The 121,465-nt window shown below is 51.5% G+C and overlaps 2 protein-coding genes and 1 long non-coding RNA gene across 7 annotated transcripts in view; 1 reads left to right on the top strand and 2 right to left on the bottom strand.

Moving 5' to 3' along the window:
• Positions 1–23,276: 23,276 nt before the first annotated feature.
• Positions 23,277–92,848, bottom strand: USP10 (ubiquitin specific peptidase 10). 3 transcript variants are annotated; one of them, XM_042970312.1, is made up of 14 exons: positions 92,648–92,848; positions 62,383–62,451; positions 55,022–55,082; positions 49,658–50,698; positions 39,901–39,992; positions 39,261–39,370; positions 38,792–38,847; positions 38,440–38,543; positions 35,734–35,833; positions 34,770–34,947; positions 31,753–31,918; positions 28,601–28,745; positions 27,406–27,471; positions 23,277–24,310 (listed from the first exon to the last, which is right to left on the bottom strand). In XM_042970312.1, exons 1-14 carry the CDS (start codon positions 92,831–92,833, stop codon positions 24,123–24,125), a joined length of 2,562 nt encoding a protein of 853 aa, XP_042826246.1. In that variant the 5' UTR covers positions 92,834–92,848; the 3' UTR covers positions 23,277–24,122. The 3 variants fall into 3 exon arrangements, with proteins under 3 accessions (XP_042826246.1, XP_042826249.1, XP_042826248.1); XM_042970315.1 differs by lacking the exon at positions 92,648–92,848 and adding an exon at positions 92,259–92,373; XM_042970314.1 differs by lacking the exon at positions 27,406–27,471.
• Positions 24,518–30,421, top strand: LOC122234346. Its single transcript, XR_006212115.1, has 2 exons — positions 24,518–28,261; positions 29,433–30,421. It is a non-coding gene; the product is annotated as an uncharacterized LOC122234346 (long non-coding RNA).
• A 22,319-nt stretch (positions 92,849–115,167) lies between the features above and the next one.
• The window catches only part of KLHL36 (kelch like family member 36), a 12,238-nt gene continuing 5,940 nt past the window's right edge, over positions 115,168–121,465 (bottom strand). For all 3 annotated transcript variants that reach the window (XM_042970316.1, XM_042970317.1, XM_042970318.1), the window contains exons 3-5: positions 119,646–120,719; positions 117,941–118,098; positions 115,168–115,916 (exon numbers count right to left, since the gene is read on the bottom strand). In XM_042970316.1, the coding sequence (XP_042826250.1) occupies positions 115,271–115,916; positions 117,941–118,098; positions 119,646–120,719 (1,878 nt within the window). In that variant the 3' untranslated portion in view covers positions 115,168–115,270. The remainder of the gene's footprint in view (positions 115,917–117,940; positions 118,099–119,645; positions 120,720–121,465) is intronic.

Here is a 121,465-nt window from a genome sequence, read left to right as displayed (position 1 = left end):
TCCACACTCCCGTTCCTATAAACGCTGTGTCCCTGCCAAGCGTGACCCCCCTCACCACCCCACCCCAGAAAACAGTCAAATACGTAAGTCTGCGGTCAACGTTTGAAAAGCAGGGTGCGTGAGTACATCTGGTGACAAATGACCACGGACGGGGGCGGGGGCGGGGGGCGGGGGACTGTAAGCGCCAGAATCTGTCCTCGCCCAGAACCCCGCGTCTGAAACCCAGGTGTCGGCAGGACCGTATTCCCTCTGGAGCCTGAAGGCGGGGGATCCCTGCCTCCTCCGGTTTCTGCCCTGTTCGGATCTTGTCTTCTTCGAGGGACACCAGCCACGTACGATTAGAGCCATGGCAACTCTGATGGCATCTCACCTTATGGCACCTGCCAAGATCCTTCTTCCAAATACGGCCACGTTCTGAGGTTCCGGGTAGACGGGAGTTTGGGAAGGACCCTCCTCCCTCGACTCTGGACTACATGACCAAGAATGTGGGAGAAGCGATGCTTGCCCCTCGCGGAAGCCCCCCACCATTGCTGTCAGGAAGCCCCAGCCGCCCTGGGGGGGGGGGAGGAACCAACAGCGGGCGGCAGGCCGGGACCCGCAGACGTGCCAAGTCCTAGCAGGTGCTTCGACCCGGGGACAAGCGTAAGAACGACCTCGTCCTGGGGGCAGGTATTCGGGATCACGGTCCTCAGTTCCGTAACAGGGGTCTGGCGCTCATCAGGTCTTGCTTTCAACCCAGGCGGAAGATGAAAATGTCCCTTCAGAAGAGAACTGCCCGTGTAAGTCGTTAGAGATCGTTATGACGATGGCTCCCAGGGAACCCTGCATCCCCGTGTCCTGTCCCTTGGTACATCAAGAGGTGGAGAGGACTTCTCCTGCGCGTGGGCTGGCCACGTGATTCACGTTGGCCAACAGGCCGTGGTGAAATGAGGGGTACCCGTTCCAAGCTTGGGACCGAAGGGCTGTGCAGCCTCTGCTCTCGCGCTCTCAGACCAGGGACAGCTGTGGAGGAGCACAGTCCAGCTTCCTGGAGGTTGAGCGGCCACGTGGAGGCAGACCAGGGCGCTGAGCTGTCAGCCAGCACCCATCGCCTGGCATTCGAACGAGTGACCTTGGCCCCCCAGCCCTACTCAAGCTGCTCGCGCGAGCCCAGCGAGACCACGGAAGGACCAGGCTCCCACCCTACAGAACGTGAGAATGACACGGTGCCGTTGTTTGAAGCCCCTACAGTCTGGGATGCTTTATCACGCAGCGAACGCTAAGAGACCATGTCATGGCGTGACCACCGCTGTCAAGGAGAGATCATTCTGAAGGCCATCCATTTCCCCTCCAAACAGCCAAGGCTCCAGTAAAAAATCCTGGGGAATGTTCCATGCTTCTGATATAGCATCCCCACCCCCACCCCCGCAAATTCCCATGTTGACGTCCTAGCCCCCAGGACCCGAGAAGGGCACTGTATTTGGAGACAGGTTTTTCTTTTTTAACGTTTATTCGAGAGAAAGGGAGAACAAGAGGAAGAGGGGCAGAGAGGGACAGAAAATCCCAAGCAGGCTCCACGCTCAGAGGAAGGGGCTTGATCCCACAGCTTTGAGATCATGATCTGAGCTAAAATCAAGAGCTGGACGCTTAGCCAAGTGAGCCACCCACACGGCACAGGGAGATAGGTCTTTAAAAAGGTCATTAAGGAGGGGCGCCCAGCTGGCTCAGCCAGCGGACGTGCGATTCTTGATCTTGGGGTTGTGAGTTGGGGCCCCACACGGAGTGTAGATTACTTAAAAAGGAAAATCTGAGGGGCGTCTGGGTGGCTCAGTCGGTTAAGCGTCTGACTTGGGCTCGGGTCTGGATCTCACGGTTCGTGAGTTTGAGCCCTGCGTCGGGCTCTGTGCTGACAGTTCAGAGCCTGGAGCCTGCTTCCCGATCTGTGTCTCCCTCTCCCTCTGCCCTCCCCCCACTTGCCCTCTGTCTCTCTCTCAAAAATAAACATTAAAAAAGATAAATAATAAAGGCTTCTTTAAAGAAGGTAATTAAGGTAAAACGAGGTCATCCTCATGACTGGTGTGAAACAAATTTCTGTTGTTGAAGCCCCCCGGAGCCCCCTTCCCCCCACCCCAGTCTGGCACATTGTCACAGAGCCCAAGCAGAGCCATGCAAGGCTGCGGTCCCACCTCCCTGCTTCTCCACACCTTTGAGCTGGAAACTTGAACCGACCTTGACTCAACCCCTGCTTTGTCATCAGAGGACAGGGAACCAACTGTTCCTTCCCCCCGAGGGCCCAGCTGGCCTCCAGCCCCGAGCCCCCCGCCTGACGCTCAGGTGCCCACTCAGTCCTCTTGGACTAAGAGCTTACTTACAATACGGCCCTTGCATGCAGCGAAGGCAGTCCTGAGAGGAAAATACATTGCAATCCAGGCCTATCTCAAGAAACAAGAAAAATCCCAAATACAAAATCTAACAGCACACCTAAAGGAAATAGAAGCAGAACAGCAAAGGCAGCCTAAACCCAGGAGAAGAAGAGAAATAATAAAGATCAGAGCAGAAATAAACAATATAGAATCTAAAAAAACTGTAGAGCAGATCAACGAAACCAAGAGTTGGTTTTTTGAAAAAATAAACAAAATTGACAAACCTCTAGCCAGGCTTCTCAAAAAGAAAAGGGAGATGACCCAAATAGATAAAATCATGAATGAAAATGGAATGATTAAAACCAATCCCTCAGAGATACAAACAATTATCAGGGAATACTATGAAAAATTATATGCCAGCAAATTGGACAACCTGGAAGAAATGGACAAATTTCTAAACACCCACACTCTTCCAAAACTCAATCAGGAGGAAATAGAAAGCTTGAACAGACCCATAACCAGCGAAGAAATTGAACCGGTTATCAAAAATCTCCCAACAAATAAGAGTCCAGGACCAGATGGCTTCCCAGGGGAGTTCTACCAGACATTTAAAGCAGAGATAATACCTATCCTTCTCAAGCTATTCCAAGAAATAGAAAGGGAAGGAAAACTTCCAGACTCATTCTATGAAGCCAGTATGACTTTGATTCCTAAACCACACAGAGACCCAATAAAAAAAGAGAACTACAGGCCAATATCCCTGATGAATATGGATGCAAAAATTCTTAATAAGATACTAGCAAATCGAATTCAACAGCATATAAAAAGAATTATTCACCATGATCAAGTGGGATTCATTCCTGGGATGCAGGGCTGGTTCAACATTCGCAAATCGATCAACGTGATACATCACATTAACAAAAAAAAAGAGAAGAACCATATGATCCTGTCAATCGATGCAGAAAAGGCCTTTGACAAAATCCAGCACCCTTTCTTAATAAAAACCCTTGAGAAAGTCGGGATAGAAGGAACATACTTAAAGATCATAAAGGCCATTTATGAAAAGCCCACAGCTAACATCATCCTCAATGGGGAAAAACTGAGAGCTTTTTCCCTGAGATCAGGAACACGACAGGGATGCCCACTGTCACCGCTGCTGTTTAATATAGTGCTGGAAGTTCTAGCATCAGCAATCAGACAACAAAAGGAAATCAAAGGCATCAAAATTGGCAAAGATGAAGTCAAGCTTTCGCTTTTTGCAGATGACATGATATTATACATGGAAAATCCGATAGACTCCACCAAAAGTCTGCTAGAACTGATACATGAATTCAGCAAAGTTGCAGGATACAAAATCAATGTGCAGAAATCAGTTGCATTCTTATACACTAACAATGAAGCAACAGAAAGACAAATGAAGAAACTGATCCCATTCACAATTGCACCAAGTAGCATAAAATACCTAGGAATAAATCTAACCAAAGATGTAAAAGATCTGTATGCTGAAAACTATAGAAAGCTTATGCAGGTAATTGAAGAAGATATAAAGAAATGGAAAGACATTCCCTGCTCATGGATTGGAAGAATAAATATTGTCAAAATGTCAATACTACCCAAAGCTATCTACACGTTCAATGCAATCCCAATCAAAATTGCACCAGCATTCTTCTCGAAACTAGAACAAGCAATCCTAAAATTCATATGGAACCACAAAAGGCCCCGAATAGCCAAAGTCATTTTGAAGAAGAAGACCAAAGCAGGAGGCATCACAATCCCAGACTTTAGCCTCTACTACAAAGCTGTCATCATCAAGACAGCATGGTATTGGCATAAAAACAGACACATAGACCAATGGAATAGAATAGAAACCCCAGAACTAGACCCACAAACGTATGGCCAACTCATCTTTGACAAAGCAGGAAAGAACATCCAATGGAAAAAAGACAGTCTCTTTAACAAATGGTGCTGGGAGAACTGGACAGCAACATGCAGAAGGTTGAAACTAGACCACTTTGTCACACCATTCACAAAGATAAAGTCAAAATGGATAAAGGACCTGAATGTGAGACAGGAAACCATCAAAACCCTAGAGGAGAAAGCAGGAAAAGACCTCTCTGACCTCAGCCGTAGCAATCTCTTACTCGGCACATCCCCAAAGGCAAGGGAATTAAAAGCAAAAGTGAATTACTGGGACCTTATGAAGATAAAAAGCTTCTGCACAGCAAAGGAAACAACCAACAAAACTAAAAGGCAACCAACAGAATGGGAAAAGATATTTGCAAATGACACATCGGACAAAGGGCTAGTATCCAAAATCTATAAAGAGCTCATCAAACTCCACACCCGAAAAACAAATAACCCAGTGAAGAAATGGGCAGAAAACATGAATAGACACTTCTCTAAAGAAGACATCCGGATGGCCAACAGGCACATGAAAAGATATTCAACGTCGCTCCTTATCAGGGAAATACAAATCAAAACCACACTCAGATACCACCTCACGCCAGTCAGAGTGGCCAAAATGAAGAAATCAGGAGACTATAGATGCTGGAGAGGATGTGGAGAAACAGGAACCCTCTTGCACTGTTGGTGGGAATGCAAATTGGTGCAGCCGCTCTGGAAAGCAGTGTGGAGGTTCCTCAGAAAATTAAAAATAGACCTACCCTACGACCCAGCAATAGCACTGCTAGGAATTTATCCAAGGGATACAGGAGTACTGATGCATAGGGGCACCTGTACCCCAATGTTTATAGCGGCACTCTCAACAATAGCCAAATTATGGAAAGAGCCTAAATGTCCATCAACTGATGAATGGATAAAGAAATTGTGGTTTATATACACAATGGAATACTACGTGGCAATGAGAAAAAATGAAATATGGCCTTTTGTAGCAACATGGATGGAACTGGAGAGTGTGATGCTAAGTGAAATAAGCCATACAGAGAAAGACAGATACCATATGGTTTCACTCTTATGTGGATCCTGAGAAACATAACAGAAACCCATGGGGGAGGGGAAGGAAAAAAAAAAAAAAAAAAAAGAGGTTAGAGTGGGAGAGAGCCAAAGCATTAGAGACTGTTAAAAACTGAGAACAAACTGAGGGTTGATGGGGGGTGGGAGGGAGGGCAGGGTGGGAGGGAGGGCAGGGTGGGTGATGGGTATTGAGGAGGGCACCTTTTGGGATGAGCACTGGGTGTTGTATGGAAACCAATTTGACAGTAAATTTCATATATTAAAAAATAAAAAAAATAAAAAAAAAAACAAACAATACGGCCCTTGCAATCTGTTGTGCAGTCCACACACATACTGCAGGGCATGTGCTGTTTTCTCCCCTCTCCCTTGAAGGACCCGAGGCCCAGAGGGGCTGCTCATCCCGCATGCGTGCACAGCTGAGGCTGTGAGCCCCAGAACCTCCAACCTGCGGTCCACCCCCCACATGGGTGCTCCTCCTCACCTCTGAGGTTCTGTGGTCGGCTGAATAATGGCCCCCGAGGAGGTCCCTTCCTGCTCCCTGGCCCCGTGAATATTAGGTCACAGGATGCTTTCTTCTGGGGCTGTTGTGACAAAGAGCCACAAAGGTGGGGCGGGGACAACAGAGCAACAGAAACTCGTGCTCTCCCAGCTCTGGAAGCCAGAAGTCCGGAATCAAGGTGTCAACGTGCTCCTTTCTCAGCTCCCGCTGGCCGTGGGCAGTTGCTGGCGTTGTCTCCTCGGGCCCCGGTCTCTGTTTGCATCTTCAGGCGGTCGTGTTCCCTGTGTGCCCTGGTCCAGACTTCCCTTCCCTTCCGAAAACGCCGATGCCTGCCTGGATCAGGGTCCATCCTGACCCACTACGACCTTGGCTTGGTCCCATTTTCACACCTCGCAGACCCTGTTTCCTAATAAGGTCACATTTGGGGGGGGGGGGGGGGCTCTGTTCTGCCACACACCGTAAAAGGGACTTTGCCGATGTGATTAAGGATCTTGAAGTGACGAGATTATCCTGCACTACCCCATGGGTCCAATGTGACCAGGTGGGGAAGCAGGGGAGTCAGAGATCAGAGAGGAGGTGACGTGGTGATTGCAGCAGAGGTGGGAGCGATATGCACTGACGGCGGAGGAGGGGCCACAAGCCAAGGGACGTTGGGGGCGGGGGGGGGGGGTGCCTCTGGAAGTTAGCAAAGGCCAGGAAGTGGACTCTCCCTGGAGCCTCTGGAAGGAGCACAGCCAGCCCTGCCCACACCTTGACTTTGGCCCCGCAGGCCCATCCTGGACTTGTGACCTGCAGAACTCGTTACAGGACACGGACACAGACCCACGATCGGCTGCGTCTGCCAACGGGCACGGGGGCTGCGGAGCTGGGCCGGGGGCCCCTGCACCGCCCGTCGGCGGGAAAGCCCCACGGAGCAGCACAGCGCAGAGCTGCTTCCAGGCGGAGGGCTGTGCAGGCTGGGCAGCTCCGGACCACACGGCACCGGCCTGGCCCAGAGTCATCCGGCTCCGAGAGGCGCCCCTTTACCAGAAGGGCCCAGGGTTTGCCCTTATGATTTTTCCAGTGATCGAGTAACACTTGCCAGATGCAAGCCCGGTCCCCCCAGTCTCAGCCTCTGCGTGGTCTGGGAGGTTCCTGTGAGCCACCCGGTGGTGGCGGGGGGGGGGGGGGGGGAGCTTTGGCCCTCGTGGCCGTCACGGCACCCCCTGTGCCCTGGAATGCCTGCAGGGTCCCGGTGGGCAGCAGCCGGCCTGCCACCATCTGGGGAGCCTGGACGCGCCTGCAGGAGCCCCGACTGGGCCGCGGGCAGAGAGCCCAGGGCATCCTCGGCGTCTCTCCGAGCCACCAAGCTCCACGCACCTCTCACGTGCGTGGACGGGGCAGCCGCTCGCTCAGAGGTGTGTGTGTACCTTTTGTAACGGGCGGGTGGGGCGGTGCGGGGAGAGCCTCCCGCCGCTGGGTCTCCCTCAGCTCTCCCCTTCCTGAGATGCCAACGGGGGTGGAGCTTGGGGTCCTTGCGGTTTTGATGGGGGGACGGCCCACCCCCAGGTCCCCAGACCCATCTCTGAGGCACAGGAGCCAAGGTTAGTAATCTGGGGCTGTGCCGGAACAAGTCCCCGCAAACGAGGGTGGGGGGCGCTGAAGACAACAGAGGTTTCCTCTGTCCCACTTCTGGGGGCCTGAAGTCCAAACTCCAGGCGTCAGCAGAGCCACGCACCCTCCAAGGACCCTCCCTGCCTCTTCCAGCTGCTGGTGGCTCCAGGTGTCCCTGTGGCCACATCACCCCCGTCTCTGCCTCCGTCCTGTTGTAGCCTTCTCTTCCTACAAGGACACTCGTCACTGCGTTCTGGAGCCCACCCAGGTGATCCAGGACGATCTTGGCCTGAGAGCTCTGCTGCTGGCCTCACATCTGCAGACGCTCTGCCCAAGCAAGGTCACATTCACCAGTTCTGGGAATTGGCGCTTGGATACATCCTCTTAGTGGCCCCACTCGACGCACTAGCGGGCTCGCCTCCGGCGGGTGTCCCCTAGCCAGGCCGCACCGGACGCGGTGCAGAGACCACGTCTCACTCCCGCTGCCTCCTCAGCACGAGCACAGGGCCCACAGTTGAAAGGGAAGGCCTTTTAGAAAGCCTCGTGAAATTATGTATTACTCATTTCAGCCATAGGAAGGAAAGACAGAGCTAGGAGATCCCAGAAGGACAGGCCCTCTCTGGGACAGCTTAGAGGTTAAGACCGTGGGTTCTGATCACGGGACACCCCAGGCTTAAAGCCCAGCTGCCTTCTTAGGGGCCTGAGCCCCACAAAGTGGGGCTAACAACAGTGTGAACCTCAGAGTGTTGTTGGGAGAAGGAGATGAATTAATGCGGGTAAAGCTCCGGGTATGGTACCTGGCACATTGTTGGCCCCAAAATGCTCCCCCAAAATTGGTATGTCAGAGAGATGTACAGGCCACCCCAAGAACTTAACAGTGTAAGAATGGAAAACACTAGTTAAGAGAAATAGCCTTTGGCCAGGGCAGTTTTGGATCATGGAATACATCGCTCTGGAGAGACAGAGGCTTAGCATGAGGGAAGGAAGGAGAACCACAGGGAAGGAAGGGGAGAGAGGTGAGCACGTCATTGCCGTTGGCTGAGCTTCTGTGCCATTACCTAGTTTCTCCCAAATTTCCAGGACTCTCCACTTTGTTCCTTTGAGGATTCCAACCATCGACACCACAACTGTGAGCTTAAGGAATAAAATGCTTCTGCTGTTAAGTGTATTCTGTTTCCTAATGGTAACCAGGGGCAAATCCAAATATGCATTGTCATACTGACCTTTTCCTTAACCAATCGTCTTGGAATTTGGTCTCATTATTTTAGGGAAAACCTCTCCTTTCTCTACATCCCCTAATGAATTTTCAACTTTGTAAATATCTGCAAGCAAGTAATAAAGGTAAATTGGAATCATACAAGCCCTGCAATTAATCCAAAAGAAGAAAAATGAGAACAAAGTATCAAAGGAGATGTGAGACAAGCTGAAAACAAAGAACAAGATGGCAGGTTTGACCTCAACTATGCTAATATTTATATTAAACGTAAATGGTCTAAACAATCCAACTGAAATGCAGAGGCTATCCGATTGTATGAAAAGGCAAGGCATGATGTGCTGTCTGCAAGAAATCAACTTGAGATACAAAGCCCCAGACAGGTTAAAGCAAAGGGATGAAGGGGCGCCTGGGTGGCTCAGTCGGTTGGGCATCCGACTTTGGCTCAGGTCACGATCTCACGGTTTGTGGGTTCCAGCCCCACGTCGAGCTCTGTGCTGACAGCTCGGAGCCTGGAGCCTGCTTCAGATTCTGGGTCTCCCTCTCTCTGTTCCTCCCCCACTCGTGATCTGTCTCTCTCTCAAAAATAAAGAATAATTTTAAAAAAACCTTTTTTTAAAGCAAATACTGTAATACTGCCTTGCTGGGTTTACAGTGTGTATGGACCACAAGGGCACAAAGTTGAGGGGGGCAGGGGAGATAAATGGAAATGTACTGTTGCAATGTTCCTGCATGTTCCTGGAGTCATTCACTAGTAACCTCAACTAAGCTGCAGTAAATGACAGATGCACAGTGAAATCCCCAGAACCACCCTGAACCATGATGGTGTTTTCCATGGACCCGGGGAAAAGCTTGTGAAATACACTAAGCAAAAAGTAGAGAAAAACAACATCATATCAGGGGTATAATCCTAAATACACAGGGGCACCTGGGTGGCCCAATTGGTTAAGTGTCCTGCCTTTGACTGCGGCTCGAGGTCACGATCTCGTGGTTCATGAATTCGAGCCCCAAGTCAGGCTCTGCATGGACAGTGTGGACTGGGATTCTCTCTCTCTCTCTCTCTCTCTCTCTCTCTCTCTCTCTCTCTCTCTCTGTCCCTCCCCCACTAGCTCACTCTCCCTCTCTCTCTCTCTCAAAATAAATAAATTAAAAAAACAAACTATATACCGAAATCCTAAATATATAAAAGGAACATAAAAAGGCTAAAAAGAGGGGCACCTGGGTGGCTCAGTTAAGCATCTGACTTCAGCTTGGGTCCTGATCTCACAGTTCACGAGTTTGAGCCCCACATCGGGCTCTGTGCTGACAGCTCGGAGCCTGGAGCCTGATTCGGATTCTGTCTCCCTCTCTGCCCCTCCCCTGACTTCGGCTCAGGTCGTGATCTCACAGTTTGTGGGTTCGAGCCCCACGTCCGGCTCTGGGCTGACAGCTTGGAGCCTGGAGCCTGATTCGGATTCTGGGTCTCCTTCTCTCTCTGCCCCTCCCCTGTTCATACTCTGTCTCTCCGTCTCTCTCAAAAATAAATAAAACATTTAAAAAAAAAAAAAAAGGCCAAAAAGAAATGCACGGTCATGTGAATGAGATTATGGAATCATTTCTTTCCCGCTGTTCCATGCCTGACAAAAATTGCTTACAGAGAGCATGTGTTGCTTTAGAGGGAGATGTGCAAAACAGGAAAATGAAAGAAAAATGAGTGGGAGGGAAGAGGAGGAAAAAACAAGAAGGGAGAGAGGAAGGGCCAGAGGGACCGAAGGGAGGCATGTGGCAGGGCGTCCCGCAGAGGGAGGACAGAGTGGCACGTGCAAGCCGAGAGCTCCCCCCGCCTCGCCCCCCAGGGCACCGTTCAACGTAGGCTGACAGCGACCTGCCAGGACAGGGCATCCCGGGAACTTGCAGCAGAAGGACACCTAACCTGTCCAACAGTCCGCACCCCTAGCTGCACCCTCTGGGCTCATTATGACCCCGGGGCAAAGGGAGGCGGGCTGCCAGCTATTCGGTAACAGCAGCAACCCGATCGAGCCCTTGCAGCTGTGCAAGCTCCCCCACCCCCGCCCCTGCCGTGACCTGTTTCTGAGATTCATCCGAATGACGGAGTCGGGGAAATTTCTGGCCCGACCTCCTTAGAACCGGACCTCTCTGAGTCAGTGCTGCTGCCCAAGACCGGGCCGGGTCAGCGGAAGGGAAGGTTAAGAAGTTCCCAAGAGTGACGTGGTCTGGCTCCATCCGAAAAGGAGCCAACTCCGGTGTGTGTCCGGCTTCCCAGAATTCTTAATCGAGCTCAGCTGGCCTGCTGTGTTTACCTGGGGCACGTCGGCGTTTTATTTTCTTCATCTATCCTAAGAGGCACCACGAAAAGGGCACCGTGTTGGAGTCTTTGCCACAGCGCTTCCTTGCTGTGTGCCCTTGGGAAAGTCACTTCCCTTCTCTGGGCCCCACTCTTCCTGCCTCTCGAGGAGGGTGGTGAGCACGATCTACCCCACAGGGCTGCGGGGCAGCTACGCGAGAGGACCGTGAAGTGCTTAGGACCTGGTGAGTGCCCAATGTGGAGCGTGCAAGCCTGCGTCTAATGAGCGGTGGCACTCGCCGTGAGTATTAAAAATAGAGATTCTTGGCTGTGCGTGCATTCACTCCCTACATGAGTCATGCTCTGTTAGTGAGCAGAAGGAAGGAAATAACAAAGATGAAAGGCAAAAGTCAATGACATTGGAAAGAGAAAATGAGAGAAAAGCAATGAACCCAGAAACTGGTCCTTTGAAAAAGACCAATAAAACTGGACAGACTTCTAGCACGACTGACAAAAAAGGGGGGGGAGGGGGAGAGATGGGGTGGGGGGTGGGGAGACACTCATGACCGATACCCAGAGTAAAAGGGGCCTATCACCAGACCTCAAGGACGCTAACAGGGTAATGTGAGAACACTTTAAGTATCTCTATGCACATAAACTCAACGATGCAGATGAATGAGAAAGATTCCCGATAAAGCACAGACGACCAGAACTCATCCAAGATGATCCAGTCGCCCAAGAGTCCTATTTCTTGGACTGCATCTTAAAGAAATTGAACTTGTAGCTAAAGACAAGAAATCTTCAGGCCCAGATGGCTTTACTGGTGAATTCTCCCAAATATTTAAAGAAGAAACAACACCAATCCTACACCAGTGTCTCCCAGAAAATAAACGAGAAAGGAATCCTCGTCAATCGATGTCGTGAGGCCCGTATTATTCTGACGCCCAAACCATCCGAAAACAGGACGATGTGTACAGACCCGTGTGCATCATGAACACAGACACAAAACTCTTCAACAGATATTAGCAAACTGAATCCAGCATTAAATAAAAAATAGAATCTACCGTGACCAAATGGTGTTTATCCCAGGAGTAGCAAGGCTGGCAACGTATTAGAAAAGGAAAAATGAATCGACATACTCCATTGTATTAACAGACTAAAGAAGAAAACACACGATCATATCAAAATTGGTGCAGAACAAAAAAAAGAAAAAAAAATTGGTGCAGAACAGCATTTGACAAAATTCAACACCCGTTCATGATAAAAACGCGCAGAAAGCAGAGAGAAGGGAACTTCCTTAATGTGACTACGGACATCTACAAAAATTCCTTAGTTAGCATATACCTGATTATACCTGATGGAGAGAGGCCAAGTGACCTCCCGTAGATTCGGAAACAAAATACACACACACACACACACACACACACACACACACACTTACCATTCCTAAGCTACATTTTACTGGAAGGCCCGGCCAGCGAGATATTGCAAGAAAAAGAAACAGACTAGAACAGAAGAAACAGAACTGTCCCCGTTTGCATACATCACTGTCCATGTAGAGAATTTTAAGGAACGTGCAAAAGCAGCTGATTGAAAGGAGTTGAGCCAAGTCTCAGGATACAAGGCCAACAAAGTTCAATCCTATTTCTATACACATACAATAAACAAGCGATAACAGAAATCTCAAAAATAACGCCATTTACGACTGCTCCTTCAAAATGAAATACTTAGGTATCAATCTAAATTCGAACATGCCTGGTAGGTTCCCTGAAAGCACCGATGGAAGAAATCAAAGGCCTAAATAAAGGGAGAGGCACGGTGCTTATGGGCTGGAAGATTCGACGTCACTAAGTTGCAAATTCTCCCCAAATTGATCTCTAGGTCTTGACACATTACCAAAGAAAATTCCAGCACAGTTTTTGTAGACAGAGGCAGGCTGAAAGTAAAGCCAATGGGGAAAGCAAAGGACCCAAAAGAGAGAAAATACTTGTGAGAAAGAGGAAGGTTGAACTTGCTCTGCACCTGTGCAATCTGCCCTCCCTCTGGGCTCTCCCACCTCCCACCCTACCCTCCACCCGCCATCCCCCCCGCCCTCCGACTCTTATGCACAGTCTGCCCTCCCTCTGGGCTCTCCCACCCCCCACCCTACCCTCCACCCGCCATCCCCCCCCCCCCCCCCCCCGGCTCTTATGCACAGTCTGCCCTCCCTCTGGGCTCTCCCACCCCTCCTCTTGTGCTGGGACCGGAGCGCACGCCGTTGCTCCCCTCCCAGTCCCGGGCCCCGGGCCCAGCGTCCTCCCACAGACTGTGACTTCATCAAAATGGGCGAAATTCTCACCTCCTTTCACTTTTGATCTCCCCGCAACTACAAGCCAATCATGGCCCTGAGCTGGTGCTCAGTAACGGTTTGAAGAATGAATACATCCAACTGAAGCTGCCCCAAGATCTGATTCTGCTGATGGTTAACAGTGGACTCAGGGTGAGTATGTCTGGGCAGGGGGCGGGAGGCGGGTGGAGAAGGCTGTTTTGTGATGGCGGAGGTTTGCTAGATCAGCGACCCCCCAGACCCCATCTGCACCAGCACTAATCCCCAGGAGAGGTCTCCTTAGCCGTTTACAACCGTTTACAGGCCTCCGAGCGGACTGGCAAAGCCCCTATAGACCTAGTTATTAAGTATCAACTGGGATTCAGGCTGGAACCATCCCGGGTTTGGAAAATGTTTTTCAGATTTATTTTCCAAGTGTTTCATGAAACCCCAAAGAGATTTTTCCCAGGCCTATTTTCCCCAGAAGCTGGAAACCCGTAAGTATTTGAAGGAGAACTGAATCCTTAGGTTTAGCCTTTTGCTTGTGCTGAGCTCACCCCAACGGAACGGCACACGACGCCCGGGGGCTCGCACACCCCGCGTCTGAAACGTGCAGTTAGACACTTGCCCTCCGGGCGCCCACCGGGAGCCTCACAGCCCTTCTCAGACCAGCACTGAAGTCCAAGCAGGTACACGCTTGGCAGACGTGTCCCCGATTACTGGACTCAAAAGAAGTCCCCCCGGGTCGCAATGAAACCAAACTGCACGTCCTGGGGAACCAGGACCCTCGGTCTTCGGGAAGGGGACAGGAGGGGCTCCGGCTGGCCTGGCCTGCCAACTCCGGCTGGAAGACACAGAGGGTCAAAGCATTTTTAAGCTTCCAAAAGTAAAAAACACTCATCGTAGAAACCTCGGGATACACGTACAGATAGGTTCTACCCAGCAACCTACAAAGACAAGCACTGGGGATGCCTTTAGACGAGGGTATTTGCTCTCGGGGCTCCGCCCTGGCCTTCGGGGACGGGCTCCGAAGGTGGCAAACGTGTCACGGGAAGGTGCGGTGGGGCTGCATGGACGTCGGCCCTTGGCCCCCTGGGAAAGCTTCAGGCCGGACACGGGCGGGGCTGTCCTCCCGGTGGCCAGCCTCGTCCCTCACACAAACTCCATCTAGAAAAACGGGAAACCGCTCTCTGCCCGTCCCACAGAGGCCGTGACATCGGGGTGGGAGCAAGCCGGAGGAGACGGGGTATGCCACGATGGGCGGAACGGGGCGGCTCTGCCCAGCCCCGCGAGCTCACCTTCATTTTCCTTGTGTTCGCCTGGGACTCACGCGCTCCCCCTCTGCTCCAAGAGTCTGGGAGCATCAGGAGGACCCCGGGGGAGGACTCAACGGGACGTGTTTCGCCTGGCGTTTGACTACATGGTGCGCCTTCGATCGACGCTTTCAGGGCATTTTCAACCATGAGAGTTGATCGCTTCGAGGGTAACGTGGGAGTCGATGCGGCATTATTAAAATACTGGCAGGCTCCGGCCCTATTTCCGTGACCTTAAACCTCCCTACTGTGAATTCTAACACGAGGTGACTCTGAGCCCGCCGAAAGGACTGCGCGGAGCCCGCAGTGCGTTGACGATCGTGACGGGAGCACCTCGACCGGCATCCTCTCTCCCGGCTGGTAGTCTCGGGAGACTGGGTGACAGTGTCTGCTGACGTGCACTGTAGGGTCACCCCAGAACCTTGCACTTGCCCTCCTGAGCCCCCCACCCCCCCGCCCCAGAGAAACAGTCACGCGCGTGCACCAGAAGAGGAGAACTTTCTTAGCTTCATGCGGCCCCTCCATCAGCAACAGAGTCACCAAGACACTGTGGTCCTCCCATGTGGCTCATTTCAGAGAACTAACCCCGAGTAAAAGAAAACGTTCGGAGTGCGTGGTATAGGATAGCATTTACGTGAAGGCCCAAACGGTCAAAGCTGTCCACCGCGGCAGTCCCCAACCGGGGGTGACTTGGGCCATATGCAGGGAGGTATGCTGGGCTGTCACGACCCGAAGGGCTGGAAGCCAGAATGCTAAGCCCCCTAGGACGCAAGGGAGGCCACCCCTCGACACACACAGAGAATGACCGGCCCCAGATGCCCACGGCGCCGAGCGGAGTAACGCGGGGACCCGGGGGAGCTGCGAGGGCTCCCTACGTGTCCGTGGGTGTGTCGGTACCCAGCCACCCGTGGAGCGGCACACCCCCCATCCCCGCGCTCTGTCCGCTGGGTGCAAGCTGCCCCCCCCACCCCCCCCCCCCACCAGCCCAGCACGGCACAGCCTGGCCATCGCCCCCACTTAAGTAGGACAGGGCGTCTCGGTCGATGAATTACTTTTACTCAAGTGAAATTAAAGGGTTGGGTTGCCGGGTCTCCCAAGTCAAACACAAACCATATGAACACGCAGACTCGCGGCAGCCGCTCCGTGCTCTTTCTCAATATTTTCCAAACCACCACCGTCGCAACATGTAAAAGCACAGAAGCCTCTAGAGTTTACGCTCCGCCTCCCCCCCCCCACTCCGCGCCCAGCCCCGCCCCAAGGTTTTATTGCTTTGGCACCATCACTTCGGAGAGCTCATCATTTCCGTGAAAGGGGGGCAGGGCCGGGCCCACCCCTTCCTGCTCCACACCAGCCACAAACCTACACGGGGCCGTCAGCGCTGGTGGCTGTGCAAAGACGCAGTGTGGGTCATCTGCCCGGTGGCCCCGGGGGTGGGGGTGGGGGGGTGTCACGTCAGAAGAGCTGGCTTGCAGCTCAAGTTCTGAGCCATGACTTACTCCCGTCCCGTCCGGGGCAAGAGCGGGCCGGCGACCCCACGAGGAGGTCCCGCTGCGGCCACGGCTCCGGGAAGAGCGCACCGAGACCCAGACCCAGGACGCAGAGAAGCCATCGGCCCCGCTCCCTCTCGTTTTCTTCGGGGGATTTTATTTTCCCTGTGATGCATTATTACCCCCCGTCACCAGGACCGACCCCAACACACTGACAGAGATTCGGTTCGGAGAGAAAAACGCTCCGAAGTCACAGTAAAAAACGTGGGTTCTTCGGGCGCTGGCGACATAAACAGCCCAATGCCCCAAGAGAAAGGAGGCCACCACGTGCTTGTAAACAACAGATGGGCTCTGGGGCCAACTGGACGGACACCTCCAGTCTCTAAAATGAGTTTCTAAGATGCAAACCATTCTCGGGTACTGAGACCTGCAGAATTCGAGTGAGCTCCGTCTCCAGGAGAAATGAGGCTCCTTCCTGCAGAGATGAGGGGGTTAGCGTTAGCGAGGCTGATTCGGCGGCTGGTGGCGAACAGGGCAGCCTGGCACGGAGACCCGCGGACTCGTCAGCACCCCAAGGCGCCCCCGGGCCCACGCCCCTCCCGGCCTCCTCACTCGCACCCCTCTCCCCTCCCCCTGCGCCTCCGCTCCCCTCCCGCAGCCTCACCCCTTCTGTGCCCTTAACTGGTCCCAGGACAGAATTAAAGCACATTTTAAAGTGTGTGCTGTGGTTACTGAATGAGATGTGTGCCTTCTTGTTGCGAGCGTTGAGTTGAAGATCTTTATTTATCTGAAAACAAATCTTCGGTTGTTCCCAATCTTAGGTCGGACTCATCTTTGGTTTATTTTTCCTGTGTTCTGGTGACTTTGATTTTTTTTTTCTTTTTTTTAAGCCCCATTAGAGCTGTAAAGAAGAGTAGACATTAAAAAAACACAAGGCGAGGGGCGCCTGGGGGGTTCAGTCGGTTGAGCGTCCGACTTCGGCTCAGGTCATGATCTCACGGTTCGTGGGTTCGAGCCCCGCGTCGGGCTCTGTGCTGACAGCTCGGAGCCTGGAGCCTGCTTCCGATCCTGTGTCTCCCTCTCTCTCTCTGCCCCTCTCCCACTTGTGCTCTGTCTCCCTCTCAAAAGTAAATGAACATTAAAAAAAAACAACAACACAAAACAACAACACAAGGCGTGTGCAGCCAGGCCCCGACTATGCATCTGAACCAAAGGGAGGCAGGGGTGCAGTAAACTTTCTACTGAGCTGTTCAGGAGGACTCCCCTGGGGCAGTCTGTGTGGGGTTGCCCACTCCCCACTCACGCTATGCTTTAGTGGAAATGTGGCTGCAGCAGATGCGGCTCTGCCGCGGTGGGCCCTGACCAGGCAGGAGACCCCACCCAGCTGTCAGGGTAGAACAGACGCGTCCGGAACTGACAGGACGGCAGAATTCGAATGAGGGAACCGGAAGCAGAGTCAAAGCGAGAGGCGGGCCAAAGACGGAAGTCCAAAGGTGAGACGTGAGCAGCGAGGCCCTGGCCTCGAGCCCTGCGATGATACCAGAAGGGCCACGAGCGCCCAGGGCTCACTGACCCCAGGGCCGTGCCGGGAGGTCACATCTATTAACTTGCCTGGTCCTGCCCCTGATGCGATATGGCAGCTACCCCGGCCATTTGATGGACCAGACACTGGGCCACCTCCCCAAGGTCACACGGGGCGAGTTTGCACCGCAGGCTGTCTCGCGTCCATAAGCCCGTTTTTGCGTCCATAAGCCCGTTTTTAAATCCTTTTGTTACTTTGTTGCTTTTATTTCACTGCTACAAGCATCCGGGAGCTCATGCGCACGTTCCCTTCCATTTGGCTGCAACACCTACCGGCCTCTGCCATTCCAATTTACTCCCGAGGGCTGAGCTCAGTACAGCAGGGCAGGGACGAGGCTGGCGGGGGGACACCTGCACACAGCACAGGCTCCTGAGCTGACCCAGCCGGTGTAGATACGAAAGTACTGGGGCGCCTGGGTGGCTCAGTCGGTTGGGCGTCCGATTTCGGCTCAGGTCATGATCTCGCGGTCCGTGAGTTCGAGCCCCGCGTCGGGCTCTGGGCTGACAGCCTGGAGCCTATTTTGGATTCTGTGTCTCCCTCTCTCTCTGACCCTCCCCTGCTCATGCTCTGTCTCTCTCTGTCTCAAAAATAAATAAATGTTAAAAAAAAAAAAAAGACTTTTTTTTTTTTAAATGAATAAATATTTTTAAAAAAAGTACTCAAGGGGTCTCCAGAGGACCAAACGCCTTCACAGAAGCAGGCCTGGTCCCCATGAAACCCTGTCTTAGCCACCAGCAACATCTTCAAAAGGAAAGGATCCAAGCCATAAGCCAAAGGAGAGTCAATGTCCCAAAGAGGGCAGAGGCAGGCAGGGCAGCTGGAGAAGGGAGCCTAGGGGCGGCAAGCGGGAGCACCCAAGGGTGACCGCAAAGGAGGCCGCGGTGCCCTGCTGGTCCCGGCCCCCAGGGGTCACCGTCAGCAGTGCAGGTGGCGGCTCTGTCTGAGTCCGCTGCCCGCACTGGGAGGCGTGACCCCAGGTGGCGGCGTGCGTCTGAAGCCATGGGAAATGGGGTGTCATCCTAGAAAGCACGTGTCACTCACTGCCAAGTTAATTTGCACTTTTCTGAAAGCGCGAGAGATGCTCTGTCACTGTGTCACCTGCCAGGGGGACCCACTCGCTGGGCTCGGATGTGAGGGCGGGTGTGTGCTGTTCCCAGCTGAGGCACCAACTTACTCTGCAGAGAGCACAGCAGTCAGAGGAGTCCCGGGCCTGAAGCTGCATGTGACAAGAACAAGCAGCACAGCAAACCCAGTCCTGTGGCTGTCAGAAGCCATCGGTACGTGGTCACCCGGGCAAAGAATGACCTGCAGATCGACAGTGCGGAGGCGCAGCGCGGGGCCCCACCGACGCAAACGGGCACTGAAGGAGGACAGGGTCAGTTCGCGTATCAGCAAGTAAATCCACATCGTACACAAGAGGTTTTCAATCTTTTTGGTTTTTTTTTTTGAGGCAGTGTGCGTGTGCAAGTGTGAGCAGGGGAGGGGCAGAGGGAGAGGGAGAGAGTCCCAAGCAGGCCCCATGCCGAGCATGGAACCCGACACAGGGATCGATCTCACGGCTGTGAGATCACGCCCGGAGCTGAAATCGAGAGTCGGACGCTTAACCAGCTGAGCCACCCAGGCGCCCGTCAAATCTTTTTTTAAAAGCGGAAGAGTAACTTTTTCTTACGTCACATAAAGAATCCCCAAATTCTCTAAAACTACATGAAGAGGTTTGCTTTCTTTGAAGGACAGGCGGGAAACCCAAGGGCAGTTCACCAGACCCAACCTCGGAATCCCTGGGTGATGCCGAACCCAGAAAACCACGCAGACGGCTGCACAACATAGACCAAAACTCACTCTGGAGGCGCTGAAATACGTAAAGAGGGAGAGAAAAAAAAAAAGCCTGTATTAAAAAAAAACAAAAAGGCAAAACAAAAACACAGCGTTGAGGTTTACCCGGTTCCCAAGGATATCTCGGTTGTGCCGAGAACGACGTGCACGCTCCCCAAGGTCCGTCCGGGAACTCTGCAAATGCACACACACAGGCTTGCGTTTCGTTGGTTTCATGCAGAATAAACAAAGCCACCCTAATATTTTACTTGTTAGAAAACACACAAGAAACTTTGCCAACAAATAAACGGCAAGCTCTTCGAGAGTCAACCATGAGAAAGCGGGGCTCGTAAACAGACAGAACATCAACACGATCACTCGGCGTGGAGTCCTAAGGTCAAAAGCGTCAGGACCTTGAATGCGGTTCTCTCCCCCCACCCCGCCCCTCCGCCCGCTTGTGCAGGTGACCGTGCACTCTCCCTCTCTCTCAAAATAAAGATATAAACTCAAAAAAGAAAATAAAAAATACATAAAAAGCTTAAGCTCATTACTTGCTGGTTGTCTCCAAGGCAAGGTCACCTGATAAAACCCTCTTGTGTTCAGCAAATCAGGGCCTGTTAGCAAGTGATCTCAGCCACAATCAGGGTGCAGGAGACACAACCAGGTCTGAGGAACAAAATGTGTGTAACGGGGAGGCATGGGCAGTACGCGCCGTCCGGGGGAAGCCCCTGCTCAACCCACAGCGACGCGCCCTTCCCGTGGGAGCGGGGGCGCCAGACCAGAGACCGAGCGACTGCCTGACGGGGCCCAATGCGTGTTGGCTGGTTCATCGTTTGCCCCTTAAAAGAACAAACGTCACCCTATGGGTGACGGGCTGTGAAGCGAATGTCCTTTTTCCAAGGAAATACATTTTTCTCCAAAAGATATAAATAAGACGGGAATGGTTAGTTCAGAAGAGGAATACCAACACTTACGCAAACAATAAACGGATCCTTGGAAGCCTGCTGAAGAAAAGGCAGGCCTGCTTGGCGATGTACTTGACTGGTTTTCAATGAAAATCACCTCGGGGCGCCTGGTGGGGGCTCAGTCGGTTGAGCGTCCGACTTCGGCTCAGGTCACGATCTCGCGGTTCGTGAGTTCGAGCCCCGCGTCGGGCTTTGTGCTGACGGCTCGGAGCCTGGAGCCTGCTTCGGATTCTGTGTCTCCCTCTCTCTCTGCCCCTCCCTCACTCGCGTTCTGTCTCTGTCAAAAATAAATTCAAAAAAAAAAAATTAAAAAAATACGTTAATAAGTAATAAATGAAAATCACCCCACGTGTACAGCTGGCTGTGAACAGGTGGTCCTCCTGGACACTGTTTTAGGGGCATGGTCTCCCTGGGGACAGTCACCGAGCCGGCGCAGTGACAGAAAAGGTCCATCTCTTCCATCTGTCCTGATGGACCAAACAGACCATTAGATGGACGCGTCCTCAGCGGCACAACTTACTAACGGTGCAAGCTGGTCTGGAGGCTGTGCGGTGCGAAACCCGCAGGCTGACTGCGTTCATCCAAAGCGTCTGACTTTGACTGCAATCTCGGCCTCGTAACCAGGCATCCTGGCCAAGTGCAAACAGCCCGAGAGAGCGATAAACAGGCATTTCCGCTCAGAGAAAGGCGTAAGAGGGCGCGTGTGTTGATCACAAAGTTTCTGCTCGTGGTGCCCACGAGTCAGACCATGAGGATGCGACTGGTGACGCTGAGAAATGAGAGCGGGACGCTGCCACGAGCCACTCGGGCCGCTGGCCCATGTACCACGCGGGACAACGAGAGGACCACCACCTTCCGTTCTGAACGGAACCCGCTTTCTTGGCTGCTGGGCACACATTCCAAGCAGGTGAGTTTCGTGACATCGTTCCCTGTAGGAGAACGTCCATATCTTGTTAGTGACCATTCACACATCAATGACACATCTCCCTGTGATACGCTTCCCACGACCCCCCCCCCCCAGTACGCAGAGAGGCTTAAAAGGCCCCCTAGAAAGACGTGTCACATGCTGACAAAGGAAAATCACAGAATCGACGCCCCTCGCACCAAGGTTAACGGGCCAAGCTCGAAGTGTAAATGACCTAAAACCAGGGAAACGGTCTACAAAACTTACGAAAACACTAACGCGGCAGCACTAAATACTGAACCCAGAGTTCAAAATCTGAAGAACACAGACCCCACGGCTAACGATCCACTTGGGACCCTGGAAAACGTTGGATTTGCTAGAACGACCTTGTTCTCTAACCAGGGGCAACATGAGAACTCTTGATTCCGGGCTGACTTCTTACTCTGCGTCCTCTCCCTTGGTGAGTTTACCCCTCTGTCTTTCGCTGGGTGTGCGGGTCCGTTTTTTAAGCGAAGGAAACTGGGAAGCTCCATCTGTGTGTCTCTCTCTCTCTCTCTCACACACACACACACACACACACACACACACACACAATCAGGGAAGGCAGGTGTTCTCTCTTTCCTACAGAGCTGGAGTCCATCTTCCAAACAAATGACATACGGACCCAAAGGCCAGGAGGAGACCTTCGCTGGCCGTCGGACGGCTGTACCGGGAAGTCCGGTGTCCCCTGGGGAACAGCAACGTCAAGAACCCATCCTACACTGACTAAGACACCCAAGGCCCCGCGGGACCAACTCACGTCCACCGCGCTTGAGAGAGAGACTGGAGACCTTCCAAACAAAGTTCCGTGATACCTCGCGGTCACCTCCCAAAGATGTTGGGCTTGACGAAATCCGTACCTTAGCAGCGTAAAGATCATACAGAAACCCCCGAACGCTATTTGGGGGGGCGTGGTCTCATCTAAACACACAGGAAAACAGGTGCCAGCAAGGCACTGTTTCACCTCCAGAGGCCTATGAAAAGGCATTCTCAGACCAGAGGGCCTCGTCCTTGAGAGGGCACTCAGTCTGGCTCACAGGGGACGGGGACAGTCCGGCGACAGAGACCCTCGCCCTGCTGGGGGGCACGGGCAGCAGTGCTCGGAAGTTGGTGTGCGTCAGGACGGAGAAGCCATTCGCGAGCGAGGACGTGACCCGGGTCACGGTATCACAGCACAGAGCTCGATGACAAGCTCTGTGACACAGCTCCAGTTGGTCCCCGGCTGGGGCAGTGTTGGCGGGGAGGGGGGTGGGTCGCCTCCCCAGAGGGAATGTGGACTCCAAACACCATATGCTCCTGAGAAGGGTCTGTTTCAATGAAAACCGAACCATAACTTGTAGGTCGGCCAAGCAAATCAGGATAGGGTGGCGACAGGTGAGTGGGCTCCGTGAAAACTAAGCTCGGAGCCCGAGCGGCACACGGCTAGGCTCAGGACCACCGGCTGCCACAAGGAAGAGCTCGGGGGCGAGGCCGTGACCACGTAAGCTGGCTGGCTTGTCCGGGGATCCCAGTTCATTACCATGAATGGTCTGCACGGGCTGGAAGCGGGACACCAGAGGCACGAGAGCCACTGCGGGTGGCCTGACCCCCACGTGAACTCTCCTCCGTCTCTTCTGCCCGGGAAGGGCTTCCTGTCCCCAACCCAAGGGCGGTGTCCGAAGTGCTAAGATGCCCCAGCAGCACGGTGTTCAGCCGTGCGTGACGTAAGCCCACTGCTCTGGGGATGCTGACTGCGCTGGGGACAGGAACAAGGAACGGAGGAGAGTCACCTCCCTTTTCTGCTATCGGAAGATTCAAAAACTCCATCCCCCCAAATCGCTAGTTAGTGGCGTTGGCGACACTAAGCGGGCACGACCCGAGCCTTGGTTCGGCTGGCTGGAGGGCCCGCCGTGATTCTGGGGGAGCCCGCGGGCCCACGGGAGCGCCGGCGACCGGAAGTGGCGAGAGCAAAGAAACACCGTGCACAGCTTTAAACCAACTTTGTGATTTTTATTGGTGGGGGACAACTTCTGTAGTCCTAGAGATCACTAAACTGTGTACAATTAGAGACGCAGCATCACAGAAGAGCAGACGGCAGAATTTAACAGAGCGACTGAAGGAAAGATCCGTCGTCATGATTTTGCCCATTTTTCATTATGTGTACACAGAAGCATGAATGCAACGTGAAATCTTTTAATGGCGATAAAGTTTACAACCACCCACCTACGTGGGCTAACGTCTTAACTCCGGGTATCTGATCTGCAATGCATACGGAAGCAGCTTTTCATCGCACGATTACTAACACGTATCTTTCCGGTGAGGAACCAGCAACTTATTTTTCGTACTTATGTTTCTTTTAAAAGTAAGAACTATGTCTCCTCTGATAACTGGCTCGTTTTTATCGTTTATCAAAAACTAGAGGGTGGGGAAGGAAAGTGTGACGGATTAAAAAATTTACTCCTTAAGGAAAGATAAAATTCATTTTCACAAATTTACAAGTGTCGCTGGTGCAGGATTTATTCTACTAAGCAATTAGACTGCGAATCGAATGCAAGTTCCCCCTTCTCACTCAGGAATCGGCATTATTTCAGAAACACGGGTTCTGTGTATTTTCTCAAATCGAGTGACAGTGCGTTTCAACCAAATGATTCGGATCTGGAAGGCAGGCGTCAACGTGAACTGTTGCGCACAAGCCCCGAGGCGTCTGCTCTCCGTTCTAGCCCGTTCTGCCAGGGACGAAGAGGCTCCCCCTAGAGAGCCACTAAAGACGGGAAGGAAGTCAGAGGGAGTCGGCGTCTGCAAGCGGGCGGCGGGCACACGGCGCGCAGGCGGCTACAGCAGGTCCACGCGGCGGTAATACAGGAGGTAGGCTGTGCGTTCGGCAGTGGGCTTCACCACCTGGTACTGGTTCACCACCTTGACCGTCTGGTCATCGATGCGCAGCCAGCCGTTCAGACCGATCTGGAAGACGTCCGTGGTGTAGTGGCCGCCCGTCGCGCTGCTGCCGTGATGGTAGACCACTGCAAGAGAGGCCGGGCGCCCGTGAGACAGGCGGGGCGGGGCAGCCCGCCACGCCCCCCACGGCGCCACGCCCCCACGCGCGCCACGCCCCCACACGCGCCACGCCCCCACACGCGCCACGCCCCCACACGCGCCACGCCCCCCACGCCCGCCTGACCCCCCCGCCCTCCCCCCCCCCCCCACGGAGCCGCCTCGCGGGACACACCTTTCCGAGGCACGCGTGGGGCAGAGATGCCACCACACAAAGCAACGTCATGTAATCCAAAACCCTCAGCGACGCGCGAGAAAGTAAGTCACACACGGACGCCTTAACGACACACTCGGGACGTTCAAGGCCTCGCGGAGGAGTCGCTGTCCCACACGCCAGCCCTCCGCGCGAGGACGGCCCACCGCTGAAGCGAGCACGCGCACGCGGACGTAGCGCCAAAGACCCCGCCCCCTCCCAGCCCCCACGGAACCGCTAGCACTGACCGACCTCCAGAAATGCCACCCGGACCCCCAAACGCTCATGCTCTCGATCCAGCCCATCCCCTTCTAGACGGTTCTAAAGAGATCATCTGAACCTCCGACAAAGACTCGGTAAGAGGGAAAAAGCAAGGAAACGTCAAGAGCCGTGCACAGGAAGAGGAACAGGCTGAGACAGCACGGCGATGTAGGAATATGCCGGTGTTAGGTGGAAAACGGACAGTTCTAGGTTTTCTGTGACTGTCATCACAACGAGTGACCGCGCCGGCCCCAAGAGGGACAGAGAGCAGGACTGTCATGTGGGCGGAACGGGTGGCGTCCCCACCGAAAGGGCTTTACGCTTTCTTCTTTTATGCTTAAACGAAGCTTTTCACTTGAAAAAATTCTGTAATCCAATCAAGAAGCCTTTGGTCAAAGGCCTAAAACAAAGACAACCAACCACTGGAAGACGCAGTGAAGTCCCCTGAAGACACCAAGGCCCGCCCGCCCCCCCCCCCCACCCATCTTCCCTCCACGAGGGGGAGGAGGGCCCGGCCGCAGGCAGGAGCCCGGGGGAGGGAGACGCCTCCGAGGACAGGGGGCTGGCAAGGCGGCCGGGCGAGCTCGTGCCACCACCGGTGCAGAGGAACAAGACTCGGCTGGTGGCAAGGTGGCCGGGCCTTGGCGGCAGCGGTCACTCCACGGGAGGGACGACCCTGTCCGGACCCGTGGCCGAGGTCGTGGCTGGTGAGAGGACAGTCCCCCCGGCAAAGGAGCCTCCGTGCTGGAGGCGCAGGGGACGCCCTTGCCAGCCACGTGACAAAACACGACTGGTGCCCTGGGGACAGAAGACTGCAGGAGGCCCCGGCAGGACACCAGCGGTGGGATCGGCACACACGGCAGGTCGCACCCATCCAAAGGCCACCGAGGACGTGGAAGAGGCTTGACATGGCCCGTCCCCCAGACCCCAAACCCACTTTAGGGCGTTCGTCCTGGATGCTCACCTCCAAGACACGTCCTGGGCAAGAGTTTTGATCGAGTGACCAAGTCAGTGGGATTTAAGGAGCTGTGGGTTTGTGTTTCCTGCAGGCCCCTCCCGTTCTAACACTTCAAGAGAAAGCACCCCACACGCGTTGTGGTTCCCTCAGCAGCACCCGGGGGGCTGACACGGCACGTCAGGGCTCCAGGCGAGTCCCCCTGACTGAATGGGACCGGCCAGCACTTCTCGAACGTGCTCTCCGGGTCCCGCAGTCAGAACCATTTGTGCAAAGTGCTTCCTTCCATTCCTGGCAGACCGGGAAAGTCCAACTGATCCAATCTAGTGCCCTTATTTCTGAAGTGAGAAGCCGTGAGAGGATTTGGGAACGCAGGGGAGCCCCAGGCAGAGCGGGACCACACCGGGGCTCCCCGAGCAGGAGAGACAGGGATTCCTGTCCTTGCTCCAGGTCGGCGGCCTCCCCCTGCAGCGGCCGCAGGCGGGGAGGGCAGCAGGGAGATGGCAGGGCTGACCTTCATCTCCCCCTGGGGCCTCGGGGCCCAGCTCCGGACTCGGGCCGGCCCCTAGGGCCTCTCTGGTCCCAGAGGCAGGTGGCACAGTTTCCATGACAAGGCAGGGCTGGAAAGGGCTGGGGACACCGCAGGAGCACAGGGCCCCGCTGCCTGGGGAGGGGCTGTGATCGGCTGACGTGGGGGAGAAGAGAAAGTCAAAGGCACAGCCTGGCAGGAAGAGCAAGGTGACCGGGCCCAAGCCCTCCTGGTGTCGCACGGGGACCTGACCCGCTCATCGGGGGCCAACCAACTTTCTAAACAGGCAGGACGGACGGACGGAGGAGGGTAGGAGGGTGAAGACCAACCACGCCACTGCGGGCCAGAGCGGGGCGTGTGTCCCAAACAAGAATTTGGGTTTCTTGTCTTGTAAAATGGGGACACCACCACCTGCCTCGCAGGACAGCTGTGAGGAATAAATGAGATACCACGAAAAAGGCACCGAGTAGAAAGGTTCACTAAACACGTGTCAGTAAATGGGAACTTAGTTTAAATTACACGCAGACTGAGCAAGGCCAACACAAAGGAAGGGTAACGAAGAAGCTAGGAAATGCTGGTAAAAACGGCCAGAAAGCACACGCGGCTGTTGCAAACAGTAACCAGCAGGAGTACAGAGCCTCAAAGGCCCAGAAGACTCTGGCTACAAAAGAGGAAGGAGGAGCGGAAGGACGGACAGACAGTATTAGACAAACTGGTGCCGCAGGAAGCTCTGGGCCCAGAGAACAGGGGTCTCGGGGACCCAGCCCCCCGGGCGCCACCGTCCCCGCGCAGGGGCCACAACCGCAGCAGGAAAGGTCCCGTCTGCAAACCGCTAGCCCGGCAGGCGGCCTCCGACCCGATCCTCTGACTCACGGACAGAACTGATGTTAAACAAGGTCTCGAGACGGATTCAGCTTAGAGCCAAAAGGATATTCTGTCAAATCCAAGCACCAATGTCAGGTCAAACGCACATTTTCAAAAGAAAACAGAGTCCCCTTATAGACTCCAGGGGTTACCAGCAGAGACACTCTTCTCTATGCGAAGTGGTATTGTGGCAAAATCGGGCCTGGGTATTAAACCTCTTTATCAGTGCTTTAATAAGTAAATAACGTACAGATTTACTTACCTGCAAATAGCCTATAGGTTCTGTGGCATTTAAAATTCTTATTTTTAACCCCTGGAGAAAGCAGTTCTGAAAAACAAAATATCAACAGCTGCAATCTATAAAAAAGCACTTATAGAAAGGCTCAGGGTGACAGAGACGAAGAGGTGCCGACAGCCCCGCTCACATGCGCCCCCTGGCAGACCAGGAAAACAAAACAAACTCCAGGCCTCCCTGGGCGCAAGCGCTGTCCAGGAGGGAAACCGGCTGTGCGACGCGGGAGCGCCCGGACCCGGCAGCCGGTCCGTTAAGAAACAGGAGAAATACACTGAGCCTGTTAAGCTCATGCCAGAAACCCCTTAAAAGGAGACATGCTAAAGAACGGAAAAGAAAGCCGCCCACTTAGAAACAAAATGGCCCGGGGAAACTAAGAGTTGGAACGTCTTACAGGCGAGGGAGGCCGCCAAAGTTCCATTATGTAAGAGTAAGACGGTCCCTCCAAAGAGGCACTGTCCCCCTGCGGGAACAGCTCCCCGCAGACGGACCCTTCCGGGAGCCGGGAGCCGGGAGCCGCCGGCTTCTCCCACCCCCACCCTTGACCCAAGCCAGGGCCTCTGGTCCTCGCTTATCTCGTTTCTCTTTCTGGAAAGCACTTAAGGTGGCAGCTGACACGAAGACACGCGTAACAAGCAAGACAACACGAGCCTGCTTTCATCAAAACGCGTCGAAGCTGAGGGGGCCCGGTTACCTGACGGAGACTCGGGGCGGACAGGGTGCCACAAACCTGACACGTGTCATTGCAACCGGAGGTCGGAGGAACGCCCAGGGGCCTATGGGAAACGTCCCTTCACTTCACTAAAAAAGTCCATTTAACAGGCCGGTACGTGCGATTCTTAATGTTTATGAAGAAAACCGTTTTGGACCACTGATCCATAAGATATATCCAGAAAGACGATGCTCATCTTAAGGGACAAAATCTCCTCCGGTTTTACAATCTAGTAGGATCATACGGTTTATTCACTTTTTGCCTTTATCTTTCAAGAGCTACCCTGGTGCCAATTTGAGCATCAAAATCCGTTACAAATCGGGAAATCTAAAACCAAACCGTCACGAGAGAGAACCTCCTGACTCCGGCATCTCGCAGAAACGCTGGGCGCCAAGCGCCCAGCCTCCCGGGGGAGCCGGCACCACGCACGCGGTCTCCGTCCGCGGCCGTTACCTTTGCTGATCTCCAGGTCCACAGGGTACTCGACGCTCTTGACGAGCTTCTGGCACCCGCCGGTCTTCTCGTAAACAAACCGCTTCAGGTGCAGCACGAGCACGGGAGGGAGCTTCTCCAGAGTCACTCTTCGACTTATCTCCACCTAGGGCACAGAGCAGAGCAGGACGCGCGTCCCTCACTCCACGCGGCAGACGCCACGTCCGTCCCCCAAGAACCCCCTCCGGGAGCCGACGGCCCGCGGCTCCGCGGCCCCGTTCCCCGCTCGGCCGGGTCAGGGCAGCGTCTGAGGATCTAACCTCCCTCCAAGAGGTCTTGCGAGAGCCACCCGCACCCACACTCCCCGCGGGAAAGCGCACACGTGCCTGCAGACACGGCGGCACGGGACGCCACGGCTCCGCGGGCCCAAGCGTGAACTCCGCGGTAGGAAGCCCTGCTCTGGGGTCGGTTAAGCATCAGACTTCCGGTCGGGTCACGCTCTCACGGTTTGTGAGATCGAGCCCGCATCGGGTGAGCCCCGCTTCTCTCTCTCTCCGCCTCTGTCCCTCATGAGATTCTCTCTGCCCCTCGCTCGCTCGTCCTCTCGCTCTCAAAAGAAACAAAACAAAAACCTGTTCTGTGACATTAATGGCAAACTGGCACAAAAATTAACAGCTAACTCGGCAGTGGCACCTCGCATTACGTACGTATTAGCGTGCTTTTTAGGAACTCAAACCGAAGCCAAAGTGTTTCTCGAATTAGGTGTTCTACGTAACCCAAAAGCTATCTATTGTAACCATTAGCTTCGCAGGTTTGTTTTATCAACTTACACGTCCCTCATCTGCTTCCACAGGTCCGATGAATGCTGCGCTTCATTAAAAATGCATCCTTGCCAACAATGCCGATTACCCTTATTTGCTGTTCTTTATAATTATAAACTGTTGGATGCTCCCTGTATTTAGATGAAGAATCCTTTTGGTAGAAATGCCCGTTCGGGTGACCGTCGGAAAGAGAACAGCGGAAGCGAAGTGTATGGCAACGTTCAGAAGACCGTATGTGCATCTGGGTAGAGGTGTCCTAATGGGCGCCCGGCTTCCCACTCAGGCTCAGATCCCAGGCGGGGAACCACCCGACCCGCCTCTGGATGCTCATCACGGGTCTGGAGCCCGGTGTCTCCGTACCCGACGAGGATGTGCGAGCGATCGGAAAGCGTGGCTACGGCCCAACGGCAAGAGACCGAGATTGTGGCAAGAGGACTCCAGCGTCCCCGCGCGTGAATCGAGGGCTGGGCGAATGCATCTCTGGGACGCTCTCCGAGCCAGGGACCTAGGACTCTGACCTCAGACTTTCGGGCAGTTCACTAAGTGGCTAATCGGAAATTCTTCCGTGTGTTTTGGGTTTCCACGCAAACTTGACACACTTTTCTTCACGCAACAAAACCAGACCCGTTCCGCACAGCAAGTATTTTCTATAGTCCTATTTTCCCACGGGCCTTCGTCAAGTGGTCCCACAGCAAAATAAATCTCGTGACCTTAAAACACAGTAACGTCAAACTCGGTATTTTAAGAAGTCCGTTCAAAGAAAACACATTCCAGAAAATGTGATACTTGCTCCTTCCGGATATCCCCGCCCCATACGAACCGTCCAAGATCCCCTTTCTCAAACGTCTGCTTTTCGGAGAGTTTTCGCTCTTCTCGGTAACATGCCACCGCCATCACCGAGCCGGGACACGCAGCGCGTTGCTTCTTCCTCTTCGAGGCTCTGCCAAAGGGCCTCTTTTTTCCTGCGTCCTTCTCCCCGCTCCCCCCAGCCATCTGGAATAAACCACCTTCTTTCTCCTCACACCCTCTACCTCGATCTCATCTGCACCCTCCCGACGTGCACGCGTCACCGCAGCAGAAACAAGAGAGGAAAAGACGCGTGAGGGGGCGGGGGCGGGGGCGAGGTCTGCTGGATGAGTGGCCACCAACCCCTGCAAGCCCTGCAGGTGGCCACGGGAGAGCGAGCGAGAGAGGCGCTGGGGGGTGGGGGTGGGGGTGGGGGTGGGCAGGACGGCGACTCCACCTCTGGAGCCGCGGCTGCCACACAACGAGCCAAGTGCGCGGCTCAGCCACACCAACCGACCTCCCGAAAACAAATCCCCACTTTCTCTCTCATTAAGTTCCACCGCCAGACTCGGCTGATTCACTTAAGCCAAGCGCCGAGATTCTGTCTCTCGCTCCTACCGCTTTTCTTTTTTAAACAAAATCGCCCGTGGGAAGCAAGTCAGAAAACACGGTGGAAGATCAGGCCAAACTAGGTGCCCATCTCCCAAGAGGAGGCTTGACCGGTCCAGGCGGGAGGCCCCAGGGGAACCGCAGGCGCCCAGGCGCTCCTCTGCTCTGCTCCCCGTGCGCCTTCAGCCACCACAGCCTTGTCGAGTCACGCTCCCCAGGGACACTACGAGCTGTCCAGACAGGTGCCGCCCGTAACCAGCCTGCGTCCATCTGTCACGTTTCTCTGAATTCACCAACCCCGAGATCACCAGCACGATCTCGGCAGCGGAGACGACACCCTCCTCAACCCCGGAGTGGAAACAGCTGCCGCTGGCACATCTGGAACCCAGGCACCAGAAAGCTCTCCGGGAGCAAACACTCCAGCTCTCTCCTGGCTCGGCTGACAGGTACCCCACACGAAGCCATCTGCCTCTCTGACTCCCGAACACTGAAGACTCAAAGACTTTCCTCCTTTCCACATCCGATTAAAGACTAACACGCACGAAAACAGCTACTTTCTAATTGTTCTTGATCTCCTGGAAGATCTACAACCAAACGCTAAATAGATGTGTTTGGAACCTCTTTTCTGGCCTACCTAAGCTCATGAAATTATGCTTTGTGACGTCAGAAGCTGCTCGGCCTCTGTTCGACGTGGTGCTGACTTTATCGTACCGCGATCGCACTAGCAAAGTTACACAGCTCAGGACAGACGCTCCCGACGACCGTCACCCTGGGCTACGTGAAGTTGTGAGAGGACCAGCTGTTTCAGCCGTCCCCTTCTAAACACGTGGAAACTTTCAGTGCGAACAGTGAAGCAAGGGGCCTAAGAGGCAGAGCGCGGACCCGCTTGCGCCACGCGCTCTTTCCACCAGACCGGAGCGCCTCGGCACACACGTTCAAGACCAACTATGGCTGTACCTCTTGTTTGGTCTTTGTGGTATAACCTTGGACAGATTCTCTCGCCACCAGGCTCTCCAATGCGTCCTGGACCGTACGTATCTTGTCAGACTGGATGTCCAGCTGCAACGTGAAGAAGGGCTGCAAAGTGGCGGATTCTCTGGAACTCTGCTGGTAGACCACAGACCTGCGGGTTGGAAGACACGACCAGACAACTGTGAGACAGCGCTCCTTCCCGCCTTCCCTCAAGATCATCCAGCAGCAGAAGAGGGATTAACGCGGGGAACGAGATTTCTCAGGACCACTCTCAGAAGGCCAGACAGGGAAAAGAGCCACAGATGTACCGAATTTAAAAATAAGCAGGCGGGAAAAATAAATAAATAAAATAAAATAATGACACCAACTATTGGTGGAAAAAAAAAATTAGGCTGGAAAAAAAAAATAATGACACCAACTATTGCTGGGAAAAAATAATCAGGCGGGAAAAATAAATAAAATAAAATAAAATAAAATAATGACACCAACTATTGGTGGGAAAAAATAATCAGGAGGGAAAAATAAATAAAATAAAATAAAATAAAATAAAATAAAATAAAATAAAATAAAATGACACCAACTATTGGCGGGAAAAGAAAAATAACAATAACCAGGCTGAATACCACCTCCTGAGTATTTCTAAGCAAAAGCCCACCAGTTCAGCGGATCGCGTTCCCAGCGCAAGCACACTGGAAGAAAACCTACTTCATCTTCCGAATTCCTTCCCCTCCACGCCACACTTTACTTAATGCACCAGTTAGTAACTGCCCTTATCCTGCCATGGCCTCAAAACGCTGACACTTCTCATCTTCGCAAAGTATCAGAGCCGTTCTAGTAAAACAGAGGAAACCCCAAGGCAAACAATATTTGTAATGGCATTTTTCCCCTATAAAAAGGACTTACAAAAGAGAAGCAGGGTGTGTCTAACAAAAACTAAGCTAACGTTCCAGGAAACGAGGCTACCTACCACCCTCAAGAAGAAGGGTGCCGGTTCAACCTTGTTTTCTTAGCTGGTTTTTCATTTCATTTTTCTCTGAGTTTCTCTGAGTAAACCTTGTGTGCTCAGCCCATCTCCCATTTAGCCCCGGCAGGGAAACATTCCAGGCGCGCAACGAGAATTCTGCTTCTGCAGCCTGAGTGACCCAGTTTACGAAAGGAATCAGACGGGTGCGCGGGGATTCAGGCTTTGCAGGGCAGGTGCCCCCAAGAGCGAACTAAACGCTCCTCCGCCTTGGGCTTCACGTCCACACGCGCTCCCCTGCCACACGGACCAGGAAGCGTCTTCGCGCTCCCTCCGAGGGCACGGACTCGAGAGCCACGGCCGTTCCCCTGGTTCCAAGAGCAACGGGGGAGGGCGGTCGTTAAAACTGGCGGTGGAATCAAGAAGCAGTCCTCCGGACTCCAACGGCCTCGATTTTATTCAAGGCTCCGAACGGGCGGAGGGAAAAGGGTGAAGAAAGGTGACGGTTTCTCCAGGGGGAGTGAAAACCCACCCAAGGAAGGTGGATTTGCAAAGAAAACCACACTTCATGACGGCTACCACACACACGGAAGTTCCTAAATTTTAAGAGATCATTCCAACCTTTGTTAGTTCTCCAAAGTATCAACAAGCCGTTTCAACATTTAAAAAGCCTGCCAAGGCCAAGGCCAGAGGTCCTGCCCGGCAGGGTCGTGCACGCCGAGCTAGAAACTCCTCCAAATCGGATGCTGGTTATTCTCGAACAAACGTGAGATCTTGGGGTACACCGGCCTCAGGAGCCTTGCACGCTCCCCCTACGCGCACACACACGGTGCTGTCACGCCCACTGGGCTGGCCCCAGAGCACGGACATCGGGCTGCCGGTCTCACGCAGAGCCAAGGGCACAAGACGGCCTTCCTCAGTGCCGTGCCTGACCTGGATCCCGGCTTCCCTTCCCGAAACAGCCCAGCCCAAGGAATCGTATCCGCAACAGCAAGTCACAGGGGCGGCAGTCCCCAGGGCACACCCGACCACAAGGCTGACGTGGAGACGTCACAACGGAAAGGGGCCCGCCCAGCGGCTCTAGCGCACAGTGGGGAGCCCAGAAAGGACTCGTACAAGGGGACAAGGCGGCACGACTGGCTCCTGGATCCTTCTGGATCCGGCGCGGCACAGCAGCACCGCCCGGGGCCGTGAAGGAGCCAGTGGACGTGCGGGGGTTGTATCTGCCTCGCTGAAGGGGGCTCGACCTAAGCCGTAGGGCAGGGCGAGCCCAAACCGACTCTGCCTGCCTCTGCCTCGGAAAGGGTGTCACTTCTTCTGGATACACGGCATTCGGGACAAGCAAAGGCTGCGTCTCACTACGAAACCCCCCTCGTAGGTTCCAACGCCAGGCCGTCCGCGAGGAAACCCTGCTCTGGGGGGTCCTTCGGGACTCTGGACGCTGGGGCCTCCCTGGAGCCGGGCCCAGCGCTTCTGAGTTCCACATCGAAGCAGCAACGAATGTCTGTCTCTAATGCACTCAGACAGAACTCTTCTAGAAGGAGGTCATTAAAGAGCAACGAGCGTCTGGTTTACGGGAACCGGGCCAGAGGAGGGAACCCAGGCCCTCCAGGAGGCCCCGCGTCTCCCTCCACACTCCCTCACCTTCCTAGCTCACTCGGTTCCAGAGCCTAAAATTCCTCCAGCCAGACACAGAATTTCTTCTCTTAACAGAACCTGCCTGCCAACTTAACAAGTCTTTCTCTTTCTACCTAGCTGGGAGCGGCTGGAGTGCTGACGGAGGGAGGAGTCAAGAGGGCAGCAGGGCCTGGGGGACAGGCGGCAGTGCCCGGGGCCAAAGGGCCTTGGTGCCGGGCGAGAGCAGTGAAAGCACCAGGCAGGAGAGGCGCAGGGACGGCGGGGGACAGAGCAGGCACAGGGGCATCGAGGCAAAGCGTCGAGCCCGGAATTCCTCAGACACGTCTCACACCCTCCCCCTTCGGCAAGATGGCAAAACCCTGAGAGAGGCCCACACTACAGTATATTCCGGAAGAGCATAAACCTGATGTGTCCGCCAAAAATGCCAGTGATCGGGGTCTGAACAAACTCCGCCTGGCGTGTGACTGAAGTCTTGCTCCTGGGGCCCACTTGCTCCCACTCGTCCTCACTGCCTTCGCCCGGCTCGTCCCGCTCGTCTTCGTGCACCGACGGGCTCCTGGGTCCGTTGGAAACAGTGAGTTCTGAAAAGGAGACAGTCCGCTTGGGCCACTCATGGCAACAGCGACAGCGAAACAGCTTCCCTAAAAAAAGGTTCTCCGTAAGCCGCCTGCACGGAGTGAGCTTTAAAGGCGAAACCAAGGCGCGCTCTGCACAAAGAACAAAGGCGACAGGGACGGACGCCCACCTGAATGCTGCTGGCATAAACCACCAAGGACGGCGCTCCTGGGACAGCCGGACAGCCGTGAAGGCAGACCGGAAGCCAGGCAGCACGGCGGGAGCGCGGCCCGTCTTCCTCACGTGCTAAGGGGCTTTGGTCACACGGGACAGCGCTCTCAGTCTCCGGACATGCGTGCTTTGGCCATTTTAGGGGCGACCTAAACTGTTACTTCCCACTTAATTTGTGTCACTCAGGAAATGCGCGCACACACCGTGCGTGGGGACACAGAGAGAGAAAGCACGGCAGGACGTTAACGGGTGCAGAATCCAGCGGCTGCACGGGTATTCACCAAACCATTCTCCCAGCTTTTCCGTATGTTTGATCGTTTTCGTAATTAAAAGCTGAAGGAACAAAAGCAGAGGTGCTGGATGTACTTTGATTTACCCAAAGGGAGCATTCTCGGTGGTATAAAAAGTAAGCAGTGTAGAGAACCAGAGTCGCCCTGGTGAGAAAGTGACTCAAAGGGCCAACGATCTGGGCAAGAAGCGGCTTCGTGTACGAACACGCGACATCTGTCCAGAATTAACTCTTGGGGAAATGTTCTCGCGCAATTTTGTGGCAAACAGACCACAAACAGACCACGACCTACTTTGGTTATTGGGTGACAGAAGTTTCTTCAGGTTCAGCATTTCCTCATGAAGTCCGTTTAGAATGAAACCTAAATATTCCTCCGCGTCTTCTTGTCGACCCTGAAAAGGCCAGATAGGAACACGTTAATTTTAACTGATCACCACGCAAGGCCTGCGGGGAATACTGCGCCTGCATATTCAGACCAGGTCTCCAATTTTTAACAAGACTTAATGTAAAGTGTTTCCAGAAATCGTGTGACTTCTTTTCTTTTTTTTTTTTAAATTTCTTTTTACGTTTTTATTTTGAGACAGAGCGCGAGTGGGGGAGGGGCAGAGAGAGAGAGAGACAGACAGACAGACAGACACAGGATCAGAAGCAGGCCCCAGGCTCCAAGCTGTCGGCACAGAGCCCGACGCGGGGCTCGAACCCACGAACCGTGAGATCGTGACCCGAGCCGAAGCCGGACGCTTAACGGACGGAGCCCCCCCAGGCGCCCTTCGCGTGACTTCTTCGTGGGCTGAAACAGGTGGAATGAGGAGGGCACGGGTGGGGGTGGGGGTGCAAAGTCAACCTTTATGTCTAAGTGTAGGATGAGGAGGAACTTCCATCCGTTACGTTTTTTCCAGCTTTTTGAAATTTTCTACAATAAATACACGTTACCCTTAGAACAAAACACTTATTGAAAAGTTGCTCTTCTGTGGACACGAAAGGGACGGACAACTAGACACGAGGGCCCCCTCGTCTCACAACCCCAGGGGCCAAAGGTCACACTGTGGCCGGGAAGGAGAGCCCGGGTGGTCCTCCCGTTCGCAACGATGGGCAGCTACAGGGGAAAGGACCCAAATCACACGTGAAAATCTCTCCTGATTCAAAGGCTCCGCTGACGGTTTTTTTTACGCACACACGTCAGCAAATTCATCTCCAGACGAGTCACGCGACAGCCAAATATCTGTTTTATGGTCTCAGGATGAGTTCGTATTTCCTTCTTTGGAGAAGGACCGCGGGGACCGAGGATTTCCGCACCCTTCTTCTTTCAGCCTCTGGCGCACCCGCTCCAAACAGGACTCCAAACGGACGGCAGCCGTTGGGCGTGGAGCACGCTCTGTGTGTGCGGCAAAGGGCGGAAACCGGCGCGGCTCAGAGGCACGAGGGTCAACGCGGCAGGCCTGACGTTCTCGGGAAGGGGCGCTTGCCGGGTCGGGTCGCTCCCTGGTTGGCATCTGGGAAGTGGGATTTGGGGAGGGTCCCCCCGCTCCAAGAACCGACAAGGGAACGTGCCTGAATCGTACAGCGTGGTTTACGCTGAACACCCGCTTTCCTTGTGCAGGTGTGGAATTCTGGTCTGCGCCGGGCAGAGGACGCCTATGTGACGGGCCCCTTGGGGACCCCGGGCACGGAGTCTCCAATGCGCTTCCGTAGCAGACGGCATCTTTCCACGTGCTGTCGCACTCTGACGCCGAGGAACGAAGCGCGTTCTTTGACGCACCAGGACGCGAGTCTCCAGGTTTCCCGCACACCGGACGTCTCGTCTTGCCTTGTGTCCTCGTGCTGTCCCAACCCGATGGTGAGGATAACGGCTTCTGAGTCCTTCCGATAACGGCTGTGACTCACAGCCCTTCCGTCGGACCACCAAGCCTGAGGGTGGCATGGGGGACCCAACACAGCCAGGATGCACCTAACTTGAAAAGACACTTCCGTCCACGAACGTAACCTCGGAGCCGGATGTCAGTGGGGCTCGGCCACGGGACGCCCCCTGAACTTCACTGCTTTTCCTGGGCCGCCACCTGAACCGGGTGGCCCTCCTCGGCTTCTCAAGCATCTGCATTTGCATCTGTCTTAGTACTTCTTTGCTGTTTCCTTAGATGAAATATCTAATTCCCCTACCGGACGGTGAGCTGTCTGCGGGCAGAGGGTGCAGGGTAATCGCTTCTGCATTCCCAACATTCCGCACATTCCCGCCACCCTGGAAACGTCAAGTCAATCTCCAACTGAACGCGGACCCGGGCCACTCACCCTCCGCAAAACAATGGCGCTTCAGCACACTTTACTTAGCTTTAATGGAATTTTTGGGGGGATGGTTTTTCTCTCTAAATAATTCCCATAAGTATCATTTCAATTGCTCGTATGGACTCGTCACAGACTGTCAGGGAGGAAAGAAAGGCTCCAGTTAACTTCGCAAAAAGGGTATGCAATTCACTCTCGACAGCTGTCGGCGCCCTACGCGAGACCCCCTTGGCCCCTGGTCCCTCGCCTTTAGTAGCAAAGTGTGTGACAGAAGATGCAGCTGAGAGAGTCAAGGAGCCGTGTGAGTGTGACGGAGACGCAGCTCTCCCGAATGCCGCCACGGTTCCGGGCCCCAGGACCACGCTCCACGCGAAAGGCCGTGCGGCGGTCAAGGAGCTGGCCGTGATGCCAGGCGCTGCGTTTACAAGCTATGTGGCCTCGGAAAAGGATCGCCCTTTTCTCAAATGTAACAACGAGAGGGCCGCAGGGGGCGAGGTCGGCTAAGGTACGGAAAGAACTTACAAGGGTGCCCGGTGCCCAGTAAGTGATGCACGCCCTGCCTCTGGTTACGAGGACGATCGTCGTATTTTCAGATTTCATTCAAGCAACTGACTCCACACCAAGCCTACATCTACCGAACACCCACCAAATGGCAGCAATGCAAGTGCAGGGCGAGCACTGAACAAGCAGGGACCGGAGCTACACGCGAGTAGGGCCAAACCTTTTCAGACAGGCTCGACTTGATCACCGTCAGGAGTCTGTAGATGTACGTAGGTTCAAAAGCAGCTCCAGGGCGGATATCCCTCACGATTTTATCCCCAAGAGCTGCAACGGAACAGGACACAGATTCTCGTCACTAAAACAGTCTTAACACGATGAAAGGCAACATCACCGGGGCGCCCCGCCCCCGCCCCCCCCCCCCCCCCGCCACCCGACGCTGAGAACAGCACAGGTGTAGTGCCGGCTATTTTAAAAACCTTTTCTTTCCGACAAGACTGAACGCATGAAATTTAGCCACCTGCCTCCCCAGCCGTCCGTACACAATGGCATCAGGAGGCCTCGCCGCTACTCACCTTGTCTGGGTTTTGGAGGTACTGGCATATTAGTAAACTCATTCATTAGCCGAACGCTAAACACAGGGGAGAAAAAGTTTAGTACATTTTTGTAAAAGACATCCTTTCACTAGAGAGTCTCGATGGCTACTCAGAATATCAGTTAGTATGAAGGTGGCAAGTTTTTGGTAACCGATGCCAGAGCGGTGACTGAGTTCTTCCACCTTTTCTACGTAAGCTTCCGCAAGATCTTCAGGGGCGCACACTGGCAAGCACTAAACTGACATAAACAAATCTGAGGAACACAGGCAGTGCTCCGATTCCATTTCTGGTTAGCTTCCACATAAAAACACAAGCAGTGAATTTTAAAAAATAAAAACGTTAAAGGACTCGTCTGCAAGAAAGTAAGAACGTTGCAAACTCTTTGAATTTGAATTATCAGAGGCGAGACGACCCAGCCCCTGAACACATCTGGAGGCCCCTTACTTACAAGCTATCTATCATGGGTGTCGACGTACAAGGCCTTTGCACTTTCGAATACAGAGGGATGAACTTCATCAGGTGATACATTGGAGGGCAGGCGACCAGTGCCTGCAGCGTCTAAGGAGTGGCAGTAAGGAAGCGTAAAGGAAATGAAACAGACACTCCAAACTTCTGAAAGGCACGTTAAACACAAAGCATGTAAAACTAAGCCAAGGACACTGAAAGACTTACGTATGTAAACTTTCAAGGAATCGACCAAATAACCGTAAGGACAACTGCCTTGCGATTTCCATGTAAGGCCTTACTCCGCAGTCAGCAGTTTACATACAAAAACTTGATTCGACCAAGATGTAGCAATTACAACAATGTTTCCAGCTGTCGGTGGACACGCTACCCTATTACTCGAGGCCATGCTAATGAAAATAAAATTGGCCTCATACTGTCACTCGCCGGTCAACAAATCATCTTTTTGGGGGGCAGGAAGAACTCCTATCTTTTAAGCAAGGTAGGCAGACTAAGTAAGGAACCAAGTTTTCGGATTCAAAGTTTAAGGCAGAAGCCCCATGGCAGCTGAACTAAGTCAAATGCACCGGAGGAAGAGAACGCTGCGGTCCGCGGGCCTTGGAGACAGCATGTGAGAAGGATACAGCATTAATGTAGCACCAGTTTCCTTTATTGATCAGCCCCCGGGGTTGCAATGACACTGGCTTATGTATTAGGGTCACATTCTCCAGTAACTCTGAAAGAGTGAAGAAGCATATTTAAGAAGTTAACGACATCCAGCAAATAACAGCAAACTAAATTCCTACACTCTGGAGAAGCGTTAAAAACCCCCTCGAGAAAGCACATATCCGAGGAAAAGGCACACTGTGTTGAAGCTTCACGGGGCCCAATATGGTGTGCAGTAACCAACGATTTAAAATTTTTAAAAATACTCTCCCCCCCAACACTAGGTTTGTTTATCTTTCCGTGGGGATCCAACCGGGAGCAGAGAACTATTTTAACAAGAAACAGAAACGGCTGAACTACATGGGTTGGAGCGAACAGACCTGAGACACGCAGGCTCTTCCCCGCACGCTGACAGCGAGGCAGGCCCCGCCAACAGCACGGTCCCTCGAACGCCAGCTACGGAGGAGTTCGAGTGCAGACGGGAGCCTCATCCGGGGGAAGCCCCAGCAACTGCCAGGGCACCCCACGCACCCCAACGGTGGGCGACCCATCACCGTCCAGGAAGGGGCGACACTCCTCTCTGAGACAGCGGTCTCACGTAGCGCGCTTCTACTCCTCACACAAGGCGTGTGCTCGAACGCCCTGGCTCCAGGCGGAAACACGCCTCTCGGCAGGTTCACCCCGACGTCACTCTTCTCTACGGTCGGCAGACAGACGGGACTGCCATCTTCACAGAACGCTCGAGTGGTGCAATTAAACGCTTTAAGTGATTTTTTTCAGTAAAGTTTTACAACAAGACAAAGTCTCCCCATGTCCCACTTGTACCAGTGAAGCCACAAGTCAAGGACACCTTTTACCCAGGCAAGCGCTCGATGACGTGCAAGTGCTAAGGGGCGGCACTGAATCCTCAGCGATCCAGAGGAGCGGCACCATCCCCCTTTCACCAGGAAGGAGACGGAGTCTCTAAACCCCTGCCGGCCTGCCTGTGTCACTCGGGAGCTACGCGTGCCTGAAAGCCACGATCTGTAGCCACACCGCTTCCTTTTAAATCGTGTCCCAGAAAAGAAAAAGGGAGTGAGCGTACGTGAGATGTCAGCACCCATCCAAGGCATCCAACAAAAGCAAGCTTTTTAATTCTACACCGCAGCTGGACTGGCAGGTCTCAGACTTGAGCTTTAAATGAGGAAATTAATTTGCACAGCTCTAACGTCCGCACACACCTATCCCTTCCCTCCTGGGACAGTAAATGCCCTCTTCCCTCTAACTGACGAAGCACAGTGAATGATTTTTCCATTTACAAAAAGTAAAGCGTCACAGGCTCCAGAAGACCTGCTGGGACCTTTTCAACTAGTCTGGGCTGGCACAGCTCTCCGCTCTCTCTCCTACCACGGGCGCAGCGCTGGGCGTCCGTGAGGACCGCGCCAGGTACAGAGCTGAGCCACGCGCGACAGGTGACGCCTCCCGGCAGAGACGGGACAGGGCGTGTGACAAGACACTGTGCTGCGGGACTCAGCTGTACCGTTCGTTACTGTGCTCACACCCCTGTCAGGGGGCCACCGCTATCCTGCTCACATCACAGGCGAGAGAACAGAGGCCCAGAGGGTTAGGGAGCCGGCACGGCTGTGGCCTGAGCTGACGTGTCACCCGCGTCCGCACTGCCCCTCGGCAAGTACCGGGCTCCACGCCACGACCCTTTCACACAAAGGTTTCAGGGCTCACTCTCCCCACAGGCTTAAGATCTCCTCCTTAAAACAGAGCTGTGCGTGTGTTTGTGGCGTATTATCACGACGGTCCATACTTGTCAACGTGTGCCCCAGAACGGCAATTATTTAACATAATTACTCCATTAAAAAATCTGTACATTTCCAAATGGGCATCCGTCCCAGACGAACACTCTAGCAGAGGCACGACCCCTGTGAATCTCTGCCATAGCAGTTTTACATCTACGAACAATAATGCTGTTTCTGCCAAACCAGAAGACTCGGAATCAACCGCCTTCTTACCACCAGGACCTCGGCTAAATGACCCGCTGCCGTTCGCTGAGCCCTGCCCGGGCACCGGGTCCTGGAAGCACAGAGGTGGCTGAGAGGTGGCCCTGCTGCAGGAGAGCTTGCAGACCAGCGAAAAGGGGACAACGGGGCAGGCTGAACCGAAGGCGGGTCGGCGGACGGGATGCTCGGCCAGATCCACAGACTGGACAACCCGTCAGGCGGCAGGGGGCCGAGGACGGCAAATGGCAGCTGGCACGGCAAGGTCTCTGGCCAGGGCGATGGTGCCTCCCACCCAGAGCAGGCTTCTTGTTGTTGCATACGGTGATGAGGTCCCAAGCTCAGTTTCAGAGGTGTGGAAACGAGGTACCCAGATTACACCAGTCGGCAGTGCACTCACACCCACAGAGCAGCAAGTACCACATCTACACACACACACACACACACACACACACACACACACACACACACACACACACGCCCACAGCTTGCAGCTGGCACCAGACATCCTCAGCAGGAGTGATGTGTCAGGAGCGGAGCCCTAAGCACCACCCACAGGTAAGAGGCAGCCCAAGAAGAACCTAGAAGGACGCGGGGGTTTGAATTAATAGTGGAGGCGGAAGCAGGCTCTAGGCCCCCGGGAAGGAGAGCCAGAGCGGAGCGGCCCGAAGCCTGCCTGAGGAGACAGGACTGGGGTGCTGAGGGGCTCACAGGACTGTGGAGGGAGGGAGCCAGGGAAGGACCGACTCACCGCTATGCTATGCTGGGGAAAGAAAGGAAACAGCAACCTCAATTTCTTTTGAGGATTCCAAGGAAGGAGCGGCTTCTAGGGTGGGGGGAGGGGCAAAGACAGAAGAGGGAGGCGGCTTAGTGACAGTAATTCTTGTTTAGCAAGACACGGAAGGAAAATGGAAAGAAAAGGACCAGAAGATCTGAAATTTCCCTCCCATGTTAACTGCCTTAACAGACTCAAAAACACGTTTGCAGACGGTCAAAAGTACTTCAAACTAATATCTTCTTAAATATAAAAAAAAAAAAATCAACTCCACGCTCAAAAGGAAACAGGTGTGGGGTGCCTGGGTGGCTCAGTCAGTGAAGCGTCCAACTTCGGCTCAGGTCATGATCTTGAGTTTCGGGAGTTCGAGCCCCACGTCGGGCTCTGTGCTGACAGCCCGGAGCCTGGAGCCCGCTTCGGATTCTGTGCCTCCCTCACTCTCTGCTCCTCCCCTGCTTATGTTTGTAACCGAGCCACGTGCCCAGAATAATCTGCATCCCTGCAGGCTGAAACACTCCAGCCCTGTGGAGTCAGAGAATATACCCAATTTAAAGTTGACTATCAGCTGACTTCTTTCCAACACTGATCTGGGAAGCAGCAGGTACTGGCTGGACAGAAACCTTTAGTATCTACATCGACCCTTCCCGTTGGAACCAACGCCAGCTTCGGGCCATTGCTCTCAGTTCACTTATTTTTTAAGGGAGGAAAAAAAAAAAAGCAGTTTCACTGTTCAGCGTCTACAATCTCAAATTCAAGTCTCTCAGCATCACCTAGTGGTTTGCTCAATGACTGCAAGTAACAGAACATTCCAAACAGCCATGTAGCCACAAAATGAACAGGGCAAAAACTCAAAGCACGTCATCTGGAACAAAAAGACACTCAGTACATTTACTAGAGGATGTACTGAACTAGCTTCGAGTCTTCAACATTCTTTACAAGAGCCTCTGGTACAATATTCAAACATTTGTAGATTAAGGTCTTTATGGTAGAACATACAGAGAAGAAACCATTCCAAACATTCCAGATTTTCCTTAATCATGACACTGCTATTCTAGAACGTTCTCTACAGTGGCAAGTCTTACCCAAGCTAAAATAAAGTTGCCATTCTGTCGTTAGCATCTTCCAGTGAGCCTAAACACCACTCTCGAAGGCGGGCTGACTGGAAGCAGTCTTCCCTGAAGGCACACTGCGTATCTCCGTGGCAGGAGGCGCCGTCACCCCCACCTAGCATCAGACAACCCCGTCACGCCGCTAACTGCTCTGCTGAGTCCTTCCCGTGTGGGTACCAGAGCTTCCTGGCCTCCTGGGTCCCAGCCTGATCTCGCCATCCCCACTGGTTCCAGCACATCTCCTACTGGCCTCAGGCCCCACACCTCTCTGCAGATGATTGCTGTCTTTCTGCTAATAAGAGCGGACATCTGTTCCTTTCGTATCTTCTTCTTCAGACAACGCTCGAGACAAGGCCAATCATCACTCACTGACCTAGAGAGTAGGTGGCACACAGAAAGTAACTATTAAGGGTAATGTGGGGGTGAAGTGGAGACTAAAGTTGTTGGTTCCACTCAAGTTTGTTAGAAACGACCTGGTGGAGTTTGAGGGTCATCCTATCACACTGTTCAGAAAGCCTCCAGGCGCCCCTGCAAAGGAGACTCAAGGCACGAGTCCAGGAAGACAACCAGCAGACAACCAGAGTTCAAACCCTGACTCTGCCGCTCCATTCACTTTGCAGCCTGGGACAGGAGACTCCAGCCTCCCTTGTGGCAGAGTCGACAGGCTGCACCGTGCAAGGCCATGAGAGGTGCAGACACGAGGGCACAACAGGTCTACGGAGACACCTAGCAGGGTGGCAGGCGCTGACAATCCTTATTAGAATATAAAGAACGGTGGGGCCCCTGGGTGGCTAGTGGGTTAAGCGTCCGACTTCGGCTCGGGTCACGTTCTCAATGTTTGTGGGTTCGAGCCCCACGTCGGGCTCTGTGCTGACAGCGTGGAGCCTGGAGCCTGGAGCCTGCTCCCGATTCTGGGTCTCCTTCTCTCTCTGCCCCTCCCCTGCTCGTGCTCGGTCTCTCTCTCTCTCTCTCTCTCTCTCAAAAATTAACAAACATTAAAAAACATGTTTTTTTTTTTTTAAAAAGAAAAGAAACAACTGATGTGGGCAGGAAGACACGGAAAAAGGAAATTAATTTATGGAAAACTTTGAGCAAACCAACAAGTTTCAGTACTCCAAGAAGTTAAATTACTGAAAATTAAGTTTTGGACATTTTGTGAATATACATCAAGTTCCATTTAAAAAGAAATGAAAGTTCGTAAAAAAATTAAAATTAAGTATCTCCTCGGGGCGCCTGGGCGGCTAGGTGGGCTAAATGTCCAACTCTTGGTCTCGGCTCAGGTTGTGATTTCACGTTTTGTGGGTTCGAGCCCCGCGTCAGGCTCTGAGCCCACAGTGCAGGGCCTGCTTGGGATTCTCTTTCTCTCCTCCTCTCTCTGCCCCTCCCCCGCTCACTCTCTTTCTCTCTCAAAAGGAATACACTTAAAAAAAGAAAAAGGTGAAATCTCTTCTCATCTGGAACTTCTCTTAAGAAACACACATCCAGACGATGTAAAGGTTTGGTTCTGCAGCACCTGCCACTGGGCCCGCCCCCCTCAACAGCTGCAGAGACCACAACCGGGCGGAACACAGACACACACCTGTGATGCGCTCCTCCTCTCCCTCCCGGCGACACACACGTGCAAAGCTCCCAACTCCTCTCAAGGGTCATCTGTCGCTATTACTGAATATCCTGCCACTTGTAACTCAAGTCAGTTCTTCTCGCCTTGCAGACAAGCCAGTAGGAATCTGGCTTTGGCCTACCTCTCGGCTCCATTTAGTTCAGTTTCTTTCATAACATCACCAATTCCATTCACTATTGTTTTCCTATCCTGAAGTCCAATAAGCACTCTAACAATTTCTGAGGTCAAAAGAATTAAAACCAGGAAGGGCGGAGCCAAAGGACAAAAGGCAGGGTACTTCCTGAGGCTGAAACTCGCAGTGGGACCTGTGAATCCAAGTCATCACTGTTGGTTCTCTATTTTACCTTTTAAGGCAAATAATCACAAGTTAACTGGAACGACAACCCTCCCCCGGAGGCCCTCCTTCCAGTTCATTATTGTCAGCATAATTTACTACTCAGATCCACCCAGACAGCGGCTGCAGGAAGCTGGCCTCCTCAATCCACCGGGCTGGGGGACCGCCCCACGCCACGCTGACTCGAATGGCGCAGGATGCCAGAATGGTCCATACCACACACAAGGTCCGAAGTGCCTTCGCTTCTGTACCGGCTTAAACATTAAATGGCCGAATTAAAATTAACTTTTCTTATGAAATCTGCTGACACACGGAAAAACTGAGTGGTTAACAGCCTTTCTTGTATTTGAAGACATACACAGCGGCTCACGTAAACTGCCACAGATCATTCCAATGAAATGATTTACAAACCCGGAGGCAACACTTGCGCTGTAAACTTTTAAGTCAATAAAAAGCAGGATTATTTTTGTATGTATTTTAGGCATCAAATTTTGTTTTCCTAAAATTAGGATTTAGAGGTCACGGTACCTTTTAAAATCTGTGAAAATGCAGGGCAGAGAACTTTCCTGGATTCTTACGGCCCAGAAACTGGCCTGTAAGCAACATTCTGATGCTGACCTGCTTTTTCTGTCACCTTCCTAAACTGTCCAGAGCATCCTGTAAGTGTTTCCCTTTCCCTCATCGCATCACTTTGGAAGGACACAAGCTCTCTCGGGTTACCAAATCAGGAGCAGGACAGCAAAGTGACCAAAACGTACCACTATCCGTTGGCTGCACAGACCAACGCACGCTCTGTAAGTAAGTGGAGGGGGGTCTCGATTTAGCTCTGTAAGAGACAGGCGCGGCCCAAATACCAGCAGGACCATAAACACAGTGAATCAGAAAGGGACCGGGCGCTCCGTCCACAAGCATGACTCCGCCAAACCGGTGCTGGTACCTTTTATGCTACATTATGCTACAGTATCACTACCTCCGCTGCTCTGGAAAAGCTGAAGAGGAAATACAAAATATTTAAGAAATCATTCCCCTAAGAAAAGTATAAATAAATATGGTTTATAAGCCACCAAAATGATCGATCACAAGGTATGTACTTGTTTACATATTTGAAATAAATACGGACACAGGAATTCATTTTTCTGAGCAGATCCAGCTTGGAATGATTCTGCTGCTGTCTCCAGGAACAAATTTTAGGTATAAAACCACTGTGCGATTCCATACATTAATAGGTTTTGACTGAAACTCATAATAAACGGTAGCATTAGGGACTTCAATTTCTTCACCAGACAGGTGTATTTTTAGAGCTGTCAAGGACTTCAGTTTACTTCGCTCTTTCCCCCTGGAATTTTAATTCATTTTATTTGGGTTTCAGCCTCGTCCCTCTCCTTGCCCACCATTATTTACACTCCTTTGAGACAAGATACACCGATGCACGATTTTAAAAGCCGACCATAAAATACAAAACAGCTCTATTTGTGACTCGAAAGCATCGGATATGATAAATGTTTCTTAGCAAAAGCCCAGAAAAGTTAAACATTCGTCACAACACACAGGGAATCCCTGTACTACCTGTGTGTCCCCCACACTTACTCTTAAACGTGGACAGGTCTATGGCTCGGTAACCACTTTCAAATACAAGCTAAGATTTTCAAGTTTCTTCTCCTCACCCCCTGGTTCAGCTGTTACTACTGAAAAGTGGCAAATATCCCCTCTCAGATTGCAACAAGCAGGCACTGCCACAGAACTCCCCCCCAAGCCCATGCAGGCCCCTGCTCCCTGCAGGCTGGAGGAAAGCACTCTGGGGGTCAGCCCAAGTGCTCTTCCCTTCCAACTCCTGGAATAAGAGTTTCTACTTGAGTTCCCACCAATGCAACAAAACGTGGACAACCTACACCAAGAAGGTGAGAGCAGAACCCGCTAACATAACGGATCAACACGTACAAGTAGTCGAGAGCTGGCTGTATTTCGGGTCAAAATGCCTTATGTGGTGTTCTTACTGTTTACAGTTGGTTTATCTTCCTAATTTGTATCTCATTGGTGGTTACACAAAAATTAGTTGGCATTTATTAACCACAGACTTAATGACAGGGCAGAGGATCCAGAAATGTGGACATCCAAACTAAATGAACTTGGGATTTAAAAAAAAAAAAAAAAAAAAAAAAAAAAAAATCAAATGTGGATACTGATATTATTCTAAGAATTCAAAACAGAAAAAACTTCATATCTGAACTATTTCCCTCTCCCTGTTGACCAAAAGTTAATAAATACAATAATCAACATAAAAATTACTCTCTTAGTAGAACCAGTTAGATGCTAATGCTAATTCTGGGATAACCATCATCAACAGATCTTTTAACGGAACCAGAGTCTCTCTCAGTTAAATGCTGCTTAAAATAAGTGGGCCTACGCTTAAAAACCTGCCCATTCGAGCGAAGTCTGTGGCAGTGATCTTACTCGTAACAAACTGAATTCATTTCACCGTCTTACAAAGTAAACGTCTACACAGGAGCCTATAACAAAGAGGAAGAGATTGCAAACAATACCACTTTGCCTAAGCTGTGTGTGGTCCCAGGAGTTTAGTGTCGCTGCTACAGGAAGCAATACTCAAAACTACTTTCTATATTTCTAAGCAGCAATTTCTAAGTCTAAGACTCAATAAAAAGTCTCAAAAGAATAAAGTATCTTTTTTTTTTAAGTTTATTCATTTTTGAGAGACAGAGAGAGACAGAGCGCAAGTGGGAGAGAAGCAGACAGAGGGAGACCAGAATCCGAAGCAGGCTCCAGGCTCCAAGCTGTCAGCAGAGAACCCGACGTGGGGCTCGAACTCACAAACCGCGAGATCATGACCTGAGCCGAAGTCCGATGCTCAACTGACTGAGCCACCCAGGCGCCCCGAGACAGCTTTTTTAACTCCGCTAGCGGGACGAGAACCTGAAGAGCTGGCGACTGAACTTCTCAGGACAGAGAAACCTGAAGAAATACGTTGGCTTCTTAGCTATGTATAAACATAGACAGCCCCTGCATTTCTGATTCTTAGTAAATTCGCCCTTTGAGCCTGAACCCTCAAAAAAAAAAATCATCAACTTTGTCCCAAATTGCTGCAGTTTTTCTTTTCCTGTCAAGAGCTGACCCTCACGTGCTACAACGAACTAAAATCCACGTCCTCAATCCAAAACAGACGACAAAAGAAAACCACCCCCGCCAGGGTGCCTGGGCGGCTCAGTCAGTTGAGCAGCCGACTTTGGCTCAGGGCGTGATCTCACAGTTCGTTCGTGGGTTCAACCCCCATGTCAGGCTCTGTGCTGACAGCTCAGAGCCTGGAGCCTGCTTTGGATTCTATGTCTGTCTGTCTCTCTCTCTCTCTCTCTGTCTGCCCCTCACCCCCCTCGCGCTCTGTCTGTCTCCCTCTCCCAAAAATAAGTAATAAACATTAAAAAAATTAAAAAAAAGAAAAAACCCCAAATGCTTTCTAACATCCTAAGAAAGAACAGAACAGAAACAGTGCAAAGCTCAGTCCACATCAAGGATTCCACAGCCAAGTGTGCAGGAGCCGTGACACACGTACACGTCCATTCACTCACACGATGGAGAATTACTGGATCAAAAGGCAAGAAAGTGGAAATGTAACCCGTCAGCCGAAAAGGACTGGTAATAGACATGGACTGTTCACTTAACACAAAGGTATGAGCACCCCCCCTCCCCCCCGCCCCCGGCCCTGTGCCTAGATATCCTTTTACGTCTAGACAGGTAACGACTGAGGCATGGCCACTCTCGAGAAATTCCTAGTAACACACAGGTCAGGGCCTGCTGCTGCGGGCAAGCGTCAGCCCAGACAGCCTCAGAGGTCCTCACCCGGAGCGAAGGAGCCCTGCTCCCATCTCCACTCTCCACCTGTGTCTCTTGAACTATACCTGCAATCTTTATGGCTACGGGATCCTCTGAAACTGGAACAAGCCCTTCTTTGACTTCGACCTGCTTTTCAGAGACCAGGGGGGACGTGGCGGGAGGGGAATACTTAGTTTCCACGGAAGCCACGGGCGAGGAGGAAGAGGGCTTGGAATCATGAAAAAGACTGGCCCACGACTTAGGCTGGCTGGCGGGAGCGGCGCCCGCCGCAGAGGCCGGGGCATCGGCGGCAGGGGCAGCGCTCTCGGCTTTAGCAGCGTCCGAGTCCGGGCTTTCCACGGTGTGCAACTCGACCCCATTGGCAGCTGAGCCCTCGCCAGAGGATTCAAGTATTTGTCCATTAGCGACGGCAAGGTTTTCAGTAGTGTGAGTCCCCGGGGAAGGCTGAGCCACCGCTGTCCTCGACAGGCCGTCCCCGCCGGCCTCTGCGGGGAGGCAGGACTGTTCCAAGTCAGCCCCGTGGCAGCTCCCGGGCTGCCCTGCAGTCCTCGCATCGCCGTCGAGGGCTCCGGGGAAAGGCCCGCCGGACACAGCGTCGCTGACGAAGTCCGTGGAACCCTGAGGGCTGCCGCAAGTCCTGGGTGTCCCCAGTGGGGGCGCCGCGCCCGCTAACTCCACATCCTCCGGGCCGACGCTGTTCGGGACCGCCGGGTTGGCGTGGCCGTTGACCAGGGCGTCCGTGGGAATGCTCCCCTCACCGCCATCTTTCAAGTAACTGTAATATCCCGGTGGACGTTTTTTCTTCTTTTTACGCTCCCTCTGTCCGAGACCACCCGCGACACCGTCGTTTTCTAGCACTTCCACCTCCACGCTAGAGCTGCCGTCCAGAGCAAGGGCAGAGCCTGGGTACTGGCAGTCCACGGAGCTGTAGGCCGCTTCTTTATCTATGTCATCAGGGATCTTTTTGGAAGTTGTGCAACTGAGGATAAATTCAGGGGCCTGAGGATTCAATGTGCTCGAAATACTGTAGTTGGGAGTTCTCGGCAAAGTGTCGTTAGGTTCAATTACTTCGTTAACACCAAACTCAATTCTCTGATATTCTTGTCCTGTTCAGAAAGACAAGGATCAGCGAATATCCCATTAGTTGAGAACACGGCTTATAGACGTCTCAAAAATTATTTTCTTTTTGAAACTGAACCCTTAAAGTCTTCTTCTAATTAACAAAGCTATGACATTTTATTTCTGTGCCAAAAAATCTGCTGAAAATAAGTAACTATGAAATTTTATTTAATTTGGAGATATGAAAAACAGAAGCCTGTATTTATTTTCCACTTTCAGGGTAGCCACGGGAGACTTCCAGAAGGCAGAAATTTAAATGAGATTATAATAGAAAGCAAGTAATATTTTGCCTGTCTAAAAACACCCCTCAGTGAAATATGACTTTATTGGCTTGCTTTCTGGGGTATATGTATTTCGGACAACTTAATTAAAAAAAAAATCATGACAACTAACTTAGGGACTTGAAGTCACTGCTGTATTTATGACTTCTCTAACTGGTATAATTTAGTAATTCAGAAAATATAAACTACACCAGAATTAATCCTCTACATAAAAGCGCACTTCAGAGGTGCTCCTTACAACTACCCGTCTCCTCGGCGCGCCTGGGTGGCTCAGTCGGTTAAGCATGTGACTTCGGCTCAGGTCATGACCTCGCAGTTTGTGAGTTCGAGCCCCACACTGGGCTCCGTGCTGACAGCCCAGAGCCTGGAGCCTGCTTCGGATTCTGTGTCTCCCTCTCTCTCTGCCCCTTCCCTGCTCATGCTCTGTCTCTCTCTCTCAAAAAATGAATAAACATTAAAAAAATAAAATAAAACAATCACCCGTCTCCTGATCTCCTCCACTGACAACCTTAACTGAAGTCTGAAAATGGCTTTGCATGAATGCATGTAAATGTGCACTGAATGAATTCATAATGGATGAACTCCACGGGTGATGAAGATACTTTCAAAAATACCCAAAGACAGTTAGGACCGCACACTTTTAGAAACTTCTTTGGGACCTTTCACTGCTTCCTGCCAACGGACGACAATCTACACGTGCCACCATTCCAAAAGGTACATTTTTTTCATAGTTTACATTTCTGAAGTTACGTTAAGTTTTAGAATCAACTGCAGCTTTCAAGAGACATCAAGCATCAGTGTCATCTTCTATCTGACGCAACAGTTCCAAATTTTGAAGTTAAGGAAAGGCCACATGCCTTCTAACTCATCTTTAATGCTTAACTGAGGATTTCTCCGAGTCTAGCCTAAGGAGCCAACTTCTCAAAACATGTATTTCAGAAAAACCCACCCTGCCAGAAGAACTGTGCTCTACTAGAAATAACCTATGTTTCACCTCGGAAGTCTTTTAAAAAGCAGCCCCCAGGAGGCGGCAATTACGTGCAAGTTACTGGAGGGCAGGGGTGTCAACAGTCTAAGTCTTCATCCGTTTAGTGATCACACCTGGGGGGCGGGAGGGGCGAACACCTGCCCAACACCAGAAAGTTCCTGAAAAAGGAATACTAGTGATGGTTACACCTAACAGCACATTTCCATATAAAGCCACCACCATGACCACTTGAATCCTTTGGTCCTTGAACACTGATTTTTTGTTTCCTTATTTTGAAAAGAATCACTAAAGACAAGCGAACTTCTCCACCATCATACCTAGAAGTAGGCCGTCCATTCTGCTTCCAGGCATCCCCTACTCTGCGGTGCTGTGAGGGTGCAATGCCGCTGCATGGCCTGACACGGATGTATTTGAGGCAATGAAGAGCACGCCACACAGGGAGGCTACCCTGGGGACACTGGTGCGTACTGTGAAATCTGATTATAAACTAGTATGCGCTGTGTCAGGCAGTCTGTGCAAGATTTTAACTCCAACACACACAGTGCCTTCCACATCTCAATCCTTGATCTTATCGGGTCCCAGAATATTCTAGAACACGATATATTTCCTTAATCTTACCATATCACAGAATATTCTAGAACATGATATGACATTTCCTTAATCTTATCGTATCACAGAACATTCTAGAACATGATATGACATTAATGGAATCATTTCACTACGCTACGGCCACTATGAAAACATGATCCTGTCTAGGGTCTGACTGCATCACTGGAAGGCAGAGTCCTACCCGGAACAGCTCCTCCTCTTTGCCAGAACACACACCACGGACACGCGTGCGCACTGCCCCACACGGCAGAGGAGTCAGGAGAAGCCCAGTCGGGGCGGGCTGACGGACCGGTGGAAGCCCGCGAAGCCAGGCTTCACACAACACAGTCGAAGCAGCGGGTGACCGGGGACCGCTCAGCGCTCAGGCTATGCAGGCAGTGGGTGGTTGGGGAAGGAAAGCAGCTCAAGTAAAACAATGACATCCTAGCAGCGTTTTGCCAAGCGTGCTCCCCGCAGCGCCCTGGGTTCCTGAACGCGCCCCGCGGTCTGCAATGCTCAGGGGCCCCTACGGGTTGTCGTGCCCGCCACTGTCTAAGAACTTAAGTGGCTGGCTCAGCTCATTTCTCCAATCAGCAGAGCGGCCAGCCACGTGCAAAGTGCTGACTGTTATCACAGAGGGCTGAGTGATGAGTAAGGCAGAGACCCTGCCCCAGGGAGTTACATTTGCCTGCAGACAGACACCTCGGACCGAAGCTGACAGTACGGAGGGAGGGCAAGACAAGGCCTCAACGGTTTGCAGAAAGAATGCTTCCAGATACACGAAAGAGCGCCAATTTCCACGAGAAGCCACGGAGGCGTCCGCCGAAGAGGCGGGACAGCTGGCCGGGAGCGGGGGGAGGGGGGTGCACACTATTTCCAGCTGTGGGAAGTGACTGAAGGAAAGGAGAGGCAGGAAAGGCACCCGTGATGAGCCCCCGCACAGAGCCCGCTGCAGCTGCCTACGGTGGGAGGCGGAGGACGTCTCCTAAATCATTCATCCAGAGCCACACTGGGGGTTGACAACATGCCAGATACGACACCGTGCAGCTGCTGAGCACACAGACGTGGACGACCACGATCCCTGCCGCCACGGCTGCACTCAGCCCGGAAAGGGGGGCGGACTCATCACCGGACAGTGGGACAAGCACTGGAAGAGAAGCAGACGTCATGGAAACGCGAGAGAACAGAAAAGGCCTCAGGGAAAAAGGGGCCTTTAGGCTGGCCGGTCTCTAACAGCACGAGCAGGTGGCAAGGTCCCAGCTGTGTTTTCAGCAGATTAAAAGGTGGACTTGAGACAACGGAGAACAGGGGACAAGAAGCAGTAACTGAACAGAAGACAGCCTGGAAGGCGGGTATGGCGCGAGAAAGGGAAGGAGAGAGCTGGACGCTGGGAAGAGCTGGCAGGGCCTCCCGTCTCCAGCCTGCGCCCCTTGGGCGGGTGGTGAGGCCGTTAACTGGACAAGAATAAAAGGAGTAACGTGACAGGGAAAAGAACGAGACATTTTAAAGCACTGAGGAGACACCTGCAGCACGCTTACGACGTGCAGAATACACGGAGACAGACTGAATCCAGCGGACTCGGGCAGCAGCCGCCCTGGAGGCTGGGCGGCAGGCAGGGGGGCCGGCTCCCTCCAGCTCACTTCACTCAGTCCCGTCCTGAGCCGCCACCGGAACCGCCCTTCCCCTCGCCATCTCCGAGACGCCGGCTTCTCAGCTGCTAACGTGAGACACAGTCTCTCTCTGATTTTACTGTGCAAAGTCCAGACAGTCTCTTCAAGGCACACGTCTAGATCATAATTAAGAGCCCATGCTAACGAAGCAGGGAACCGGATCCCTGGCTCTCCAAGGAAAGGGTCGGCGTTCGCTTCTCCGAGGCCAGCGAGGGACCTTAATGATCCAGACTGAACGCGGTCCACACGGACCCGACCCGCGCGGTGACGGCAGCCCGCAGTAACCGAACCACCCGCCATTCCTTAAACCCCGCAGCCTTCGACAACACAAAATCGCTGCATCTCAGCGGACACCGTCTCCGGGAATCGGCTCTGCGCCCGCTCTCGGCGAGGCGGCAGCTGCGGGCCGGCAGCCTCCCCCACCAGGAGGAAGCCCGCGGAGAAGTTTCTCAGAAAGCACTGGCCGTGAAAAACCTACCTGTGCAGCTGAGAACGGTGAAGAGAAAAACAGACTCGAACAAGCAACTCCTTCGCTAAACCTGGAACATCTGATACTCTGAAGCCCAGAAGACACTTAACTCCTCAGGCAAAACGGTGCAGTGATCAAATATGCTATAGCTTACAGCAAAAACACTGAGCACTAACGCAATGTTTACTGGAAAAGTAGGAACGAGCAGGAAACGTGGCTTCCAGGCCTCCTGCCCGTCCCCCCCCCACCCCCCGGTCCCCCCAGCACACAGGGCCAGCATGCATGTCCGGGGGGTAGAGGAGAGACCAGCTTACCATCGGGTAGTTCATCGGGAGCTTGTGTGCCACACAGAACTGTTCCGTTGTAGGGAGGAAGCTGCACAGGGAAGTGGAAAACAAGTTTTAATTCAACAACATGTTAACACCCAACACATGCTTCTTCGTTAAGGCAACACTTCGTTAAAACTCTTTATCCGTTCAACTTCTCGTGACATTTGTTTACCACAATAACATACACTGACAGTAAAATTAAATCACCTTCATTTAAGAAAAAAATACCAGAGGAATGCTTTTAAATATTGCCATTAAGATCCAAAAATGAGGCAAAATAATAAAAACGGACTCCAACGGACACGTGAATCAACCACGATACTATGCTACGACAAACACCCCCGTCTCACAGGACGTCAGGCGGCCCACAGGTACCGCGGCCACTTGTCCCGGACCCCCGACAAAGATGACCCGTACTGCCCGTCGGCGTTTCAGGTTCACCTCACACGCGTCAGCACGGCCAGTGGAGGCCAGGACCAGGCCCGCGGGCAGAGTGCCGAGAGCCCACAGACAAGTCTGACAATCACGGCTCCTTTTGGACACAGTGCCTTAAATAACTGAATTAAAGGCTGGAAAAAACATTCTTTGTTTAGGGGAGAGAAAGCAAAGCAGCGAGTGTCTGACCTCTTTGTAAAAAGCAGGAAGGTAGTGCTATGAATATCCCAAATTTTTCTTCTTCCTAGCTATTCCATAGCATTTAAGACTTGGAAATGTTTCAAACGGACACATTCGGGATAAGAATGCTTAGGACGGAAGGGCTAAGGCAAGTGGACCTGAAGAAAGAACAGAAGAACAAAGCAACGACACCCTAGAACAGCCCTTCTCCAAGCGTGTCCCCCCGCAGCGCCCGGGCTTCCTGGACGGGCCCCGGGGACTGTCACGCCCGCCACTGTCTGAGAACTGCTGCGTGAGTGGCTTCCTCGGCCGATTTCCCCAATGAACTCTCAGCAAGTCGACTCAATAATCACGGAGACAAACACTTATCATTCCAAGTAACCAAGTTCTCTCCCCCCAGAGAGCCTAAGGAAACAAAGAGCAGTTCAAAAGGAACTGAACAGGGGTGCCTGGGTGGCTCAGTCAGTTAAGCGGCCGACTTCGGCTCAGGTCATGATCTCGTGGTACGTGGGTTCGAGCCCCGCGTCAGGCTCTGTGCTGACAGCTCAGAGCCTGGAGCCTGCTTCAGATTCTGTGTCTCCCTCCCTCCCTCCCTCTCTCTCTCTCTCTCTCTCTCTCTCTCTCTCTCTCTCTCTCTCTCTCAAAAATCAATAAAGGTTAAAAAAAATTTTTAAAAACAAAACAAAAAAAACAAAAGGAACTGAACACTTTCAGGACGGGAGAGCTATGCATGTTTCCACCACGCATTCCCACTAGGGGGCGCACGGTTCCCATCCGCTGACACACCAGGAGAACCCCTTCCGGGTGCGGCCAGGGGCTACCCTGGGACTCGCACCTCGCACGGGCTGCTGCAGCGTTGACCTCTGGCACAGACACACGGAGCGAAAAGGGCGCACGTGAGGACCAGTCGCTTCCCGTTCCTCTGCAGCCACAAGGGAAGTTTATCAAGCTCCCGGATGCAGAGGGCCTTCTCTTTCTCCATCAGTGACAGCAGTGCCCCCTGGTGACAGAAATCTATACAACTGTAAGGCACCGAAAGTGCTTAGTTTTTTAATCACGCTGTATTTACACAAACTGTGGTAAGGGGTAGAGGCAGGTCCCGAAAACAGACCTCCCACCCCAGCAGACTCCAGGGCAACACTGACAACCTGTTGGTGTTTAAAACACTCTGAGTTACTAATCTGGTAAGAGTGCAAAGGTGGGAATTAGTGATGCTGCAATGAGTTCTGGCACCAAAGTGTGTGTGTGTGTTTTTTTTACTCTGTAAGCACGTGGCACCTTTAATTCAACAAACCTCCACCACTCATAAGATGCCCCTTAGTCTGTGGTAAATGTGGATTTATTATAGACAGCGGAATGGAATTGTAAGAGTTGTTCAAAGTTCCCTCTTTCACCGTGCAGCTATTTACGAGCACACAAACTTGCAAACTGAAGCAAAACCATAAAGCTCTCACACACGAATGCACGGTGAGCGACGCAAGACGCTGACATCTCGTGACATCGGGCGCAAAGTGAGATCAACTTGGGCTGAGAATAGCGCCACCGTCTGGAGAAGTCACTGCTTGGGCCCTTTGATGCAGAAGGTAACGTGTTCAACAAACACTGTGTGATATCCCTTACCTCTGGAATCTCAAAAACGAAAACAGCTCAAGTCCAAAACCCAAAGAGTGGAATGGTGGGTAGTTCCCAAGGCTGTGGACTGGGGGAGCGGGAGAGACGCTGCTGAGGGGCAAGTACCTGCGACTCGCAGGTAAGCCCTGGACACGTGACACGCTACACGGATTACAGGCAGCACACCTGGCTGTGAACCTCAAGCCTGAGAGACCAGAGCTTAACTGTTGTCACAACTAAAGGAAACGGTAAGTCTGTGACGAGATACAGTAACTCCACGACAGCAATCTTGCAACATAAACGTATCGGATGTGGCGCGCACCTTATTAAGCTTACACAATTTTGTGTCGATTACATTTCCTGAACTCACGTTTCAAAACCTTTTGGCACTGCCCCCATTTGTTCCGCCGTCTAAAAGCCCCTCGTGAACCTCAAGTCTCCCTTTGAAGCCCCGCAAGGACACCAAACCCGGGAGAGGAACGGTCTTAACTCTCCATAGCCAGACCCACACCCACACACCCACGCACGCACCCACGCACAGACACACACACACCCTCAGCGTCTGCAGCGTGGCCCGTCCCGCTCTGGTCTTGTTTTTCCCGTAACTGCATTAAGCATGTGTGCGCGTTGCCCCCAATACTGAAGTTCCGGAAGTCCCAAGAACAAGGAGCACTCACCCCTTATTTGTGAACACTACTGACATGATGACGACTGGGGTTCAAAACATGCTTATTCAGTAAATTGACTGTATTTCTTCCAGCTGGAGAAATTCATTTTTAAATCACGCTGGCTTACAAACTAGAGCACAGCTTTATAAAAAAAGACATGTGGTATGTTACCTTTAAATTTCTACTAATATTTAAGATCACACACAGGAACCAGCTGAGAGGGCTTCTTCGGATTCTGTTAAACTACCGACCATCCTGTCTGGCCAGGGACAAGCTTTCAAACAGGGAAAGTAAAACGGAGTCCAACACTCAGCTGAGAGAACAGGAGAAAAGCAGAATGTTCCTACAGTTTAACACTTTATGTTTCTCAAGCTTTGTTTTTTCAGTTCTTGGCCCCAGGGAGAGGAAAAAAATGCTTCTCAATTTCCTAACAGCCAAAGAAGTACATGATGAACAGGGCTGGTGCGAGTTCCCACGACGGCCACACGGCAGGCACGGTGCGGGCAGGAGCCACCGCCGTTTTCAGCGCGAGGCAAAAGGCCCGAGCCACGAGGCCACAGCGCCAGGAGACAACAGCATCCACACACCCACCCGTGCAACCACACGGCACGCCATGAAACAGTCTGTGCCCCACGTGATTATGCTACTCGCACGCTCCAGACTCCTGAATTGCAACAATTACGACACTGAGAGAGAGAGCCTGGCCCGATCGCATTAATTAGCCTGTGTTTCCCCTTTGCGGGTCACTGGACCATATGTGATTCTGGCAGACGACATCTGTCATACCTGCCCCCAAACGCAACGCATATTCAAAAGCGAAAACACAGAAGACCCAGAAATGAGCCAGACTTACAAAGATTTCTGGCTATAAACTCATTCTGTTAAGACACAGCCATTATTTCTACAGTAAAAAGTCTGACATGACTTTACCATCAAATCCTTATGTGCGAAGGTCTTCCACAGTAACTACCGACTGCCCAACATTCTGAGAGGTAAACAAACACCCCCGTTTTCCTATAAGGAAGCACGATGAGTGGGAGGAAACTGCCAGAGCCACCAGGCCTACTTGAGTAGCAGAGTGACCAAGGAGCGCAGCTCTCCAGACTCTGAAATATGGTACATTCTCTACCTTCACATCACAGGAAAACCCACGTTTTTACTCTGACACTTACCTGCAAACAGGCTCTCACAAACCCACACAAATGCACACACTTGCGAAAAGCTTTTGTAAAATACACAAGTGGGGCTTTCTCATCTTTTGAAACCTTAATTGCCAAGAGCACAGGCTGTCCTGTCCCTGGCAGGTGCCTCTGTATTCTGCTGTGATTCAAAGACAGAAATGACTTAAAACTCGAACCACTAGTACACAGAGTAGAACCTCAATTACACTAACGCTTGGGGAATACGGGACGATCATGTTTTTCCTAATTGTTATTTTTTCTGTCAGGACACACTCAACTCCAAGCCTCATTCTACAAAATCTAACATGCACAGATGCATTTTACTGCCTTAGGAAATACAATCTATAACGCAGCGTTCACGGTTTCCTGGCTCCTATCCTTAGATTCCTTAAAACGCCCTTACCATCAATGAACACAAAACAGATGGAGGTGGGCACTGAAGGGATTTATTCACCTTCTAAACTGTGACCTGACCAAGCTTTGCTTTCGGTGATTTCTTCTTCTTTCCCGAAGTCAAAGAGGAGAAACCAATAAATCGCGCTCTAGTCTGTGCCGCTGAAGTAACGCTTTCAACACGCCGTCATTTAATCCTTCCTTTCCAGCCCCAGTCTAGAGTTCAAGAAGCCAAGGTGAGACGGGCAGGACTGGCCAAGGCCACATGCCACGCGGGCCGTGTGGCTCCAATCCTACGGGTCAGTATCCTCCGCTCCATGTTGCCAAGTAAAAAGAACTCCACACAAAACACTCAAGCGGCTGGCGAGGTCTCCTCAACGTCCTTATCCTTATCCTTACTCGGACCTCCCTTTGTTCTTTTCGATACAATTTCAACAGTTTTCATCTTTAAAACACGAATATGAAAAAATATTCCACATAAGTTTTATTAAACTAAAACAGAAATCATTAATTACATGTAAAAGACCTGAATGGTGAAATATACCAAAATCGTGTTTAGGAAAACTCTCATAAAATTGTGAATTCTCCTACAAATGAGCCCATAATTAACACGATTCTAACTGAAATCTCCATGGGATTTTTCACGGAACTTGGCATGCTGATCACAGACTCTTAAGGAACAGTTAAGGATGAAGCAGAACCAAAACGCTTGGGGTGAGCACAAGAGGGTGAGGGCCCTCCCAGAAGACAGACTACAGAGCCGCAGCAGTTAAAACGAGCAGTACTGTTGCAGAGACGAAGCACGAGGGCCAGAGCAAAGGGCACTACAACTAAGGGCCCAGTGCTGGGACAGCTCCCTGCGGCCAAGGCAGAGGATGAGGTCAAGCCCCACCTCACCTACACAGCGAAGTCCATTTCAGCTGCATTGCATACTACAGTGAACACAAAAACCTTAAAACTTTCAGAAAAAAAAACGGTGTCTTTGCTACGTCAGGGCAGGGAAGAATTTCTTAAAGACATTTATAAACCGGAAGGAAAAAAAAACAAGATGTTTGGCATGAAAGTTAAAAACTTACTTCCCATACCCAGAAAGAAAGAAAGAAAGAAAGAAAGAAAGAAAGAAAGAAAGAAAGAAAGAGAAAGAGAAAGAAAGAAAGAAAGAAAGAAAAGAAAGAAAAGAAAGAAAAGAAAAAGAAAAAGAAAAAGAAAAAGAAAAAGAAAAAGAAAAAAAAGCGCATCTCACATGAAGTTTTTAAAAAGCCCCCGTGCTAGGGGCACCTGGATGGCTCACTCAGTTACATGACCGGCTTCAGCTCAGGTCATGATTTCAGTCTGTGAGTTCGAGCCCCGTGTCTGGCTCTGTGCTGACAGCTCAGAGCCTGCTTCAGATTCTGTGTTGCCCCCTCTCTCTGCCCTTCCCCCCACTCACACTCTGTGTCTCAAAATAAAATAAAGACACACACACACGCAAATTATTTAAAGCCCTCGTGCCAGGAAAAGATACTTGTAATATGCAAAACCAAAGACTAGGAGTCCTGAAAGCAAAAAGAAAAAGACCAGCCACTTAATAAAAAATGCGGACAAGGGAGACAGGTCATTCACAGAAGGGCTGGGCATACGAAAGTAATGAAGCGGTTCTCAACTTTGCAACTTGGGAATATTGTAAATTAAAACAGTGAGAACCCATTCATAACCAGCCCAGCAGACTCACAAAAATTTTGAGCACACCTGTCGTGAGAATAAGCGAGAAGCTTTTCTTTGACCGAGATGGTGACAGCGTTCACGCGCAGCTGGGGGCGATGCAGACGGTTAAACCCTCAGAAGGCGGATGAGCAGAGCAGCCACTAAAACTAGACACTCGCTCCCGGTGGCCCCAGCAACCCCACTCCTAGGAACAGATCTTGGAGAAACCCACAGAGCATGAGGACACACAGTAAAACATGTTTACTGCAACGTTTCTGTAGTACGTAAGAACCAAAGATCTAAACGGTCCTCAACAGGAGACCAGGCAAACGAGCTGTGGTACGTTCTCCTGACGGTATCGAGAAACTGAAACCAAAGAACATGAATGTAGAACATGAATGTACGTTCATCAAAGAATGAACGTAAAGAATGTTACCTTAAAAGAAACAAACTACAAAAGGATGAATCTACAGCTGACCCTTGGACAACACGGGTGTGAACCGTGCAGGCCCACGTCAGGCGGATTTTTTTCCAAAAATACAGAACAGTACTGTAAATGTATTTTCTCTCCCTTATTATTTTAACCTTTCCTTTTCTCTAGCTTACTTTGTTCTAAGAATACAGTATATAATACTTATAAAACCCAAAATATGGTAATCAACTGTTACCATTGTCATCGGTAAGGCTTCCGGTCAACCACAGGCTACGGGTAGTTAAGTTGCGAGGAATCAAAAGTTATCGCGGATTTGCAACTGCGCTGGGGTCGGCACTCCCAATCCCCTTGCCGTTCAAGAGCCATCCGCAGTATGACTCGGTTTACCATTTAAACCACAGGAGACAATATGGTGCTACAATCTGTTGACAACCACATATGTAGTGAAAGGTGAAGACGACAGTCCGAACACAATAGCAATCCGGCAGAGTTGTTACTTCTGGGGAGGGAAGGCAGGAGGTGGGAACGGGTACAAGGGAGGCCACGACGATATCTGCGACTTTTTGCTGTTTAATAAATACAGCAAAATGTTAACAGTAGTCAAATCTGCTCGGTGGGTTTGGGCATTTCTCGTATTAGTCTCTGCGCTTTTCTGTACGTTGGATTTCCTTATCAACAAGCATAAATTAAAAACTCAAAACTAAAATGTAACCATGAGTTATATCTATACACATATTCAAACAAAACACTGTTTTGTCTTACCTCAACTGAAGAGCGAGGAGTCACAAAGAACTGATTGAATTCATCAGGGCTAAAGTCTCCAAAAATATACTGGAAAAAAAAAAAGCCACCGATCACATAAAATATACAATTTATATTTTCAGGCAAGATGCTACAGACTATACCAATCCTATGAAATACGTAGGCCAGAACACCCAAGACCCTCTCTCAATTAAACAGATCAAGGGTCGGCAAAAAAGATTCCGAGGTGTGATTTTCCATCACAAACAAGAAAATGCTCAGCCGTTTCCGCAAACTGTCAAAGAACACTCTGAAATTGATAAAGCCTATTCTGAAACAGGTCAACTGTGTGCGCACCACACTTATCCTGAAGGAAAACCTTCGGGATCACGAACCCTTCCAGGTGTTCCGTTTACCTGTCTGTCGACTCAAGTCACTATCTCCATTTCAGCCCTCTCCGCCGCACATACTAATGAAAAGCAGAAAACGTGGTTCAAAAGGCAAGACAGGGAAATCCAAAACAAGAAAAATGTTAATGATCCTGATGAATGATATTTAAGACATATATGTGATTTTTTTATCCTGAAGTTGCATTTAAATATGATGCACAGATAAACATGTTTTTTTTTGTTTTTTTAAACTTTTTTTTTTCCAACGTTTTTTATTTATTTTTGGGACAGAGAGAGACAGAGCATGAATGGGGGAGGGGCAGAGAGAGGGAGACACAGAATCAGAAACAGGCTCCAGGCTCCGAGCCATCAGCCCAGAGCCTAATGCGGGGCTCGAACTCACGGACCGCGAGATCGTGACCTGGCTGAAGTCGGACGCTTAACCGACCGCGCCACCCAGGCGCCCCCGATAAACATGTTTTTTAAAGTTTATTCATTTATTGTTTCTGTGAGAGAGAGAGAGAGAGAGAGAGCGCGCGCGAGCATGCGCGCTCACAAGTGGGGGAGGGGCAAAGACAGAGGGAGACACAGAGTCCAGAGCAGGCTGGAGGCTCTGGGCTGTCAGCATAGAGCCCAACACGGGCCTCGAACTCCTTACAAACTGTGAGATCATGACCTGAGCCGAAGTTGGATGCTTAACTGAATGAGCCACCCAGGTGCCCCAAAGTATTTTTTAATTTTTTATATTTTTTTATTATTGTAAATTTATTCATTTATCCTGAGAAACAGAGACGGTGAGAGTGGGGGAGGGGCAGGGACAGAGGGGGAGAGAATCCCAAGCAGGCTCCAAGCTACCAGCGCAGAGCGCGACCAGGGTCCAAACTCACAAAACCATGAATGAGATCATGACCTGAGCCGAAAGCAAGAGGGAGACACTTCGCCAACTAAGCCACCCAGGTGCCCCCGGATAAACATATTATTGAACAGATACAAGCCTATTTGTGAACTGCTGCTTCACAGAATTCGGAACGTGACTTTCTGAAAAAACAACTGGTTTACCTGCATGGAAGCAAGTTTGGCAAGTACCTAGCGGTTCATATTCTCCCCGAAGCTTCTAAAAATAAGTCACTGAAAAGAATCAGAACGACTAGATTTCTACAACAGAGAACACTCACTGAATTATTCATTCATATAATCAACAATTATTTAGAGCCTACTAACTGCCAAGCGCGACGATCGGTTGCTGGGGATAAAAATGGTAAGCAGAGGGGCACCCGGGTGGCTCAGTTGAGCGTCCAACTCTTGACTTCGCCTTGGATCACGATCCCAGGGTGGTGGGATTGAGCCCTACCCGGGCTCCACACTGAGTATGGAGCCCTGCTTGAGAGTCTCTCTCTCTCTGTCTCTCTCTCTGTCTCTCTCTCTCCCCCCACACTCCCCCCGCCCCTCCCCGCTGCTTGTGCTCTCACACTCTCTAAAATAAAGGAAAAAAAAAAAGAAAATGGTAAGCAGAGTTAGGGCTCCTCTGCTCTAATGGAGCTCAATAACCTACAGGGAAATTTACAAGCATGTAATCAAAAGTAACCAGTAACTACGTATTACAGATGTGGATAATGCCCAGTCTTATTGTAAATGTAGATAAATGCCAATTAACTCTCACAGCCTGTTAGTAAGAATGCACCAATACTTTTCAGGAAAATATTTCTGGAGGGCTCTCTGGCAATGGCTACCAAAACTGTAAATATATATAAAAAAAACAAGAACAGCTTCACACAATACTTCCATATACTTGCAAAAATCCACAAAGAAATTGTGTGTTGATGCTAATGGTGAAAATAAGCAGTCTCGAAACAATTTAAAAATAATCACCTGCGATACTTTCATTCTGAACTTAGACCTTCGTATCATTTCCCACACTGAGGAAAAGCCTGTCTTAATTTCAGTCTGGTGTAATACCACGCAATGGAAGGGAAAGGTATCTTTCAGTGAAAAGGAAGCGGGAGAAACGGTGGGGAGGGGAAGCAGGGTGTAATGAAATGACAGCGCTGGCTGGTATTCCCACTACAGACAGAGATCGTAAAGTCTAGATATAAATAAACCTCAAAATGTGCTCAGGAGGGAATGAAAAGACAAGCCAAACTAAGAGAAAATATTTCCAACAATACCAAATGCTGACAAGGATTTGGAACGACTGGGACTTTCTACATGGCCGACACAAATGCGGAATGGCACAGCCACTCTGGAAAAGAGCCAGGCAGTTTCTTACAAAATGACTTACCATCAGACCCAGCAATCCCATGCCTCCTCAGTCACCCAAGAGAAATGCAAACCTATGTCCACAAAAAAAAACCAAAAACCAAAAAACAAAAAAAACCCCTGTAGGCTGATGTTTATAGCAGCCCTATTCAAAACTGGAAACAACCCAGGGGCACCTGGGTGGCTCAGTTGGTTGAGTGACCGACTCAGGTCATGATCTCGCAGTTTGTGAGTTAGAGCCCCGCATCGGGTTCTGGGCTGACAGCTCGGAGCCTGGAGCCTGCTTCAGATTCTGTGTCTCCCCCTCTCTCTACCCCTCCCCTGCTCACGCTCTGTGTCTCTCTGTCTCTCAATAATAAATCAACATTAAAAAAAAAATTTTTTTTTAAAACTGGAAACAACCCAAATGTCCATCAAGAGGCGAACGTGATACGTCTATAAAATGAAACACTACTCAATGGCCCTCAAAAGCATCATGCTAAGTGAAAGAAGTCTGACTTAAAAAGCCACATGTGGTATGATTACACTTGTGTAACATTCTAGGGCAAAACTGTAAGGAGAGAAAACAGCTCAGTGGCTGTGTCAAGGGCTGGGGAAGGACTGATTACAAAGAAGCACAAGTGAACTTTTGGGAGTGATGAAATATTCACAGCGGAAGCCTGTTGGAAAAACAGTAACCCTCCTAATTGCCAAGGAAACACACAACCCACTAAAACACTAATGACTTCAGGGGCACCTGGGTGGCTCAGTGGGTCGAGCGTCTGACTTCAGCTCGGGTCATGATCTTGCGATTCGTGAGTTCAAGCCCCGTGTCGGGCTCTGTGCTGGGAGCCTGGAGCCTGAAGCCTGCTTCGGATTCTGTGTCTCCCTCTCTCTCTGCCCCTCCCCAGCTTGTGCTTGCACATGCTCTCTCGCTCTCTCTCTCTCTCTCTCTCTCTCTCTCTCTCAAAAACATTTAAAAAGATTTAAAAAAACAACACTAATGACTTCAGTCCCCATACAAGGAATGGACAACAAATATTCACAGGACATGTGAGGACAAAAATGAAGAGAATTACTTTTAAAAATGAGTCAGTCGGTACAGGGGCACCTGCCTGGCTCAGTCACGATCTCATGGTGTGTGGGATCAAGCCCCGCATCAGCATCGGGCTTTGCGCTGACAGTGCAGAACTTGCTTGGGATTCCTCTCTCTGCCCACCCTGCCTCTCGGGCGCTCTCTCTCACAATAAATAATCTTAAGAAAGAAAAACCTTTGAGTCACACTTCCTAAGCACCCATTCTTATTGTCGTTCACATACAATGTAAAGTGTTCACAAGAGAGATGCGGGTAGTGGAGTAGGAGAACTAAGTCTCCAGATAATTTCAAAATATCGTGTCAATAAAAGGGGTGGGGGGGCAGGCACGTAATTCCTGGTGGCACCTGTAGGTACCACATCCCCACAGCCGGTGGCTGGAAGAAGCCTCACCATCAACCTAGGCAATGCGCTCAGAAAGATGCCAAGGAAAGCTTTTCTCTTCTGTCATTTTCAATTTTACCATTTTTACTGCTTTCTTTACTTTTAAAGTATGATCTGAAAAACTTTCCTACAGATTTTAAATGCGTTTTTATGACCATTTCATGCCCATAGTTTCTCCAAGGATATGTGCCTTCAATCTCATCAAAAGACTAATGGGAAAAATGAGGAAAAGCTTGATGTGCAGGTGGGGAGGAGTCTCCAGGATACCGTTAAATGAAGAAAACGCTCTTTGGGTACAAAAAGGAAGAAAAGCTGGAGGCAGTACAGTGGCACCAGATTCCTAGCATGTCTCTTGCAAGAATTCTTAGTTCTGAACCATAGAAATACCTAATTTATTTAAAAAATTACCTGGGGCGCCTGGGTGGCGCAGTCGGTTAAGCGTCCGACTTCAGCCAGGTCACAATCTCGCGGTCTGTGAGTTCGAGCCCCGCGTCAGGCTCTGGGCTGATGGCTCGGAGCCTGGAGCCTGTTTCCGATTCTGTGTCTCCCTCTCTCTGACCCTCCCCCGTTAATGCTCTGTCTCTCTCTGTCCCAAAAATAAATAAAAAACGTTGAAAAAAAAAAAAATTAAAAAAAAAAAAAATTACTTGCGGGGCGCCTGGGTGGCTCAGTCGGTTAAGCGTCCGACTTTAGCTCAGGTCACGATCTCGCGGTCTATGAGTTCGAGCCCCGTGTCGGGCTCTGAGCTGACCGCTCGGAGCCTGGATCCTGTTTCGGATTCTGTGTCTCCCTCTCTCTCTGACCCTCCCCCGTTCATGCTCTGTCTCTCTCTGTCTCAAAAATAAATAAACGTTAAAAAATTACTTGCAAAAAGTCAACGTAAACAACCGAAATCACTGCACAGCTATTCAAAGACACTCATTCTGCACAACAGTTACAAGCCGGCACCTAATTTGCACCTGTGCTCCTTTCAAGATCTCAATGACAACAGATTAGGACTTGATGAAAACGCTTAATCCAAAAAAGCCATCCTAAGCAACTGCTAACTATCAACTACACACCGCCAAAGTATCACTTACCACTCAACGGACGGCTTGCGGGAGCTGTGGTCAACTCCAACGTGATTCCCTCAACACTGGCACACGTGTAGCCGAAAACAACTCGGTCCACTCACTCCTCTTGCCACAATCAGACCAGACCGATCTTCAACCTTTCAAACGCGTGAGTTTCCGAACACGAGCAGTTACACCCCACTAATACAAGAAACAGTCGTTTCAATTCTGCGGCTGAGATGACGGAGGGATTGCTAAGAGGCTGGCACCAAGAAGAGTGAGCGTTTCTACAAGGTGCTCACCACCCCGAGGAGTCTGGTTAGGATTTCCATTTCCTACAGAATGAGTATTCCCCATATGTTCACGGCAGATAAACCGCCTGAGTCTTCTTCCTATGTGTCTGTACACACACTGCTTATATTTAACCAGAAATCCAAATATAAGGAAGTAACCGCAGATGTAGGAAGGCCTGAGAGTTGGGGGATTCATTCTCACAGGGCGGCCAAGGTCAAGCCCCTGAGGTGTCAGGCAAGGGAAGGCTTAATAAAGGCAATTTCCCACCTTCACGGTGCATGCAAGAAAAAGGACAACTCCTTTCTAGGCAAAATAACTAACTACCGCCTCTTTGGGAACCCTCTTTGGGAACCACGCAAACAATCATTTGGAATGATGTAAGAAAATACCCCACATAAACTCTGAGGCTGTGACATCATTTCAGGGTTTAACAAAATCAACTGTATCATCCAAAACTGACTACAGGAAGCATTACCACGAATAAGCATTTTATTATCCACATTGTTCCAAAAAGGCAAATAAGAGTGTTGCTTATAAAATAAAATTTAGCTTCAATAAATTTATTAGGAGCAAGAAAGGTAATTTTTTAATGTCCTGATAAAAAACTACAAAAGCAAAGGCCAAGTATTTATTCAAACCCCAGTGAGTGGACATAAATCACACGGCCCTGCATTTTACTGACAAAATTATTGAACTAAAATTATACCTAAGGGCTCAAGCAACAGTGTTGGGACACTGAGGAGGAGAACCAAACTGCCATTAAGTGTTCAGGTTCTACCACCTCCTTCTCCAAAAGCCTTCTTAATTTTCCATCACAAAATATTTCAGGTGTTTGGCAAAATGAAGAACGTGACCAAAATAGAGGGGCGGGACTGTGTTCTTCAAAAATTCAGTGTGATGAAGGCTGTAGAAAAGCTCCAGATTACAGAAGCTACAGACACCCGCCAACTAAAGGCAACACCCGGCCCCAGACTGGATCCTGGCCCGGACGGGAGACGCTCTAAAGGAGATTCTTAGGTCAACTGACAAAATTAGAACACGGACGGCAGGTTATAAAAAGTATTGTCTCAATGTGAATTTATGAACGCGGGAACTGTCCAGCTGTGGTTATGTAAGAGAATATGCCCATTCTTAGGAAATACCTTCAAGCATATGCAAGGTAAACGATCATGGCGTGTGTAATCTCTCAAATCTCAGAGGGTGGATGACAAAATGGGTATCTGCACACGCACATGTTAAGAGAGTGAGTTTGGGAATATGTCTGTGGAGAGAGAACTCAGGCACACGCATAAATGACTATGCAAAGGGGGTTAAAGCTTCTATTTTTTTTTAAGTGAGAGAGAGAGAAAGACAGAGACGGCGGTGGGGGGTGGGCGGGGGAAGGGCAGAGAGAGACAGAATCTTAAGCAGGCTCCGCATAGGGCTCAATCCCATGACCCTGGGATCATGACCTGAGTCGAAATCAAGGGTTAATGCTCAAGTGATGAGCCACGCAGGAGCCCCCAAAGGGTCGATCTGGGTAAAGGAGTAAAATGGGGGTTCTTTGTACCGTTCTTATTTTTGCAACTTCTGTAAATTTGAAATTATTCCCAAATAAAGGGATTTAATTTAAAAGTCAAAGCTGAAAACACTCATTCGTGAGACCAACCTTTAACCCCTCTCTTTATGTGAGTATGAAACATTCTCCTTCCTCTGGAGAAGTATTAATAAATACATTCTAAAGTCTTTTTAGGGAAAAAATATTGTAGGAGTCTGGGTTAAAAAAAAAAAAAAGGTAAATATGGAGCTCCTGGGTGGTTTAGGCAGTTGAGCATCCGACTTCGGCTGAGGTCACGAACTTGCGGTTCATGAGTTCGAGCCCCACGTCGGGCTCTGTGCTGACAGCTCAGAGCCTGGAGCCTGCTTCGGATTCTGTGTCTCCCTCTCCCTCTATTCCTCCCCGGCTCACACTCTGTCTCTCTCTGTCTCTTTCTCTCTCTCAAAAATACAGATTAAAAAAAATTATAAAAAAGAAATCTGACTCTGCCTGATTTCATAGGATTTATAATTTAGTGGGGAAGAAAAAGCCACTGACCGCATGAATTAGTCGTGTCCTGTAAGAAAGAGCAGAAAAAGATACAACAGGACAATTGAGTCTGCATGAAGAAGAAACAGTAGGAGCAAGTGCATTCTTTCTTGCATTTCCAGAGCCGGGCACGGGGCCCAGCACAGACAGATGCTCAGTCAATGGGTTCAGTGAGGACAGAACAAAAGAAGGTGCCTGAAGGCCCTCTGTTGGCCCACCTGCACTACAGAAATGTTTATATTGCCGTTAATAATTTTACTCTCTCAACAGCTGTAGCCGACACTGTAAAGCAAAGCTGGAAACTCCCTCTAGGTTTTCAGCAACCCCCACCCGAGGTGGATGAATAATGGAGTCACGAGAAGGAACAGGAAAGCAACCATCGAAGGCTCCCTTCCCAGCTGCCGTGATGCCCAGGGGAAAGGCCCGTGGTCAGGGGCATGCCCCACGGGCTTCTGGGCTCCCCAAGCCCCTTCTCCAGGAAGCAAGCTTGTAAGGTGCAGAGGCTCTCGCCCACCACCGGGGACGCAGCTGACTTCTCCTCATTTCCAACTAATTCCAGCTCAGGCTTTCAGAACTCCCACTGTTCACATGTTTGATTATTTTCTGATCCTTTCTAGAAAGCACATGATAACAACAACAACAACAACAACAACAACAACAACAAAGACGTAGGAAGTGCTTCCGGAAAACAGGGCAAACCCACAACACAGGACGGAGACCCGCCCCCTGGCTGCAGCACAGCCCCTGGGCACGGCTGCTCTGGGTTTCACCTTCTGGAGACCCGATCTGGCCCTTGCAGGGAGGGCCTGGCTCTGTGAACGCTGAAGAAGGGGCTAGGCAAACCTGGAAACACCACGTTCACACTAAAGGAAAAAACAAAGACGCGATGTCACCCCAGGAAGGTGAGAAGGAAAGACGCTGGCCGTCACCTGCACCGCGTCCGCGTCCTGCACAGACGGCGGGAAGCCACACACCGGAGGCACGGGGACTCCCACCCCAGCGCGGCGCTAGGGGGCGCTGGAGCACCGCGTGCTGCGCCTTCAGTCCCACTTTCAAAATCTCATCTCTAAAAGCACGAATACAAACAGAGGGTGCCACCAAAGCAACGTTCTGCCTTCAGAAGGACGCGCGGAAATAGAAGATCAGGCTCTGAGAGAAAAAATAAAGCTACGAGGCAGCAATCGATGAGCACCCTGCCGCGTGTGCACGGTACTCGGTTTCCCAAGGCAGTGAGACACCGGCGAGCCAGCTCCCACAACCACCGCCAGCCGACGGGCATCAAGCCAAGCCTCGCTGGGTGAGAGGACAGAACCAGGCACAGCTACCAAGAGGCTGAGAGACACGACGTCTTCTCCTCCCTCAGCATCCAACCCAGCAAGGCTGAATTTGGGAGAGAGGAGGAAAGACGAAGGACTAACAAACTCGTTCGTTTCGAGAGTGACGAAGTCTGAATTTCCTCTCTAGTGGACGTGAGGGGGTGCCGGACTGGGCAACTGGTAGCGTTCTGCCAGCTCCAAAGGCATCCCCTGGATCGAACAAGGACAAAGCAGCAGGGGTGTGGAAATGTCCCCAGGCTAATCACTGCGACCACATGGATGAACCCTGAAAACCATGCTGAGTAAAAGTCAGGCACGAAGGGCCACGTGCTGTATGATTCCACTCCTGTGAAATGTCTAGAAGAGGCCAATCTCTAGAGACAGAAAGCAGACTGTGATTGCCAAGGGTTCAGGGGAACGGGAAATGAGAAGTCGCTGCTAATGGATCCGGGGTTTCTTTCTGGTGAAATGCTCTGACATGGACTGTGCTGATGGTTGCACAACTCCAGGCACACACCAAAAACCACTGAAATGTACTCGTATTGAAATGGGTGAATTCTATGGGATGTGAATTAGATCTGAACAAAGTAAAAAAGAACGTCAGTGCCTGCCTAAAAGACTCTAATTTCTTCACTAAACTATACTGATCAGGCCTGCTAGGTGACGGAGGCTCAGTGACAGCTACTGAACAGTCACAGCACACTTTCAACTCTACAAAGTGGTGAGCAGAGAGGACACTGTTTGGGCCGTCGAGGCACAACGGGAATTTCGTTGACTTAACCATATGCACTGAGGACCAGCTACCTACACAGAGCTGTGTCAGATCAGAATAAACTGAGTAAGACAGACACAGGGTTCAGGACAGCACCACATTTACAGTTCTGTCACAGCACAAGTGAACTGCAAGCTGCACTGAGAGCTACGGAGGGCAAAAGCAGACAAAGAGGGAGGCAGAGAAGGGCTTGCTGCCCAAAGCACTGGGCTGCAGCAGAACCCTGCTTTACCTTCTTGGGGCCGAGGGATCCCGAGAAGGGGACAAAAGGACAAACTGTTACAAAGCCACTCCCATGGGCGGTGCCCTCTTCCTAGGATTCTAGCATCCAAATGCTGCAATATCGTGTCAGTTTCACATGGTTTGTGTGTTTCACGTGACTACTAAAGTCCATCAGAAGATCACCCTGCACCTTCCAAAGCAGGATCTGTGACGGGCTGGCCGCGTATTCCTTCAGAGCTTTCATGGAGATTCTGAGCTAAAACTTGTTCCCACCAAATCTATTTCCAAAATTAGAAAATATGATTCATCTAACAGAAATCCATTTCGTACCAACTTCCCAGTCCTACATCTGCATTAGGTACTTTACACAATGGCAGTTAAATTTTAACTTACTTTGCTCTAAACTAATACTAAACAGCAAGATAAAAGAGCCCTCATTATACAGTAACTTCTACCTAGAATTTTTATCACATGGAAAAAAGCTGATAAATTATTAGGGGGTGAATTTAGCTCCAGTAGAAAAGTTCAAGATTCCACCATTTTCATTCTCATTACCATCACCTAGCTGCTAATCTAGGGAGGAAGGAACAGGGTTGGTGGGGAGACACAAGGCAGGGAGGAAGAGAGAACAGAGAACAAAAAAGAGAGAACAGAGAAGAAAAGGGAAAATAAGCAAAACACCAACAAACAAGACACCAGAACAGCAGTGCTCCCTCTGCTGGGGCCAAGGGTGAGTGCGGACAGGCTGCAGGGAGGGGAGGTCTGGGGAGCCACTGCAAGGGCAGAAAAGTACCTTAACTGTTGACGTGATTACGTTAAGTGGGCACATTTGTTGAGACTCATCATGTATACTTTAAATGGGTGACATTCCCTGCACATAAATTATGCCCCATAAAGGTTTTTTTTTAATGAACAGGAGCCAAGTTAAACTCATCTTCATATTGCCGGCAGTCAATGCAGTACTTGGCATACAGTAGGTGCTCAAAAAAGCTTTGCTGAACAAATCATTTCAAGAAGAGGAAGAAGAGATCCCCACTCTCCCACCCCAATTATAAGTTCTTGGGATAAGGAATGACAGCCTCTCCAACCTCCACAACAACAGGAAACTTCCCACATGTCAGTGCCACCAAATCACCCCGTTTGCTCTGACTGGTTTTTATTCTTCGGTTCTTAAGATCACAAGAGATGTTCCAGCCAGAAGCACAATTTTCACGTTTAAATATAATCTTTAGGGGGGCGGCGTCTGGGTGACTCAGGCGGTTGAGCATCCAACTTTCGATTTCAGCTCAGGTCATGATCTCATGGTTTCTGGGTTCAAGCCCCATATCAGGCTCTGCACTGACAGCACAGAGCCTGCTTGGGATCCCCCCACACACATACAAAAGAAATACACACACACACACACACACACACACACACACACACACACACACTTTAAATGTAATCTTGAGGGATACCTAGGTGGTTTAGTCAGTTGAGCAGACTCTTGGTTTCAGCTCAGGTCATGATCTCACAGTTCGTGGGATCAAGTCCCACGTTGGGCCCCCTGCACTGTCAGCAAGGAGCCTGCTTGGGATTCTCTCTCCCCCTCTATCTCTGCCCCTCGCCAGCTCACTCGCCCTCTCTCTTTCAAAATAAATAAACGTTAAAAGCTAAATAAACATAATCTTTAAATATAACCAAGATATAACCTTTCATTTTTAAATATATAGTTAAACATAATCAAGACAATCCGAATTAAGCTTTACAGAAAACTTATTAGGAGCGTACTTGTTTTGGCCTAGAGGAAAATCATTCACAATTACCACATGGTCTCCCAAACTAAAGAAAAATCGACTTTCACATTTTAAATCTAGAAGGGAAAAAGGGGGGTAGAAAAAACCATGAGTGTGATTAGAAAGTATGGGGGCAGGTCAACCTTTTAAAAATCCATTTTCATTCCCTACCACCCCCCTACTATCCTTGCCTACCAAGAAAGTCACCTGTGTCCAGTGTGGAGAGGGCACTCTCCTAGTCTTTACTGTCCCCCTCTATTTTTGGCTTAAACTTTTTTTTTTTAAACATATTTTACTAAGAACCACCTATTTGCAGTCAGACCCACTTCTCTGTCATAAATACGACTCATGTTCTTGTGCATAAAAAATTCTTTCCTTTTAAACTGATGCACGAGAAAGTTAACACAACTGAGAATACCAAGTGCTGGTGAGGCTCCGGAAGAAGGGGGATCCTCACGGTTGCTGGTGGAGACAGAAAATGACACAGCTACTTTGGAGAGGCTGGCCGTTTTCTATAAAACAAAACACACCGCTGACCACATGACCCCACAATTCCACTTCTAGGTATTTTACTCACAAAAGTGAAAATCTACGTCCACCAAAGACTTGCACATAAGCGCATACCCTAGCTTCGTTCCTAACAAACACTGGAACAAAACCGTGCACCAAGAGGTGAAGAGAGAGGGGTGCCTGGGGGGCTCAGTCGGTTAAGCGTCCGACTCTTGATCTCAGCTCAGGTCATGATCCCAGGGTCGTGGGATGGAGCCCCACATCGGGCTCCACCCTGAGCTGAGCGGCGAGCCTGCTGGGGGTTCTTTCTCTCCCCCTCTCTCTGCCCTTCCCCTGCTCGCTCACTCTCTCTCTCAAAATAAATAAATAATTACGTTAAAAAAAAAAAGAGGTAAAGAGAGGAACTGTGTTACTTCCATAATGAAATACTACTCAGCACTGAAAAGGGGCGGACTCTTACCCACAGTACGGATGAATCTGAAAGTGCTGTGTAGAACGCAAGAAGCCAGAGAGAGGAGCACACTCCGTGAAATTCCACAGGAACAAAATCCTACAAAAGGGGATATGCCCAGAGTGACAGAAAGCACACCAGCAGTCACCCACTGCGGGGCAGACACTCATGGCAAAGGGGCATGAGGGAACTTTTTGGACAACAGATGGACTGTGGTAACAGTTACCCTGGCATAGACGTGTCAGACCTCAATCTGAAAATTTAAAATCGGTACATGTATTCTATGAAATTACACCCCAAAATGGTTAATGTTTTAAAATTGGTGCAGAATTAACCAACGCCCGTCTACAAATGAGGTGGATGAGGCAGCTGCACTGCAGAAGCAACTCTTGGAGCGCCTGGGGGGGCTCAGTCGCTTGAGCGTCTGACTCCTGATTTCGGCTCGGGTCATGGTCTCACAGTTCGTGAGTTCAAGCCCTGCACTGGGCTCTACCCTGCTTGGGATCCTCTCTCTCTGCCCCCACCTCTTGCTCGTGCGTGCTCTCTCTTTCCCTCTCTCTCTCAAAATAAACTTTTAAAACACTAAACCAGAATCAAATAAGTAAAAGCAGCTCTTGAAGACCAAGGACCACAGTAGTAATCCTTCACTTACATTAAGCAGATTCTTAAATACTCTGCTAACATCCACACGCTGAGACGTGCTTTAAGATTTCGTGTTCCTGGGTCCCAAGACTCTTACCAGTAGTGCCCAGCACCACCTACGATCCTGGGCATGACACCTGTAACCTGCTGCCTGGTGTCGCCATAAGGGTGCCCACTCCCGGAGTTGCCCAAGCACTAGACCAGAGACTGTTCCAGCCCGGCACGGCCTTTCTAACTGCCTAGATCCCCCAACCGCCTACTCAAACCCCACGCCACACACAGGCAGTTGCTGCCAGTAACACTGAATCAGACCTTGGGTGTTTCATTAAACAGAGTGCTACACGGGCAGAAACTTGCACACGCATCTGTTCTACAGGGTTTTTCACTTAATGGAACATGCTGGAACCAAACCAACAGAGGCTCAGCTACCGAAGGCCACCTGCCAAAAAGGAGCGTGCATCACTAAACCAGAACTTTAAGTCAAAACACATTTGGAAAAAAGCAGTGTGACTACATAAACAATTTTCTTCTAATCTGCTGCCCACTGCCAATGGTTTCCTAAATACCTTGCAAGATCCAGAGCTGCCTAACTTACACCCCGCAGCCCACACACCCACAGGGAGCAAGTTGAGAACGCTCCCCTTCAGGAGTCGCTCTGCTTGTTAATGAAAACCAAAGTTACTTAGAAGAGTCGGTCCAAGCAGTAAAAGCTGCAAAATTACGATCTGCTGAAAACAAGAGAAAGCAAAACCGGGTGCTGACAGCTAAGGCCGGGCCGAGCCCACTGAGGAAGCAGTCCGCTGCTCGCTTTTTCGGCTTCACTTTCACCTAATGATCTGCCGAAAACAAAGACCGCAACTATGCAGAAACAGCTTCCTTTACCAGCCAAAATAACAGATTGCGCTCCATTCCTGAATTACGTTTGTAAGTTGGCTGTTATGATTAAAAATCTTTTATTAGAAAAAAACAAAACCTGAGACTTCGCGAAGTCTGCCCTAAAGATGTGCAGCTCGAAACTTGAATCTCCTGGAAAAGTATTTCACCCAACTGGCTCACAATGCTGTTTTCCGTGCAGAACACCAACCACTGGTGGGGCTCACCTGGCAGGGGAGCGGGGTCAGCTGTGCAGGACAAAGGCCTGCGGAAGTGGTTCTCAGCCCCAAGCTACCCCTAGAATCGTCTGAGGACCCTCGGGCCTTCCCTGCAAAACTCCAGGGTTCAGTGGGGGCAAGCAGGGAGCCCAGGCTTCACTCAACATGCTAAACGCTTTGTGTCCTCGTGACGTGCAGTTAGGGTTCTGGACCGGCGTGGAGGGCGCTCCCACGGCCACTCCAGGCAGCCGAGGAGTCGGGAAACTAAGACAGCACGAGGGAAGGCCAGGCGAGCACAGCTACCTCGCCACTCAGTTATGCCCCCAAACCAGACAGAAGCAACCAGGAAACCAGCTGAAGTGATCACTTTGTGAAAGGACCCTCTGCTTGACCAACAACACGCAGAGCATCTGTTTTTAAAACGGGAACTCTTAAGTGCTTTCAAGGGTTTACTGATCACTAACAACTTACCGGCAAACCACGAAGCTAAATGTCAATCAGAAGAGAAACTGTCATGCAAGTTAACTGGAAACAATTTGATAAAAAAATTCCATTCCCAGGTAACTTTTCGACCCGTCTTTTCCACAAAGACCATTCTTTTATAACTGAGCTCATTTCCCATTTGCTCTTAACTGAAATCTAACACTCACCTGCAACACTCTGCTTTTTCAGAAACGACCTCCCATCCAGCACCCTTTCACACCCTCCAGCTAGTCTGTCTCTCCATCACGCACCGATGTGTCAACACTGGGAGCTCTCTCTCACACACACACTCTTTCCGTGGGTGGCTCCCGCCCCCTGCAGGTCCGGACTCGGCTCCGGCCAACCCTCCTCCCACCCCCCGCCTATCCACACCTGTCCCCGTCCCGCAGGCAGCTCTGTTCCCCGCCTCGAACCGTGCTGGTGAAGCCCCGACTCCCATCCTCTCCCGGCCGCTCGGTCAAGCTCCAGGCCCACTTCCCGGGCTGCCGGCCCTTCTTTCAAGCTCTGGTTTCTACTTCCAAGCTCTGGTTTCGCCTTCAATGCCAAAGGCCCGTTATTTTCTCAAAACCAGCTCCTACACGAACGCCAACGGCAGACTTCATGGTTCTGCCAACCTCCCAGAAGAGAAACCTTGAAGATTATCTTAAATTATGTACCTTTCCATCCCAAATTTCTGGGACAACTCAACAAAGTATCAAAATGTTCAGAAAGCTTTATCTGGCAAGAACAAGGGCAACTACATGAAGAGAAAGAAGTATTCTGATTAACTGACCCCTATCGACATCCCACGACTGAGACCCAGAGAACAGGATCTCCATGAATCAAAGGCAGGAGTAGCACCTTTCTGAACATACACCGCACCTCAATAATAAGATTATGGGGCACCTGGGGGGTTCAGTCGGTCGAGCATCTGACTTCGGCTCAGGGCATGATCTCACGGTTCGTGGGTTCGAGCCCCGCATCGGGCTCTGTGCTTCCAGCTCGGAGCCTGGAGCCTGTTTCCGATTCTGTGTCTCCCTCTCTCTCTGCCCCTCCCCCACTTGTACTCTGTCTCTCTCTCGAAAGGGAACATTAAAAATAATTGATACACAGATGTCACTTTATCATTACATTCTTTCTTAAAGACAGGGATTTCTAACTGTTATTTGGGGGGAGTAGACCCCCGAGAACACAGTCCACTCCCTGAAGAATGCACACACGGAGGAAGTGACAGACCTGGAACAGGAGAGGAGGAAGGAGTGGTGCTCCCGGATGGGACTGTAACGGACTCTGCAGCCATCCTCCAAATGTCCATTGTCCTCCTCCCCTGCCGCTTAGTGGTCACCCAGTCCAGAAGGCTGATACACACCCACTCCCAGCTCTAGATGGGAGCCCGACCTGGCATGCCACCCACCCTCCCTGCCCACAGCACCCGGTTCAAGGGTGACCCAGAAGGCACAAACCCCAAGACACAGCCAAGAATTCTGGATCACACGTCCACTCTCGTGTTCTGGTTGATGTGGAATAGGCTGGACATACACAGGAAGCCTACAACCGCTGCGACTATTTTCTCATTCGGAGGAAAACTAGTCTTAGGAAAATGCTGACACAACAGAAGTGAAAAGAAACCAGGTCCTCAAAGATATCACTGAATTGATTAATCAACCAACCTTGAAGCGTGACCTACCTCTGGGATTTCTGGTTCCGTGAGCCAATAAATCTCTAGTTTATGCTGTAAGCCAATTAGAACTGGCCTTTCTTTGACTTGTTCTCAAAAGCATCCTACCTAAGACAGGAATGAAGCGCACAATAAAGGACATAAAAAGGCTTGTTCCAAGTTCAGTGGCAGCAACCAAGGGACTCAGAGAAAGTAAGGTCACTCCAAAAGCCAAAATCAGGTTGCTCAGAAACGCAGGCCCTACTGTCTGCCCACAGGATGCCCTCCGCCTGCCTCCCCATTTGCCAAAATCCTATTTCACTGTCAAGGCTGTTCATCCCTCCCTTCCCTCACCCTCTGAATTACTGCCGCAGAGCCTCGCACGTGCACCTCCCAAGCACTGAGCACGTAAGTACACGGCTCAGGACGTGCCTGGCAGTTTCCCACAGGGTAAGAACGCCAGTTATCTTCCTGAACATCTGTAGCAACAGCTAAAATAGTTGGCCTTCACCAAACATTAATCAGCTGATTGACAAATACTTTATGAAAAGATCTTTCTCAATCTTTCCCAAGTAGTTCACACATAGACCTGGCCTCTGATCAAACTGGTACAAAGTTTAAAAATCCAAACATGAAAAAACTTCACGTTTGGGGCGCCCAGGTGGTTCAGTCAACAGAGTGTCCAACTCCGGATTTCAGCTCAGGTTGTGATCATGGAATAGAGCCCCACACTGGGCTCCACGCAGAGTGCGAAGGCTGCTTGGGATTCTCTCTCTCTCTCCCTCTGCCCCTCTCCCCCTGCTCGCACACGCGTGTTCTCTGTCTCTCTCTCTCATAAAAATAAAAATATAATAAAAAACTTCTTATTTTCAGGGCACCTGGCTGGCGCAGTCACTACAGCATGACATTCTTGATCTCAGGGTCGTGAGTTTGAGCCCCATGTTGGGTGTAGAGATCACTTAAAAATAAAATTTTGAAAAAAAAGCCCTTCATGTTTTAAATTCCCACTAATTACTTAATATTACTTAGCAAAATATATCTTCTCCTCTACCCCCCAAATAACCAATGAATTAAATGTAACTTTCAGTTTACTTTAATGCTTTAATTAGTTCTGGGAAATAAGGGAATTCACAACCAGACACAGCTAAAAAATGTATCCAAAAAATGCCCATCACTGTTTTTAGTATGTGTAAAATATAATTTGTGAATACACCACAGTACTTAAAAATAACATTGAGGAAAAAGTTTAATAATGGAGAATACTCACAAGTGGGGGAGAAAAAAAAAACCTTCACTCAACAACATATAGTATAATCCTATTTCATTAAAGAAGAAAGTGCATTATTATTATTACATATGTTGCAACAAAGCTGCCTGGTTCCCTCTGCATCCCATTTCAACTGGTCACCCAAAGCCTTATTCGGCCCCCAGGGCCTTTTGTGCTGCTCAGCTGGTCATGGGAGCACCCAACTGCCCCTTCCTGCCTCCAGGCTCAGCCTCCAAACCACATGTGGCCACCACGGCACTTTCTCCAAAATGGGAATCTGATTTTGGTCCCCAGGAGCAGCCTATCACAACCGTTCAGGACAAAAAGCCCCAGCAGAGCACGTAAGAGCTCAGCGCCTGGCACTCATCTACCTTCCCAGACTCACGGGCCAAGGCTCCCCACAGCCCAGCACGGCAGCTCTCTCGGTGCACGCTGCTGTGCATGCTGGGCCTCTCGCATCCGGGGCCTTCTCTGGCCTGGATGACTTCTCACATCATAGAACACAGTTCCAGAGTCTCAGCTTTACCAACTATTTTCCCGAAAAACCTGCTGAGTTACACACTCTTGATTGTAACAGCTGATTAGCCTCTATCTTACATGCAACTGTGAACTTCCTCAACATGTGGACTGGGCTACATCTCTCATTAATTTGTACATCAATATATACTCACTGAGCACTGATCATGTTCTAAGCCCTGGAGATGTATCAATGAACAAAACAAACAAATCTCTGCCCTCATGAAACTTATGCTCAGCTCTGACATACAGTTAGGCTCTCCACCTGGGAAGCTGTTGGCTCTGTGGCTCTCGAATTGGGAGAGTTAACGGCACTGGCTCTGACGGGATCAGAGGATCACTGCCACAGCCTACGAACAGGGCATGGGAAAGCTGTGCCAAAAGCACTGTATTTGCATCAGTAACTGCCTTTTGATCTATCTCAGGACTACATTTACTGAGAAACAACCCAGAGAATTAAACAAAATACCTTATGATCTGATATACAGATCAGTCGCCTGGATTCAAGGAACTACACAACAGAGATAAAGAAAGCCATGAAGACCCTTAAAAGAAGCTCAGGTCGCCTGTGCATATTTTTTTTTTTTTTTAAGCAAAGTCTACACCCAACGAGGGGCTTGAACTCACACCCCAAGACCAAGAGTCACGTGTTCACTGATGGAGCCAGCCAGGCACCCCGCCCACTCATTCTTAATGCAAAAATTACAACCGATCAGAACACTTCATGAGCAGCCCATCCTTCTATTCAGGACTGGCACTAAAAGGTATTTCCACCAAGGACGAATTTGTCCCTCGCCGTTCTGCACGCTGCAGTGCTAATCTTCATGCCCAGAACGAGAGACCCCCACAACAAACCCATACGCAGTCTTGAATGTACTGAACGTACCGGTCATTTCCTCCAAGTGGCCCCTCTGTCAAGTAACTTACCCACTGCACACACCACAAAGGCAAGACCCCGTACTGGCAGTGGAGGTGCTGGAGGAGAACCAGACCTCAAAAAGGCCTTCCTGTGCCACCAGGTCACTCCCGGGATCCTTACTCTTACTTCAGAGCACCTGAGAGAGCTCGAGTTAGACAACCGACCTGTGCTGTTCTCCTCTGCCAGGCAGGGCCCCGTCTGGGCACGGGGCCCACACGGGGCCCGGAAGGCTACAGGCCTCCACGAACAGCTGACTGACCCTCGGGGGAAAGACAGGGCATCTACAGAACCAAAGTCCACGGGGGCCTCAAAGCTCACCAGGCACACTGCATGCAAGGCAGCCCTTTCCTTTTTCATAGGAAACTGAAGGACTGACGAAGCTAACTCAACCCTATGTTCCCACCCAAAAAGAAATCAACGTCCAAGAAACAAAATGATAGTGTACTTTACTTTCTGTCCACCTTAAAAAGAAAAGAAGTCCATCTGTTCAACTTGTGCCAGAGGCTAAGAGGCAAACTCCAAACTCAGCTGTGGTAATTGTTTCCAAAACTAGTCAATGCTACGATATTGCTACAGTGTCACCGTGTGGAGTCAGCTAAGCTTCCAGCCAAAACTACTGCAGAGACTACTGCGAATTATATATATACACACACACACACACACACACATATATATACATATATGTATACATATACATATATACACATATATATACATATATATATATGTGTGTGTGTGTGTGTGTATATAAATATAAAAGCTATCTCCTACCTCTTATCTCCTTCTCACTTACCTCTAGTCCCAGAAAAGTAAATGTACGTTCCTGACCCTCAACTCATACCACATAGCCGTGGCACGTAAAAGGCAGGAGTTCGATAAGGAGAGGGAAGGAGCAGTAATTATGCTCGCACGTCTGTGGAAAAATGGAGGCAAGAATTTCCTCAACGGACAAATCCATGACCGGCAGCAAAAAAGATGGCAAGAATTTCTGATGGCAGACTGGCTTAATGCTGTACACACAGCCTCAGACAAAATTTGACTACGACCAGACCTGAGAACAAATGAGAAAGTTCATCCCAATTCACTGGGACATCAGATGGTCACGGCTGAAATGAGCCGTGGTGGAGTCTGGGCCGCTTCCACCCCGTCCCCTACATCCCATCCACAATGCAGAGCACAGGGGTCAGCAGCGGTGTGCCTCTATGGCTTTGGAGAGTGTATTTGTACTCAGATTACTTCTCTGTAACTGTGTTTTGCAACTAACACACCCCATCCAGGTCCTGGCACACAGCAAGAGCTGGATAAATGCTGAAAAGGAACGAATCAGGAATCTCATTCTGAAGACCCAATGGGACAGATCTTCAAAGTGGCAAAATTTTCAGGCGTCTCGTGCTGGTTCTGTCCCCACAATCCATTCTACTCAGTGCTAAAATTAGATCTTATCACCTCTCACAGTGGTACATACATGTATTTTGGTTGTTGTTCACACTCAACCTAGACTGGATAAATTATTTTATCCAAAATATGATTTAGCTAATCCTATTCATGGCAACGTGCTCGATGGGTTACGTGAAACAAACTGGAAACAAAGCCATGTGGAGGCTCTGAAACCTGAGCCGAGCTGCTGCGATACCCTGGGGGGAGCTGTCCTAAACCCAGATTTAGAGGCCTGCCCACAAGGAGCCCCAGCAAGTAGGTCTGGATGGCCATCAGGTGATTCTGACAGAAGACTAGGACCAAGGGTCCCAACCTAAGAAATACTATCCTATAGGGGCGCCTGGGTGGCTCAGTTAGGCATCCGACTTCTGCTCGGGTCATTATCTCGGGGTTCGTGAGTTCGAGCCCCGCGTCGGGCTCTGGGCTGACAGCTCGGAGCCTGGAGCCTGCTTCGGATTCTGTGACTCCCTGTCTCTGCCCCTCCTTTGCCCACACTCTGTCTCTCTCTCTCTCAAATATAAGTAAATGTTAACACGAAAGAAAAAAATACTATCATATAAAATGATTCCAAATTTCTAAAATCTCCTATAAAAAAGACTGAAGAGGGGCACCTGGGCAGCTCAGTCGGTTGAGTGTCCAACTTCAGCTCCGGTCATGACCTCACAGTCGGTGAGAGTCAGACTCGCTGATGTCAGCACGGAGCCACCTTGGGAACCTCTGTCCTTTCTCTGCCCCTCCCCACTCGCACGCGCACGCTCCTTCTCAAGAATAAAAACATTTAAAAAAAAAAAGGACTGAAGAAAAGCATTTCAAAGTATTAACCTCAGAAGTCACCTCCGGGTCATGGGATATTATGAGGGACATGTTCTTCTTACATTTTATTTCCTAAGACCATAATGAAGAAACAAATGTTTGTTTTTAAGGTGCCCTCCCAAAACTAAAGGGAATAATGTCCCCACATGGCCTTCCTAACACTCCATCCAATCATCACTGAGGACACCCAAAAGCTATTCGCCTTGCATTAATCCGCCTCAGATGTCCCCAAAAGAATGCCCTGCTTTTCCCCCTCCAAGTTCTGGGGGTCAAGATGCTCGGGGTGCTGACGTGAGCACAGAGTACGCTCCCGGATCTGGGCGACAGCCGGAAGAGGGACACCTCTGACAGCCGGGAAGTCAAACACCTGGCCCCCCGAGGCGGTCGCCACGGGCAAGGCTGGCACAGAGCGGTGCCACCACTTACTAAAACCCGCGGTTTTGTTCCGAAATCCCGTGGGTTCTCACAGACCCGCACCTGCTCACAAGACCCACGGCGTCTGTGGCTTGGCCTCTCTCAGGGTCCCTCACCTCGCCTCTGACTCCGGCCCCACCCGTTCCCCCCACACAGCACTGCAGCCACAAACCTCTTCCGGGTCCCCACACGTGCCTCAGGTTTTGGGGCTCTGCTCCTCCGCCCGCCGTCTCCCAGATGCCCCTGTCCTCGTGCTCCTCTGCCCAAATGTCACCTTTTCCGAAGAGACATCCTCCCAGCCTCCCCTGACGCTCAGCCTCGCTCTCTTCCCGTTCAATGCATCTTACACCTAAATACCTTCTAAATCACGCCGCTGCTCTACCCTGCACTCTCCCTGAACAAGAATCCAAGATCCCTCCGGCCTCACCTCGTGGGCCCCGTGATCTCGTTACGACGCGTCTACCCCGCACAGGGCGGTCACAGCGTGAGCCCACGAGGCAACTCGATCACATGCTTCCACGGCCAAACGCCGCACGGCCCCCTCCTTCCACATTTTTCTCAGCGTAAAGACGTTAACATTCAGGACACCCTACAAGGTTGGGCAGACCCCCGGAGGCCTCTCCTCTCCGGCACGGAGCTCTACACCTACGTGGGCTTTCTCCGAGTCCTCTTAACTGCCCTCGACTCGCTCCAGCCACGGGGCGGGTACACCCGCGCTTGCACGGTCCCCAGCTGTGCATCTCAGCTGAGGCACCCCTTCCAGGGAAACTCTTCCCCGACCCTCCCGGGCCACACCAACACACTGCGCTCCCTTCCTCCGGGACACACTTCGCAGTCTGGAACGACACAGCCATTGCTGTGATTATCTGACCAGCGACCGTCTCCCTCACCAGACAGTAAGCTCCCTGGTAGGAGGGACAATGCCCGCTTTTGCCCATCACCCCATCCTCAGTGCCTGGTACACAGTAGCCACTCAATAACTACTTGCTGAGTGAACGAACGGAAGTTCTTGGCAATGTTCTTCACGCTTCTGTTGCAGGAACTACCACCGCAAATCAGGGTTCGCCAATGAGCCTGTTTCTCTCCCCCCTCCCACTCCGTGAACTTCTAAAGCACAGCAACTCGCTCTTCGGCTCTACGTTCCTAATGCCCAGGCGCCAAAAATTTTGCTTTGAACAATCACAAAAGATACAAAGTCCTTTATATGTGGTTCTGAATAAAAGTGTCTGATAGCCTACAAATTAATTCCAACTGAAGCAGAAGGCTACCCTTGGAAGACCTGATCTCGCGTTTCATTAGAGTCAGAAGTGGTGGAATGCCGTCGTCTCCGGGGAGAGGGACCCGAGGTGGGCAAGGGGACGGTGCTTCATCTTCTGCCATTGTAGCACGTTGATTATAAAACAAGGGGGGAGGAGGAGAAAACCCGATTTCTGGAGAAGGCAGGAAAATCCAAGTTAATTACCGGCGCCCCCACTATTCACTCAGGCTGATGACTGACCACTGTCTCCAGATAAGGAAAGCTTCATCCTCTCAATAACCTTCTCTAGTGAAGAGGGGACCAAGAGACAAGAATCCGAATTTGAGTCAGACCTCTTTTCACCGTATAAAAACTGGATGGCACGGCTGCTATAACTAAGGGGTTGAATTCTTCAAAAAGCCATTTCTTTAAAAAAAAAAAAAAGTCTTTGGACATTTTATTACTCAGAAATCTCTAGAGCATTTCCACAGTTCTCAGTATACTTTAACGTCTAGAGTATCTGCTCCGTTCCCTGGCTAAAACAGGTAAAACGAAGAAAACTTACTATGCTCGAATAGATGCCTTCAAAAATTTTAAAAACAAGGTTTGCTCCAAAAAGTTCAGCTCAGTGGCCATGTGGTTCGAGCAGACTGTATTACGTACAATGAACAACAGAATCGCAGAAACGCCCCACGGGAAAAGGGGCGGAAGACGTATATCAAACTGAGCATTAAAGGCCAGAGAGAAAGAGCATGACTTCAACTTTTCACGTTAAATACTTCTGGGTCGTTGGCATGTTTTAGAAAGAGCACATCTGTACTGTGTGTTTCAAAATAAAATCAATAAGGACACACCCCACACAAAATTTAGCAACTGGTAACATACTAGCAACTCTTAGTAAGATCACAGTCTTGAATCATTTCCATTTTTATTTCACTCATTCATCCATTCTATCAACTTTCACTTAGGAGCTGCTCCGGCAAGGTCACTATGTGAAGCATTACACCTTTATCAGTCTCTTGCAGGAAAGCAGTTTGGCAAAGCAGAAAAAACAGAGGATTCAGAAGTCCAATGACCCGCTGGCAAGCCCCCAGGGATGCACGTGGCAGCCACATGACCTCAAGTCCCACGCTGCGTGGGTCTCACTTTTTCATCTGTGAAACGGTGATGACAACACACTGCAGAATGGCTGTAAGGCTCAAACAAGCCATGCACTTTACAAACCATGACACTTACACATTGCACAACACTCAAGTGCCGATCACTGCAATTTTAACGTTTTGTAATTAATAAGTTCTTCCGCGTCCAATTATCAGATCTACCCAGAAGGTCTACTTCCGGTCTCAAATAAATATACACATATTGACAGCCATCTAAGTGGAATTACTACTTAAAATATCAAGGGACATATTTGACAACACTGGGCAAGAATCTCAAAAAAACTCTGGAATTAAATTTCACTGTCAAAGTCTCTTCCATTTCCCCGAAAGCTTCAACAGGTCCTGTCAAAAGGAAAAAGATTATGACGTTCAGAAAGAACAGGGAGTGCACACATTTTAACGACGCAAGACGAAAGTCTCTCGACAGAGGCACTGCTTCACTCCGCTAGTTATAAAATGTCTACAGTGGAAGAAAGCCCCCCCAAAAACCACTAGAAATCCTCTTGACAATTATTAGAATACCAAATACATTCACAAGTTAATTGGTCCTAACTAAATTTAAATAAATGCAATAAAATTTAAAAGGCACCCCTTGTAACCAGAGCAAAGGAAGGGCATCACCGTGTTTACATGCAGACTGTAACCCATCGGGCCAAAGGGCAACTCAAAATGTTCTACGGAGTCATCTGCAATGTTCTTGAACAGTTCCTATGTCACAAGGGCCATGGCTTGCAAATATAACGTATACAGACGTCTAGCTTTACTTAATGCATTTTACAACATGAGTATTTATGACATGTACTCGCAGTAATGGTAAACGACTATGTTTGTGGACAGTGAGCAGAACTCAATTGAGACACTGGTTGAAAAGGCATCCCCACCACTTCCAGCACAACCAGCAGGTCCCCTCTTAGAATGACGGCTCCAGGGGGTGCACTGTTCATGGCACTCTGCACTCCCCACCCTGCCAGCAATTTGCATACAGTACACAGAGATGAAAAAAATTTCTTCCTCATAAAATAAGGACAAGGAAAACAAAATCTGCCACTGTCATATATGATAAGTAAGGGTGAAAGAAAGAGGCAACTAGATGTAAAAATCAAACGCCCAAGGTGCAAGAGCGGGGAGCCCAGACTGTCCACCAGGAGGCGCCTCCACTTGTAACGCACCAGTGGTGAGAAGGAGAGTTAGATGTCCCACCAGCCGACACCAAAAACATAAACTGAGAATTGATCTGAAGACTGGCAACCACTAAAGCCACAGACAAAGCCCACAAGGGAGGGGCCTGAGGGTCGCAAGAGCAGACGGCATCGGCGCGTGGACACTTGGCGGCAGGCGCTGGGCGAAGGCTAAGCGCACGCTGTCATCTAACAAATCTCCAGGAGGCCAGAAAAGGAAACTGTAGGAAAATGTAATAGGCACTAATCCCCTTTGCATCACCTTACTCTCCCGGCCCTAAACCACACCTCCACCTCTCTCGATTCCGGGAGAGGGCAACAGGAGAACCGCACATGTCAAGACAGAGGGCAGAATGGAGTTACTGGCCCAGAGCTTCTGGCTTCTCAGGTCTTCTGCTGGGATGGGGTCACGGCTGAGGAGCTTTCAAACAGACAGAAACAGCCAGCTCGCAAAAAGCATACATTTCGAAGACGCCACATCTAGGGTTACGACAGATTCTACAATGTCTAATCCTTGAAACAAATACTATGAGCATAACCCACGGGCCACCTTTATGTTGCCCACACTAGTTCTTAATCCAGGCTGCAGTGACAGAAACGGTCACAAAAAGACCTTCGGGGAGATCTCTTCAACAAACGGGCAAACTGCAATCCAAGCACATGTAAGTCTTTGGAAACGAACATCGACACTGCTGAAGTGGCACTAAAGTGACAAACGACAGTAATCCAATGGCCCCAGGCCAATTAATTCCATTGCAAACAGATTTATCTGTTTTGTGCCCAGTGGTTCTCGCTCGGGAAGCAGTAAATAGAAATGCAGCCGCCTAATTACAAATCCAAAAGCGAGCTCTTCCTACAATTTCTCATACCTCAGTGTGCGAGCAGCAAAGTAACAAGTGTCCTCGACAACCACCTTTCATGATCCTCTTGAAAAACCAGATCTATTAACAGCAAAAACTCACACGACAGATCAGTACAAACGCAAAAACGAACAAAAACTTAGCCTTGATGTGGCTGATAATTCAAACACAGATGACACAACTTTTCCCAAGTTCCTGAATATCATACACGGGCAGAGAAAACGTGCAACAGGTTTGGCATGAGACGATCACTACACTTTGTAACCCCTTCCTCCTGTAAGTTTTCCCACGTCGAGCACTATCCACATAAAAGTGCGCTGGAATGCATGTCCTAACGTTTGCTCTAGAGAGGAATTTACAACGAGGCAGGTTGGCTTAGCGCTCACTGAAATTTCGGTAAACTGTGGTCCCACCAAGACGGACCCAAGTGCCCGACGCACCTCGTCTGCACTGCCGCTCGGTATGTCACTGAAGCGACCGTCATTTCACCAACTTGAAACCTATCTGGTCACAGAACAGGTTTGAGTTTCTGCTGTCGCTGTGCAAAGGAAAATCAGCATCTCCAAATATCCTGTATTTCAAATAATTGTCTTTGCTTCAGCTGCCTCACTACGAGGTTCCAGTAAAAACGTATCTTTTGAGAAATACTAATACAGCGGTCAGTTATAAACAGATAGATATTCCACCACACGGGGACACTCTGCCATATGCTGTAAAGCGGATCCAAGAAATTCCATAATGTAAAATGTGGGGCCCCATCACTGCCAGGTAACGCAAAGACCCGAGTGAGCCTGCTTCAGGGCACCAGGACAGGAAGCCACGTGATATCCAAATAAAGTGTAGAAGGCATTACCAGGGGGGATTTCACTACAACGACCACAAACCCACAAACGATTCCTGGTTTAAGGAAGGACTGGTCAGTTCACACTAATTACCCCAAATCATTTCATCAGACAACAAATACTCACAAATTAAGAGATGTACTTACACTTCCATTGTCAAAGTTCATTCTTTATATCTGTTAAAATGTTGAAAACTGTTGGCATTAGAAATGTTTCCAAGTTTTCCACTGGTTCACCTCAATCCAGGGAACAGGGTTCAACAATCATATGGAAATAGAATATAATCTATATAAATTTTCAAAATTGTAAGCATAACAATCCAATTTTATTTTATTTTTTCAAGTTTATTTATTTATTTTGAGAGAGACAGAATGAGCAGGACAGGGGCGGAGAGGGGGGACAGAGGATCCGAGAAGCGGGCTCTGTGCTGACAGCAGAGAGCACAATGTGGGACTCGAGCCCACAAACTGCGAGATCATGACCTGAGCCGAAGTCCGACACTTAACCGACTGAGCCACCCAGGTGCCCCAACAACCCAATTTTAATATAAAACCCTTACTGTTAACTTGTGGTTGTCATTCCCAATTGTACACAAGTAACATGCATCTCATGATGCTTAACACATGGTAAGTGATCGGTATCTGTTGAATTAATGAGTGAATGACCAGTGTCTCTGCAGGGCTCTTAGGACAGAAGGTCTAATAAAACAAATTTATTAAGATGCTCAGCCCGGGGTGCCTGGGAGGCTCAGTGGGTTAAACGTCCGACTCTTGATTTTGGCTCAGGTCATGATCTCACGGTTTCGTGGGACTGAGCTCCAAGGCGGGCTCTGTGCAGACAGCACCAGCCTGACTGGGATTCTCTCCCCCTCTCTTGTCTGGCCCTCCCCTGCTTGTGCACGTGCTCTCACTCCTGCTTTCGCTCTGTCTCTTCCAAAATAAATAAAATTTAAAAAAAAAAAAAAAGTTCAGCCTGATGCAAGCAGGATACAATTACCAAATCCTGTCACATTATTTCATTACTTGTTTTCATTACTATTCTTTGAAAAAGACTATGAGAAATCAAACTATTCTTTTGCTACCTTCTCCATGCTAGAACTTAAAAGCACTCAAATTATACTTAAAAATAAACGTATTAAAAGAATAACCTCAAAGAGTTGATAACATTTATGTTCAACTGACTTTCGCCACTGCGGTTTTCTAAAAATGGATATAGGCAATATTGTTTGAAACGTGAATACTAGGACAATGAATGTAGATGAAATTACAATTGTTTATATATCGTCACGGCTAGTTATTTAGGGGTGCCTGTAGTGCACGCAACTCTTGATCTCAAGGGTGTGAGTTTGAGCCCCACAGTTAAGCATAGAAATTACTTAAAAAAATAAAATCTTGAAAAAAAAATAATAGAATGAATTATGGCGAAACATGCCTTCACTTCAAAACCACTATGAATACATTACACGTTAGTTTACAATGAATCTTGTACCTGTTCATACTAATTTTAACAATGAGCTATTCATGTTTGTATTTAAGTTGAGAAAAAGGCAAATATCAAACCTCTTAAGAAAACAAAAATCTTTCAATTACACATTTGTAAAAAATTACTCAAATGCTAAGCCCCCTTTTTTTTGCAAAGAACCACAGGAAATACTCACAAAGTAGATGAACAAGTGAACAAGAAGTTAAAGGGAGAAACTTCTGCAAACTAAAGTATCAAAAATTTGACAACATTCCAGCCTCCTGTGAGAGCTCATTTAAGAAAAAAAAAAAAAAAAAGTTTTCGCGTTTTAAATTTCAGGATAGGCATTAATCTCAACAGCTATTAAAATCGACTTCATTTCCAAAGGTGGAGAGACACCCAACAGTTCGCAGAGGCGATCTACCGGCCACCAGTTTTCCCAGTAGCTACTTTGTTTCACTTTCCCACATTTCAATACCAAAGCACACTGGGACGGTATAAAGTGCAGAAATTTCTAGGGATTAGATGTCAAAAAACCAGCGGTCTAAAGCAAGCCTGAAAGATAACACCACAGGAGCAACTGTAATACCCAGAGTCATCGAAAATTGGGGGGGGGGGGGTCAACTCTACACGTACACCTCCCCAGAAGAGAAAAAGGTGCGTCTCACTGTTTCCCTCCACTATGGGATCATTATAAATGGTCCCTAAACTTCGGCTGGCGCTGTGACACGGCGCGTCAGCGTCAGCCAGGCTGAGATGGGTTCATGCAAAAGATGTCACTCAGATGAAGTAAAAAGTACGGTCCTGGGGACTTGATTTCCACTTTCCTTTGCAACAGTAACCGAAGGCTGTTCCCCAGTGACTCGCGTCCACAAACCAGAGAACCAGCAAGCCCCCCGCGGTCAATCAAACTGAGGAAGCGACCTTTGGGGACACGGGGGCAGCGGGGCACCCCCACGCCTTGGGGTCCCGCTCCGCGCCCAGAGGTGACCCGAGTGCCTGGAGAGCCCCGCCGCGCCGGGGCCTCTCGAAGCCCCCCGGCTGCCTCTCCCGGGGCGCCCAGGGCGCCCTCCCCCCCCACCTCCGCACCCCCGGCTCCCCCGCGGTCTGCCCGGAGGTTAACCCCTTCGCGACCCCCGCGGGCGGCTCGGCGCCCCTCCCCGCTGCTCCCCGAAGGCGGGCCCCTGCTGGCTCCGCGCGGGGCGGCGGCGGGCGGCCGGGGCGCGGCGGCGGCGGGAGGCCGGGGCCTAGTCCGGGGCAGCGTGTCCCGGCGCCCTCCCCCACTCCCACACGCTCGCTCCGGGCAGGGCGCGCCCGCCCGCCCCGGGGCCGCCCGCCGCGGCTCGGGGCCGCTCCCGCCCAGGGCGCGGGCCGGCAGCTACCTGCGGGTTGCGGAGGGCCATGGCGGCCCGTTTCAATGAGCCTCGGCGCTCGTCCGACTCCTCACGCTGCTTCCCCCGCCGCCGCCATCTTCTCGCCCGCACATACACACTCGCATCGGCCGCCGCGCCTGCGCACTGGCCGCGCGCCGCGGGGCGCGGGGCGGCCGGGCGCGCCGGGCGCCTGGTGCGCATGCGCGGCCGACAGGTGGGCGTGCGCGGCGGGAGCGGGCCTGGTGGACTCCGAGCCCGCGCCCCTTCGCGGTGCGGGCCGGGGGGGCGGGGGGGGGGGGGGGCCGCGCGCTGGGGGCCCCGGCCGCGGTCCCGGAAGGAGAAAGGGCGGGGGACGGGGGTAATGATGCCACAGCGCCCAGCCGGCCCGGGCCTCTCACCTGCTGGCGGGCCTCCGGGGTGCTGGGCGTGACTCGGGACGTCCGGAGCCCGGAGCCGCGACCTGCGGTCGGCCCCGGGCGCCGAACCCCAAGGTCTCCCTGGGCCGGGGTCCCCCAAATGAGCGCCGAGGGCCCGGGAGGAGCCTCCCCTGCTCGTGGTGATAACAGTTCCGTGCATTCATTCATTTATTCACTGTTCATCCCACAAACGTTGCCTGAGCGCCCACTCTGGGCCACGCCTATTGCCAGGCAGTGGCGAAGACTGAAACGCACACGTAAAGCGCTTAGCATTGGGGCCTGGCACCTGGTGAGCGCTCAGTCAGTGTTGCCCGGTACACACATGCAGACAAATCGACTTTGGGGGCACGGATTCCAGAAACAGTGAGCCCCCTACCAGGCCACGCACTTAACCGTCTGGTTGGGCCTCCCTTTCTAGGTGAGTGATTTCAGATCTGTTACTTCACTTTCTAAACCTGTTTTCCTCACCTGTAAAGGAGACTCCTACAATTTCTGAACTCACAGGATTTCTGGGAAGGTCCTATTAGATGAGTGTGAACAACTTGGCCAACTCTCAAAAGCAAAAAAAAAAAAAAGAAAAAAAGTAGCGTCTGTGATTCTTATTCACAACCCTTATCCCTGGTCTCGCTTGTTCCACGAACGTGCACGGAGAGAGCTTGCTATTGCCAGATCTCGTGCCAAGCAGCAGAGGTCAACAGTATGATCCATGGTTACATTTCAAGACCGAGGGCCTCGCCTTCTCAAAAATGGGATGCCATGAAAAATAGATCAGGGAGAGGGAGGAAACTGCTCTAAAATGAAAGAGCTAAAAATATAACCAAATACAGTGGGTGAATCTTGATGGGATCCTGATGTGTTTTTTAAGCCGGTGAATATCTTTTGACAGAGAAAATTGGAGTATGGCCCGGAGATACAGAGGCGTTCAGTGAATTATTGGCAATGGTCGTGGCATACTAATGATATTATGCTCACGTGAGAGAATGTTCTTATTGTTAGAATATGCCTCTGAAGAATTTAGGGGTCGATGTCATAATGCCTGTGAGTTATTTTTTAATGGTTCAACAAAAAACGGCGTATAAAGACGCACAACTGTACATGGAAGGCAAGCGAGGCGTATGTTAGCAATCGGATCAAAGGGGTACCATCAACTTTGCCGTGCGTTTGAAAAATTATATAACAGAAAGCTGGGGAAGCAATATAATATTGTATCCGTGCTATCCAGAAACATAATATATGCGCATGGATAAAGACAAAGGCATGTGAAAACCCACTGGTGTCTTGGGGTGGTTGAGGTCTGATTTTTATTGGAACGGTGCTTGAACAAAAAATAAAAATTATAATAAATAAGACCTAATCCTAATCTTCAAATCACTCGTAGAGATACTAACACACGGTTTCTCGATACAAAGGAGTAAATAGTAAAGAGAAAATATCGACAATCATCATGGGCCCTATAGTGCTGAGCAGGCTCTGGTCTTTGCAATGAGTTTAGGGACATTGGAGGAACCCAGAGTCTGAATTAAAGATAAGCCTGAATTAAAATCCTGACTCCCCCAACTCACCGGTTGTGTGAACTTCAGCAGGTTACTTCACCTTTCCGTGAATCTTTTGTCAAAAGGGGTACAGTTGGCAAAATAACGCCAGCCCCCCTCCCATCCCCAAAGTACCCACGTCCTAATTCCTGGACTCTGTGACTACGTGACCTCATGTGACAAAAAGGATGGGATTAAGTTGAGGACCTTGAGAATTAAGGACCTTGAGAGGAAGAGAGCTTTCTGGATGATCTGGGTGGGCCCCTTGTAAGCACAAGGGTCCTTATAAGGAAAAAAGGGAGGCGGCACCAGAAGCAGAGTGGGGAGGGAGAGGGAGATTGCTTTGAAGATGGAGGAAAGGGCCATGAGCCCAGAAACGCACGCAGTCTCTAGAAGCTAGAAAACGGAAAGAAACAGATTTCCTCCTACTTCTCCCAGAAGGAACAGAGCCTTGACCACACCTCGATTTTCATAAATCTTCTGACCTGCAGAATGGTCAAATAGTCATATGTAAACCAGTAGATTTGTGGTCCTTTTTTACAGCAACAACAGGACGTTAGGTGACACGGGGGATAAAACCGCCACTTTGCAATATCGTGCAATATCGCCACTTTGGAATATCGTGCCTGGCACTTTTTAACGGTCGTTCACATTTGGAAGATGTGTATAACTCCGTGAATCGATATTTTCCATATGACCCGTGTGGGATGTTATAAAATCATGCACGAGTAAAAGATCCATTCAGAGCACAAGATAGACTGATGGATTTCAATCTGAGTACAATAACGTTCATTGATATGATTTCACACGCCAATTTGCATTTTCCCTTAAGAAATCTGTCAGCTTTGGGCAGAGCAACGAAGAAAGATAGCCACAATTATCTGCAAACCTCACTTCTTAAAAAAATGAATGGGGGCGCCTGGGAGGCTCAGTCGGTTCAGCCTCCACCCTCAACTCAGGTCACGATCTCGCGGTCCGTGAGTTCGAGCCCCGAGTCGGGCTCTGTGCTGACGGCTCGGAGCCCGGAGCCCGCTTCGGATTCTGCGTCTCCCTCTCTCTCTGCCCCTTCCCCGCTCATGCTCTGTCTCTCTCTGTCTCAGAAATAAATAAACACTTAAAAAAAAATTTTTTTTTAATGAATGAAGTTTAAAACATAAAAACATCACTCCTTTTGAGGAATATACTTTTTCGGACAATACCCCTCCCTCCCTGCCCCCCCCCCCCACATTCCCTGTGCGAGGCTGGATTTTCTCCATACGCTTCAGTCAAAGCAACATATCGCAACAGACTGAATTCGGCAGCAGATACAAGAACCCAGCTATTTTCTTATTAAGCCAGACGTTAAAGAGCTTTACAGAAACCCACCATATACCGCCACTCCCCTCACCCAAATTATTTGCCTTGGAAAAGTTATTTTCCACTTTTAAAAAAAATACGTTATTTTTATGTTGATATACAATGAGTTTATGATTATTACATTATTATACTTATTTTTAAATGTCTCAGTTTTCATTGCCCCCCCCCTTTTTTTTTTTTTTTTTTGAGAGACAGAGAGAGAGAGAGAGAGAAAGAGAGAGAGAGGGGATCCCAAGCAGGCTGACACGGAGCGAGAGCCCACAAACCATGCGATCATGACCTGAGCTGAAGTCACGAATTGGACGCTCAGCTGACTGAGCCCCCCAGGGACACCTCAGTTTTCATCCCTGAATGGTAAATAACAACAGACATAACTTATAAAAACAAAGGCTTTCTGGAGTCCCGAAGGAAAGCAGTTTGAGAATGACAGCCCCAAGGTACCAGGCTGCCCGGAACTTTCTTTCCCCTCACCCACTCGGGTCTCTGATGGCCACTGTCTCTGAGAAGAGGTCATGGCCACTCTGGCCCTCATGGCCACCTTCCGTCCTTCCCTCCTGTTAGCCTGCTTTGTTTTTCCCTACGGAACTTCTCACTCGCTGACAGTCTGTGGGATCCCCATCTCCTCCACTGGACCCTAAGCTACCAGAAGCTGGTGCTCACTGGTATTTTTCCAGCGTGTTTAACAGTTCCAGACATTGGACTCAATACATGTTTGTTGAATGAATGAGCGAATGAAAGGCCTCATTTAATTCTCAGAAAACCCAGTGGGGCGGATGCCACGGGCTTCCCCGTTTTAGGGCTGGGCAAACCGAAAGAAGTCAAGCGACTTGCCTACACTTGACCTTCCAATAAATGGGGCACACTGCAACGGAAAACATGGGGTTGCCAGATGCAGAGTTGGGATCTCATCTGGAAATTGAGCCAAGTACCGTAAAGAGACATTTTTGAGGCCACCTGGGAGTGTAAGCGAGGTCTGGCGGGCACCCAGGAATCACTTATCACTAAATGTGACCGGTGTGCCAGTGCCCTTGTGGTCGTGTTCGAAAATGCTCCTTCTGGTTTTAGGAGATGTGTGCTCAGGTAGGTAGAGGGGAAACAATGCAATGTATGAGATTTGTTTTAAAATGTTGGAGGAAAGGGGCGCGTGGGGGGTTCAGTCGGCTAAGCGGTTGACTTCGGCTCAGGTCATGATCTCGTGGTCTGTGGGTTCGAGCCCCACGTCGGGCTCTGTGCTGACAGCTCGGAGCCTGGAGCCTGCTTCGGATTCTGTGTCTCTCTCTCTGTCTCTGGCTCTCCCCCGCTCACACTCTGTCCGTCTCTCCTTCAAAAATAAATAAACATTAAAAAAATATTAAAAAATGGAAAGTTTCCACGGGACCGTTGAGGAGCCCCTGAATCACGTTTGCCCGACAGAAGGGTCCCACGTGTCTCAGGAAAGAAGCCACCTCGTATAACTATCCAAGGGCTGCTATAACAAAACACGAACCAGAGACTTAAGACCCCGGGAATCTGTCCTCTTACAGTTCTGGGGGCCGGGAGTCTGGGATGAAGGCGTGGACAGGCTGGGCTCCTTCTGGACGCTCCGCGGACCGTCTGCTCCAGGCCTCTCTCCAGCTTCTGGCGTTGGCAAGCCTCGGCTTGTGGCCGCGTGGCTCCCCTCTCTGCCTCCGTCGTCACGTGGCCTTCTGCTGTGGGGCTCCTCTGGGCCCCTTAATAAAACCAACGCAGAGGACTTTTCATCCAGAGCCGATTGGAACCTGAGGTTGTCCACTTGAGCCCCCAGCTGCGGCTCGAGGCGCAGGACGCGTTACGTGAAACCTGCTTAACGCTACCCATCAAGGCCGCACTCCGGCCCGGCCGGCTGCCCTGGGAGCACTCGGGGACCCAGACTGCCACCTCCCAGCCCGTGCCCTTGCAGTGGTGCCCATATCTCCTCTCGTTGTCCTGCCGTCGCTCTCGTTTTGGGTTGGCAGTCGTGATCGAGTTGACGTATCCGTGCAAAGCAGCAGCACACCCACCCACTGTCCCTGTCTCCCCCACACCTGGCACCACCCCAGGCAGGGACATCCCCGTCGCCAGGGGAGACACCGGTAAGGAGGGTGGAGACAAGGGGAGAGGCACCAGTGGTCTGGATGGCACTCCCCATTCTGAGCCTGCCTGAGAAGGCACTGAACGCTCACTCACAGGAGGCTCACTGCCATTCTGATTTTCCACTGATTTTCCAGAACGTCCAGCATATCCTGCCGGCCTCAGGGGACCGGGCCTGGGATCGGCCCAGAGACGGATGTGCCGGCGACTTCAGTCTCGTGAAACGAGCCATTAACCACGGCACCTTCGCATTAGCGAGGAGTTCAGGCGGCAACGTTGCCATTTAATGCCCTTCATTTGTCTCCGTCCCGTCGCCCCTGCGAGCCCTTCCTTCCCCACTCGGCCAAGCACAGCTTCGTTTTTCATGGGCTTTCGTCGAACTTAGGTTTTTCTCTTCCGCCAGACAGGCAGCTCGGAGGGGAAAAGAAATAATCTTCAATCTCCTGCAGCCTACAAAAATAAGTACCTTTTCTACCCTAAAGGCAAGATTAATTATTATGACAAAACCAAGAGATTTTGAAAAAAAAAAAAATAATAATCCGTGACCCCAGCACCCCAGCACAAATACTATGACTTCTCAATTTTTTTTTTTTTCTCCCAAAGGCTATTAACATGGATGGGGCTGGGGGCACCCGGGTGGCTGAGTCGGTTAAGCATCTGACTCTTGGTTTTGGCTCAGGTCACGATCTCACAGTTCATGGGTTCGAGCCCCACACTGGGCTCTACTCTGACAGTGCAGAGCCTGCTTGGGATTCTGTGTCTCTCCCTCTCTGTCTGCCCCTCCCCTGCTCACCATCTGTCTCTCTCTCTCTCTCAAAAATAAATAAGTGAACATGAAAAAAAAAAATTAATAAAAATAAAAATAAATTATGGGGGGCCTGGGCGGCTCAGTTGGTTAAGCGTCCGACTTCGGCTCGGGTCATGATCTCACGGTTCATGGGTTCGAGCCCCGCGTCGGGCTCTGGGCTGACAGCTCGGAGCCTGGAGCCTGCTTCGGATTCTGTCTCCCTCTTTCTCTCTCTGCCCCTTCCCCCGCTCACACTCTGTCTCTCTCTCAAAAATAAATAAACATTTTTAAAAATTTAATTAAATAAATAAATAATAAATAATAATTTAAAAAAAAAAAAAAACATGGATGGGACAGGAATCTCCAGAGTGGACTTTGGGGTCCGATGGGTCTGAGCTCATCTCCTAGGTGTCCGTCCGCTCAGCCGCAGGGGATCCGTGGGCAAGCCCCCTGCTGGAAGTCTCCATTTGTCTTCTCCCAGGGTCGGCAGGGTGCAACAAACATCCTAACCGTCGGCTAGAGTGGGGCGAGCTGAGGATCGCAAAGAGGCGTCAGCCAAGGCGTCCCAAGCAGCCCATACCAACCGACCCTGCGAGGGTTGCGGTGGGGCCTCAGCAGGTGGAGAGCAGCTCGGTCCAGGAAACGCTGGAGGAATCCACGTAGTACCTGGAAAGCCGGGCTGGGCTGGCAGTGAGGCCTGGCAGAGAGGAGGCAGGTCGTATAATGACGTCTACCGTGTACTGAGGGCCGTGTGCTGGACACTTGGATTACATTGTTTATTTGCCTCGGCCCGCTATTTATTCATTTGGCAAAAGTTCATGGAGCTGCTACCATTCGCAAGTATTAATCTAGAAGCTGGAGACGGGAGGGAAAGTGACGCGAAATGTATCCATTCACTGACTGCACGTACAGATACACGCGCGCGTTCTTAGCTCATGTTGTCGGTGTAGTTTGTTCCCAGAATGTCACCGACGCTGAGGACACTGCCGTGAAAGGAGTGTTTCTTAACGCGTCTCCATCTGACTTTATTTTTGATTATTAATTGAATAAGCAATGACTGGGTGGCCGGCGAGCACAGTTCAGCTGGGGGATCACCCAGGGGTTTCCTGACAGGTGTGACTTCCCATAGAGGAGGCCACGTAGCGCTGAGGACACAGAGCAGGAGACTGATCATCTTTTGTCCCGTCGCACGATGCTCAGCCAAAGCCGCGAGGTTCCCCCATTCTGCCCCGATAATTATGAAGCTGCCCTGGGGAGGTGAGGTCCACACACGCCTTGCTTTCTATTAGAGCCTCAACTCTAGCATGATCCCTGACCCGTGGTGGGTGTCCCACTAATACCTAATGAATTAATGAACAGTTGGAGCCCCAAGAATATTAGAACCATAAGCTAGAGTGTCCAGACAGGGAGGCAACAGCTTTGAGCCTTCCAAGGCTCACGCTTTCTCCTGAGCCGAGATTCTCTTTCTTCTGAGCCACGACCGATTAGATCTCCCAGACGTGACGAGGTGACCCAGCTAGTTAGCAACGGAAAAATTAGCCCCTCGCACCTTGGCTGGGTGATAGCAATACCCTATAACGCAATACCCCACCACTCCAACCTGCCGCTTCCGTCTAATCCCGAGGCAGCGGCCAGAGAGCCTGGTAAAACTCACACTTGATCCTGTCCCTCCTCTGCCCGGGACTTTCCACGGGCCCCCATCGCTCTGAGTACAAGTCCACACAGTGACCTACGAGGCCCTCCACGATCTGGTCCTGACCCCCAAATCCTGTGCTCCTTCCCCGACACCCTCTCTTCTCTAGCACACCAGCCTCCCTGCTGTTCCTCCTGCCCCAGGACATTAGCACTTGCTCGGCCGTCCGCCTGGAATGTCCTCTCCACATGTCCGTTCTCTCTCACGAGGACCTCCCTGGTTGCCCTTGATAAAGTGGACCCGACCCCCAACACCGTTTATCCTCTTTTTTGTTTCTCTTGTCTCCTTAGAACATGTCCTTGAGGGGCGCCTGGGTGGCGCAGTTGGTTAAGCGGCCGACTTCAGCCAGGTCACGATCTCGCGGTCCGTGAGTTCGAGCCCCGCGTCGGGCTCTGGGCTGACGGCTCGGAGCCCGGAGCCTGTTTCCGATTCTGTGTCTCCCTCTCTCTCTGCCCCTCCCCTGTTCATGCTCGGTCTCTCTCTGTCCCAAAAATAAATAAAAAACGTTGAAAAAAAAAATTAAAAAAAAAAAAAAAAAAAAAAGAACATGTCCTTGATATGCCATATACTTATTTTCCGTAACACATGTCTTTCTCCCCAAAACGGAAGCTCCATGAAAGCAGAGACGGTTAGGGTGTGTTCATTCTAATATCCTTACAGCCTAGAACAGCGCCCGTCCCATAAGTGTTCAGACACCAAGTTTATGATCAATGTGCTGATTTAATGAGGCGCTTGGCTAATGAATGCAAATGGGGGTCTCCTGAGGGCCAGGACAAGTCACTTTCTTTGGGGACTTCTCTGGAGACATAGGGAGGATGTCCCCAAATCTCTAAGATCTCTTACCTCCGGTGACTTTACCTCCAAACATCAAGATTTTGACTACTCATCCGATGGTTCCAAACCATGGTTTTGTTGGTTTTTTTTTTTTCCCCATTTGAAATGTGCCCTAAAAGCACGCTGGCCTATATTGCCACCACACTCCAAGTCACCCTGGGGATTTCTTCCTGCGTTAACTCCCCCCAGAGCCATCTGTGTGGAAGATTACAGACAGCTGCCAGCTCTTTGACACTGTGCCCTGAGAGACGGAGCCGGCTTCCCTCCCCTTAAATTGCTGGCCCCGTGACTTGCTTGACCAACAGAGCGCAGTACCAGCCCCACTTTGTAAATTCCAAGGCTGAGCCTTTCTCTCAAGTACTTGGAGTGTTTCCTCATGGAAACCGTGAGCCCACAATATCATGACAGATAATTGTCCTAAGCCACTCTATTTCAGGCGATCTGTTACGCGGTCATAAATAATCAAATGCCCCCGGTCTGCTGGGGCTGCGATGACAGAATAAATACCGTAAACTGGACGGCTTGTAAACGGTGGAAAAGCATTTCCCGCAGTTCTGGAGTCTGACACGTCCGAGATGAAGACACTCACGGGTTCAGGGCCGCCTGGGGAGCTCAGTCGGTTAAGGGTCCGACTCTTCATTTCAGCTCAGGTCATGATCTCACGGTTCGTGGGTTCGAGCCCCGTGTCGGGCTCCGTGCCGACAGCTTGGAGCCTGGAACCTGCTTCAGATCCTGTGTCTGCCTCTCCCTCTGCCCCCCCTTCTGGTTTTCTCTCTCTCTCTCTCTCTCTCTCACACACACACACAAAATAATAAATAAACATTAAAAAAATAAATAGTAAAAAAATTGGAAAAAAAAATTCCAAGGGAAAAAATAATAATAAATAAATAAAACCTCCTGAGGTGTTTTTGCCTCTTGTTTTTACTTATATTTTTATTTTTTAAGTATTACAAAATTTTTTTTTAATTTTTAAACTTTAAAATTTTTAATTTTTTTTTTTTTTTTTTTTTTTTTTTAAATCAGAAGCAGGCCCCAGTCCCTGAGCTGTCAGCACGGAGCCTGACATGGGGCTTGAACTCACGAACCGTGAGATCATGACCTGAGCCGAAATCCACAATCAGGCGCTTAATTCACTGAGCTACCCAGGCGCCCCTACCTGTGTGTTTAAAACAATGATGCCAGATCCCATCCTAGACCGAGTCGGTCAAAGTCTCCAGGCATGGGCTTGGGCACAGGTGTTTTATGAAACTCCCCCCGTCCCACGTTGTTCTAGCAGGCACAGCCTGGGATGAAACCCGCTGCGTGGGCTCTCCGGCCTTGGCCATGGCCTCACTGGCTGGCCAGCCGCTAGAGGCCACACGATCTCTCACAGCTCCATAGCTTAGCAGTGCCCTTCCCTCTGTCTAAAACACCCTTCCCTGTCCCTCCAGGCTAGCAAAGTCCTATTGACTCACTGTGGGCATCCCAGTACCAGCATTATTGGAAACCACACAAGCTTGGGATTCAGGTAGATGTGGGTCTGACGCCACAACAAGCGATTTACTCTTTTTGGAAGCGAGGGAGACAGAGACAGAGGAAGAGAGAGGCCTGACGACTAGAGACAACGCACGTTTCCACGTGAACTGAGACCCTCCCACCCCACCCCCCATCTTTAAACGTTCGCTACTTTGTGAGGTCTGTTTCGTTTTCGTTTTTTGAGAGAGAGAGAAAGAATCCTAAGCAAGCACCGCACCCAGCACAGGGCCCAACACGGGGATCGATCCCACTACCCCGGGATTGTGACCTGAGCCGAAATCAAGAGTCAGACGCTCAACTGAGTGAGCCACCCGGGCGCCTCTAGACTTGGGCTACTTTGAGACAGAGAGAGACAGAGCATGAGCAGGGGAGGGGCAGAGAGAGAGGGAGACACAGAATCAGAAGCAGGCTCCAGGCTCCGAGCCATCAGCCCAGAGCCCGACGTGGGGCTCGAACTCACGGACCGTGAGATGGTGACCCGAGCTAAAGTCGGACGCTTAACCGACTGAGCCACCCAGGCACCCCAAGACTTGGGCTACTTTGGACTGGGACCGTGTCACTGGCCACCAAAGGAGCGCCATGAACACACTGTTGCTATTGTTGTGCACCTATCATTTCAGGAAGTTAAAACCACGACCTCATGTGAATACACCGCGAGCCATGTCAGAGGTTTACTCAGCTCACAAGTGAGGGAAGCGGCAGGATGGGAATTGGGTTCCGGGAAGGACAAGAGGGACTGACGTCGATGAGGTTCATGAAAGAAAGAAAAAGCCATCGGTAACTTACCGATACTCGACAAGCCCTGCGAGTAAACAGTAAGTCAAACACAACGATCTTTCCCTAGAGCAGCAAAGCACCGTGGCCCACATGGGTGACCAGATTTTCATTCTAGAAAGATACCTCAGGCGTCGACAGGTAAACCATCAGGGGTAGGGGTGGGAAGGCGGTGAGGTTAGAGAAACACAAAAAGATGGGAGGACTTGTAGCTAGTTTAGAGCCTGTAACTGAATCCCAAGCTGGAGCCACTTTGAGAACTCCTGGATGCAGCCATGCCTGAAGCTGGAAAGAATTCACAGACTTCCCAATGAAGCCATCCTGAATAGGATACCGGAGAAGAGGTAGGTAACGGGACAGAATTGGAAGATATTGAGCTGATGGAATCCAGCAACTGATGCGCCAGGCGACAGGCAGCCAATGTTATCCTGTAGCCAATGTTGCCATATTTTTGATTTGTTGGACTGGTTATATGGGGCAGCCCGGGAGGAGGTGTTTCACTGCACGTAGACCCTCTCTGATTGCTTCCAATATGCTGGGAGAGAGAAACATCGGCCAAGGGAACGACAGCGCTCTTCAAACACAGTATACACGTCTCGTCTTTCTCTTCACTTCCATCAACACGCTTCGCGAACACCACCGCCGAAGTTAAGAACACCCTTCTACTGGCAACAGCACGGCGGCTGAGATCTCCTCGCTTCTGAGTTAAATGCTCCCAGGCTTCAACCACGCTAGCCCTGCCCCCCAACAAGAATTTTACTCACGGCGGTGAGGAGTATGTCTGAGACATCGAATGCAAAGTGCTTTGCACGGTGCCTGGTATGTGCTAAGTGCCTCCACAGAGGTGGGGGCTTTGATGATCCTTCTGGGGACGCCAAACAGACATTTTTTGACTAACTGGCTTGTGACATGGATTACTTCTTTCCAATTTGAGATGCTTTTTTTTTTTTTAATGGACGTTGAAAGAAAATAAGGCATAATTTCCATTTCATAGGTAATTTCTATGCGGTGCTTGCTCTAGGATTAAATAAAGGGATTTGCATGTAAGGCAATATTGGTCCTGTTAGCACTACTGATATATCAGCTATATGATAATACTGACTTTAAGTTCATGGCTAGATTCTGGGGATGGTAGCCTTCCGGGCGGGGGAGAGGGGCGCCCCACCCCCCTCCATCGCTGGCCCCACTAGTGCTGTGACCTCAGAAAAATGGGAAGGAGAATCAGAGGTAGGAGACTGAGGCTCCAATCCTACTTTTAAAAATCCAGTTTCTTGGGGCGCCTGGGTGGCTCCGTCGGCGGGGCGTCCGACTCCGGCTCAGGTCATGATCTCGCGGTCCCCGAGTTCGAGCCCCGCGACGGGCTCTGTGCTACCGAACAGCTCGGAGCCTGGAGCCTGCTTCGGATTCTGTGTCTCCCTCTTTCTCTCTCCCTCTCCCCCTCCCCTGCTCATGCTCTGTCTCTGTCTCTCAAAAATAAATAAATGTTAAAAATAAATAAATAAGGGGCGCCTGGGTGGCTCAGTCGGTTGGGCGTCCGACTTCGGCTCAGGTCACGACCTCACGGTATGTGAGTTCGAGCCCCGCGTCGGGCTCTGTGCTGACTGCTCAGAGCCTGGAGCCTGTTTCAGATTCTGTGTCTCCCTCTCTCTCTGCCCCTCCCCCGTTCATGCTCTGTCTCTCTCTGTCTCAAAAATAAATAAACGTTTAAAAAAAAATTTTTTTTTTTTAATAAATAAATAAATAAATAACAATCCAGTTTCTTTTGGGGCACCTGGGTGGCTCAGTCGGTTATGCATCCGACGTCAGCTCAGGTCGTGATCTCCCAGTTTGTGAGTTCGAGCCCCGCGTCGGGCTCTGTGCTGACAGCTCAGAACTTGGAGCCTGCTTCAGATTCTGTGTCTCCCCCTCCCCCGCTCATGCTCTGTCTCTTTCTCTCTCTCTCTCTCTCTCTCTCTCAAAAATAAATGCACACTAAAGTTTTGTTTTTTTTTTAAAAATCCAGTTTGTTCTAATTCTTTCCAATCATCAAGGCAATTCGAGCCCATGCGGTAAAGACAGTAAAGCAAAGTAGAAAAAAGAAAAAAACCTCATTTCTCTTTAAAGGCAAATGCGGTCGGCGCTTTGGTATATAACCTCCAAACCTTTAAAAAAAAACAAACAAACGTATTTTTAACATAATAGTGACAACTTCGTTTCGTTCAATGAGGCATATAAAACATCCAATACTGTGCCTGGCATGTAGCTACCACGTGGGAAATAAGAGTTACAGTGATTTTTATTGGATATTGGATTTGTGTGCTGGCATCTCTAATGCAACTATTTGTCCATTTTTTTAAAAAGGAAAAAAAAAAGCTCCTCAACATTATTATTATTATTTTTTAATCTTTATTTATTTTTGAGAGACAGAGTGCAAGAGGGGGAGGGGCAGAGAGAGAGGGAGACACAGGATCGGAAGCAGGCTCCGGGCTCCGAGCCGTCAGCACAGAGCCCGACGCGGGGCTCGAACCCACGAACCGTGAGATCGTGACCTGAGCCGAAGTCGGACGCTCAACGGACGGAGCCCCCCAGGTGCCCCTACATACGTATTATTTCTAATTGTTCACTCTTAGGAACAGTAATGAACATCTTCAAGCTTCATGTACCTTCTATGTTTCGCGTTATCGCGTTGTATTATTGGTCAGGGTTTTCCAGAGAAAGAGAACCCAAAGGGTTCTCTCGATTGGAAGGAATTGGTTCGTGTGATTATGGAGGCTGGCCAGTCCTGAATCCGCAGGACAGGCTGGTGGGCTGGAGACCTGGGGGAGGGGCTGATGTTGCATTTCAAGCCTGAGGACAGTCTACTGGACAATTCCCTCTTGCTCTAGGAAGGTCAGTCTTTGTTCTCTTAAGGCCTTCACCTGATTGGATGAAGCCCACCCACACAGTGGAGGGCGATCTGCTTTCCTCACTGTCCACCAATTTAAATGTTAATCACACCCGGGGCGCCTGGGTGGCTCTGACTTTGGCTCGGGTCATGATTTCACGGTTCATGGGTTCGAGCCCCGCGTCTGCTCTGTGCTGACAGCTCAGAGCCTGGAGCCCGCTTCGGGTTCTGTGTCTCCCTCTCCCTCTCTCTCTCTCTGCCCCTCCCCTGCTCAATCTCTCTCTCTCAAAAATAAATAAACATTAATTTTTTAAAAACCCCCAGTAACCACATCAAGCCACTAGCCTCTGTGGGGAATATATCTTACAAAGGCAGCTGACCGTCTCCCCTGATGTCTCTGTGGCACCTCTCTATGTGGCTGATGAAACGGTCGCCTGATCTTAGACTGTCAGAGGGGATGGGACACAGAAATCGTCCAACTTCCCATTTCCCAGAGGGGGACGTGCTGACACACGGCCTCTGGAGTCGTCACTACTAACAGAGTAGCGAAGGGGGGTCAGGAGCAAACGAGCTTGGGGGATCCTGGTTTAAGCGAAGGTAGATGGGCGTCCTTGGTGGGACTTTTGGAGGCTGTAATACGCACGCGTGTACCCTGCTGTGACTCCCCAGGAGGCGGATCCTGTCTCGGGCATTTCCCAGGCCCCTCCTGACCAGAACTCCCTTAGGCGGCTGCGTAGGGGACGAGGGCTCTCTGCGGGGCGCCCCGCCCGACCCGAATCGTCTCCATCCGTCTCGTGTCACAGCCCAAGAAACGGAGACTTACGAGATGGGGTGCCTCGCCCCGGAGGCACGTGACACAGCCAAAGCGAGAATCCGCGTTCCTGCCCATCACGGAGACGTGGTCTAGGCCCCCGTTCTACCAACAGGAGCCGCTGAGCGAAGCCACCCCCTTGCTGGTCACGGTCACCCGATCTGTCGGAGACTCGCGGCCCAGAAAGGTCTGTGGCTGGAGATAGGACACAGACACCTCCAGAGGGCGGCGGTCCCCGACAGAGCACGGGCTACACTCGCCGGGAGGGCTTGTGACAATACACGTGGCTAGGCCTGATCCGGCAGGCCTGGGGTGGGGCCTGAGAATCTGCGTGCCCGGCGAGTTCCCTGTGATGGTGACGTCGCTGGTCCAGGGGACTATGGTTTGAGGGCCAGTGCTCTGGGGCCCCCCCACACACAGAGGTGCTGCCCCACAGGCCTAGAACGAATGCTGCCTCTATTCTCATCGTCTATGTAATTACTTTCAGAGCGAGAGAGAGACGGACAGACAGTGTGAGTGGGGGAGGGGCCGAGAGAGTGGGAGACAGAGAATCCCAAGCAGGCTCCACACTGTCCGCGCAGAGCCCGACGCGTGGCTTGAACTCACGACACCGTGAGATCGTGACCTGAGCTGAAGTCACTTAACCGACTGAGCCACCCAGCCGCCCCCGTCCCCAGTTTTAAAACCCACGTAGGGAGCTTTGTCTCCTGGCTCTCAACCTGTGGCCATCTGGGGGACCAAACCCGGAACTCGGAGAGTGGGCTGGATTATTGCTCTGATGCCTTAACCAACTCTATTGAGATGTAACTCACACAACATGCAATTCACCCCGTTGAAGTGTATTCGGCGACTTTTCGAGGTCACGGGGATGTGCGACCGTAACCACGCTCGGTTTGCGGGCATTTTCATCGCCACCAAGAAGAAACATCGCCCCCCTCTCCCCGTCACCCCCACCTCAGCCCTAAGCAACGCTTCGTCCACTTGCTGGCTCCGTAGATTTTCGCGTCCTGGCTGTTGGCATGTTAAGTGGGATCCTGCAGCGCAAGCCCCCTGGGTCCCGCCTCTGTGACTCGCCACGGTGTTTACTGGCTTACCCATGACGCAGCCTGGATCACAGCTTCACTCCCGTTCAAGGCCATGTAATATTTCATGGACCAGTTAGAGTCCGTTTAGTTTGTCCGTTCGTCCGTGGTTGGGCTTTAGTTTCTGCAGAAAATGATTGCTTATCTGTTAAAATTCATGGGACTGTGCACACAGGGTACGTCTTACCGTCTGTTGATTTTTGGAAAAAGGACCCCGGCGGCTTCCACTTCCTGTCTCAGAACGGGGTTGGGCTGAGCCCAACAGTTCGGGCGTCTCCGCTCAGAGACCACCTTGCAGGAAAGGCTGGGCCGGCCCAGCTGAGGCCAGCCTCCCCTCTGGAGCGGCTGTGGAGTGAGGCCGGGCCACCAAGAGACACCTCCCCCCCCCCCCCCCCCCCCCCCTTCAGGGAGCTGCGGGGAACCGTACAACCTCCCAGGTGCCCCGCCCCTCCCCTCGGAGCTGTAAGATACAAGTGGTTATTGTGAAACACCAGGAATTCGTGTGGTTTGTTTCAGGGCCTTAGGTACCGGGGCAGCCGTGGCGCCTCCCTGGGGGAGGGGGGGTCTGTCAGGGACGCCTCCCCGGCCAGCAGCCAGCCCTGCCCACCCGCAGACGGCCGTCTCCCTCCTCCTACCTTCCCCAGCCCCCCATGTCCCTCCATTCCACCGTGGCCAAGGCTTTGCTCTGAAGACGGGGGATCAAGTCGCTTCCCTCCTGAGTCCGAGCCCCAGCTCCCGACCCTCACCTCGTCCCACCTCACTCAGAGCTTTCGCTCTTCCTCGCCCGCCATGCAGGAGACATGGGGACACAATCCACGCACGTAAAAATCGACCCCTCTGAAGGGTACCGTTCGATGGGTTCCAGTACGTCCGTTCATGTGTCGCTAGCTGACCTGCATTTACTGGTCTGTGACTCCCCACCAGGGCTGGCACCTCGGGGGTGTGATCAGCACCGTGTCCCCAGCCCCCCCCCCCCGCCGCCCCCCCCCCTCCAGCGGTGCCTGGCTGGCACAGTGCAGAAGCCTGGTGAACGCGTGTCACCCTCGTGAGCACAGAGTTGTCTGGGTCCACGGAGAAGGTGACCTCCAGGATTGAGGGCAAGTCCTTGAGACGATGGCACGGCCTCTGCTGACACGCGGTGAGGACCAGGCCTGTGCGGGGCTCTGAAGTGGTAGGCGTGCGTCCCCCACTCTGCCTTCCGCCCAGCCCCTTACGGACTTACCTGTGTCGTGCCTCCTGCCACCTGTGAATCAGGGCGCATCTCAGAGCCTCTCTGGTTATCCCCTTAGGTCACATGCCTGCATCCTACGGGGACCTTTGGGAGACACGATACCTCGCATGGAGGCTTTGAGTGGCGGTGGTCACTTAAACCAATTTTTTTTCATGTTTATTTTTGCGAGAGAGGGAGGGAGAGAGAGACAGAGACAGAGCATGGGCGGGGGAGGGACAGAGAGAGAGGGAGGCACAGAATCCAAAGCAGGCTCAGACGCTGAGCTGTCAGCACAGAGCGCGATGCGGGGCTCGAACTCGTGGACCGCGAGATCGTGACCTGAGCCAGAGCCGGACCCTCAACCGATGGAGCCCCCCAGGCGCCCCGATGCTTGTTATCATTTAAAGCCACTACCTGGGAGTGGTTTCTTACTCCGCTGCAGATAAAACTCCTTGTCATCCGCCTTTCTTCCCCGCCCCCCGGTCTCACGCCCGCTTCTTGTGGACCACCTCCCCAGATAAATCATCTGCCTCGAGTAAAGTTCTGGGTTCCAGAGAACCCAGGGCAAGACAAGCACCGAGCAGCTGGGCGGGTAAGGTAATTCACCTTCGGGAAGATGATGCGGCCCAAGCCTTGGGTTCCTTATCCGGGAGATGGAAAGAGCGCCATTTCTAACCCCAGATTCTTCTCAGGCTGAAGGAAGGGGTCCTGGCGAGCTTGGCATCTGCTGGCCTGGGGCCTGCCTGGGGCAGCTCATTGGCTCAGGGGCAAATTCTAGGCCAGGTTCCAGGTGTGATGGGCACGCGGGTACCTCCCACCGTCCTCCCGATGCCAAACTGCTAAAGGCACAGGGAAAAGGTGTTCCCAAGCGTGACTGGGCTTGTCTGATGGCGGCCTCGTGAAACCCCGGCGGGGCAGAGGGGCGACAGTCTTCTTCTTGGGCCCGTGGGACATACAGCAAACTCGGTTCTCACAGAAACGTTCTGCTCTTTTTCTGATAAAGACAACAAACTGCGGGGCGCCTGGGGGGCTCCGTCGGTTGAGCGTCCAAGTTCGCTCAGGTCATGATCTCGCGGTCTGTGAGTTCGAGCCCCGCGTCGGGCTCTGTGCTGACCGCTCGGAGCCTGGAGCCTGCTTCATGTTCTGGGTCTCCCTCTCCCTCTCTCTGTCTCTCAAAAATAAATAAACATTAAAAAAAAAAAAAGATAATAAATTGCTTGCCATAAGCTATGCTCCTTTCCCCTGGTTTCTGTTTTTCTTCTCTAATCAAATTACCCCCACTGACACAAATTTAAGCAAATAGCTTCATTTCAGGTCACAGGACTTCGTGGTGCAATCAAGGATCTGAATGAAATTCCTGGCAAAATATAGTAATTAGGAGCACAATGAGAGCAGCCTCAAAAGGTCCCAGCCCCCCACCGTCCTAAAGGGCAGTCTGGTTAATTTCCAAATTATATTTGGGCTTAACATGCAAGGGGCTCTTTTTCACCCGGGCAGAGAAAACAGGCCTGAAGATCATTACAATAACCACACAAGGCTGGGACTATAATTATAAAATAAACCATACCCTAGCAGGCAAATCATTTTAATGCGTTTTGAGAAGTGAATATTCTGGACGGAATCAAAAACAGAGGGGGGAAGAAAATCAATGCGCAGGAAATGAATTAAAAAGAGGTGAGACACAGAAAACCTCCGAGTGTCATAAAATCACAAATACAAAAGCAACGAATCAAAACACACACTCACACACACACATACAGTTACAGATTTTGAGAACATCAGTAGCCAGAACGTACCAGGGAATTACTTAACGGTCAAATATCTTACCGCTTTTCCGAGAGGGCGCTGGTGGTGATGACGGGCTTCAGTCGACCCCAAAGGATTTGGGTCTCCCTTCCAATCAATGCCAAGCGAACCTGTGACGATGACGTCGGGTCACTGAGTTCCTTTTCTCCAAGAAAATGGACACGGGAGGTTTATCCCCTCGGCCCCACTCTACCGCCGAACCTGCACATTCATTCACCTCTTTTAACCAAGGCAACCAAGACTTCTTGAGACCTCGACGCGCCCTCAGAAGCCACGGATTCTATTCGTGTTAAAAAAGAGAGGAAGGGACCTCCGAGCTGAGGGCGGTAATTCTGTCAAGAGCAGGACGGTTCGCTGTTACAGACTTCGCGTTGAAGTGTCTTTAAAAGAAGGGATGGACGGGAGTGGATGGGGGCCCCGGCGAGCAGTGACCCGTGTGAGACAGGTGACAGACGGACTGGACCGGTCCTCGGGGATGGTTTCACCTCTGTGCACGCCACTGAGGTAGGAGCAGCTTCGGAAGAAATACAACGGTATCTTAAGGGAGTGAGGACGTCTTCTTGGCCGATCAGTGCCCGCTAGCTCAGCGGGGGGTGGGGCGGGGGGAGCTAAGGTGGTCACAGCCATGGGTATCAAAAAGTATCAAAACATTTCAAACAACTTGAAAAGCTGCCAGGCTGGCGGAGGTGCAGGGCCGGACCTTGGAGCTGCCCTGCGCTCCAGGGGTTTATGCTGGAGGCAGGACACCGCCCCCTCCCCTCCCCTCCCCTCCGGGGACACTCAGAATCCGTGGAGAGGCCAAGGATGAAGGGGCCCCTCCCGGGGGGAAGGAGGGGGGGGCAGCGGTCTGAGATTCTAGCCGAAAGCTCAGAGACACAGAAGGCCCGTGAGCTGCTCCTCAGGCAGGTGGTGGCCAAGCCACGCGCCACGAGGACCAGGATAATGGTGGAAGGTTGACAACTCTACAAGGGGGTGGGGGCGGGCGTCCCTCACTTCCCACGGTGCTGCGAGCCCCTGAAAGGTCGCCCTGGCTCAGGGGCCAGGGACTTTGAACCGCAGGTTAACTCGCTCGAGCAGAGCGGGGACCCCGGACCTCAGAGGACAGACTCCACTCCCTTTGGCATTTGGGTTTGCACCCCGCACTGAAGACCCCTTAGGGCTGGCTTCTGGGGTTTCTACTAAGTCGCCAAGAGGTCACCTTATCAGTAAGCAGCAAGGGGAGGGGCATCCACGATACAGATACACACGCACCGAGGTTTTCTGCTCAGATGGAGACCTACAAAGCCCCACCCGGGCGCCTTTCTAAAATGGGACGATGTTAACGCTTAACATCTAACGTGAGAAGCACTGAGAGCCGCACGCACAAAACAAGTTGCTGAGACGACCTCCGTATGTTCCGACGGCAGGAAGAACACGGTTAAGTCACAGCGCTTTCCACGTTCCTTCCAATTCTGGTGTTACATTTAGGTCTTCAGCAAACAGGGTTCTGACGTCGGGAAAGGGGCAAACTCAAGACGTACGACTGTGAACTTAAAACTCTAGTTCTTTCAAAGTGAGAAAAAAACCAAAACACCAAAAAAAATACCAACCCCAAACCTGCACGGAAGCCCGCCACGCTCATTTCGAAACATCGCCAGAAATGACCCGGGTGCCCTCCGAGACGGAGAGCGGTGCCGCTGTGTCTCAGGGGGGCCGCCCGCCGGAGCCCAGTCTCTGTCGCTGCGCCGTGAAACCACACTCCCATGATTCTGCAGTTCTACCGGCCACCTGCAGGAGTACCTCCCCAAGCTCTGCCCATCCGGGGGGGAAAAGCATTTCCTCCCATTCTCGGCTGGACACGCACAGCAGAGTGACTTCTATCTTAACACCTCGGACAGCTGCCACGGGTCCCATCGCTGCGCGGTCTGGTGCCCGGACGCCGCTCCTCGGTCCCGAGACTCTTTTCCACTGACCCCTAAGAAAGGCTCCAAAACCTTTCGTGGCACAGGGAGACCACCCCCAATTAGGTGACGTTAGTTTACGAGAAGGAACTTCTCAACCTCACCTTTAAGAGAACGCTCCCAACGCTAGTGATGTTAGATTCTAAGCCACGTAAATAACAAAGTGCCTTCAGAGCGGCAAGAGTGACGTCACGAAGCGTGAGGTGCGGGACACTGGACGTAATCCACAAGGCGCAAGAAAATCAGAAGAGTGACCAGTGCTGCGCCCTTATCCGGGGACATGCCCTGGTGGTCAAAAAGAAGAGAGCTGGCTTAAGCTAAAAACTGACGGTTCGCCTCTTCCCAAGGTCAAAGCCATCCTGCTGCCCAAAGCACACGTGGAATCTATGTTGATTCCCCTGGAGTCTGGTTGAACCACCAACCACCTCTCTGTTCACGAGTTAGGCTGAGCTGGGGAGAAAAGACCATGGGTTCCATGCCTTCTAAAGGGTCTTCACGTAATGGAATCTTTCCTGGAATAGGAAGGGGGTAGGCTATCCCAAAGTTGGGCAGAAGTTCTGCAAAACAAATGTTGTGGAGGGCTGTACGAGATAGAAGACACACACACACACACACACACACACACACACACACACACACACACAAAGGGTTTCAGGCTCAGTGAAGTTCAGAAACGTTGGGTTGATGGAATGCTAAGTTAATGCAGGACTTCTCAGAGCCTTTAATACAGCAAAGTATTGTGGAGCTCCAAGAAGAGTATAGGGTTTTTGGTTTGATTGTTTGCATGCCTTGCAGAACCTGTCAACAAGCCTCTAGGGACTTCCACGTGCACAGAACTAGCTAAGTCAGCAGACCCCTCACCCCACTAACAACAGAGGGCCACGATTCGGGTACTGAAGCTTTCAACGCCCAAGCTGCTCAAAATCACAATAATCCTTTCTGGGAAAGGAAAAGAAGTACAAAGGAGATAATTTTTCGTTTTAAAGCAAGTTAACTGAGAGTCATAGTCTAATGTCAAGGTTAACAATAAATCTTAAGGTGTTCTCGTCTCTGCAATCTGATCTTTGTCAAGGCATAGATCACGAACGCCTCCCTTGGCTCGTGATAAAAACCGAGCACGCTCTTATCTTCCCAACGTCCTTGTGTCCACAGCAGCTTGGGAAAGAGTCCCCAGCTCACCTTCGAGGGCACAAACCGTTGGTGACACCTGCAGGAAATCTGCACAGGACGGTCACACATCTCAAGAGGAGGGGTTGAGCACGCATTGCCAGCTTATACAGACTGAAGCAGCCGGGCCTTCGGATTCTGACCCGCCGCTTATATGAGGGATCAGCCAGGGCCTGTTAAAACTTGCCCAGCAGCACAAAACGGCTGAGCAGCGGACTGCTGAGCTGGGGTGGGGGGAGGGCGGTGGCGGTGTGCAGAGGGGGGTACCTGACAGCCTCCTTTGGGAGCAACGTGTACTCGGCCGGCTCCCGGAGGGGCTCCCGAGGGCTTCTTGGTGCCGAGCCACAGAAAACAATGGCAAGTTCTAGGATGCCCACTCTTTCTTTCCTGAGAAAGGAACATAGATTTTGGGGGCTCAGTACATCAGTAAGTTAACAGTGGGTTCAGGAAAAATAAAGCAAAAAGCACAAATTACAGAAAAATGTTTATAAAAGAGCTTCATGCTTTTTTTTTTTTTTTTTAGTTTTTGGATTACCTAGACCCTTTCAGAATTCGGGAAGAGCTACCCATCAGGAAAATGGGATTACTCAGAAACAAGAGTCACCTGATCAGGAAATCCCGGTGGGAACACCTCCCTGGTGAGAAGTCCCAGGTCCTGCCTGTCTAGGGAGCGTCACTCCGTCACCCACTCACCCTGTCGGGGTCTCTGTGTCCCCACTCACGACACGAGTGCACTTGGCCTTGCCTGCGGTTTGCCAGACGTGGCCAGTGAGTGCTCAGTCATTCCGGGAACTGGTTGAAATACAGTCTCCAGGCACCCCCTCCGCCCTCACTCCCGGTACTTTTACAACGGATACTTCTCAAGTGGGGCTCCGGAACCTGAATTTTGCACAAGCTCAGCCAAGTGGAGGGAGGTGCGGACTGGGGGGGGGGGGGGGCGGCACCCTCGGGGATTCGTCGCGAGGGAGGAAGGGGCCCTGCACAGAGAGGAGGGTTGTGTCTCCTGCCTGGGCCCAGGTTTAATGACTCGAGCAACATGATCCGTAAAATGATATAGAATATTTAATCGGTTACTGTGATATCATAGAAACACCAAGCGTCATCAAAGTAAAAAAGGCTGCTAGGAGGTACGTGACGGGTCCGGACGCTACGGGGTCGTGGCTGGTCTACGGCCTCCGGCAGGGGGCGGCGGGGCCCGGGGCCCCTCGAGGCCCAGCGGGGGGGGCGGGGCGCGGGGGCGCTGGCCCCGGTCCTGGTGCCTCTTGCCCTTGCCCTTCTTCTTCTTGTCCTCCAGCCGCGGCTTCAGCGCGCACACGCAGGCAGACACGCCGGCGATGGCCTTGGGCAGGTCGGTGCCCCTGCTCCACGCGTCCTTGTCGCGGTCATAGACCTGCACGGTCTTGGAGAAGGCCGTGCTCTCCCAGCTGTAGCCGCCCAGGACGTAGATGCGGCCCTGCCACACGGCCACGCCCGACTCGCTGTTGGCGTGCAGCAGGGGGGCCACGCGGGTCCACTGGTTGCACTGCGGGCTGTAGGCCTCCACGCCCAGCACGTCGAAGCGCTCCATGGACTCGATGCTGTCGTCGCTGCCGCCGATGGAGTAGATGCTGTCGCCCAGGCTGCACATGCTGTGCCAGCCGCGCGCCGTGGTCATGGGCCGCCGCTCCTCCCACACGTCCGTCCGGTGGTCGTAGCACAGCAGGTTCTTGCGGTAGGGGCCGATCTGGTAGTCGTGCCCCCCCGAGATGTACACGAAGTCCTTGTAGATGGCGCCCGCGTGGCCGTAGGTGAACCTGCGGAGACAGACGGACGGACGGAGACATAGAGGGGGCTCAGCGCCGCGCCGGGGCCCCGCGCTTTCCCTCTTCGCCGGGGGGGGGGGGGGGGGGGGAGGGGCCGCGGGGCCCCGAGGGGATCACGGAGGGCGCGGGCGGCCCCCGCACGCTTTGCAGATGGCAGCTGTCACCGGACAGAAAGCGGCGGAGCCGGGCGGGCAAGTGCGCACGTGGCTCGGCGGCCAGACCGCCCGGCCTGTGCCCGCAGCCCATTTCCCCGTGTCAGGACGGGGATAATGACACGGCAGATCCCTCGCGTAAGAGCTAAAAACAATGGGGCCGTGTGACTGAGGCACTCGTAGGTTCCCTTCAAATTATACAGCAAACGGGAACGAAACAAAGCACAGCCTCAACTCTGCAACATTCCAGAAAAGACTCCAGGGGCAGTGAAAAAAACCCTTGGGCCGTCGGGGCCCGGGGCTCGGGTGGGATGAATGTGTGGAGCACAGGAGGCTCACAGGACAGTGAAAACACTCTGTGTGACACGCGCGCGCGGGTGGAGGCGCGCCCCTGACATTTGTCCAAACCTACAGCACGGGCGACACAGCGAGCCTTCGCTTAGCGTGGGCCTCGGTGAGTGTCTTGTAGCCATTTGGGTGCGTCAGTTGTAACAAATGTAGCGCAGAGGAAATGAGCTCAGGGGAGAGAGTCTATGGGAACAATCTGTACCTTCTGCTCGATTTTCCGTACACCTAAAACTGCTCTAAAAAGTGCCGTGTGGGGGCGCCTTGGTGGATCCGTCCGTTAAGCGTCCAACCTCGGCTCGGAATGTGATCTCAGTTGGTGGGTTCGAGCCCCGCGTCGGGCTCTGTGCTGACAGCTCAGCACACGCACTAACGATTACAGCATCACGGGCTATGTTTACTCCAACCTCGGACCCTTAAGGCCCATTTAGAAAGAAAAAAATCAGGTTTGTTTTAGCGTTTAGGTACGTGAATCACTCCAGCTGGCCCACAGCGATGGCCGCAGGGGCTCTTATCACTATCGTTGAGCCTCACTCCTCCATCTGTAAAATGGGATGATTTAAAAAAAAAAAAAAAAAGGTACCTAAACCTAAGGAGATCACAGGTCTTGGTCTGACGGTGACGGGGTCGGTATTTACAGTTAAGGTTCACTGTCATCTTGGTTTGGATGACAGATTACATGGGCGCCTACCCCCACCCCACCAGGTCCCTGGGTATCAAGGGACTCATCATATCAAGCACTTGGCCCAGAGGTGACACACGGTCATCCCAATTGCCAAAGGCACTGCTCCACCGGCTTCTTACCACCTCCACAGGAAGGTGGTAGTAACTGGGGACCGGAGGACGGTGGGATTCACCATCAAACGCTCACACGGCTCACCCGTCTAGCTCCTGGGGACGCACCCAAGACCGCCGGACGCGTTCCACAGCAAGACTGGTTCGGAACGCGTGCCTGCACGCTCAGCCACGGGGAACTGCTAACGTTAAGTGGCAGGCACCTTCTGCTACACCCGTCAGGGCGACAGGGGCTCCCCGAGTGCACGCCGGCACGCGGGGCAACCGAGGAGGAGGAGCTCCGAGCCCTGGGACACCCCGGGGAGCCCCCGGACGCCGGATGATGTGGACCGGCGGGGGGAAGGCTCCTTGGGAACATCTCGCTCCCAACAGCCCTATTCTGTCACCTCGAGGACCAACCCAGGTCCACGCTCAGGGACGTTTCTCGGGAAAGCCCTCGCTATCTGAACCTAACACTCTCTCCCTGAAGCTCCAGGAGTGAACAGACTTGGAAACTGAGGGACGTCTGTCTTGGCGGCAGAGGGGACATTGCACTTGGATGGTCTGTCCCCTGACTTGTTACCACCACGCCCTCTGCCCCCACAGTCTACCCAGAGTTAGCTACAAGCCAGGAGATTTTTCCTGAAATTAGAGGCCAAGACGAGGTGGACAACCGGAGCCCCAGAGTAGAGCCTGCCTGAGGACTCTGCCCCCCCCCCCAACCCCGCCCCGGCCCCCAGTCACCTCGGCAAGCCGGCCACGTAGGACCAGGAGTCGGTCTTGGGGCTGTAAGTCTCCACTGAAGAAAGAGCTCCGTTCTCGTTCCGGCCACCGACGGCCACCAGCATGTCTTCGATGGAGGCCAGGTAGAAGTCCACACGGCGCTGGTTCATGGAGGCCACCTGCGGAGGCGGGACACCTGTACCTTCCCTTCCCCACGCTCGGGACAACGTCAGCATCGAGCACTCGGCTCCCAAATGCATGCTGTGGAACGCACAGCCCAGGAGGGTCAGGCAGTGGCCAAGCGCGTCTGGGGAAGGGAGTCACCCTTGACGAAAGAGGGGCTCTTCGGACAGGACTTCTCAAGAGCTCCCGGAACCCTTGAGACCTTGTCCCCCGAGAAGGGGACAGAGAACACAGTCCCCCAGCCGGCCTGGGCAGCGGCTGACCTTGTGGACTCGAATTCCGCAGAGCATACGGTTCAGAATGACCGGTTTAGTGGTTTCCTGGAACAAAAACTCATCTCTCCTCTTGCTCCTCCCACACCAGACACTTTTAGAATTAATGCTGATTGCTATCGTGTTGACAGACGGAAAGGGGCAATCAGTGGGAAATTAAAAAGCAGAAGACTCAACTTTTTCTTTTTTTTAAATAATCCAAGTAGAACACAGTCCCAAAGGAGACCGCACCTGCAGGCTGCCCCTGCTACGGAGCTCTGGAGGACGGGCTCCAAACAGGGGGCCTCTTTCGAGGGGCAGGACCTACACGCTGCAGGGTGGTTTGCAGACTTTCGAGAATAAAACAGAAAGGTCACCGGAGCCCATTCCGAGTTTCGCGCTCAGATAAAATCACCGAGTTAAGCAAAAGCGCAGAGGCACGGGCAGAAAGGCAGCCCGGTTTCTGAGGGTCGTGGTCTGGGGAGGTGTTTGTGGGAGGAGAGGACTGCCTTCTCTGTGCCAGGGGCTTGCCAACCCCCACCGGCCCCAGCCCCTGACCTCTGGATGTCCACGCCCCCCCCCTACGGACCCCGTTTCCAGAGGCGGAAGCTGGGAATCTGGAGGGCGAGGAAGCAGTCTGAAATCCCCAGCAGCGACTCGGCGCAGCTGGGGTGTGAACTCGGGCCTGACACCGAGACCCAGCCTTGGCCACGGCTGCCACCAGACGGGAGCCTCCGTGGCCTCCTCAAACGAGCTCCAAACCTTTCCCGAAGGGGGAGCTCTGGGGCGACTCTGGGGGAACACCGTCCGAACCCTGGGTCCAACCTCTAGGCCGGCACCGTCCAGCATGGCAGCCACCAGCCTCGGGCGGGCATTTACACTCGGGCAGACGTCAGTTAGTTCAAGTGAAATACAACCCCAAATTGAGTCCTTGGGTCCCACTGGCCGCATTCTGAGCGCTCAGTCACCACACGTGGCTGGTGGCCGGGGTATGAGCACAGGCACAGAACGTCTGTGTCGCCCGCAGAAAGTTCTATCGGAGGGCCTGGCACGGGGACGACGACTGCGACTGCGCCTGCGCCTGCGCGGCGGCCGCTCGGCCCTCCCCCGCCCCTCCCCCGCCCCGGGCAGGGCGCGGGCTCGGGCCGGGCGCGCCCCTGTGTCCTCACCCCTCCTCCGTCGGAACAGAGGCGGGACGGGGGCCGGGGCCTGAGAGCAAGGGGGGCAGTCAAGGCTAGGTTAAGAGAGCAAAAGTCCTCAAGAGTAAAGAAATAATCTGGCTTTAATCTCACCTTGATCCACTGTTTACAGCGGGGGTCATACCTATAAAGAAGATTGGACGCCGCATCCCCTCCGTTGTCCCGGGAGAAGCTGCCGCCGGCGATGAAGATGAACCCCCCCAGCACGGCGACGCAGTGGTGGCTCCGCCGGGCCGGCAGGGGCGTCTCCTTGACCCACTGCTCGCTCTTGGCGTCCAGGTAGCAGGTGTCATCGCTGAGCTCCAGACACCGCTCGGAGACCTCGCCGCCCACGAACAGGAGGCGCTCCTCGTTGGTGCGGAGCGCCGTGCGCTTGGTCTGCATGACCGGCTGGGCCGCCAGGCTGTTGTGGTAGCGCACCGCCTCCTCGATGAAGCCCTCGCAGTTGGCCTCCCGGGGCAGCAGCGAGCACACGGCCGGCTTGACGCGGTGCAGCAGGTCGTTCTTGGGGATGAGCGGGAAGTGGATGTTCTCCAGCACCTGGTAGGCGTGGGCCTCGCGCTCCGGCTGCTGCGTCAGCCACTGCAGGGCGGCCTGCAGCAGGTCGTGCTCGCACTCCCGCTGCACCTGGCTGCTGCTCAGGTAGACGCACAGCTTCTGCATGGAGACGTTCTGCAGGAAGTCGGGCGTGAAGGACAGCGTGCCGAAGTGGCTCAGGATGAAGCCGTCGATGAAGGCGTCGAGCCGCTTGAGGCTGTAGATGGAGGCCAGCTCCTGCAGGTACAGGTAGTTGTCCTCGCTCACCTCCTGCTCCAGGTACTCGCAGCAGAAGTCCACCACCGTCCAGATCTGCAGCAGGTGCGCCGTCTCCAGGATGTAGTCGATGTTGCCGCCGTCCAGCGCCAGCTCCCCGCCGTACAGGAAGTCCACCACGGCCTTGAGCCCGATGTACGAGGCGCCCACGAGCTCCACCTCCTTCTGGAAGGCCTCGCGCATGCCGATGGTGAACATGGAGTTGAAGTAGTCGCTGCACACGGCCAGCAGGTTGCGGTGGGCCGGCACGCGCTGCTCGTCCGCCACCAGGACGATGTCGCAGAAGAGGCCGCGGAGACGCTGCTCGTTCAGCCGCTGCAGCACCGTGGTCGAATGGTCGGCCCAGTGGTACACCTGCGGCCGAGAGCGCGTGCGCGCGCGTCAGGGCTCGGCCGGCAGCCCCGCCCCCCGGTCCCCGGCCCCGCCCCGCCCCGCCCCGCAGGGTCCCGTGGTCAACCCGGGGCCTCAAGACCCGACCCGCACTTAACGAAACGAGAGCAAAACGAGAGCGATTCGGTGCACACCCTGTAGGGTTCCTTCTTTCTTTTCAAATGCCAGCTCCTAAAGGGGCGCCCGGCTGGCTCAGTCGCCGAGCAGGACACTCTTGACCTCGGGGTGTGGCTTTGAGCCCTACAGCGGGGGCAGAGATCACTTACCAAACAATGTGGCCTAGCAAAGGCAATTTCTAAAAACTTACCGTTCTCCTTTCCTTCCGACCTACCGTCTTTCTTTATAAACACAATCCCTAAAAACGTAATCTCTCTTCCTCTTTCGTCTTTCCTTTTTTTTTTCTTTCTAAACACAGTTCCTCAAAGTTGTATTTTTTCTCTCCCTGCCCCCTTTCTTTCTTACTGTGGGTCCGGAGCAGATAGGTTTAAAAATGGCCGTCCCGTAGGGGCAGCCCAGTTGCTCAGGTATAGCCTGTAAACACGGACAGAAGCTGGGTTTGAATCCCAGGTCTGCTACATACTAGCTGTGTGATCTTGAGAAAGCCCTGAGAAGCCTCTGAGCCCCCTTTTCCTGGTCTCACAAGAGCGGAGGAGGGCGTTTACCGCTCGGCATGGGACGTTAAGAGGACGGGGCGCCGCTCCAGGAGACCC

The sequence above is a fragment of the Panthera tigris genome, chromosome E2, assembly GCF_018350195.1.
Source record: "Panthera tigris isolate Pti1 chromosome E2, P.tigris_Pti1_mat1.1, whole genome shotgun sequence".
In the NCBI taxonomy this organism is placed as follows: domain Eukaryota; kingdom Metazoa; phylum Chordata; class Mammalia; order Carnivora; family Felidae; genus Panthera; species Panthera tigris.
This window is presented reverse-complemented; position numbering and strand designations above follow the sequence as displayed.

Coding starts and splice junctions, on each gene's coding strand:
- USP10 (XM_042970312.1), bottom strand. CDS start 92,833: ATGAATGAATGCACGGAACTGTTATCACCACGAGCAGGGGAGGCTCCT. Junction 39,371..39,900: donor ACTGGTGCTACATTAATGCT/GTATCCTTCTCA, acceptor GCCACTCCTTAG/ACGCTGCAGGCACTGGTCGC. Junction 28,746..31,752: donor CCACAAAGACCAAACAAGAG/GTACAGCCATAG, acceptor TCTGTGCCCTAG/GTGGAGATAAGTCGAAGAGT.